At 40.7% G+C, this 144179-nt stretch overlaps 1 protein-coding gene across 2 annotated transcripts; it reads left to right on the forward strand.

Moving 5' to 3' along the window:
• Window positions 1–9718: 9718 nt before the first annotated feature.
• NCK2 (NCK adaptor protein 2) lies at window positions 9719–119077 on the forward strand. Of its 2 annotated transcripts, none has more exons than XM_070751070.1 (4): window positions 9719–10153; window positions 69077–69318; window positions 99411–100132; window positions 118058–119077. In XM_070751070.1, the coding sequence occupies exons 2-4, from the start codon at window positions 69093–69095 to the stop codon at window positions 118250–118252; spliced, it is 1143 nt and encodes a 380-aa protein (XP_070607171.1). In that variant the 5' UTR covers window positions 9719–10153; window positions 69077–69092; the 3' UTR covers window positions 118253–119077. The 2 variants fall into 2 exon arrangements, with proteins under 2 accessions (XP_070607171.1, XP_070607172.1); XM_070751071.1 differs by lacking the exon at window positions 9719–10153 and adding an exon at window positions 10156–10340.
• Window positions 119078–144179: the final 25102 nt, after the last annotated feature.

The following is a 144179-nucleotide window of genomic DNA, read 5'->3' on the forward strand; positions in this document are numbered from 1 at the left end:
AAGACCCACAGCTGGACAACCAAAAAGAATTCCCAGCCACTTGGTGTGAGTTGTAAATAATGGTCTAAGAATCTAACATGAAGGAGGATAATGATGCATCAATTTCTGCTAATGATTATTGTTTGCTAATTACTTCTTCCAACAATCAAAATAATGTCTCTCTCTATAAACATCAAAGACAGCACATGAAAATTAAATTGACTTGTATTATTGGTAGACAGAAACGAAGGAGCTGAGTTCTAAATCAAAGATAAGATATGACCAATGGCTAACTGGGCAACTAATCACAAACTGCTTGAGTGCAAGTTGCAAGTCAATCTAAAATAAATAACAAAGCCAACCAATTTCTGTAATATTAGTTTGAATGCGTACCCATTGTTTTCAAGGAAAACATTAGATTTTCTTTGAAATTCTGAACTTCATGTCATGTAATCAAAGGAGTTCTGGATGAATATGCCAAACCCAAAAAACAGAAGAAAGACAAGTAGAAGTTGTAGAAAATGATTAGAAGTTGTTGTGAAGGGATGAGAAGCTAAAGTCAAGAAATTCAAAGATGAAAATAACAAACATGGGGAAAAATAAGGAAAGCCTCACACAATATCTCTGAATTCAGGATTCAAGAAGATTGCAATCTTGAATTGGTATGCTAAAGGATGACAATGAACAGATGGTACATAACTAATTCAAAGAAGATCAAAGAAAGATGTAAGGAACATACTGAAATTATAGAGATGTCAACATTCAAGATACCCTAGGAAGTATTCCTTGATTATGTATAACTCTAGTATTAGCAGATTACGTTATACCTGTTCCCTAGTCTTCATCATGTCAGGCTAAAGGAATTGATAGAATAACAACAAAATATAGAAGCAATAGGAAAGGAAAGTATAAGAGTTCTAACTAAGTAAGGCAGCACATTTTAAGATGATATATGGCCCAACAAATTGGAAAGGTTAGTCATCCTACCAATACCAAAGAAAGATACTTAACAAAGTACAGTATATAAACAACGATCAATACCCAAAATTTCATACAATGATTAATCATATACAATGATTAAGAGCATCAAACAAAGTTGCAACAGTTAGGATGGAAAAAACAAATAGGTCATAGAACAATCTATTGATCATGTGTCAATATGAATCAATTGAACTATTTTTCTTGGGAAATCTATAATATATGTAAGAGTGGAAGGATAGCAGCTAATTATAGCTTAGGGACTTTCTATGTGGAGTCTGAAGTATTTTCTTTCCTTGTTCTAATTGTTCTATTTCTGTATTGGACAATGGTCAAGAATTAGAAATATAATTATCTCTTGGTTCTTTAGGAAGTTGGTGAATTTACAGATCTTCATAGTTTCTTTTCTCCATTATCAAAGTTCCCCAACAGGCTAACAAGACCCACTGATCTTTGTACTTTCATTATATAATATCAGAAGTGGTTACTTATACCATAAGGCTTAGGTATAATGAATTCTGTGTATGATTACAAACACATTATCCAAAGAATTAGCAAAAGTATTATAATGGAAACATTTTTTATTACAATGATATGAATTTCAGCTAAAAAGTCATTATACCACAGCTACAGTTACAGCTAATATATACAGCATGATGCCTTTTTAGTTGAAGTTTGTAACAGTATAATAGAAAAACTTTTTCAAAGAACACTGGTTTCATTTGATAGCTTGTGAGGCATAGAACCTAAACCTCAGTAATAGAGTTTCCAGTTCTTTGACAACTGTCAACAGCTTTTGCTTTTGGAAACAGATGCTCTTTGAAGACGCTCAACATAAACATGTTCAAAACGTACATCTGCAAACCATTTCTTTTATTAGATAACAATAATAACCTTATTATTTTTTTAAATTCCCAAATACCATTATTGCTCACCACATTTATCTTTGTAGGGAAGTCATCAGCAGGAAACTTTGGGAGATGAGGAGCAAAAACAAGGGAATACATCTGATGAGCTTACTGAAGATTTTGCTTTGACGATTTTTTGAAGTTTTACAATATCGAAGGGCAGAAGAAGGGAAACATGCTTTCCAGGACTTTGCCTCTTTGCATTATTTTTTATTACATGTGAGAAAGTGTGTGTGTGTAGAATATAGAATAAAATATAGCTAGAAGGGACCTTGAAGGTCTTCTAGTCCAGTCCCCTGCTCAAACAGAACTTATACCAGTGATGGCAAACCTTTTTTCCTTAAGAGCCAAAAGTGTGTATGCATATGCTATCACACAGGTGCGAGTGCTCACACCCATAATTCAATAATTGGGGAGGGCGAAAACAGTTTCTCCTGCCCCCCCCCCACCAAAGGCCCTCTGAAGGCCAGAAACGGCCTGTTTCCCAACTTCTGATGGGCCCAGTAGGCTCGTGTTTCACCCTCCCCAGGCTCCAAAGGCTTTTCTGGAGCCGGGAAGGGTAAAAATACCCTCCCCTATCCCCCTGGAGGCTCTCTGGAAGCCAAAAATGCCCTCCAAGAGCTTCTGTGTGATCCAAAAATCAGTTGGCCAGCACACACATGCACATTGGAGCTGAGCTAGGGCAACGGCTCACGTGCCAGCAGATATGGCTCTGCGTGCTACCTGTGGCACCCATAGGTTCACCATAGGTTCACCATCACTGGCCTATACCATGTCAGACAAGTGACTGTCTAGTCTTTTGTTAAAAACCTCCAGTGATGGAGTGCCCACAATTTCTGGAGACAAGCTGTTCTAATTTGTGTGTGTGTGTATATAGCAGCAATGCAGACAGATAATCTTTGCTTATCTCCGACCATTTTTGCTAATCTGAAATATAAACTGAGTATTTCAAGAACAGAAAAAACAAAATATTTCAAGTGAATTGTGAGGAATAAAAACTGATTTGTATCTTTAGCATCAATCTGTGCAGTTTTAAAAAAATGTTGATGTTTTGACAATACATGTGGTAAGCGAATGCTAACTAAAAACATTACATGGTACCAAGCCCATCCTTGAAAGAAACAGTTGAATGAATCCATTCTTGGGCATGATTAATTCAGGTTCCATTAATTTGAAGAGAGCTACTCTTCATAGGTTTCAATAATGCCATCCTGGCTACCCATAGAATTTGAATTGGGGGTGGAGGGGGGGGCGACTGGATATCTGTGTGTCTCTGTGTTGTGATATATCTAAAGTGATTTTTTAATTCCCTGTCATTCAGATGGACTGTGAGACAGGAATCTAGATTGATGAATTGTGGCACTGTTGTTTTAGTTAAAAATAATGACATTGCATATTTCACTGGCTCGTTGATATACAATAAAGCAGAACTGCTGTGTTGCTAAACAAATTAGGTAACCTCCAGTGTTGATTTGTTCAGCATTACTGGAACTTCTAGCCTGTCACCATCAAACGAACTAGAAATCTCCAGTATTTGGCTTGTTAGGAAGCTTTAAAAAACAGAGATGACATTTGGCTTGTTGGCACACCCACTGGCAGGCATTCTCCCATGCTATAAAAGCAAAATAGAAATGGTCAGTCAAGCATGCACAACTATGCTGCTCATTAACAAGAAGTCAGACATTGTACCAATTTTAGATTATCATGACACATGAATGTAAATTCTTTGCATATCTATTAGTGATAAGCAACTGGCGTTTGCATGGGTCTCCATAGAAAGACAAATTAATATACAGTCAAGGAATTTAAGAATTTTGGGATTGCACAGCATCACTTACATTAGTGTTAATCCTATTTTATATAATTCCTCTGTGTGTATATGTATGTGTGTACTGTAATACTATCCTATTTCTCTTTCTCTAAAAAAGCATATGCCAAAGTCCAACAAAATGGTGTGATACCATATGAAATTTTCTAGAATATGATAAAAGATTTTAAAATATATTTTTTTAAAGAGGTGAGAAAAAGATGTTTCTTTATAGCAGTGTTTTTCAACCAGTGTGCTGTGGCACACTAGTGTGCTGCGAGACATGGTCAGGTGTGCCGCGAAGAAGGAAGCTCAGGTTCCGGTCTCGCAACTTTTTGCTGAGAGACAGAGAGAGTGAGAGAGATAGAGAAAGAGAGAGAAAGAAAGCAAGAGAGAAAGAGTGAGAGAGAAAAAGAGAGAGAAAGAAAGCAAGAGAGAGCGAGAGAGAAAAGAAAGCAAGAGGGAAAGAAAGCAAGAGAGAGAAAAGGAGAGGAAGGCAGAGAGAAATGAGAGAAAAAAGGGGAGGAAAAAAGAGAAATGAGAAAATAATTGAGATAGAGAATGAAAGGAAAGAGAAAAAAACAAAAGAAAGAGAGAAGTGACTCTTGATTTAAAGCATATGATAAAAAGCACCCAAAGAATAAGAGAGAAAAACCCCCCAGCCCTCACCTGTTTTTGAAAATAGTTCAAGAGTGTGTATGTATACACACACACACACGGGGGGGGGGGGAGGAGACAGGGATGGAAAAAGAGAGAAAAGTGTCTTAGGGTATCATTTTGTGTCATTTTGGTTGGTGGTGTGCCCCAGGATTTTGTAAATGTAAAAAAATGTGCCGCAGCTCAAAAAAGGTTGAAAACCACTGCTTTATAGTCATACAAATAATGCCAAATATGGTGCTTCTTTAAAACTCACTAATAACATTTCAAGTCTCAGGTATACAGACAGAGTTTACATAATGCAATAAGCCACAGAATTACATACAAAGATGTCTGCAGAGGTGGGAGCAAAAAATAGAGATGTCAGTGTCACTTTGTGACTCATAGCCTCTTACATATACCACACATAAAAAGGAAGAGGATTTGATTGCATGGATCCTGAAAAACATGGGTTAGGCCCTAGAGATCGCTACTGTTTATTCAATCAACCACAAACAAATGATGATTTAGCACCGTTAGTACACTGCTTTCAGAAAGTATTCAGAGCCCCTTTACTTCTCTGCAACCCAACAAAAGACACAGACTTCAGAGGATAATCAGAACTGTAGAAAAAACAATTGCTATGAACCTGTCTTCCATTGAAGACCTGTATATTGCATGAACCAAAAAGAGGGCTGTGAAAATACTTACAGACACCTCACATCCTGGACACAGTTTCAACTCCTTCCTTCAAAATGATGCTATAGACACCAAGACAACTAGACACAAGAACAGTCCCGTCCCCCCCGAACGTCATTGCTCCGCTAAATAACTAATTCATTCAACACTGTCAAACTTTTTACTAAGTCTGCACTACTATTAATCTTTTCATTGTTCCCATCATTCATCTCCTCCTGGAAATGACTGTATGTCTATAACTTTGTTGCTTGTATCCTTACAATTTATATTTACTGGTTCCCAATGAGTTGATTACTTATTTGTATTCAGATTAACATTAAGTGTTGAACCTTGATTCCTGACAAACATATCTTTTCTTTTATGTAGTGAGAGCATATGCACCAAGAGAAATTCCTTGTGTGTCCAATCACACTCGGCCAATAAAATTCTATTCTATTCTTTTGTCAATTTTCTTATGTTGCAGTTTGATTCTACAGTTGTTGAAATTTATTGCAATGACAAAGTGAAGAGACAATTATATAAATGTATGTAAATTTATTTTTAAAAACACCTTGAAATATTGGCATAAGTATTCAGATCCTTTGCAACACCATGTGAAATTTAGCTCTGGTTCCTCCCATTCATCTTGATTGTTGATGACATGTTTCTCCACCTTGGTTGGTGTTCCCCTGTGGTTAATTAGATTGATTGGACATGATTTGGACATACCTTGAAAGAAAGCTGTACAGCTGACAATGTGTACACTAGCAGAGGAAAAAGCCATTAAGTCACATGAACTGCCTGTAGAGCTGAGACAGGATTATTGCAAGGCACAGATCTGGGGAAGGCTACAATAAAATTTATGTTACACTGAAGGTTCTTAAGATCACGGTGGCCTCCATAATTCTCAAACAGAAGAGATTTGGCATCAACAGGACTCTTCCAAGAGTTGGTCGCCTGTTCAAACTAAGCAATCTTGTCATCTCACTTAGTAAGAGAGATGACATTGGCTTCACCAATGGATTCACCAATGTCATCTCACTTAGCAAGAGAGATGACATTGGGTTCACTAATGATTGAAAGATCCTGTGTGGAGATAGGACAGAGTTCCAGAAGGACAACTATCACTGTAGCCCTCCACTGATCTGGGCTTTATGCAGTGGTGAAATGCAATTTTTACTACTGGTTCTGTGGGTGTCGCTTGGTGGGCGTGGCAGAGGAAGCATACTGCAAAATCCTCATTCCCTCCCCACTCTTGGGGGGGAAGGATATTGCAAAATAGCCAGCCAGAGGTAGTATTTGCTATTTCTCCGAACTACTCAATCAATCAATATCAATCAATATCAACTTTATTTGATTAGTCAATCAACCATATCAAAGCGAGGAAAAGGACCACATCGGTCGTCATAAAACTGTGACTGGTTAAAATACAATAAAATTGGCTAAAATAGAGGGAATTTGAATAAATAATAAGTTAAAATGCAGTATAATATGCTAAAATTGAGTAGTAAAACATGAGAATACTCAAAAATTCCACTACCGGTTCTCCAGAACCTGCTGGATTTCACCCCTAGTTTTATGGCAGAGTGGCTAGATTGAAGACTCTCCTAAATGAAAAACACATGAAAGCCTACTTGGAGTTTGCAAAAAACCAACCTGAAGGACTCTCAAGACTGTGAGGAGCAAAATTCTTTGCTCTGATGAAACCAAAGTTAAACTGTTTGGCCTTGATTCTAAATTGTTATGTCTAGAGGAAAGCAGGCATAGTGGTGGCAGTATCGTGCTGTATGGGTGTTTTTTGGCATCAGAGCTCTGGAGACTGGTCAGGGTTGATGGAAAGCTGAGTGGAGCAAAGTACAAGAATATCCTCACCAAAACCCTTTCCCCCAGTGCTTAGGACCTCAGACTAGGCTGAAGATTCACTTTCCAACATGACAATGATCCTAAACAGCCAAGGTAACACAGGAGTGGCTTAGGGACAACTCTGTGAATGCCTTAGAGCAGGGATAGGCAAAGTTGGCTCTTCTATGACATGTGGACTTCAACTCCCAGAATTCCTGAGCTAGCATGATTGGCTCAGAAATTCTGGGAGTCTGTCCACAAGTCAATTTTTAAAATTTCTTTTTATTTTATTACCTTACTCTGTAGCAATAATGTAAATGATATGTGTGATATATGAGCACCAAAGGTTTGGAGTCTTTTACGTTTTTCTGAGCGTGGGCAAGAATATCAGTGAATGGAGCATCAATGTCATAATAGCATGCCAACTAATGGGACTGTTTTTAAAAGTGTAGATTCATGAAAATTTACGAGTAACTTTTCTTTAATTTCATATATAAATTGTTGCCAAATTTGCAACTGCAATCAGGGCTGTCTGTGGTCCATAGGGTGCCCCTTGTCACAGGCTATAAATCAAAGTCTGCTTTGGGTGAAACTCTCTTAGGTTTATTATCTTATAACTGCCTGATTTCAAGAACTATAACAGAGATTTCTTCAAAGTTAAACAAAATGTTTATTAAGAAATGCTAATTAAGAAACAGATATACAAATCATATTGTTACCCTTTGGTATTTATATTTAATTTTCTTTCCACATCAGTTGTCAGCTGATTGATATTGTGACTTTTAATTAGCAAGGTTGTTTCATTTATGTTTTCCACTAAGAGAACTCAGTCTCTTGCATAATTTCCAGAAATCTCACTGAAAATATTACATATATATCACTGAAACACAAAAAGTATTTGTGTTTTGAGAACAGTATATTTCTAACTTAACCCTTTTCAATTATATATCCTTACAAACTTTATACAGTAATAGAGGAGGAATACTTTCAATATTATTTAACGCAAAAGTTTTTGTTAAGACTAACTAGTAATTTACAATAAATATGCCATTTATTGTAAATTAATGTTCTCATAGGAACTCACAGAATCTGGTTAGGCAAGTCTGCAACACTGAAAAAAAAAATCTATATTACCATGGATCAAAGTACAAGTTATTTCTCATTGAAGTACTTTGACGTATTCAGAATTTTATAGTTTTTTTTATTATGACTGCATTACGACTCTGATTTTATATCCCAGCAGAACTTTATACTTCTATCCGGAATGCTATCTGTATGTTTTATCAGTTTTACCTAACTTGATACTGAAAGGGCTAAATAGGGAATATCTGTGGATCTATGCATTTATTTTTTTTAAAAAAATTATTGATTATAACACAGAAAAACAAAAACAGACATACGACAACTAATGGGTTATTTATAACCCCATTTTCAGAAGAAGTTATTGTTAGAGATATTGGAGGACTTATTATCTGGAAATTATACATTTTTACACTTCTATATTGTTCTTATAACTAACATTTCTTATACACTGCTCAAAAAAATAAAGGGAACACTCAAAGAGCACATCCTAGATCTGAATGAGTGAAATATTCTCATTGAATACTTTGTTCTGTACAAAGTTGAATGTGCTGACATGTGAAATTGATTGTCAATCAGTGTTGCTTCCCAAGTTTGATTTCACAGAGGTTTGGGTTATATTTTGTTTAAGCATTCCCTTTATTTTTTGAGCAGTATATTATATATATATATGACTTACATTTCTTATACTATATATACGATTACTTCAATTTTTAACTACTTTAGACTATTTTAAAAGTAATCCTGTCCACAGGTTATTACCATTGTTGCATCACACATTTTTTTCTTTCCACCTATGGATGGAAATAAATGATTTCTTTCCCTTTTGAACATCCCCGGAGAGGAAGCAATTCCAGGGTGGGAATTACTCCGACCAGTCTATTTAGGGACTGAAAGTCTTTTTCTGTAAAGTGGAAACATTCACGGGCCAGTTTCTTTCTTTTAGGCGGCAACCTGTTTGACCCCTGGAAAACTTGGGAATCATCTAAATCCATCCCGCTTCTCCAGGGAAATAACCGGCCTCCCAACCAGGCACACGTTAACTCCCCGCTTCTTTTCCAAACGAACGGAGCATCATTTGAGACAGCGGAAGCAGGAGCGGGGAAACAGGATTCATAATTATGCCAGGAGGCGCGGCTTCGGCCTTAGTTAGAGTAAGATAATACAGTATATGGATCTGAGGGCATTTTTGTAACGCATCGTCCAGCCGCAAAAGCTGGGTTGGCAAATCCCAGGTTGGAATCCGACCCGAGCTCCTTAAACCTTCCACCTCTCCACACCTCACAAACGGAAGGGAGGCCGACAGAGCGGCAGGGATGCAGTTAAAGAGGAGACCGCAGAACCCCGGGCGTGCGGGAGGGAAGGCGCCTCTCGCCAACCGGCCCCACAACACAAGGCGGGGTGGCGTCTGACGCGGTGAGGCGCGAGTCCTGCCTCAGGGAGTCAAGCGTCCAGCGCCGTGCTTGGCCTCGCCATCATCCCAACCCTCGCGTTGTGGCGGGGGCGGCGAGCCGAAAGAGCCCTCGCAAACTTCTCCGGTTCTGCGAACGAGAAAAGAAACAAAATCAGACCGGGCAATTTTCGCGCCTTCAATAATTTTGTATGCGTGCTTGTGTGGTGTTTTTTTTTTTTAAATTCCCCTCAGCATTTCCTGGCCGACCGGATGGAGGAAAGCTGGACTTGCGGGTGGGTGGGTGGAGAAAGGTGGTGGGACAAGAGATCTTCCTCCTCCTCCTCCTTGGGAGAAGGAGCGGGGGATGGGTGGGCGGATTCGTGGGCTTCCCATCTCCGCCTCTCCCTTGCGCGATCCCGGCGGCAGGAAGAGAAGGGGCAGGCGGAGAGAAGGAGGAGGAGGGAGCTGCCTGCCTGCCTCCTATGCGAAGGGGAGGGGCGGGAGCTCTGGCTGCCGCCGCCGGGTTGCCGAGGCTGAGCTTTAGCTGAGCGGCAGCGCGGGGCCTTGGACACGTCGGACCGGGAACGGGCGGGGAAGAGGAGCCCGCAAAGGCGGCGGGGCCAGGCCGGAGCGCGGCCCGCCGCTGGGCAGAAGAAAGGCAGGAAGGGCGAGGGGGGAGAGCCACGAGCCCCGCTCTGGGCTGCCGCCGAGACAAAGAGCGAAGCCCGCCGCCGAAGGCAGCCAGCTTCCCCTCAACCCTTCTCCTTTCCGCCGCCTCTTCCCTCCTGCCCATCCGCGCTCCCCACACCCCTCTGGGCCGGAGCCCGGAGAGACAGACCGGCAGGCGGGCAGGTAGGAAAGGAAGGAAAAGGAAAGCGGGCGGGGGGAGGGAAGAGCCGCCATAAAACTTGAAGCAGCTGCCGCCGCCGCCTCCGAGGAGTTGCTTGGAAGCGCCTTCCGACTCCGGCCCAGCGAAAAGCCTCCGCCGGCCGCCCTCCCCGTCCCATCGCCTCCGGGCCTAGCTAGCTAAGGCGCCCGGGTAGGAGGAGACCCCCACCCCACCCCCGAGCTTGCCTTCCCCGCCCTTCGCGGAGGGGAAAGAACTGGGAGGTGGGATGGGCACATCGTGAGGGGAGTATTGGCAGAAGGGTCGAAGCGCCTAAAACTAAAAGATGGGGGGGGGGGGGGAGGCGGGTTATAACCAACCAAACCCGGGGAGTAGACCCAACCAAACCCAGAAGAGAGAGGGGGGGGGAGGAGAGAATTTCTGTTCTTGGCCAGGTTTGTGGTGGGGCGGACAGGGAAAGGGTGCCGTAGAGTGTTTCTATCCCCTCCTTCCTCACAAGGGAGGGGTTTCTGAAAGGAAAGATTGCAGAAAAATTTGCAGGGAAAAAAAATCCCTGGGCGGGAGAAAAGAGGCGTGGGTCGTGGACGCTTTTGAGTGGGTGGGAATTGCGAGGGAGGACCACCAGGTGGGTTGGGAAGGAAAACCCTCGCGGGGTGGCAAGTAGGTTAAAGCCTCCCTTTTCCTCACAGGCTAGGATTTGCAGTCCGGGGGAAAGTCCTTCTCTTCGGCTCCCGTGCATAGGGTACAAAGGGGCATTGAAATCAGAGACCAGGGACCCAGAGTAATGCTCTGAGGAGATATAGAGGGGGGATAGGATGATGGGTAAACTAGACCAGTGTTTCCCAACCTTGGCATCTTGAAGATATCTGGACTTCAACTCCCAGAATTCCCCAGCCAGCATTCGCTGGCTGGGGAATTCTGGGAGTTGAAGTCCAGATATCTTCAAGTTGGCAAGGTTGGGAAACACTGAACTAGACTGAAACACCAGGAGTGTTTCTCCAGCCCAGCCCTTTGGGAAGTTTATTTTTATTTATTTATTTATTTATTTTATTTATTTATTTATTTTGTCCAATACACAATGAGGGTTTTAGTGGGTATATATCAATATACACATAGTAAAATACATGATGAAGGTTATAGAGGAGATACTCATAGTAAAATATATCTAAGAAATAATAGAAGTAGCTGTGGCTCCCGCTCTCTTTGAGTTTTTCTTAACTGCTGTTTGGTATCAGGGTGGGGAATCGAGATATCTTTGCCTGAAGTAGCTTCATAAAATGCATTGTGCCAGAGAAACTTCCTCTTCGCATACACAGCAAGAAATATGACCTACATTTCAGGAACCTCTGGAACACCACCTAAACTGTCTATAGGCTACTATTTTCATTCGGGTGCAGAGTTGTTCGCTGTTTTAATCCCTTGCATATTTCTGATTGTAAAAGCAGGTTCGTTTTATAAGAGTTTCATGGGATTAGGATAATTTTGACCCCTTTTTAAGTTAGATTGAGTATGACACTGCATCTTTAAAGGGGAAAAAACAAACCAAAGTTGGGATTTTTGTTTTTAGTTATAGCCAGTCCACAACTCAACTTTTTCCAGACTGATTAATATATGAAAGTATAAAATTAATCATATTAATAATGTATCACTAAACTATAAGCAAGGCATCCTGTAATATTAAATGGAAATAAGATATAATCTTCATACTGGTTAATATAAATATATAGAATTTATATTATACTATACAATACAATGCTTATAATACACACTACTCTACACTACACTACACTACACTACACTACACTACACAGCCCAAATCCAAATAAACTTTTACAACAATTACCCACAATAAATGAATGCTTGACAATGATGGAACTTGAACAGATGGCTAAATTGACTGCTTTTATTAAACAAAAGACAATATCTAAGTTTATGACTTTTTACATGAAAGGGTAAAATGCATTTATAATTTGTGATTTTGATGGTTATAAAAAAGATAACATTTAAATATATTAAAGGGTTAAATAAGGTCCAGGAGGGAAGTGTTTTTAATAGGAAAGTGAACACAAGGACAAGGGGACACAATCTGAAGTTAGTTGGGGGAAAGATCAAAAGCAACATGAGAAAATATTATTTTACTGAAAGAGTAGTAGATCCTTGGAACAAACTTCCAGCAGACGTGGTAGATAAATCCACAGTAACTGAATTTAAACATGCCTGGGATAAACATATATCCATCCTAACATAAAATACAGAAAATAGTATAAGGGCAGACTAGATGGACCATGAGGTCTTTTTCTGCCGTCAGACTTCTATGTTTCTATGTTTTTGTAATCATAAAGGTAGAAATAACTAATATTGGCTGCATAGGAAATTGGAAATTTCTAATTCTTTTTATCTTTATGTACTTTTTTCTTTTTGTTTTATTTGTTTTATTTAGTCCTAGTTTGTGTTAATTTTTATGTTCTCTTTAAAACTTCATAAAATTTGTAAGATAAACAATAGTGTAAAATTAGTAAAATATTGTATCATTGTAGGATACATATAAACAAGATCAGAATTGAATTTCATTCAGTTACCAGTCACTAGTCAATATAAAACCTGATTCCAGATTCTATTCACGCAGTCATAAAAATTATGTCAATTATGTGCTATTGAATTGTTCTGTTCTGACAGAAAGAAAGAAGTGTAAGTGCTCCAAGTGGGAATTATATTTAAAGAGGTGGTTATAGCGTGGAACTTAATATGGAAATCTCTATAAAATATACAGTATAATAAATTACACATAGCAGTCTTAATCCAGAAGAACAGATATGTTTCTTATATGGGATACTACTAAATCTGCTCTCTAATACTGTGGATAGACACACATCAAATCTTGGTTTTGGGAATGTTCTCAAAATCTGATGGAAGATTTTCTGAGATGGAGAAATCGGTTATAAAAGTTTACTTGTTTTTATCGTTAATTTGCTGCCTTATTGCCATTTTAACTTGCTCAACATAAAGATAGTAAAAAGATAAAGGAAGAAATATGTAAACTGGCTTTTTCCATCTTCATTGAAAATTATCATGAAATATATACAGAGGCAAATACGTTAAGGGATTAATATTCTTCAACCAATAAATAGCTATTAAATATGCAGTTGATTACATCTTTCCAACCCATTCTCTAGCCCTAATGTTGGGTTTGGGTACCATTCAGGAAGCTGTAATATTGCTGTTAGTTTATATTACTTTGAGCACCATGTAGTTAGGGTAGGAACCTAATTATATATCATGTAAAAGCTATGTTAATTTTGTTATCTGAAAGAAATGAATATCAAGCATCAGCTCACTACCTTGAATATAAGAAATATTCAGAATGATCGTGGAATCAGAAGCATGTATGTATATGGAGATTTTGACCCTGCAGAGTACTTTTTACCTGTATGTTGAACAATGATTATTTGATCTATGGAGATCAAATACTCTAAATTCAGCTTTTTTCCTGTGTGGGATGCATTCATTTTCTATCCAATTCAGGATTTTCCAATGTAAATGGCAAAAAGCTTGCATACTCTGCAATACTCAGCATATCTATTGGTCTGTAATTACTAGAATCATCTCAGACTCCTTTTTAAAAACATAATGGCCATTTCCCCAATCACTGAGAGTGCTATCTTGGGGCCTACCAATCTGCATTTGTCTTAATTAGCTCCTGTATAAATACAACACAGCATGTCAAATATACCTGTTAGATGTGGAGATTTGATGCATTTACAACGATTGAATTTTATATATTTTGGTATATACTAGATTTTATTTGGTATATACTAAAGCTATTCAGTCATAGCATCCTTTGAAACATTGTAGATAGAAAGTTATATTGTTAAATTCATTTGTGAATATATTTTTAAAGAGAATGCTACTACTTTAGACATGAGATATCTATTTTTCAGTCACTAGATATATTGCTTTGGAAACAACTCCCTATTGCAAGTCAGGCTAGAAACTGGGAGATTGTGTTTTCTAGTCCTGCCTTAGACTTTGAAAGCCAAGGTGAGTGACTTTGGATAGTCACTCTCTCAGCCAAACTCACTTCACACATTGTTGAGAGGGGGAAATGGAGGAGTATTATATATGTTTGCAACTTTGAGTTATTTGTAAAAACAATAGAGGTGGGATAAACAAAATCTTAACAAGTAGTATAGCATTAAATATCTTTATAACTCTAGCCAGACATTCTGTCTAAACAGGATATTTAAATGTATGTGAAGGGCAAGTGTTTGCAGATGCTGGCATCTTCCTTACTTCCTGATCTTGCCATGTTGTGGGATAAGTTTTCAGGTATGCCTGTCCATTGCAGTGAGAGAGCATAAGAAGTTACTAAACCACCTTCAAACCATGGCAAGATCAAGGACTGATGGGACAGACAAATGCCCATAAGTTATGCATGGCCAAGTTTGTCGTGCACACACATTTAATGCCTTGTGCAAGATGCCTGTTTACTTATGTTTATTTGAAAACAGGTTTAATGCTCTTTAGGGAACTTATCAGTAAAGTTTGTGTTGACTTATTCTGGATGAAATAACTTGTGCGTATTTGTTTTAGCACTGGTATGTATCGGTATGTGTTGGTCTACGTACCATATTCAGAAGACAAATGGTGCAACAGATAAGTTTGTCCTCACTTGATGATTAATAACTGGATAATAATCAGGAGAAGTGAATATGCTTTAGCTTATCCTTTTGGTGTTCCTAGTTGATGTTCCCTAAAATCTTATACGGATTCAGCATTGTTCTTTGACATTATTTACATGGCTTTTCATACATCACCTGCTTGTTTGGTGATTAATGTTTATTGATAATTATACCTTAGAAAGTGAATTCACCAAAAGCAAATATAGGGAGTGAAGATATTGTAGGTTTAGGATTTTTTGTGTGTGACATTTTCTCTAATCATATGACGTAATGCATCCTTAGACTGAGATTAAATAAAATAGCTTAGTATGACAGGAACTCAAGTTATATATCCTACTACATAATTTTATTAATTTCACTAGCTGCATGTACAAATGACAAACCAGACTGCTATTTTAACTGAATGTTTAAGGATACATTTGGAAGTCGGAAGGCTTAGGACACAGGTGTCAAACTTGCTGCATCACGTTGCTGTCGTATGACTTTTTGTGACTTTTTTCCATTGGTAGAGCTGAGCTGGATGTGGCCTCCATATGACGCATCACCAGTTTGACACCCTTGGCTTAAGATGAGGCACAACTGTAAATTTAACATGCCAGATTTGTTACTCCATATTGTTTAGGTAAACACTGTTAGGATTTAGACTTCCCTGTCTAAATGCTCCTATTATGTATTTTGTAGTAACTACATTGACTTCTGAAAGATTTTCCATTGTTACTTTATGTGGATGTCAAATAGTTTTTTCTAACTGGATCTTGTATTCCTGTGATTTACTTGTGATGTTTAGTATTTATTTATTCATTAGTTTTCTATACATTATTATATAGTGTTTCATTATATATTTAGAACAGTTTTTTTCTATTTTGAGTGAGGTCAATTGTTAATTCAATTTATAAGTTCTATTTAAAAAATAAGATTTTAAACCTTAAACATACACTTGTGAAGTCATAGCTGATTTGCACATCCTAAATGGAACAATTATTTATTTTAAAATGAAGAGTACCATTGTAATTTCAGTGCTGCAGTCATATTTCTTGCATTTTTGTTTCGTAATAATTTTGAAAAAAGTATTTCCAGCTTTAGTTTTTTGCCAGGATAAATTGTAGATATCTTATACTTGTTAAGCTTGCATTTTAAGTGAATCGGTTTCCTAAAGGTTTCTTTGTTTCACAGGGCACTCCCAGTAGAGAAGAAGAGGTCATCTGTTAATTACATATATTACATAAATTATGTCACTGGTATCATTTTGCGTCACTGCTGTGATATCATTATGCAATTGAGATCACTTACTTGAATCCATTTAGCTATTTACATAATGTGGTTGTACTCAAATGATATAAATCTCTGAAAAATGATATAATTTATGCAAATGACATCAATTACAAAGTCCATTGGAAAGCAAAATTTAGGTTTCACTATTTAAAAAATGTCCTAGTATGCATGCTGTTCCCCCCCCCCAAAAAGTACCTATACATAATTGCAGACACAGCTGGACATACCTTCCAAAGCAGCTGCCTAAATTTTGTCAGAGATATGGCTGCTTTAACTTGAGAAGAGTTATTATGGGAACTACCAAATATTGTGAATAAGTCTTCCAAATATTTTATGCATCCCTTGTAGCACTTCTAATATATAGATTTTAAAAGTATAGTTTATTAAGTATAGATAGATGCTTTCAGTGCCAGTGTTTCAAGGCATGAAAAATTTCCCACTGGCCTTAATAGTTTATTTCCAGTGTTTTTACCGTTGATAAGCTTGAAATATTTTAATGAAAAATCATGTTTATTTCTGATTAATAGGAAGTTAAGCAGGAAATGGCCTAGAATTAGGACTGTCAATGTTCCAGCAGGCAGCTGAAGCACATTAATACATTTTGTTCTCTTTGCCACCTACACTTGATTCATTTTGAAGGGTGACAGAAATAAATTATAGAGCTACAGACATCAGATACAGTATAATCAATCCATATGCCTCCGTTCTAAATAATTAAGGAAGTAATGACAGAATTGAAATGGATTAAAAGGTATGCAGGGTTGGTTCGTGCTCAGATTCTTATTTAATTAACAAGTAGAATACAATGGGTTGTGTCCAGCAGTGTCTTTGCTTTCACTTCTTCACCAATTTCCTCAAACTTACTAAAGGCTTGTACTGGGAACCTCTTTCTAGGGGTCGGGGAATTCTCTAGAATGATTTCAGAGACTACAAAAAGTCAAGTCAGCAGTCATAACAGATGCAAGTATTCTAATAAACTAAGAAAGAGGAAGCAAAATAACATGCCAGTTTGAAATTTGGGAAAATGTTGCATATGAGGGCTTTTAAAACGTTCATGACCCACAGTTCAAGAAAGCAATGAGATTTATTTAATTTATAATTCTACTCATCCACCCGGGGAACTCATTATGGAAAACAGAAATCAGAAACCCAACTATATAGATCCATTAAATTTTGCATGGGTTGGCACTCTGTGCTCATGAATAAGATTTCCCTGACATGGATAACTCCACTCTACAAGAGTGAGGGAGACTTGCTTTGTTCCATCTAATCCAGGGGGTGTCAAACTTTATTTCATTGAGGGTTGCATCAAGGTTGTGTTTGACCTTGGAGTGCCAGGGGGTGTGGCTAGGGGGGCTGGCACCTCCGCAGATATGGTTTTATACATTATAAAAATAGAGATATGTGTTTTTTAATACATACATGATCTATTTGATCACCCTATGAGAGAGATCAGATCCATAGGAAGACTTGAACTATAATGAAATAGTTGCAAAAGTGGTTAGTATTTACTTTATCTGTTTATATTTCATGTATTTTTGTATATCTTGTTTATATGTGGTTTGTTTATAACTAAAAAACTCAATAAAGATTAAAGGTAAAAAAAATTAATGGCATAGGCTATAATAGCAGTTTCCTGCAAACCTTTCCTCCCTTTTATAACCTGAGTCAAGGATGGCGTCTTGCAGCATTCTGGCAGCCAAAATGGGGTGTAGGGTGATGCCTATGGCCTCCCTTTGCCCCATTTTTGGTAGCAGAGGCACCATGGGCCTCTCCTTTGCTATTTCCAGGCTGGCCCCAAGGGGCTAGATCCAGCCTGTGGCCCTTGAGTTTGACACCCCTGATCTAGACAGTCACATTTTCCTTTTTTATCTGCTATTGATCTTAATATAATTTCGTTGATTGTTGTGAGCTGTCCATACTCTTTGGGAATAATGCTGCATATAAGTGTTTATTATGCTTTGGTGCATCAATCAGCAGGTGTTTAAACTGGATTTGTTGTTCCCCCCCAAAAAAATCTATCAAGACCTTCTCAAAGACTTGGGATAGGTAGATATTTGATGGCAGCAGAGGTCTAATGTCAGCTGTAAACTGTTCCAACTAAAGCTGTCTCTTGCAGTTAACTCATGGGGATTTTGACAATGCCCATAGTGTTTAAGTGCACCTGCCCTGTCTATTACTGTTGGCATTATTATTTTTGCTTTCTTTTGCCAAGGTTCTACTTCGGTTTGCAGAACTTTCCTATTCTCCTGTCTCCAGGTATTGCCACATCCACTATCCAGATGTTTTTGTCTTTCTTATCAATAACTGTTAAGTCTGAATATTGTGTGGCAGATGCTTGTCTGTTCGAATTTAAAGGCCTAGAGCACTTTAGCTTCTTCACTCGTTATGACTTTGTCTGTTTTGCGGTCCCACTAGTTCTTACTTAAAGGCAAATGGTATTTTTTGCAGAAATTCCAGTGTTCCGTTGTTGCTACTTTGTCATGCCAATCTTTGTAATCAGTTTGTGCAGTCCTCTTGTAGCAGCTAACTAGGTGGTCCACCGTTTATTCAGCTTTTTTGCAGAAACCACCTTTGCTGTGTGTTGCTCTCTTCTCAATCCCGATTTTACATGTACAGTATTTTTAAAAGACTTGTTATGCACTCAGAATGAGCTTCTCAGTCTCATTATTCTATTGCTATATCCAATATGATATTGACTTTCAGGTTAAGTAAATGGATAGTCTCACTAAGAGATAGCTTTTAGTCAATTTTGTTTGTGCTGAGAAGCTTAGCAGGATTTTTAAAATAGTTATTATAAATGTGAGAGTACTGGCATTTTCCAGAGAATAGAGTCTACATCAGAAAGCAAACAAATAAACACAAAATCTTGAAAGAATGATGCTTCGGTTTACAGATAGTCCTTAATTTATTACTGCAATTGGGACCAGAATTTTGGTGCAAGTTGGGATGGTTGTAAGTTGAGGCACCTACATGGATGGACCCAATTTTTATGAGTTTGTACAGTGGTTATTAAGCATATCATGTAATTGTAAGCCTAAAACATGCAATTATTGAACAAAACACACAGCCATCAGTCTGCATTCATTCTCCCAAACCAGTGGGAAATGGGGAAAAACATTGCGAATCAGTCAGTGACTATATGACACTGCAAACAGTCGTAAATATAAGCTTATGACCAAGTACCCAAAATACAACCATGCAATTGTGTGTGTGTCTCTGTGTGTGCACATATGTGCAACATTTATGATGACCACAAGAGCTTTACAGACTGTAATGCACCTTTTCCAAGATTGTGGTAACTTGGAATGGTAGTTGACTAGTTAAAAGTCGAGGACAATCTCTACTTGGAAGAAACTCTGTGAATCTAGTCACCTGAAACTAAGCTCCTCTCAAGAGTGTTTACTTTAAAGGGGGATTTGACAAATTCATTGCTAGGTAAAGTTCTTAATAGTAACCCTCTAGTAAGATGTAAATTTTAAATACCAACTATCAGGGAGCTTCCTTGTATGGCTGCTGGGTGATATAAAGTGCTGGATTAGATGGCCTTTGTTTGATTTAGCAGGGGTCCTCTCAAGATTTTATAGATAAGTGGCCAAAAAAGAGAGCTGTTTTTATTTTGTTCAGATTAGGACATCGTAGCCTGCTCCAAACATCAGCACAAGATAACGTTTTTGACTTTTGTAATGAGCAAATATGCAAGACTTAACATTATACAGCTATAGTTTAGCGTTATTCCTACATAGTTTTAATAAGATAGAAAAAAGTGCTTATTCTTAATAAACACAGGCTTAAATATGTTTAAGTGGTGCATTTGTTATGTGGATTTTGGAGAAGCAATTGAAATGAGAAGATATTAGGGCCAGTTAGTGATAACTGTTAACAACATTTACACATCTTTCTGTCTAAAGTACACAATATCCTTCTAAAAGTATTTAGTGTTTCTGAAACTGTAGATGTGATGGTAACTTTACAAACTTGTCTTCCATGTAGTTCCAAACAGTTTTACATATTTTTAGTATATAGTTGGAGTGTTAAAAAATAATTGTAGCCACAAGATTTGAGTTGCACAAATAACTGACCAAAGTAATATTTCTCCTTCAAGCCAACTATGATTTAAAAAAACAAACAAACCTGCTTTGGTTTAATACTACTACAAGAGATGGGTAGATACAACAACATTGAGTACTTATTAGCTTCTTAGGATTGGAAATGGTGCTTCTTAAAAGGAAATTTCTTTGTTTTTCTAGTTTTAATAGTATTGAACTTTATTGAAACTTACTCATGTTTTGCTTTATTGCATGCTCCAGGAGCCATCAGTTGAATGTTATCATTTTATGGGACTGCAAAAGCATGCCTTCTCTATTGCAGACTCTATTTTCTTCTACAGCATCTCCCTGGAGATACAGATGTATCCCATTCTCCTAGGGTTACAGAAGAGGCTTAACATTTGGCTCTGTTCACTGTTCTGGAGTGGAACCAGCCTTCAGAATGGGTTTGTCCTCGTCCAATCATCTTGTGGATTGAGTCAGTCTCATTTGAATAATTGCTAGGATCCACCTTGAGACCCCAGGATTCTGATTCGATCCTTCAGAGGATAGTCGTGGCAGGACTTCCTCCTGAATTTTTCTCTAATTTGGCCTTCTTGAAATCAGTCTTAAATCCTTCAACTCCTTACTACCAAACAGCCCTTTTTAGGGCTCCTGATTCCAGCTTTCTATAACTCCAAGGATGCCTTGGAACTTATGCGCTGATAAAGAAATACAGGCAAGATCGTAGTCATTTGTTTGCCGGGGGGCCCCTGCTCCCCCCTCCACTTCCCTTGCCTCCGTCTATATGCTATGGATTTTCCGGAACTATGGGCGCCATTGAGTCAGCTCACGGCTCATGTTTGCAGGAAATTTTAAAGGGCAGCACTTCCGGACATGTGCTGGAAGAGCCGAGCGCCCTGCAGCAGTGAGAAAAAGGGTTATATCACGGTGAATGATTCGTATCTACTCTTCAGTATCCTGGCAAGCTTTCCCCTTATTAAAGACTGTAGCTCGTAGGAAGAGGAGCGCCGCTGGAGTCAGCTCACGGCGCTCGTCTAGTGGAGAAGACAGATTCGCTGCATATAAGATTGTCTCCCAGCCCCAGCACAGCTGATCAAACCTGATCAGGTGTATGTGTGTGGGGGGGGGGAAGGGAGCAGTGCACAAGTGCATTTGCAGTCCAGATTGTGCTGAATTTCTTGGAGGCCACACAACAGTAGAGAAGGCCATAACGTACAGGGCATATAAGGAGGCTGGCATTTTGGAAGCATACTTGGGGGAGGGGCCTACAATGAATCTACACCACTAGAAGGCATGATTACCAAGGAGCGTAATGAGAAGGAGGCAGAAAGAGAAGCAGGAAGACAGGAATCTTCAGAACAAGATTAAATGTCTTCACCAGATCAGTCTTCCTCCTGTTCAAACCCATCTTCTTCCAGATCCCATAGGGCACTTGAAGGCCTCAGCCCAGGTGGAGGCATGCCAGCATAGAATTTTACAAAGGATCTGTGAGAGACCAAGGGCGGCAATGCAGGTTTCACAGCAGTCCAGGGAGAATCTGAGGCAGGTACCTAGCAGGATCAGAAAGGGATCCCTTGGCACTAGATACCACAGATATGCCCAGAACACAAGGGAAGATATGGGGCGGATCAGAAGCCCAAGAGATCCTCAGGAGATTCAGCCCAATCAGGCCTTACTCAGCAAGAATCAGTGGGTCCTAGCCAGACCTCAACCACAAGTTAGCCTCTCAGTTAGCCTTTGATCCAGCCAACCTCTGTGCTCCATGGCAGAAGCCTTCCAACAGGCTCTTTCTGATAGCCTTTCTTTCTCGGGGAAGAGATCTACACCTACCTTTTCCTCATCTTCATCCAAGGCGCGAATTAAGAATCGCTCTAAGAAGAGACGCCTTGCCAATAGGCACAGTTCTGATGATTTTTCTGAGGAATCAAGCCTCAGTGGATGCAGGGAAGAGATCCAGGAAGACTATTCCAAATGGAATCTATTAGAGCATGAGGGTCTACCCATGGATCAGCCCTTAACGAGCAGATTATTTCCCCCCAATTTATTTAAACTATTATTATTCAAGACTCCAGCGGTGGCTAGTATCAAATTACCCATCTCATCTTCATCCACAGCTCAGGATAATCAGGCAAAACCACTTTTTTTCCAGAAATCAGACAGGATGTTATTCCTATTCCCCAACTACTGTAGACTCAGTGGAGAATTAGCGGGCTACTCCCTCAACAGTCCCATCTACCTCCTCTCAGGACAAAAGATTTTTTAATGTGTCCTCCAACCTATCTGAATTACTTTCTGTATAAGTAGTAGATGCACTGATCAGAGGTTAACACTCTTCTACAACAATTCCAGGCAATGCAGAGGAAGTCCTGAAACCAGGGGACAAACACATTGAGCAGGCATTGATTAAAACTCATCAGTCCACAGCATGGGCTATCAGGGCCTCTTCAACATAATTTTTCTTTGAGTGGGCAACCCTCCCATGGTTGACTCAGATCCAGCGTCACATACGTTCCACAAATGTTAGACTTCAACAAGATGTTCACATCAGTCCAACTTCTGGCAGATCCTACCCTGCAGTCTTCCTATTTTGCTGCCAAAGTCATGGCATCCTTGGTAGTGGCCGTTGATTCCAGTGGCTGAGAAAATGGCAAGCAGATCCATGTAACAAGTGGAAATCAGTGGCAGGCCCCATCTCATCTCTTTTTGGTGAACCCCTGGAATCTCTGTTAGTGGAAACTAGCGACAAACAGAAGATCCACCCGGAAAGATTTCCCAAGAGCCCCTCCCTTAAATCAACAGCTCTTTCGAACAGCTTACCAGGGATCTTCCTTTCCTCATGCCCCAGGTCAGTATTACCCCCATCAGAGACAGCCAGATGTGGGGCAGGAGAAAGCAATTTATTTATTTTTATTTATTTATTTATTTATTTTGTCCAATTCACAATGAGGGTTTTAGTGGGCATATATCTATATACACATAGTAAAATACATGAAGGTTATAGAGAAGATACTCATAGTAAAATATATCTAAGAAAGAATAGAAAAGAAGATATAGGAATAGAACATATCAATGAAAGAATAGAAGAAGAGATATAGGAATAGAAGAAAGGTACTTGTACTCGCCCCTTCCATAACAATTTGCGAAGGGTTTCCTTAGGCAGGCCCTTCTGCAGGGGTAGATGGTAGCCCTTTCTGTGCTCTAATCGCTGGCCAGATTTTGGTCAGCCTAGGAGCGATCCACACAGGACCCCTGGGTATAGGACATTGTGCGCAGAGGCCTGGTGTTGGATTACTTCTATCCACCCCCTGATTTCTTCATTCAATGTTCCATTTCTCAAGTCCCATCCAAACATCACCTAATAGAAGAATCAATGAAACATCTAACCTCAATTAGAGCTACTCAGCCTTAGGACCAATGGGGCTGGGGCTTCTACTCAATTCTCTTTGTAGTCCCTAAAACTTTGGGGGGAGAGATAGAGAGCCATTTTAGATTTCAAAAGGCTGAATTGTTGCTTAGATTACAGGAGATTTAAGATGCTTTCACTTTCCTCCATCCTAGCCTTGATTCACTGGGGTAACTTCATGGCATCTCTGGATCTAACTGAGACATATTGTACCTCCATGCTCCTATCTTCAAGTCTCACTGGAATTTTCTTCATTTTTGTTATAAACAGGACCACTTCCAATATAGAGCCCTTCCCTTCAGACTGTCCTCAGTCACCAGAGTCTTCACCAAGATCCTGGTGGCCCTAGCGGCGCACTTGTGCACCATTCCAGTGTGCATCCATTGTTACCTGGATGACATACTGGTACATGTCCCATTCAGGAATCTTGCCCAGCATCACCTAGAAATCACTATAGGTTGCCTCCAGAATCATTAATCTAGAAAAGGGTCACCTAACTCCTTCCACTTCCATCCAGCACTTGGGATCAGTCATTGATTCACTAGCATGCTCTGTCAGACTCACCTGAATGGCAGACCAGCAGTATCAGACAGCTACACAGGTTTTGGGAGAACAGAAGTTCTCCCTAGAGTCCTTATCGTCCCTCCTAGATAAGATGGTTTCTTGCATTGCGATAACTCCCTGGGCCTGTCTATACATAAGGGAACTACAGTGGTTCCTCTTACCCTATCAGAAAGTGAGAGAAGGCACATCATCCATAAAAGTCCAATTCCTCCGCTGGTTCGAAGATCTTTTTCCTGGTGGAATTCCTCCGCCATTTCTAGAGACAGCTCATTCCAGTTACCTCACAGGACAGTAGTGATAACGGATGCCAGCCTGACAGGCACTCCCAAGGAGCTATGGTTCAAGGTCCGTGGTCCTCCCAGGAGACCTCTCACTCAATCAACTGATTGGAACTGAGAGCAGTCTATCTTGCCCTGAAACAATTCCAACACCTCATATTGGGATGCAATGTCCTAGTGCTAACGGACAAAATATCCACCAAGGCACACATCAATCAACAGAAGGGACACGTTCCAGATCCCTTCAACAGAGCAGCTATGGACAGAGAAACACCTTATTTCCCTGACATCAGACCACATATCCAGAGTTCACAACTCCCAGGCGGATATACACGGGTATATAAAGCGGAGTGGCAACTACCATACATACAGCCATATTCCACAAGATAATTCAACGATTCAGACTTCTGGTCGACCTATTCATGACTCCAACCAACAACCACTTCCCAAGATTCTTTTCCCCCTTCCCAGTTCAAGGAATGGAACAGGTAAATGCATTCCGGAGCCCGTGGCCACCACTGCCAGTGATACTGGAGCTCATACAGAAGATCCTGCTGGAACAAGCCAAGATTGTATTAGTAGCCCTCTTCTGGTCAAGACGAACATGGTTTGCAAACCTCCAGGCTCTTTCGGTTGCCCAGCCCTAGCAGTTGCCTCCTTTGGAGGAAATGCTCCTTAAGAGGACACTATGTCACCTGGATCCCACCTGGCTAAAACTGACCACTTGGAAATTGAGATGTGTGACTTAAGTCAGGATTATGATCAGGACATCATCCTCGTCATGCAAGCATCCCGTCACCCCTCTACCAACCTCATCTACTTTGCCATGTGGAAAACCTGTGACTGGGGCACAGGGTAAGGCCTTTCCCAGTATCCAATTCCCCTTCCCAAGATTCTGAGATTCCTGAAACTGGTCTGGTTGGTCTGGTGCCCAACACCCTTCGCAGACAGGTGGCTGCACTCTCCTCATTCTTGGCATGTGAACAGGGTAGATCCTTGTCTCAATTCCCCATCATCCGTCGGTTCCTTAAGGACGTGACCAACCTGTGTCCACCCATGATTCACTGTTATCCTACCTGGAACCTTCCACACGTTCTGAAGTCCCTCATGGAGCCACCATATCAACCACTCCGTGAAACTTCACTCAGGCATCTATCCATAAAGGTAGCCTTTCTGGTGGTCATCACATCCACCCGCCACATTTCAGAACTTTGTATCTGTGTGTCTTCCAACTGGATAAGTTAACTCTCAGACTTGATCCTTCCTTCATTCCTTCCATCAACGAGGAGCTCATTCTTCCTTCCTTCTGTGCCCATCCAACCCTCCCTTCCAAACAATGTTGCCATATTCTGGACATACCAAGAGTTTTTAAGACCTACCTAGACCGTACCAAGGACCTCAGGAAATCTGAAGCTCTCTTTGTGGGATTCCATCCTCGATCCCTGGGGAATCGAATATCCTCAGCCACCATAAGGTGATGGATCAGAAGTGCCATCGCCAAGGCCTATGTGATAGCTGGTTTTCCAACTCCAGAAGGCATCACAGCACACTCCACCAGGAATGCAGCCACTTCAGCGGCTTGGTCCACACAGGCATCTCTAGAGGAGGTCTGTCGGGCAGCCAAGTGGGCTCACCCTTCCCAATTCATCAGTAACTACAAAATTGATTCCTATGGGTCTGCGGACTCCGCCTTCGGCAGGAGAGTACTACAGAAAGTGTTGGACCCTCTTTGAGTGCATAGGATACCACCTCTCCCTGAGACTTCTGCTTTGGTATGTCCCATTCCACCCCAGGATGGAGAATAGGCATTGTAATCTTACCTGAATGCCTCTTCTCATTGAGTGGAGCCAGCCTTCAGTCCCACCCTTGTTTTCTACCTCTGTTTTTCTCTATCACACACTATTTCTTGTTTGTATCTTGGCAACTAGCCACAGGTAAGGGAGTCCACACATCGTAGAGTATACCACTAAGCCGCCACGCTGGAGTCTAGTCTAGGGGGTCCCAAGGTGGATCCTAGCAATTATTCAAATGAGACTGACTCGATCCTCAAGATGATTGGTTGAGGAAAAACCCCTTCTAAAGGCTGGTTCCACTGGATGAGAAGAGGCGTTTCAGGTAAGATTACAACGCCTATTCCAAGGGTTGGGATTAAGGTGTGTCTGGAGTTCCTCTTTGGTCTTTCTTGTATGGGGAGTTCAGGTAGTCATGTTTAATTTATTTATTGGACATATCATAAGCCACCTAAAATGGAGCTTGACGGCCTTCACAAATCAACTCAATCAATAAAAAGAAATTTGTCATCTAATTAGGTGACCATATTCATTCTGATTACTGTAAATCAAATCAACTGATGTGATTTTCCTGAATGTGGCTAAGTTTTTGTTTACCATTTGCAAAATCCTTTTTTAATAATACAAATATTACAATGATTTGTTTTAGTTTGGTTAATTTATAATTTTTTCTTTTTGTCAATGGTCATAATAAAGTATGCTAAGAACAGTGATTAGTTTACTTAAAACCCCTTGCAGAGATGGTATATGATTGCTATGTTTTGGGAATTTCCATTATTGCAGACTGAACCTTTTCAGAAGTAATAGTTGAGAAAGTAACTATGTTATATGAGGATAGGAATTTTCTGACCTTCCCAGAGACAAGAAGAAAGGAGGTGATTTATCTTGTTAGTCCCTTTGGCTTCTTAAAATTGGTGTATTTTTTAAGAAAAAAGAAACTGAGGGATGCTAGTATAACTAGAAAATGGGTAAATCCTATGGAACAAGCAGAAGTTTTTGTTCTGTTGGAGTTTACTAATATCATGTGCTACATGAAGTCATTTTTATGAAAGGAGAACTATCACATTTCCATGAACTCTGGAGATAAGAGATAATGTCTAAACCTATTTGCTGTTTCTTAGTAAAGTATAACTATTCCAACCTGATTTTCCCCCATAATTTTAGGATGGTAGTTATCATCGTCACTATCAGTGCCATTTGAGAATGAACAAAGGTTCTGGTTCCAATAGATAAATGTTGATTACAGTTGCTATGGCTTGATTTTCCTGCCTTTTCCATTTTTATATGGTCAAACAAGGACTGTAATTTCTCCTAAATAAATGCATTGTTTTGATTGTATTTTTTTATTTGTGTGTATGTGTATTTTTGCTGCAGTGGTCCAAACCTGGTTGTTAAATTGGATGATGTATTATATAGGAATAAAAGCTCTAATATCACAGGAATGAATTATCCTTAACTTTCATCTGAAATAATGTTGAAAATGGCAAAGGATGTTTCTCTTTCCACTTTTGTCAACATCTTTCATTTACTTCAAGCACTTTACATTCAGATTTTTATGTGTTTTCCTTGTATTTATATTTATGTTTGATGTAGAAATGAAATTGGGTCAATTATTTTGGTTTGTTTTTTATCATATAGATTTCTAAAATGTGTTCTATTGACATTGTTTATTAGTGTGTAAAATGGTCAATTTATATAGCAGTTATTTTGTGAAATGGTACATTTTCATGTAGCTAATAGTAATGGATTTACTATACCTGCGCTCTGGTTAAAATGTGATTACCCTTTTTTCTTGATGAATATGAAAGCAAAGGAAAATAAAATTTAAGAAATAGTTAGCCAAAACCAACAGAAGTTTTTTACCACAAGGACACTTAAAGTATAATGAATAATCAGAATTTTTAAATTTAAGACTAATTAAGGAACCAGTTCTTATATGCAAGAATAGTATAACCAGGGGTGGGCTACTGCCCGGATGTGGGGGGGACGCAGTGGGGTAGCGAAAATGGAGCTCCACCCCAGAGCACAGTGTGGTAGTAAAAATTTTGGTAGCCCTTCACTGAATATAACATATATTAAAATCTAAAAAGATTATATGGGTGTTTCTCAGTCTTGGCAACTTTAAGTTACGTGGCCTTGAACTCCCAAAATTCCCCAGGCAGCATACCTAGCTGGGGAATTCTAGGAGTTGAGGTCCACACATTGTCAAGCTGTCAAGGATGAGAAATGCTAGCATGCTTGTAGAAGCTGATCAAATTAGTTTATTCCATTAAAAAAAACATTTTTTAAATGATAATACTTCTGTTGACATGTAATTCTACTTTCCTGATGTGCGTAATACATGTAACTTCAGCGTTAATCAAAATTAACTTTTGACTTTGTTGTTGTGCATATTAATAATTCTTAGATCTAGTCATTCTGCATATAAAATAGTGCTTATAATTGCCCAGGACAGGGGTAGGCAAAGTTGGCTCTTCTATGACATGTGGACTTCAACTCCCAGAATTCCTGAGCTAACATGATTGGTTCAGGAATTCTGGGAGTTGAGGTCCACAAGTTATAGAAGAGCCCACTTTGTCTACCCATGCCCTAGGGAATTATATTTTCTTAGGAATTAATATTTATGTAAATAAAACCCAATGATTTTTAGCAAAAACACTGATTTGTAAGCAATAGTGAGTTGCTACTGGTATGGTAGGGCAGTGTTTCCCAACCTTGACAATTTGAAGATATCTGGACTTCAACTCCCAGAATTCCCCAGCCAGCGAATGCTGGCTGGGGGATTCTGGGAGTTGAAGTCCAGATATCTTCAAGTTGCCAAGGTTGGGAAATACTGTGATAGAGGACAGTGCACTGGTAGCGAATGGTGCGCTGTGCTCGCAGCTTCAGTTCTCTTGCATGTGTGTGTGCATCACAGTGTGAGGGGACACACAGGTGTGAGATTTCAGCATTTCGACCACGCATTCAGTGAATTTTTAAAGTGTTGATTGTGCTGAATGTGGGGGACTTAATGACCGTTCCTCATAGTTGAACCATCTCGCCATCCTTAGTCACATGAGCATCATTTGCAACCTTTGCTGCCAACTTCAAGAAGCAAAGCAAAATGGGGAAACTGGTAGGGATATTAATATGCAACCTAGTTCCACAAGAACAAAATCAAAACTTCGTTTTGATTAAAGTTGAAGAAAAAGCTATGCAGTGTTCCCTCGATTTTCACAGGGGATGTGTTCCGAGACCGCCCACGAAAGTCGAATCTCCGCGAAGTAGAGATGCGGAAGTAAATACACCATTTTTGTCTATGGACAGTATCACAAGCCATCCCTTAACACTTTAAACCCCTAAATTACCATTTCCCATTCCCTTAACCATTTACTCACCATTATTACTGGTACTCACCATTGAATAAGACACTTAGTGATCCTGATATTTATAAACAAATTTATTTATTAACAATTATTATTATTTTTTCTTATTTATTTGCAAAAATTATTAGTTTGGCGATGACGTATGATGTCATCGGGCGGGAGAAACCGAGGTATAGAAAAACCCCCGCAAAGTATTTTTTAATTAATATTTTTTGAAAAACCGTGGTATAGGCTATTCGCGAAGTTTGAATCCGCGAAAATCGAGGGAAAACTGTACTGTATTGTGTATATCAGGAGAATGGAATTACATCCGTTTACAGAAGTGCAAAAAGGTTTTATCATGTGACTTTTTGAGTTTGAGACTGCACAGCAAATAGAATTGCCACAATTGCCTTTGTAAGGCGGCATCGTCAGGTGGCATTGTGTTTTACAATCACGTTGCTTAGCAACAGTCCCAATTATCAATGTTAAACAAAGGCTATCTGTAGTTGATCTGTTTATGAATCCTGTTTCCTTTTATTTAAATACTGTCAAATGTAACTAGTTTCTTTTAAAATAATCTTTGGTAGAAATGATTTCCACTTGGAAGTCTTTTAGCCTAATACTAATCATACTGTATGTAATTTGATTGCCACTTAACCGATTTTTTCGTCACGTAGAAAACTTTATCAAGGAATTCTTATCTGTCTTGCAAATTAGAAGTTGAAATAAAACTTACCTAGCCGTTTGTATATCAGGAACAGAGATTTCTCCAATTGGTAAACTTTTATTTCTGTATTTTATTTATGGAAACACTTTGAATGATTTGAAGAATATGTAATTGCATAAAATAATCCAAACTATAATAAAACAGTAACAGATAATACAACAGATACAACAGATGAAATGTATGTCTTAGTATGTTAGCTTTTTAATGTTTTTTTAACTCTGTTACTTTGTTTATTAATTTATATAGAGATTGCCAAGCAAAGTTGGCTTTGGATAATTGACATACTACTATTTCCATGTGATAAATGGCAAAAGCACTTAGATATATTATTATTATTATTATTATTATTATTATTATTATTATTATTATTTATTAGATTTGTGTGCTGCCCCTCTCCGTAGACTTGGGGCGGCTCACAGCAATAATAAAAGCAATGTACAACAAATCTAATATTTAAAAATATCTAAAAACCCCTTATTTAAAAAGCAAGACATTACACACAAACATACCATGCATAAACTATATAGGCCTGGGGGAGATAGCTCAATTCCCCCATGTCTGATGGCAGAGGTGGATTTTAAAGAGTTTATGAAAGGCAAGGAGGGTGGGGGCGGTTCTAATCTCCGGGGGGAGCTGATTCCATAGGGTCGGGGCCGATACAGAGAAGGCTCTTCCCCTGGGTCCCGCCTGACGACATTGTTTAGTCGACGGGATCCGGAGAAGGCCAACTCTGTGGGACCTAACTGGTCGCTGGGATTTGTGTGGCAGAAGGCTGTCCCGGAGATATTCTGGTCACCCTGCTTCACAGGATTTTACAGCCCTGTAAATTGTTTACAAAGTCAGCATATTGCCCCCAACAATCTGGGTCCTCATTTTATCAGCCTCTGAAGAATGGAAGGCTGAGTCAGCTTTGAACCTGGTGAGGTTCGAACTGCCAAATTGCACGCAGACAGCAGTCAGCAGAAGTAGCCTGCAGTACTGCATTCTAATTACTGCGCCACCGTAGTATGTATTGCCTTTTCCCCAAATCAAGTGATTTGTTATATTAGTTTTTGCCCCAAAAGACGCATTAGAACTTATTTTCTGGTGGGCTCTTGTTTTCAGGGAAACACGGTACTAATACCATGTACTGTACAGTACTGATACTGATACTGTACTGATCCAGGCAGTCAAGAAGCCTTATAAAATTGCGCTTTCTTCCTGTGTTTCACAAAGATAACAACCCTGTAAATGGATTATACTGATAGATAGATGAACTATACTTAACGTATTCATGAGAACAGTTTAAATGCCAAATTATGAATCTTATAAAATGTACAATAGACAAAATTCTTTGTTAGAACAAATTTTGTTTTCGGAAAGATAGAATGCTTTATAGGCTCCCTTCAGTATTATACATATTGTTCCCAAATATAAAGAAATGAAGGCTATTCTTCTTGTACTATTCTGTACAGTTGACAATAACCCAATTTACCTTTAATATGTAATGGTAGATATCTTTTCTTGTCTTTTTCTTGTCTTTTTTCATTCCCCTTTTCTCTCTTACTCCCTTCTTCTTAAGATATAAAATAATATATTTTCAGGAAACTATTTGACATCGTTGCATCATTGACTAGTGATGGATCAGGGTTTTTTTCAACTCTTTGGAATATTTCTTTTCATATTTAAAATTCATTTATTTTCCTTTCTTAAACTGGAACTATTTTTTAATGTAGTGTTGTTGGTAGAGAAGAATACTTCATGATTATATTACCTGCATTATGTTTATGGCATTTAACAGTTTTGTGTACTCCATCTGGCAAATTTATTTTATGAGCAAGCATAACAAATGTCAAAACATGATAGTTAATAAGCTGTCTAGAAAGGGAGATAAACATGGCTGTACCGTGTTGGTTTCTGCAAACGATAACATCTGCCCAACTTTGCCTTGGAAGCTGTTAAGCCATTCAGGATCGCCTGGTTAATATTTAGAAGAAGATGTCAATCATATACCTGGCTGTAGTCAAGACTGAGAAGTTTTAAGAAAAGCAATGAAATTCTAAGACCATTCAGAAAAATCAGGAAAGTTGGAAGCAGTTCAGTTACATGAATTTCTGATTTCTGTTCCAAAAACAAATGAGCGTTAACCATTCATTTTTTAGGCCATACTAGCCAGCTATCCTTTCAGTTTTTCTTATGGGTAGACTTCAACTTACTGTCAGGTGAATCACATGGCGGTCAAGTGAATTTGGCTTCCTCAATTGACATTGCTTGTCAGAAACCAGGAAAATTGCAAATCATGGTTTCGTGACTGCAGGACATTGTGACTGGTTGCAAATAGCTTAATTAGAATTACGTGGCCACAGGGGTGATGCAATTATTGTAACTTGGAGGGGGGAGAAAAGCAACAGGTCAGGCACAGGGCAACATGTCCTGATTGTAATGGTAACCATGTGACTAAGGGGAACAAGAAAGATGCATATTACAAGTATGTTTGTGTGTATGTTTGGTTTTTTATAATAAGGGTTTTTTAGTTGTTTTTATTAATTGGATTGTTCATGTTGTTTTACCACTGTTGTTAGCCGCCCCAAGTCTGCGGAGAGGGGCGGCATACAAATCCAATAAATAATAATAATAATAATAATAATAATAATATTTGTTATAAAGTTATTTTTACTTCATAACTTCGAATGTTCCCAGAATGGGACACTTGGTAAGCGTGGTCTACCTATACTTTTATTTTGATGTGCACTTAATAATTAGTTGGGAATAGCAGCAGTTTTAATCTCTTTACCATAGATCTTACACAGTTTCTCTCTGCAATAAAGTGTATATTGCTTGTGATAGGCTGCCCCTTACATTATTCATGTATGCATTGATCCTGATTAAATTTACTGCTACTACTTCCCATTGCTTTCGGTTTGAAATGAAGTTAGCTACTGGTGGCTGTTAGGAAACTCTATACAGTGATACCTCGTCTTACAAACGCCTTGTCATGCAAACTTTTCGAGATACAAACCCAGGGTTTAAGATTTTTTGGCCTCTTCTTACAAACTATTTTCACCTTGCAAGCCCACCGCCGCCGCTGGGATGCCCCACGTCCGGACTTCCATTGTCAGTGAAGCACCTGTTTTTGCACTGCTGGGATTCCCCTGAGGCTCCCCTCCATGGGAAACCCACTTCTGGACTTCCATGTTTTTGTGATGGTGCAGGGGAATCCCAGCAGCACAAAAACAGGTGCTTCGCTGGCAATGGAAGTCCGGAGGTGGGGTTTCCCAGCGAGGGGAACCTCAGTGAAATTGCAGCATCGCAAAAACACAGAGGTCCGGAGGTGGGGTTTCGAGGACTTCGGTGTTTTTGCGATGCTGCGATTTCACTGATGCTCCCTTCACTGGGAAACCCCACCTCTGGACTTCCGTTGCCAGCGAAGCACTCATTTTTGCGATGCTGGGATTCCCCTGCTGAGATTTCCCTGCAGTATCGCAAAAACACAGAAGTCCGGAGGTGGGGTTTCCCATGGAAGGGAGCCTCAGGGAAATCCTAGCAGTGCAAAAACGGGCCCTTCGGCTGGCAAAAGGGGTGAATTTTGGGCTTGCACGCATTAATTGCTTTTCCATTGATTCCTATGGGAAACATTGTTTCGTCTTACAAACTTTTAACCTTAAGAACCTCGTCCCAGAACCAATTAAGTTTGTAAGACAAGGTATCACTGTACTTTGTCACTGAAAATATCAGTTCCATGTTGTCATATTCTTTTTTCATAATAACTATCATATTCTTTTATTTACTTATTAATTAAACAAATTTATATAGCTACCCAACTCAGACACAGATAACTCCAAGCAGCTAACATTGAAAATACAGTGAACCCTCGATCATCGCGAGGGTTCCGTTCCAGGACCCCACGCGATGATCGATTTTTAGCGAAGTAGCGGTGCGGAAGTAAAAACACCATCTGCGCTTGCGCAGATGGTGTTTTTGCTTCCACTGCCGCCCGCCCTTCGCCCGCCCACCCCGTTGCTCGCGCCTGGGGTGCGCGCGCGTTTGGGGACTCCCTAGATCCGCTCCCCAGCTGGGGAGCGGATCTAGGGAGTCCCCACCGCGCGCGCGTTGCTGGGGAAAGCGCGCGCGTTTGGGGACTCCCTATATCCGCTCCCCAGCTGGGGAGCGGATCTAGGGAGTCCCCAAACGCGCGCGCTTTCCCCAGCTGGGGAGCGGAGCTGGGATGTCCCCAAGCGCGTGCCGCCCGCCCGCCCACGCCGTTGCTCGCGCCGCCGCTGGGGTCTTACGGGGGCAAGAGGGGGAAGACCCAGGGAAGCCTCTGCCCGGCGGGGAAACTCCACCATCTATGCATGCGTGGAAGGGCACGCATGCGCAGATGGTGGAGTTTACTTCCTGGTTGAAAACTCGCGAAATAGCCCTTTCGCGATACTTGAACACGCGAAACTCGAGGGTTCACTGTACACAACATAAAAGCCATACGACTATATCCCACCTTCCAATGCCTCTCATAATGCCCTGCATTAATAGGATGCATGGTTTGAGAGTTTGCTATGGATACCGAATTCCATTTTCTCCTGCTGCTTTGCACCTTTCCTATTCTGCAGAGATTGAATAAATGTTTGAGTTTTAAATGGATAATCGTGCTGAAAAAACAGATTTTGGATTGAAGGGAAAGTATAGGATTTGTGATATTTCTACAATTACAGATTAATGTCTGCATTTATTACTATGTTATAAATAAAGGTATCGAGTGAATGAAATTAGCCAGTGGTCATCCCTTTCTTTTGTCAGTTGTTCGTGCGTTGATGTTTTGAATTTTATCTCCTGAACAAATGCAGCCGAAACTTCTTATTTTGGTTGTGAGTGCACATTTTCTTAGCTTTGTTCATAAAAAATTGATGGTGTGATGTGACCCTTTGTGAGAAAGGAGTTCAAGCACAAATAACATCTTGGTATTTAATGTGAAAGAATATAGTAATGTGATGTTATATTTTTCATATTCTCATAAGTAACATCAAAAAGAATAAAGAAAAAGAAAAAAATTAATCTGATACTTGGTAGAATATACCAAGATTATTTTTCTTGAAAAATGATTTTATACATGTATTAATTCCCCTGCTAATTCTAATTCCCCTGCTCCATGGATTTTGTGTGTGGATACAAATGAATGAGGAATAATAGGAATTACACTTGATGTTCTAAAAACTCTTAAGTCCATTGCATTAATCTTGATTGGATCTGAATTTGATTATGCACAGTAGGATCATTAAAACCAGTAGGGCTTTAGTTAGAATAATTTAAGTACCGTATATACTCGAGTATAAGCCGAGTTTTTTAGCCCAAAAAACGGGCTGAAAAACACAGCCTCGGCTTATACTCGGGTCATTGACAAAGTCACCACACGAGGGCGCCATTGCTTGAGCCAGAGCGAGGAGGCACCAGCTTTTGTCCCCTCTGGCACGCCGTAGTTCCTCTCCCTGCCTCAAGCAAATGAGGCAGCCATTTGCTCCAACCGAGAGAGGGAAAAAGCAATGGTGAGTAACTATTCTTTGCTCTGTCTTTATTGTCCTTAGTCGGATTAAAAAGGCCCCCTGCTGTCAGATTCTCCTCCCCCTCCTTTGAAAGGATTTAAACTGTTTAAAAAATGGTATTTTGTGGTAGTTGCTGTCCTTGCTTGGATAGGATCTAATAATGTGTTATGAGGCAGAGCTAGACAGGAATTCTTTTTCTATCTGTCTATTTTTCTATCTATCTATTTTTCTATCTATCTATTTTTCTATCTATCTATCTATCTATCTATCTGTATCTATTTCTATCTATCTATCTATCTATTTTTCTATCTGTCTGTCTGTCTATCTATCTTTCTATCTATATCTATCTGTCTATCTATATATCTATCATCTATCTATCTATCTGTATCTATTTCTATCTATCTATTTTTCTATCTTTCTATCTATCTATTTTTCTATCTATCTATTTTTCTTTCTATCTATCTATCTATCTATCTATCTATCTATCTGTATCTATTTCTATCTATCTATCTATCTATCTATCTATTTTTCTATCTGTCTGTGTGTCTGTCTATCTGTCTATCTATCTTTCTATCTATATCTATCTATCTATCTATCTGTATCTATTTCTATCTATCTATCTATCTATCTATCTATTTTTCTGTCTGTCTGTCTGTCTATCTATCTTTCTATCTATCTATCTATCTATCTATCTATCTATCTATCTATCTATCTATCTATCTATCTATCTGGTTTTCTATGCTGATAACCTCACAGCAGCTAATGCTGAAGCTCTTCTTTGGATACACTTATTTATTTGTTTGTTTGTTTGTTTGTTTATTTATTTAATTGGATTTGTATGCAATCCCTCTCCAAGGACTCAGGGTGGCTCACAGCATATATAAAAACAGAACAATAATGTAAATCCAATTAATGATGAGAAGGAATCCAGTTTTGAAGGATTTTAACTGTTAGGTTTTAGCTTTGTTCCTGATCGAGCTACTTTTTTTACTTTTTAATTTATTGTTAATATTGTTAATTTGTTTACCCTCTTTTAAATTTACAGAGCTAGTTTACTGGTTTTCTTTAAAATAAATATTCTAAAACATGTCTCAATTAATGTAATTTTATTGTTTTCCATTTTTATAAGTTACCAGTAGCCACTGCATTTTCTAACCTCGGCTTATACTCGGGTCAATACGTTATCCCAGTTTTTGTGGCAAAAATTGGTGCCTCGGCTTATACTCGGGTCGGCTTATACTCGAGTATATACGGTAATTGATTTCAGTCAGACTTTCATTAAATATGGATTCTGATCCATATTCTGCATTCTGTCTTGTAACAATTAATAGTAAATTTTGTTTCAATAATGTAAATTTAATTTTTTAAAAATAATCCTTTTAAAATGAAAAAGAATTATAAAATAAAAAATATTATCTCAAATAGCCAAGATTTGGAACTGATGGAATATGCAAATTGAGAAAATTGTTTCACGTCGGCTATGCTGTTCTTATTATTGCAGAATTGTTTGATTGCCACTTACAGTCCTTTTGGATTGAAGTGACATAAAAATGTAATAAGTAAGATTGGCTTGTTTTTGCTGAATAAACATATGTAAAGATATGTTCTGTTCCTTTTGCAGGAGATAAGAGGAGAATTTGTGTTTTGGCGTCATTTAGAAGTGTTTATGAAATTAGTCCATACTTTAGTATGATTTCCACGTCCAATCCTGCAGGACTCCCTTTCAGATTTTAAAATAAAAATGACATGATTAGATTTGTGCTCAAATTCTATTTAGTGAGCTTTTGATTGATAGATGAGACAGATGCTGCAGTGATTTTTAGTTGAGATATGGTACTTAGGGATTTATAGTGTTTTGCCATCCCTTTGGTGTATGTTTCATAAAATATTTTGTTTTGCAAAATATAATATTATCTACACTTCGAATAGGACTGGAATTTGGAAATGAAGTAAAAGAAGGAAAAATGGCTTTTAAATCAATTTACATGGCATATTACTTATACATTTTCACTTGCATGTAGCTTAGTTTATTTTTAGGATGAAATAAGTAGTAGGATATTCTTGACTCCCTTTGCATAATGAACCATTATAGCATTTAGCAATAGCATTTAGACTTATACTGCTTCACACTGCTTTACAGCCCTCTCTAAGCAGTTTACAGACAGTAAGCATATTCCCCCCAACAACCTGGGTCCTAATTTTATTGACCTTGGAAGGATGGAAGGCTGAGTCAAACTTGAGCCTACTGAGATTCAATCTGCCAAACTGCAAACTGGCAGCCGTTGATCAGCAGAAGTTGCTTGCAGTACTGCACTCTAACCAGTGCACCACTAAGGCTCTCTATTATGTTGATCATTCTCTTAAGGCACTAGGGAACATGTATCCCTATACTATTCCTACTGCAAAACTTTTGTCTCGCCCACATTAATTATTTTGATGAGCATGCCAACAAGAGTATTTTACTTACTTTTTTTATCAGATCAATAGGTAGCTATTTCTCACAACATAGGCAAGTTTTTGTTCAGTTGTTTCAAGATAAAGTGATTTTTAAGAAGTCTCTCAATTTACATATGTATGTATACATAATATTGGACAACTTTACATTTGTGTTTTTGCACACTAAATTGTCTATGATCATAATACTAAACTTACCAAGGCTGTATGGTGTTTCTAATATTGTTTCAGAAAATCTCCATACCTTAAGAGAATGATAATTGTAATAAATGCACGGAGAGCGATTTTTGAAATTAATTTTCTTTCATCAGCAGTCAGCTAAGTAGAAAGCGAGGCTAGTACAGTACTCTAAAAGTTAGGCGTGAAAAGTCTGCAACTATTTATACTTTCTTTCTCCAGTAGGCGCCGCTTTGACAGTTGTTACTTTTTCCCGCTTAGAGTACAGCAGCCAATCGACGGCCTTTATGCAGATCTAAACTCTAGATAACCTTTCGACATTTTAATATTTACATATTCAACAATAGCCATTTTGTGTGTATCATTCTTGTACTCCCTTTTGTTTGGATTATGCTAAAAAACTTATTTCAATACCCATTTTGCTATGATTCTTTCATACAATGAAGGTTTGTATCAGTGTAACGGGATGAAAGGTTACAACCAGCACTATGCATCCTCCATGCCTTCTTTTGTTCTTGAATAGGCTTTGAAAGATTTTGAGACCTTTGTTAACTTTTATCTCACTGTAGGTTTCTCCTCAAATATAACTACGTTTTGAGTACATATTTCCCAAACAGCATCAGAAAATTAACATGTACTCCTGTTTCTGTACTCCTTCTACAATAATGTATACAATCATAAAGTAGCCTAGTACATTAATTGATGTCAAGAAGCTATTACAGCTTAATTGTAATGATTACACCGGTACCTTTGTTGATAGTAAAATGACACAGCTAGAAGGGAAAAGACTAGACACATTGGTGCTCCTTATAATTGCTAACAGATTTTCCTTGTGGATGTACATATTGGGAAAAATACATATCTTGTGTTCCTTTTATAAAGAGGTAGCTTATTTATGGTCTAAGACTATTGTATAAAAAAATTCAAATATAAAAAGTTGTATTTTTGCACTGTAACAGATTTTTTACTGTTGTCAAGAAAGGGCTTAGATCTCCAATTATTTGAAAGATCGAAACAGAATAACTGAATGGGAAGAACCTTTGTAGATTATCTAGTCCAATCCCCCCATCCAAGCTGGAGACCCTACACCATTTCCGACAAATGGCAGTCCAGTCTCCTTGAAAACCTCCAAGGATGAAGCTCGTATAACAGCGATGGCGAACCTTTTTAGCCTCAGGTGCCAAAAGAGCGTGTGCATGCACTATCGCACATGTGCGAGTGCCCACACCCATAATTCAATGCCTGGGGAGGGCAAAAACACCTCCCACCTCCTAGAGGTCCTCTGGAGGCCAGAAATGGTCCAGTAGGCTCATGTTTCACCCTCCCCAAGCTACAAAGGCTTCCCTGGAGCTGGGGAAGGATAAAAACATCCTCCCCCATCCCTCTGGAGACTCTCTGGAAGCCAAAAACGCCCTCCCACAGTCTCTGTGCGAGAGCTGGGTGGCACACACATCCATGTTGGAGCTGAGAAAGGGCAACGGCTCACGTGTCAGCAGATACAGCTCCGCGTGCCACCTATGGCACCCGTGCTGTAGGTTCGCCATCACTGTCCTATAACCTCTGAAGGTTGATTGTTCTCATGGTCAGAAAATTTAGAAAATAGATTGACTCCCTCCTCTCTGTCGCAGCCCCATAAATATTGGAACACTGCTATCATGTCTCCCTGGTCCTTTTCTTCACTAGAGTTGCCATATCCAGTTCCTGTAATCATTCTTCATATGTTTTAGCCTCCAGTCCCCTAATCATCTTTGTTGCTCTTCTTTGCACTCTTTCTAGAGTCTTAACACCTTTTTTATAGTGTAGTGACCAAAACTTGAGGCAGTATTCCAGGTGTGTGGCTCTTACTAAGGTTTCTTATAGAGCGATAGGCGTACCTTATGTGATCTTCATTAAACCCCTCTGTTAATGCAACTTAAGTTTGCATTGGCTTTTATGCATTTGCCGCTGCATCAGCGGAAGACTTTTTGAGCAGATTAAAATCTTTAAGTATGAAGTATAAAATTATATAAAGCATAAAAATACTTATAGTAAAATATCTTGGCCTTGTTATTATTTTACAGATACTTTTTGTCTTCCACCGGCTAGATTTCTTCTGGCAATACCCATTTTCAACCTTGACTTGCATCTTACAACCAGCCAAATTAAAGCAGAGGATTTGATGCAAAACATTCAAACTGAAAGAGCCAGCTTTTTACTTTTATAAAGAGGTGCAGATAGTAACCATGAAATTCCCAACACTCTCACCATTGACTTGTTAAAAAGCTAATTGATTTAATTATAAAGCAGAGAGGTACCTAAACTGAGTTTGAAGCCCATTTTGAATGTCAAATGCAGTCAATATCTTGATATAAGAATGGTGCAATATAATTTTAATTATTTATATAAAATGGATATAATACACTGCTCCAAAAAATAAAGGGAACACTCAAATAACACATACCTGGATCTGAATGAATGAAATATTTTCATTGAATACTTTGTTCTGTACTAAGTTGAATGTGCTGACAACAAAATGAAATTGATTGTCAATCAGTGCTGCTTCCTAAGTGGACAGTTTGATTTCACATAAGTTTGATTTACTTGGAGTTATATTCTGTTGTTTAAGTGTTCCCTTTATTTTTTTGAGCAGTATATTTTGAGTGAAGGTTGCATTAACTCTTCACAACATTTAATAAGCCAGTTTGGGCTAGTTGTTAAGGCACCAGACTCGAACATGAGACCATGAGTTCAAGTTCTGTTTTAGCCTGAAAGCCAGCTATATTTCTTTGGGCCATTCAGTCTCATTTATTTATTTATCTGTCTGTCTGTCTGTCTGTCTGTCTGTCTGTCTGTCTGTCTGTCTGTCTATCTATCTATCTATCTATCTATATCTATATCTATCTATATATCTATCTATATATCTATCTATCTATATATCTATATCTATCTATCTATCTATCTATCTATCTATCTATCTATCTATCTATCTATCTATCTATCTATCTATCTATTTATTAGATTTCTATGCCGCCCCTCTCCGCAGACTCTCTTAGCCCAACCTGCCTCATAGAGTGGTTGTTGTAGGAAAAATAGGAGTATCAGCGAGACGTAAGATGACAAGGGTAATTACAGTTTCTAATCAGTGCTTCACATCTGCTAGTGGATCTGATCAGATTAATGGTATCTTCTTCCAAGCACTGTAGTACATTTTGGAAGCATATGTCAGGGTTCCAAGTAATAAATCCATAGAAGCATACCGAGACATGTATATTCCTCAAAGAATACTTTTGATTTGGAATTATCGTATTGGTAGATATCAGGTGAAAACCAACTCTAAGGTCTCCCATGGTTTTCACCTAATTAAAAGTAAACGTTTTCCCACTTTCTCAAATCAATCAGTCACATGGTCCAATCACAGAATGGGCTGGCAGCCAGTTGGCATCACTCCACCTTCTTCCGAACAGGTGTGAGAATGTCCTTGGATCTCAAGAGAAAATATGTTGCTTTGGCTATATGTTTCTCTCTATCTCAATTCCCTCTTCCCTGTCCCTTAGCTCCAGGGTGGCAACATTGAAGCGGTCAAAAATGGCTTCAATTAGGTCAGCTTCAGGGTTGACAACATATACATTGGTGGCTGTATCAACATTACTGCTCTTAATGAAAGCTGCTGAAGATGCCTGGCCTTATCAGCATCTCTATCACCTAGTATCAAAACAATAGAAAACCTTTCTTAAATTTGACAAATAGGGATAGAAGATAAATACCACAGGCTGCCTAGTCTATATAAGAAAGTTGCTGTCACTTCCCATAAAAAAAGTGGCCAAAGCAAAATCCATGTATATAAATGAAAGAATCGCAATTCTGTTAAATGGAATAAATTTCTGGGCATGCAATTAATTCATCTAAACAATAAACTGAAGATATTCTAACATGACCAAATGTTAAGTGATTTTAGGATTGAAAAGTAACTTCTACAAAAATGGTTTATATGTTAGTTTACCCTCTAAGGACAATATATACGTCTGTGTAATAAAAACCCTATGTAGGATTTTGTCCACATGTTTGGCATACTTATTCAGCATCCTTTTAATGAATTTTAAAACCAGTTTCAGAAACATGAAATAAAAATTCAAAGTGAGAGAAGCAGTACAGTATTTCTAGATCCCATTAACTGTAAAATGTAGAAAATTGCAATCTTCCGAGAGCTAGAATTCATTTGTTTCTCCTCTTCATGAACAATGAAATACTGAAGTTCTTAGCTTGCAGACTTCTGCCTATCCTGAAAACATGGTTTCTTTTGATCAGATAATCTCCAGTGTCCCAAATAATTAGAACTGCTGTGTTTGCATGTAAAAAAACAATATGCTGCATAGTCTATGATGAAAGTAAAGATAAATACGTTGATAAAGTAGTAGTGATTGTGTATTCATGTTTGAAAGTACATTAACAAAATTAATGTTACATAAAAATTTTGTACGGTATATGTTGAAAGTTGCAAATTGTATATAGGTTTATTAAATAGGTTTATTGAATAATGATTACTATGATTTATTTTTAAAGTTACTTGCCATATTAATCTTGAGCAACTGCTGTATACTATATAGCAGGGGTGTCAAACTCCAGGCCTGGGGGCCAGATCCGGCCCACAGGGCCACCCTGAAAACAGTGAAGGACTGGCCCCGGTGCCTCTGCCAGCGAAAATGGAGCTTGCGAAAATGGACAGCCCTCCCGAGCTCCACTTTTGCTGGCAGAGGGTTGCAGGAGGCCATTGGAGCAGAAAACAGAGCTCTGGAGCCTATTTTCTCTGGTAGAGCGTTCTGGCCACCTCAGATGGCATGAATGACATCAAGTTGGCCACGCCCACCTCAGCCCCAAGGTTAAAAACAATCTTGATGCGCCCCTCAATAAAATTGAGTTTGACACCCCTGGTTTATAGCATATTCTTCTTTGAGTAATTCTTTTTAGGGGAAATAACACGCATTTTTAACTTGCATTTCTTTAACCAAATCAATTGATTTTTAAACATTGCGACTTCCATCACTTAGAGCCAGGAGTAATTTATTCTATGAATATCATACTTCATTATAATAAATTCGCTGTAGTTTAGTTGTCTTAGAGCTTTTTAAATGTCATGTAGAAGGATTTATTCATCTAAAATACCATGACAATAGACCAAATTGAAGGGTTCTTGCTTTGATTTTTTTCTAAGATAAATTCATATATTCAGAATCAAGTGTTTTTAAAAGATGGAGATTAAAAAGGGTCAGGGAAAAATGCCATATTTTTCAAGCCTGGGAAAAAAATTACAATCTTTTGCAAATAGCATGTCACTGATTTTTTTTAAAAAAGTCTACAGCACCATGATGGCAAACCTATGGCACATCTGCCACCAGTGACATGTGAAGCCATATCGGAGGGCATGTGAGACTTTGCCCTGTGTCAGCTCCAGCGCCCATGAATATGCTGGCTAGCTGATTTTCAGCCTTGGGAAAGGCCATTTCACCCTCCGGATGCTTAAGAGAAGCTTTCCTAAAGCCCCAGAGGCCAAAAAATTACCCAAATGGGCAAACTGGAAGTTCAGGAAAACACACTTCCTGTTTGCCGTTGTGCTGTTTTTTGCATTCCGTAGAGTTCATGGAAGCTTCCTGAATCCCCTGAGTGCAAAAAACAGCACAACAGCAAAGAGGAAGTGTGCTTTCCCGAACATCTGGTTTGCCCATTTGGGCATTTTTTTCAGATACCAGGCTTCAGTAAAGCCTGTGCGCACGCACGGGGGCAGTGCAGGGAGGGCCATGCATGGGGGAGGGAAAAGGTGTGGACACACACACACACACTTTTGCTACGTGAACCAAAAAGGTTTGCCATCACAGCTATAGCATGTGTGAACCGTACTTTTAACCCTAAGATTGGCTAAAAGGAATTTTGACTGGAATCAAATTATATCACAAGCTTTATTGGGTTTTTTCCTTATTAGTAAGATTAGAGCAGTGTTTCCCAACCTTGGTAACTGGGAGTTGAAGTCCAAATATCTTCAAGTTGCCAAGGTTGGGAAACACTGCATTAGAGCATGTCCATAACTTGCCTTATATTGTATACGTTATTTCTAATCCTTTTTTTAAAGTTGACTTTAGTAAAGAATTTCCTGGCACCATTTTCAAGGAAGCTTTTCTTTGTTGGAACAAAGCCTGACAAAACTGCCTCTTGAGAGCATAACTGTCTTACATTGAAAATTGATTAGAATAAGTTTAATTTAGGAAACAGCTATATGCTTAGGAAGGTTGGACACAAAAGATTCTTCTGTATAAAGCCTGCTGCGGTCATTTTTGTATCTCGTAGATGAGACTGGAATGAGATCATTTCAGAAATTGAAATGACAAGTCTAAAAAAGAGGCTGCAACTCTGCTTGCTTCTATTTTCTCATCTTCATTTTGTTTTTGGTGTATTTTAAACGTTAATACTCTCCCACTATTTTCTTCTGTTATCCAGCAAAGCTTGTCTTCTCTGCTACTATTTTCAGAAAGTGACATTTCTCACATTAGAAGAGAGCAGTCTTAGCTGGCTTGTTTCTTCCACTTGTCTTGATGGGGTCTAATTTTTCAAGCATAGATGTAAGAGCCTCCATTCAGTTTGTTGGTCTCCGATGCTGGAGGCATGACGTAAATAAGACTGCTTATAATTATCTCAGTCATTTCTGCCTCATTGCAGAGAGGGTAACTGGTAGACAAGCTCTTTTACAAGAACACAAGAGATGCCCTTTGTCTTCCTTTTCCCAACCATGATTTAGAGGTAGTGATTTCCGACAGTTTCAAAATGGGTGAACAGTGCAGTCAGGCAGTAGGGAAAGCAAGTAGGATGCTTGGCTCCATAGCTAGAGATATAACAAGCAGGAGGAGGGAGATTGTGATCCCCTTATATAGAGCGCTGGTGAGACCACATTTGGAATACTGTGTTCAGTTCTGGAGACCTCACCTACAAAAAGATATTGACAAAATTGAACGGGTCCAAAGACGGGCTACAAGAATGGTGGAAGGTCTTAAGCATAAAACGTATCAGGAAAGACTTAATGAACTCAATATGTATAGTCTGGAGGACAGAAGGAAAAGGGGGGACAGGATCGAAACATTTAAATATATTAAAGGGTTAAATAAGGTCCAGGAGGGAAGTGTTTTTAATAGGAAAGTGAACACAAGAACAAGGGGACACAATCTGAAGTTAGTTGGGGGAAAGATCAAAAGCAACATGAGAAAATATTATTTTAATGAAAGAGTAGTAGATCCTTGGAACAAACTTCCAGCAGACGTGGTAGATAAATCCACAGTAACTGAATTTAAACATGCCTGGGATAAACACATATCCATCCTAAGATAAAATACAGAAAGTAGTATAAGGGCAGACTAGATGGACCAGGAGGTCTTTTTCTGCCGTCAGACTTCTATGTTTCTATGTTTGAGAAGTCAAGAGGATCTATCAAGTCATGGATACTTTCATCTCTCTTATTCGAGGACTCTGCTGTTTCTCTGCTTTCCTCACAAATGAGGTACACTTTTGACTGATAAAGCAATGCTGTCATTCTCCAAACCTAACACAATCAGCCTTTTAGCAGCCTTAAATTTTTAATGTCAAGCTGTCAAAAATAGTAATCTCCGTGGAATTAAAATATGGTGAAACCCAATAGTAGTCAATACACAAATTATGGAGTTGGGTGTCTGATATCTGTTCGGATGTCATATATTCTTTAAGATGAAAAAAGTGTAAATGGGCTTCTTCAAGATTGTCAGAGGGGATACCCCTTTATCACATCTTCCTTTAGGGATACTTCTGTAGCATGTCCTAGTTTCAGAGGTATTAATATGCTGCGGTTGATCCACTGAGTAAAACAGATACAGCAAGATCTTCTTGTACAGATTCTATAAAGCATCTGCTTTTATTGTCAGGAAAACTCTAGCACATCTGTGTTTATGAGAAGATTTGTTAGTCAAATCAGTGCCTACAGTTAATCCTGGAGCATTTAGTTGACAGGCAGAAAGTCAATAACTTTGCAAAATGTGGCACTTCTGCAGCTTATTCTGGGGCTGTTAATCTCAGTAGTATTCACTTATTAATTTGAGCCATGGCCTATATAGTCCCTGCGTACAGAAGTAATTCCTAAAATTGGAGTATAGATTTCAAATCCAAGCCATTACTTAGGAATGTTTAATTGAGTACAAGAATAAGGTCTCACGTATCTTCCAAAAGGGAGGAATATAAAGAGGGTTAACATTCTTTTTTCTCATAATTTGGATCTCATAATTTCAAGGTGGGTCTAGACCAGGAGTAAGCAAACTTGGCTCTTCTATGACTTGTGGACTTCAACTCCCAGAATACCTTAGCCAATCATGCTAGCTCAGGAATTCTGGGAGTTATTTATTAATTGCACTTTTATGCCAACCCTCTCCAAGGACTCGGGGTGGCTTACAACATATAATAAAATAATGTATAACATTTTAGATCCAATTAATTAAATATAAAATCTAAAAACTCAAGCCATAAAAAGCATTGAAGTTGTTGTTGTTATTATTATTATTATTATTACCGTGTTTCCCCGAAAGTAAGACAGTGTCTTACTTTCTTTTTACCCCCAAAAGCCCCACTACGTCTTACTTTCGGGGTATGTCTTACATTGGAAAAAAATTGAAAGGGTTGCGTTCCCGAAGGCATCTCCCCAGAGTCCAGAAGGGCAGCCGCGGGACAGGAGCCTCGTGAGCCCTTTTCCAAGTTCAACCTCAGGGCTCCAAGCGGCGTGCACGCGTGGAGCCGCAGATGCGTGTCGGGGAAGCGTGTGTCTGGAGGGGAGGAGCCGCTCTGCGCAGTTGGGCAGCCCCACCTGCCTGCCGGAAAGGAAGCGGGCGAAGGAGGGCGCAGCTCCGGCCGCTCGCCTCAGAGTCGGTCGGCCTCGCTGGCCGCTTGCAGCCGAGCCTCGGCAGGACTCGGTTGCTGGGACGAGCGCCTCCGCTGCAAGCCGCTGCCCGCTCGTCTCGCTTCGGACCAGCGCCGTCCTTCGCTTTGCCAAGCCGGGGAAGAGGCGGTGGCGTCGCGACGAGGCGAAGGCGAGGGGTGCGCGGGGAGCTTGGAAGCGACGTCATCGGGCTCCCCCCCCGGCAATACCCCCGTGTTTTCCCGAAAGTAAGACATATGTCTTACTTTCGGGGTACGGCTTATATTAGCCGATGCCCCTGAAACCCCCGATACGTCTTACAATCGGGGGTGTCTTACTATCGGGGAAACAGGGTATTATTATTATTATTATTATTATTTATTAGATTTGTATGCCGCCCCTCTCCGCAGACAGTTCACATGTCATAGAAGAGCCAATTTTGCCTACCCCCGGTCTAGACCTCATTGTAAATATTGCAGCCTTAGAATATATTAAGGATCATTGCGTCAGTTTGCTAACTATAGAAAGCAATATCAACTATGCTAAAATTATTGCACTTCTTTACTAGCTTTTGATGTAAATTAATAGCAGACATGTTGCTGCCGTGCAGAAGGAGGCAGAGATAGTCCTTGTCTTATGACCACAATTGTGCCCAAAGTTATGGTTGCTAAACAAGAGCGTTGTTAAGTGAGTTTCACCACATTTTACTCCATCCATGACATTACGTGGCTCTAACAATCATGTTCAAGCTAGGGAAGAACACCTGAAGGCATGTGTAATATTTTAATATACAGAAGTTATGGTTAAATGTGTGGCAGAAAGTGGACTCTGGGTGTGTTTTTCCAAATGCAGAAGTCAGGTTGAATGTGTATAGCTTTAGAAGTGTGTGTGTGTAGTAGATAATGTATCTCTTTGTGTGCCTGTGTGTAATATATATACACATATGGCATATACACATAGGATTAAATAGTATATTTTGGATGTTCAGTAGTAGTAAATAGGAAAATTGTATCTTGTTGAGGTGAGGCGAGGCCAGGCATCCTAACTCTGAGTGATGTCACATTGGCCACTCCCATCCAGTCACGTGACTACCCAATAACCCCACCTAGTCACATGCCATAAATTCACATTCACCGTCACATAACCATCAAGCCATCCCCACAGAGTGGTAGTAAAAACTGTAGAACCCACCTCTACAGGATAGATATATAAAATTGAGACGAGCTTGCAAGTAACCCATATCAAGCCATGAAGGGCTTTATAGCTAACTGCACACATTTTTTAATTGAACTCGGAAGCACACTGGCAACTGATGCATCATGTGGCATAGAAGTGTTAAGATGGACTAAATGAAAAGTGCTCATAGTTTTCCTCATCACTGCCTTTTGTACCAGCAGAATCTTCTGATTGGTCTTTCAGGGTAGCCCCATATAGAATGCAATGTAGTATTTCAATTTGGAGGTGATCAAGACATGAATTAACCTCAGCTTTTCTGTTTGTAGTCGTTTAGAAATAGGTGCAGTTGATACCTATGAGAAAGTGATACAAAGGGCCTCCTAGCTGTGGCTACCATTCACTCTTTGAAATTGTGCATAAGTTCCATCTGGGGTAGTACCAGGAGTGAAATGCTACTGGTTCGGCCTGGTCCGTGCATACTGGTAGCGGCCGCTGGTGGTCCAGAGAATTGGTGGCAGCACAAGCCTCCACGCACCTGCCCAGATGTCGCCATTTTCTTCGTTTAACCCTCTGCGCATGCGCAGAGGGTAAACCAGCACATGCGAGAGCAGAGCGACGGTAAAAAACGCACCCACAAAGCATGCACATCCGAATCGGTAGGGAAAGTGAGTAGATTTCAGCCTGGGTAGTAAACGCTCATTCAGAACAAGATAGAAACTCCCTATAGAAACTTGCTCTAGAGGTTTGTTTCCCATCAAGACCACCACAGCCTCTAGATGCTAAACCAGAGTGCAGTTTGATGACAGTAGCTGTTGTGGGTGCTCCTCGTCCACCTGTGGTAATGATAGATTCTGAGGAAGATGAGCCAAGCCCATCTTGGTTCACTGGGCCAATGCAGAGAGTGAGAGTGACCTGGATGAGCCCGAAGGACCACCAGAAGTGGCAGATATGCCAATGACAGTAGAGCCTGACTTGGAGGAGGAGGAGGAAGATCTGAAACCTTTGGCTGATGCCTGACTTAGAAGATTAAGAGACAAGAATATTTGTATGGAAAAAGGAAGTAGTCTGTGGTTTGTTAACTCTAGGGAACTGTGACCATTTCCTATAGGTATTTAAGGGTGGAGCAGGGGTAATTTGGGGTGGAGCAGGGGTGGGCTGCTGCCCAGACGGGGGGGACACAGTGGTGTAGCCAAAATGGAGCTCCATCCCAGAGCACCCAATTGTATTGAAAGAAGATGCAGGGTGTCCTACATAAGCCATGCCCACAGTGTGATAATAAAAATTTTGGTAGCCCTTCACTGGGGTGGAGTTACAACATGATAATTTGAGGTCTCAGTCAGGTTATGCTAGCCATCTGTTATTTCCCTGCTAAGAATCCTTGGGAAAAAAGTGCCTTGTCTGCTGAAATGCTGGAAAGTTGTACTTTGTAAGTCTGTGGAACCGGAGACTCCTTATCTCATGAAGGAATGTGAGCAGCTTTGATCTTTGGCAGCAGCCTAGCCACGGAACTGTTAAATCTTAATTAGCCTCACTGAGAAACTGCCAAGATTTATCACATGCATGCCTTTACCTTGTAGAAATGAGACTTTATGTATAAAGAGACTGACTTGAAATATCTATGCTTGGAATTACTCCTTTGTTTTCAAGATGCGTAGGCCGGGATAGAACAGTGGTCAGATAAGGGATCGTGATATTGATTCCCACCTAAAGAAAATTTGTAACTGTAAATTGAACAACAATCCACACTCATAATAAGGGAGGACAGAATATTAGGCAAGAATGTTTTATCTCCCTTATCAACATGGTATTGGCCCAAACATAAACATGTATCCATGCTTAGATTCTCTTCTGTTTCTCTCCATCAGGCGTTTTTCTGGTGCTTTTTCCTAAACATGTCTGTGAACATGGCACAAAATTGGACTGGGTGCTTAGGCCAGTCATGTCCAATGTTCAGCTTGTCTCCTGTTGCCTGTGGCACGCTGATAGCTCTTAATACTAGTAGCTCAGCTTTCAAATATGGCCTTTTTTTAGCTGACATTTCCAGATTGGTTGAGTACTGTGCCATCCCTTTTTATATTCAGGAACAGGTTTAGAAGGGCTTTTTTTACTCCTAAAGATCAGGTTAGGTTAGGTTATTTTTATACAGAAGCAAAGTGTTAGCAGATTTTTGTGCTGTTTGCAAAAGGCTTTCCTTATTGCAGCATTTATTTTACCCTTTAAAGCATAAAACCTGGTGACGTTAAAGCATAAATGTAGATTTTATGATTAGATGCCTCTTCTATACTTTCCTCCAAAATTTTACTTTACCTTACAAATTTGTATCAAGGACCAGCAAGCTAAGACTTTACCACAATGCTGCACTGAAAGCTGCCGTTTAAAGTACTTGTGTGTGACATTGTGGTGTCCATATAAAGTTCTTTTGCTTCCTTCTTTTGTGTCATGATGCTTATGCCCTCCTCTGGACACCTGTCAGTAATCGTCAATAATAAAGTTTTTCCAGTTATCCTAAAAAAATTTAGGCAGTAGATGATTAGCAATATTTTGACTAAAAATGATTTCGGTAAAGCTCAGAAGAAATTTGTTGTACCACATTCATATAAAATAAAAAGGGCTGAGGTTTTTAGGTTTTTAAAATTACTAAGTCATAAACGTAATGAAATGCATGCTTACCACAATATATTTAATGCATGATATATCAATATATTTAAATTAACAGACTTGAAATTGCAGACTTGAAAAAACAGACTTGAAAAACACATTAGTTTTGGGAGAGGAAAATAGGGAAAAAATAATCTGCCTATCAGATATTCATCAAGCCAGTCTTTAGTCTGGTCAGCTTCAACACATTAGTTTGCTGATTTTGAGCCCACATGCTTGCTTTTCATCCCTTGGCTGGGGATAAAAAAAGTTTCAAAAACATTTCACTTCTCTCTCACTTCAAAGAGAGAAACAATGAAAAAATCAGACAAAGGTAAGATCACTTTGCTAGCAAAGCACAGAAGATGGCTTCACTCATTAGCACCTCGTTAGGGCTGGAAGAAAAGGCGGAAGATCAATTGCTAGCAAAGCATGAAAGATTGCTTCACTGTTAATTAGGGCTGAAAAAAGGCTCAGCTGACTGTTGGAGGGAGTAGCAATGAAAGAAGCAGGGAAGGGGCGAACACTTAGCAAAGCATGGAAGATCACATTAGCACCTTGTTAATGGTAAAGAAAAGCTTAGTAAAAGCTACATTCGGAGTATAAGACACACTCAAATTTTCAGCCTCTTTCAGAGGGAAAAGGTGTGTCTTATACTCTGAAAAATAAGGTAATTTGTTTCTGCTATGTAGTGCAGTGATGGTGAAACGTTTTTCATTAGTTTGCCCAAGGGACATGCGCATGCGCTAGTGCATGCACACATATGCTCACATCCATTCCTCCCCCCATGCGTATGTACCCTCCCCAATGCCCCCTGTGCATGCATACAACCCTTTGCCCCGCCCATGCACACAAGCCTCACTGAAGCTTGGGGTGGTGAAAAAATGGGCAAACTGGAAGCTTGGAAAAATGGACTTCCGGTTTGCCCGTTGTGCTGTTTTTCGCACTCCGGAGGCTTCAGAGAAGCTTCCTCAAGCCCTGGAGTGAGAAAAACAGCCCAACGGGCAAACCGGAGGTCCATTTTCCCAAACTTCTGGTTTGCCCATTGGGCCATTTTTTGCACTCTGGGGCTTCCGGGAAACTTCCCAAGGCCAAAAATCAGCTGGCCAGTGCGCACATGCCTACTGGAGCTGACATAGGGCAAAGCCTCGCGTGCCGTCCGATATGGCTCCATGTGCCACAGGTTTACCATCACTGATGTAGTGCCTTTGAGCCATTCTGAACTCCTAGCAACCGCTTGGGCAACCTCTTGTAGTTTCCTTGGCAAGAGATTTGGAAGTGGTTTGCCATTGCCGTCTTTCTAGGGCTAAGAAAGGGACTAGCCCAACATCAGTTTGTGCCTAAGTAGGACTCCAACAACTCTTCTACAAGACCTTCTACAAAAATGGTGGAAGGTCTTAAACATAAAACTTATCAGGAAAGACTTAATGAACTCAATCTGTATAACAGAGGTCCCTAAACTTGGCCACTAAGAGTTGTGGACTTCAACTCCCAGAATTCTCCAGCCAGCATTGTTGGCTGGAGGATTCTGGGAGTTGAAGTCCACAACTCTTAAAGTGGCCAAGTTTGGGGACCCTTGCTGTATAGTATGGAGGACAGAAGGGAAAAGGGGACATGACCGAAACATTTAAATATGTTAAAGAGTTAAATAAGGTTCAGGAGGGAAGTGTTTTAATAGGAAAGTGAACACAAGAGCAAAAGGGCACAATCTGAGGTTAGCTGGGGGAAAGATGAGAAGCAACATGCGAAAATATTATTTTACTGAAAGAGTAGTAGATGCTTGCAACAAACTTCCAGCAGACGTGGTTGGTAAATCCACAGTAACAGAATTTAAACATGCCTGGGATAAACATATATCCATCCTAAGATGAAATACAGGAAATACAGTAGTCCCTCGCTATAACGCGCTTCACCTACTGCGGCTTCACTTCATCGCGGGTTTTCAATAAATATTAATAAGAAAAATCATTCGCGGATCTTCGCTGGTTCGCGGGTTTCTGAGGAAGTCGATCGGCAGATTTAAACAGCCCGCCGAACTCGATCGACAGGTTTTTCAAAAAATATATATCTAAAATTGTAAATACTGTATTTAAATACTGTATCTAAAATAAATACTGTGTGGGAAGGGTTTATAAACACTTAAAACAATGAAAACTTACCAAACAATTACAATATAAATACTTAAATAAGTACTATCAGTCGATAAATTCCCCATCGCGGATTTCACCTATCGCGGCCGGGTCTGGAACGTAACACCAGCGATAGGTGAGAGATTACTGTAGTCTAAGGGCAGACTAGATGGACCATGAGGTCTTTTTCTGCTGTCATATTCTATGTTTCTATGTTTTGAATTCTAATATTTTATAAATGAGAGAGGTTTTAAAATGCAGCGACATTTAACTCTTAATTGTTGCCAAGAAAATTGCAGAGACTTCTCCAGGCAGTAACCAGGAATCAATAATGAGTTATAGGCACCCAAAAACCCAAATCCTAATCCCACAATCATAACATAATCTCTTTGTGTTTGTGTGTGTTCAAATTTAACTCTGAAAAACATAAACATTGGGCAGGTTTTTCAAAAAGAAAACTATAATCTCAGTCATCTGGAACTGCCTCCGTTTCTTCTCCAGTACACACTATTTTTGGAATGCCTGAAAATACAAAATAAACCGAAGGAAAACATAGTGGTGTGTGATTATTGGTAGCTACAAATACTAACTAAAGAAGTGATCTCATTTCTCTAATAGATGAATTTTCAGGTCTGCTGGCTGGAGCAGACGATACTTATGAATAAGTAATTTCTTCTGTTTGGTAGCATTTCCAATTAAATTGTTCCATTTTCAACATTTCTTAGGCATTCTAAAATGGTGGAGTGACAGGACACATTCTCCTGCTCCCCACAGCATTTCAGTTGTTCAAGGAGAAGATTCGCATTTGGCTGAATGCAAATTACAGGCATTACATTAGCTGCATACCGTAATGGCAACCTTCCTGATTTGGAACAAAATTCCAATTGCATTTCCCCCTCTCTGGTAGGAATATGCTGCTCAAAAAAATAAAGGGGACACTAAAATAACCCATCCTAGATCTGAATGAATGAAATATTCTCATTGAATACTTCGTTCTGTACAAAGTTGAATGTGCACAACAGCATGTGAAGTTGATTGTCAATCAGTGTTCCTTCCTAATGGACAGTTTGATTTCACAGAAGTTTGATTTACTTGGAGTTATATTGTGTTTTTTAAGTGTTCCCTCTTTTTTTTGAGCAGTGTACAAGTCCCCTCTCTCGTAGCAATACAGTTCTTCCACATACTGTTTTTAGAATGCATACAAAGGTATTTGGTATAGTGCAGCGGCCCCCAAACTACGGCCCGCTGAGGCAATTTATCTGGCCCGCGGCAGCACACGAGATTTTACATGGAGCCAGGCGTTGGAGTTGGGGGCAGGGAGCGACAAAAGTGCAAGGCCGGCTAAAGTTTTTCTTTTTTTGAATGGCGAAGGTTTTTCTTATTTTGAATGTTGCGTGTGCGCGCGCACTCCCCATCCCCTTGTGAGCTGGCAGGGGGATGGGGCGGAGAGGCCACAACCGAGAGGCTTAGCATCCGTGGCTGGGGGACGGCTGCAGCCGTGGCTCCCTTTCCTTCTCCCACCTATATCTACCGCCGGTGACCGTCACTGCAGGTTCCTCCGGCGGGAGCTGCCACTCCCCTCTGGGTAGCCCAGCCAGGCAACCGTAGAAAGTGAGCGGAACAGAGAGAAAGAAATATAGAGAGACAGAGAAAGAGATAGTGTGTGTGTGAGAGAGAAAGAGTGAGAGAGAAAGAAAGAGAGAGAGAGGGGGACAGAGAGAGAGAAAGAAAGAAAGAAAGGGAGAGAGGGAGAGATAGAGTGTGTGTGAGAGAGGAAGAAATCAAGAGAGAGAATGAAAGAGGGAGAGATAGAGAGAGAGAGAGAGAAAGGAAGAGGGAGAGATAGAAAGAATGCATGAGAGAAAGAAAGCAAGAGAGAGAAAGAGGGACAGAGAGAAAGAGAGAAAGAAAGGAATAGAGAGGGAGAGAGAAAGGAAGAGGGAGAGATGCAAAGAAAGTGAGTGAGAGAGAGAGAAAGAAAGTGAGAGAGTGAGAGAGATAGAAAGAGAGAGAGAGGAAAAAAGGAGAGGAAGGAAGAGAGAAAGAAAGATAAAACTCGGCAAGGAGTTGGGGACTTGCTCCACTTCACCTCCTCCTCCTCCCTCAAGGCGGCGGCATTAAGAAAACCGCAGAGTTTTTTTATAGTCCGGCCTTCCAACAGTCTGAGGGACAGTGAACTGGCCCCGTGTAAAAAGTTTGGGGACCCCTGGTATAGTGATTAAGGTGGTAGCCTAGAAATCAAGAGAGTCTGGATTCTAGTCCATCCTTAGTAATGAAAGCCAACCAGGTGACCTGGGCCAGTCACTTTCTCCCAGCTTAATTGATAAGGGGGTTGTATAAGGGGGTTAATTCCTGGCTTGAATTAACCTCCAGAGCAGTGGTAGCAAACCTATGGCACGGTGCCACAGGTGGCAGGTGGAGCCATATTTGCTGGCACGCAAGCGGTTGCCCTGGCTAAGCTCCAGTGTGCATGTTTTGGTAGAATTGTGTAATTTGAATTTGATATGGAAGCCAAGTTTCCATGTATTCTTATGTCTATGGTCTATGTAGGATTTTTGCTCTCGGTAAACTAACATCAAATACATTTCAGGAATAAAGCCAGCTTATCACTTCCTATATCCGAGGAAGCAGATAGAATATTTGTTGTTGATTTGAACTGATACTCTCTGAGCTTGATTGGGTGGTTTTTGTTTCTTTTCTTTTTTGGAAGACTTTTCATTTAGTTTGGTAATGAAAAGTCTGCAAGAAAATAACCAAGCTCAAAGAACAACAAATATACAACCAGTTTAAAAATGACATGAAAATAGCAAATTGTTTGCGAAAGGAAATTAAAATTTTGCAATGAATTAAAATAATTGGATTTAAAATGCTAAAATATTGTATTAAATTCAAGAGCAAAGTAAGTGAGTAAGCTTATTTTTTTTTTCTAATTCTAATTTTTATTTGCCTTTTTCCTGAGTGTGCTAATGGAATGGAATCACTCTTTGGAAGATATGTAATAGATCCATGCAATATTTCTAATTTTATTGGAAAGAAATGCTTCAGAATGTGCAAAAATAAAAATGGAGAACATATTATTATCTTGTTAAAGTAGATACGTTTGTTTCTGACATAAGGAAGTTGAAATGGAAGTCACTACAGGAACTTTGCAATCCTGGAAAAAGACCAGATTACTTTATTTTTCCCCTTGAAAGTCATCAAAAAGCAGAGAGACCTGTTCTTAAATATTGATCAAATAAATATTGACCAAAAGGAAACTGGCAGCCTGGTGCAATGTTATATGGCACATTAGAAATGTTAACTAAACATTAAAACAGGATACTATAGAGGAACAAGTGAAAGGGTCAATGATTGCATGGACACAAACTTTGGATACATAATAACACTCACGGAATGGGAAAAAATATACACAATCAACTATAAAATGACACTCGCGGTTTCCTACAAGGAAAATCTTTACAAAATGATATACAGATGGCACCTTCCACCAGCTAGGCTTTCTAAAATGTACCCAAACGTATCTTCTCTCTGCTGGAAATGTAAAAAAAATCAGGGAACATACTATCATATGTGGTGGACCTGTACATATGCCCAAAAATTTTGGACACAAATTAAAAGAATAATGGACCAAGTCATATTGACAAAGATTATAATTAAACCAGAGCTATTTCTCCTGGGCATTTTTAGACAGAAATTAAGTAAAGAAGACAGATACCTCACCATCCAAATACTAACGGCCGCCAGACTAACATATGCACAACATTGGAAAAACGAAGGCATTCCGACAAATCTAAACATCATTACTAAAATTATGGAATGTGCCGAACTAACAAAATTAACAATGGAAATTCAGAACAAAAATGATTCAGAGTTCTACAAGGCCTGGGAGAAATGGTTCAGATGGCTATCCAACTCTAAAGATGACAAAGCGAAAAATAACCAAAATTGTTTAATATGAACCAAAATAAAGATATGTATAACCAAAAATCGGATCAAAAATAACTCAATCCCTGTCTGAGTTCAATCCATTTGATAACTATTAGAAATCTACCAATACTATAATCTATGATTAAATTCTACTAACAAAAACAATAAATATAATCCATCTAAGTCGCCACAACCCAAACGCCTGCTTGCTTGCAGGTACTACCTCTCATCTTGCTATCTCTCTCTTCTTTCGCTTTTCTCTCTTTTTTCTCTCTCTCCCTTTTCTCCCCTTCTATCCTTTCTCTTCCCACATTACTGTTGGATTATCAAATATTACAGCTATAAGATACTTAATTAAGAACTCTGAATACGAAATATTTACATATGGACAAATACCCGAAATGTATATACAATAATATATATAAGATGTGATACAGTGATCCCTCTATTATCGCGAGGGTTCCGTTCCAAGACCCCTCGCGATAATCGATTTTTCGCGATGTAGGGTTGCGGAAGTAAAAACACCATCTGCGCATGCGCGCCCTTTTTTTTCTATGGCCGTGCATGCGTAGATGGTGGAGTTTGCGTTCCCCGCCGCCCACGCAAAGGGGAAACCCCGATTCGGGTCCTCGCTGTTGCTGCGCTACCGAGCAGATCAGCTGCTGGGCGGCCGAAGGAACCTTCCCTGGGTCTTCCCCCTCTTGCTGGCGGGCGAGTGGCGGGCATCAGCAAGGAGCCGGGGTTTCCCCTTTGCGTGGGCGGCCGGGAAGACCCAGGTTGGGGATTCGGGGGGGTGCTGGTAAGCCCCCCAGGCCGGCTGCAACCTTTTAAAACAGCCGCGCCGCTTCCCAGCTGACTCCTGAAGCCAAACGTGGAAGTTCACCTTTGGCGTTTGGCTTCAGGACTCAGCTGGGAAGCGGCGCGGCTGTTTTAAAAGGTCGCAGCCGGCCTGGGGGGCTTACCAGCACCCCCCCGAACCCGGGTTGGGGGTTCGGGGGGGGGTGCTTGGAAGCCCCCCAGGCCGGCTGCGACCTTTTAAAACAGCCGTGCCGCTTCCCAGCTGACTCCCAAAGCCAAACGCGGAAGTGGTTTTTTTTAAATTAATATTTTTTAAAAAATCGTGATATAGCGTTTCGCAAAGATCGAGATCGCGAAACTCGAGGGATCACTGTATAACAATACTGTTTATCCCACTCCCCTCCCACTTTTCTTTTCTGTATTCCCATCCCCCTTTCCCCGTTTTATTCCTTTTTGTATAAATTAATAAAGTATATATTTTTTTTTAAAAAAAGAAATGTTAACTAAAACATATACTGCAGTTTAAATTTGAATGGTGCCAGGTGTATGCCAGGGTGGAGAATGGAGCACGAGAATGCTGTATTATCAAGGGAGCAGGAAAAAGTTGTTTCAGGTTACGTAGGGCAATTTTGCTTGTTTTTTAAAGAGAGGACTTTGTTTATTTTAAAGTATTTTTAACTTCCTGTTGTATCTCACACCCTTTCTCCAGTCTCTAGTATACCTGTATTCAAGACTGCTTATTACCTTTGCATTACTCACTGTTGGCTTGCATTCATGAGCTGAAACCACACATTGGATCCAAAGGGAAAAAGGATTGCTGACTTTGTCAATTTTAAGATTGTGCTAAACATTTTAAGGGTTGGTTGTCCTTTCAGAGGAAATCATGTGAAAAAACCCTCAACTTTCCTTTGTTATAGATGTCTTTTTCTGAGTATCACAATTTAAGATAGGAACTGCAAATAATAATCTCATTGCATAATTAAGAATATATGATAGGATTATGTGCATAAAATAATCGGTGCACCGTGTAACTAATCGGGCATGCAACCAGCTTTCCTTTTTGCAAAGGAACTGTATTGTTGTTGTCTCAAAAAAGTAAGTTAACTTGAGGTTTCCTGTAAGTAGGCCTGTGTAGGAAAGGACTTGTATGTTCTTTGGAGTGCCTGTGGGTTGAACTTTTTATCAGATATATTGTACAGTTAGGCAGAGGAGCAGGTGTTGTCATTGAATTTTTTTTAAAGTGCCTAGCATCTCCATTTTTAGAAAAAAGCAATGTAAACAAGGTAGGCTATTTTGCATGCTTAATCTGACTTCATTATTCTTAAATAGCTTTTCTATTTGAGGGAAATATTTAAAAATTATGATGAATAAAGATAATAAAGGTGTCTTCTCCCAAGTATTGGGTTGGAGTAGATGGCGGGTTATGCATGTTTGATTGTCTTTTAAATGATTGTCTGTGCAAATTTTCTTTTCCTGTTTTCTTGTATTATGTTTATACCACATACCGTTTTTGTAGAGTTGGGTGGCCTTAAGCATTTATAAGATGTAAATGAGAGAAAATGTAACATGGTTTGTTCTAAGTTCTATCTGTTATATTTGGAAGTACATTCCTTTTTATGAGTTTTCAATAACAGTTTGGATTTGGGAGGGGGAGAAGATTTGGAGACAATATAGGAATGCATACCAAGCTATTAGCATCATATTTCTCTTCTTGGAATTGTATGGTTATTTTTGTGTTAAAATAGAAAAGTACAGAAAAATACCTTGATATATATTTCTGGGATTTGTTTTCTTCTAATCAGATTTCAGTTTTAAAGAAACTTTGGTAATAAATAAATACCCGTAAATACAGTTGGTAACAACAGGCCTGATAACCTGGCTTATCCAAATGAGGGACAACTTGTCATTTGAGGTCAATTTTTATAATTCAGGTTGGTTTTGTCTTAGAGCAGTGAGATGAGCCTATGGCATGGATGCCACAGGTGGCATGCGGAGCCATATCTGCTGGTACGCACGCCATTGCCCTAGCACAGCTCCAACATTCATGTGTGTGTCATCCAGCTGATTTTTGGCTTGCACAGAGGCTCTGGGAGGGCGTTTTTGGCTTCCAGGGAGCCTCTGGATAGGATGGAGTGGGCAGTTTTACTCTCCCCTGGCTCCATTGGAGCCTGAGGAGGGTGAAACATGAGCCTACTGGGCCCACCAGAAGTTGGAAAGTAGGCCGTTTCCGGCCTCCGGGGGGCGAGGGAAGCTGTTTGTGCCTCCCCAGGCATTGAATTATGGGTGTGGGCACTTGTGCATGCACGTCAGCGCACGCTCTTTCGGCACACGAGAAAAAAAGAGGTACACCATCACTGCCTTTATAGTGTCATAATACAAGTCTATTTCAGAGATCAAACAACCATACATAGGTTTTTCTGGAAATAAATATGACACTGGAAACATTTGAATATCTGTTTGTAAGCAGTTTTGTAAGCAATAACATACTCAGATCATTATCAGTATGGAACATCCTTGTGCATTAGTATTATTGGTGCATAGATAGGTTAGTAAGAGAAGTTTGATCCAAAAAGGCATGGTTTCTAAGCTAAGTCTATACAATATATCTTGCACAATCAACTTTGCTTTTCCCCCGAGTAACCTGTTTTGGTTGCCTACCATAGTCAGTACTAATGACTTTCAACTGAGAATTGTCTTGTGTCACAACACATTTTAAAGAGTCCATTTCTAATATGCATATTGCAGGTTACTTACTCTTTGAATAAATGGTGCTTTGTTTAAGAAAGGCTGCCCATTAATAAGAGCTTTGGATGCTCTTAATGATGACATGGCAGCTCCTATGCTACAACTATATTTTCCAGTCATACAAAAGGCCAAATTTTCCACTTCACGGCAAATGAAGTTAATCTAAACTAAATGATAAAATAATCCACAGATATAATCTCCCTGTGGCGAGAATACATTATTCGTTTTGTAACTGTAGTTTATCAACTTAGTTCTGAAAGTTGCCCTTGCGTATTTCAAATGGGGAAAAATATTTAAAAATTGGAACAATTTTTTTAGATAAGAGTTTCACAATTTGTTTGCTGTTGCACAAATGATTCCTTTCTCTGACAGGGCTGTTTTATTGTTTCCCCATTTACTACCCGAAATAAATATGGACTCTATGTGGAAAAACCACATAGAATGGGACCTTCAATTCTGAAATTCATAAAGCAGTAAAATTGGTTATTTGTAGAGAAATAGTTGATTTTGAAAGAAAATAATAATGGAATTATATTAATCTTTTATGCAGAGGAGCATGGCTAATTTGTTTTGAAATTATAGCATTTGAAAGTTATTTAATCCTTATTTTATTTGTAAAATAAAGACCATTGCAAAGTAGACAGTATGGCGAAAACATGACAATATCAAAATAATACATTCGTTTTAGATAAGGGCTTGTTATAATCATTAGATCATGTCAACTATGGTAGAAATCAGGTAGATAGCTTATCTGTCTATCCACCAATAAGCAGAAAACCTGTGATAGAAGAGTTTAAATGAATTAGAAACTTTGCTCGCTTTCTTATTTCTCACTTTACTTATGCTAAGGTTGTGTATTTTTTTCCAGAAATTTGGAACTACACAGCACCAGTATTTTAAGGAATCAATTCCTTAAAGTTAATTTGACCCTTACACAGCAGACCAATTTTAAGATCATGCCGAAACATGTCAGTTCTAGTCCACAGTAATGAATAGCACAAAGATTCTCACTTGAGATCAAATTTTTCCTTTTTCCAAATCATTTTGGAGCATTCACAGCCCTATTTTATATGTATCTTGCTTCAGGGTGCTGGTGTTAATGATAAAAGGTTACATCACTTTGACATCACTTTTTTTTCCATTTTCTCTTAACATTCTTCTATATGGGGAATCTTCCAGTATGTCACAATTGGCATATTCAGTGGCAATTTTGTTATCCTTCTCAGAAGATAGAATAGATTAGAATTCTTTATTGGCCAAGTGTGATTGGACACACAATCGGTGCATATGCTCTCAGTGTTTGTTTGTTTGTTTGTTTATTTTTAATTTGACTTCTATGCCGCCCAGTTCCAAGGCACTCAGGGCGGCTTACAACAATATAAAATTATCATATAAAATTACAAATAGAAATAAGAAGAAATCAAGAAATATGTACAATTCTAAAACCCTGATTAAAACTCATAACGAGGCAGCCCACAGCCCACATATACAGTGTTTTCTCAATTTTCGTGGGTTCGAACTTCGTGAAAAGTCTATACCACGTTTTTAAAAAAATATTAATTAAAATATACTTTGCGTTTTTCCCCCTATACCACAGTTTTTCCCGCCCAATGATGTCATATGTCCTCACCAAACTTTCGTCTGCCTTTAATAAATATTTTTTAATAAACTTTAATAAATAAAAATGGTGAGTAATAATCTAAATGGTTGCTAAGGGAATGGAAAATTGTAATTTAGGGGTTTAAAAGTGTTAAGGGAAGGCTTGTGATACTGTTCATAGCCAAAAATAGTGTATTTACTTCCGCATCTCTACTTTGCGGAAATTCGAATTTCACGGGTGGTCTCGGAACACATCCCCCGCGAAAATTGAGGGAAAACTATACCATTCACAAAATCATGTTCATAGAGGTGGTCAAGTTGGTGTTAATTTAGGATCCCTAAGCCTGCCGGCATAGCCAGGTCTTTATGGCTTCACGGAAAGCCAGCAGGGTGGGAGCAGTGCGGATATCAGGTAGGAGTTGATTTCAAAGAGCCGGGGCAGCAACAGAGAAGGCTCTCCCCTGAAGTCCCGCTAGTCTACGTTGCTTGGCTGATGGGACCTGGAGGAGGCCAACTCTGTGTACTCTAATTGGTCTTTGGGAGGTACGGTATATGGCAGGAGACGGTCCCGTAAATACATAAAAGAAAATATACAACTGTCAAGAATCATGAGGTACAACACTTAATGATTGTCATAGGCAGTGGTGGGTTCCTACCAGTGTAATCCAGAGCGCCAAACCAGTAGGAAGCCACTGATGATGCAATTTTCAGCGAGTTTTTTCCAGCGTCTCCTGAGAAGGAGCTTCTCAGCTGTGCTTTAGATGAAGAATAAAGGTTGGCATTAAGACAAGGGCGAAAGGGATGGCTTCTTGCGATACGAACACACTGGGAAAAAATAAATGAAAATTGCATCAATAGTGGGTTTCTATTAGGTGTGATGCTATTGACGCATGGATAGGCACCCACCACTGGTCTTAGGAAACAATCAATATGAATATAAATCGTAAGGATACAAGCAACAAGTTACAATAATAAATTGGAGGATATGAGTGATAGGAATGATGAGAAGACTAATAGTAATAGTAATGGAGCCTTAATGAATAGTTTGACAGTGTTGAGGGAGTTTAGAAGAGTGATGGCAGCTCAGGAAAAAAACTGTTCTTGTGTCTAGTTATTTTGATGTGCAGTGCTCTATAGCATTGTCTTGAGGGTAGGAATTGAAACAGTTTATGTCCAGGATGCAAGGGGTTGGTAAATATTTTCACAGCCCTCCTTTTGACTCCTGAAGTATATAGGTCCTCAATGGAAGGCAGGTTGGCAGTAATTTTTTCTGCAGTTCTGATTAGCCTCTGAAATCTTGTTGGGTTGCTGAACTGAACCAGAATGTAGATCTATCAGCAGCTCCTTGGGCAGTTTGAGCTTCCTGAGTTGGCACCATTTCTACAGTTCTGTTCCAGATTGCTCTGGTTGCACCATGAGGCTAGTTCTTCTATCTCCCATCTGTATGCGGTTTTATCATTGTCTCTAATCACTATTGTATCATCTGCAAACTTCAGTAGTTTAACAGATGGATCTGTTAAAAGTAGGTTTCTTGATCAAGTGTGCTATTTTTTAATTTTGTGTATTGTTTTAAAAGAAAAGTACTATGGTAAAAACCATGTAATAACATGATAAAGAATTTGATTTGAACAGCAGTAAAAGTGACACCTTACTGAATATAAGGGATTATATATATATATATATGTATATATATATTTGTTTTCGTAGATTTTCACGGGTACAGGTATGACAGTCTGTTCGCCTGAGAACAAGGACAGAAACACCAGCCTGAAGATGACGAGTGAGACCTCGTTGAAACGTCGCCAGAAATTTCCAAATCCTACACGGGAAGAAACCCGAATATACCAAGACCGTCATATATATATATATGTCTGAGTTCGGGTTTTGCCCCGTGTAATATTTTGAGTGTCTATGCGACGTTTTGGTGAAATAACATTCACCATCATCAGGCTGAAGTTATAAGCTTCATGCTGCTGTAAATATAGAATGTTTGCAACTGCCATTTGTTCCTTATATATAGTGTTGGGGGTGGAGATTTGGTTTGAATGTAGCAAATAGATTTGGTGACTATGTTTTAATGATTTGATTGGTTGGTGGAATCACATTTAGTTGAAGGATTGACATGGTGATGATTATGATATGTTTTTTTGTTTAAGGCTGGTTTCCAAATCTCTGGTAGGCGGGACGTGTCATCTCTTTTGTTCATGCTGAGGGGGTGCTTTTCTATCTCTATGGCTTCCATAATTATTCTTCTGTATACATTTTCTGTTTTGGAAAGTAATTTAGTTTTTTCAAAGGCAATTTCGTGCCCTGTTTTTTTAATGTGCTGGACAAGGGAGGAAGTTTTTTTTTCTTTTTTGACTGCATTCTTATGTTCTGCAATGCGTGCGTTTATTCTTTGATTAGTTTGTCCAATGTATGTGGCTGCACATGTTTTGCAAGGGATTTCATAGATCCTTGGTTTTCGAGTTGGATTTTATCTTTTGGGTTTCTTAGGATGTTTGATATTTTTTGGTTAGTGACAAATGAAGTTTTGATATTATGTTTGTGTAGAATTTTACTAATTTTGTCTGTGGTGCCTTTGATGTAAGGGAGGAGTGTGGTGCCATTATCCTGTTCTTGGTCTTGATTTTTGGGGGATGTCTCTTTTTTGATTAGGTTTGTAATTGCTTTTCTTTCGAATCCATTAGCTAAAAAAACATTTGACACACACACACACACACACACACACACACACACATATATATATAATCACATGGGGTTTTTTTTGCTGAAGTGTTATATAATCTTCACATAGCTTACTTTTTGCTGTGTTCCTTCCCTTCCAGACACACACACACACACACACACACACACACACACACATGATATTAAAACTATTTTCAACCAGTTCTGAACTGATTAACAAAAATTGTAAAAAATTTTTTAACTTAATAAGTTTAATAATAAATATTTTCACAGAAAGAAAAATGGCTTAGAGTTTATGTTACATACTAAACAAAAATTCCTCCAGAGCTCTTTTGTTGGGGGAAAAAAAATCAAAATATTGACAAACAACACATTTATCAACAATTGTTGCTAAAAATCAGGTCTGGTTTTCCCACTTTGTAATTTTTTAATCTGACCATCATGTCCAAACAGTCCAGTTTTTGATATTTTATTATATTTCATATATGTGCAAAGATTATAAGCACATTTAACATGCAGTCATTGATACCATTGAAGCGAGACCAAAATGTGATACTAATAAAACTAAACTATATGAACCAACGTTCTGTATAATCTCTAAAATAAAGCTCCAATATCAAGGAACCTAATTTTTAACATTGGTTAAAAAGTGACCTCTCTGTTTTATAATGAAAAGACATTCTAGTTCAGTATTCTAGAGACTGCATACATAACTAATATCGTCTTTCTTAAGCTTCTAATAAAAAGGAACAATAGCTCAGGACGCAGTGCAGGGTCTGTGGGGTCCTAAGATCTGGCCTGTGGGGCTGCTCTGGAAACATCTCATCCCCCTCCCAAGCTCCATTTTCGCTGGCAGAGCGTTGCAGGAGGCCATTGCAACCAAAAACGAAGCTTGGGATCCCATTTTCTCTGGCAAAGCACTCAGGCTCCCATGGCTGGCCATGTCTACCCCAGCTCCTCAAGGTCAAACACAATTCTGATGCGTCCTTCAATGAAATTGAGTTTGATACCCCTGAGTTCAATGGTCAAAACCTTTAACACGTGAAGCTTAGAAGCATCAGAACCCCCTGCATCATAAAACAAATAACAAATGCTCAAGTAACTACAGGAAAAAAAGTATATCACCGCTTTTTGATTCCGAAAGTTTTAAAAATGATTTCCTTGCAATGAAGTAATTATGAGATATCCAGTTTGCAAAAACAAAAAACCCCACCACCAGATTTAGATGCTATTTTTATGCTGGGATTATCCCATTGTATATATATTTATAGGTACATGTAGCAAAATCAGTTCTGCAATAATGCATTTTCCGCTAGATTGGGGAAAGCTCTCAGTAATGAAAGTAGTTGTTAAAAATCTCAATACTCACTTTATCAAGAAAAAATATTTATAATTAAATCTTTGCCCACCATGAGAACATTTGTCATATTAATTCATTAAAGCTGACATGGTGAGGATTTTTTTTTAAAGTTTCACCTAAAAGTTCTAGTAAAATTGGATTAGAAATCCAGCAATATACTTTTTAAACTAAACTCTAGGCAACTTCCTCAATTTCATAGATCTAATTGTAGAACTTTTTTGGAGCAAAAGAAGTACAGTAGTCCCTCACCTATCGCTGGTGTTACGTTCCAGACCCGGCCGCGATAGGTGAAATCCGCGATGGGGAATTTATTGACTGATAGTACTTATTTAAGTATTTATATTGTAATTGTTTGGTAAGTTTTCATTGTTTTAAGTGTTTATAAACCCTTCCCACACAGTATTTATTTTAGATACAGTATTTAAATACAGTATTTACAATTTTAGATATATTTTTTTTTTAAAACCTGCCGATCGAGTTCGGCGGGCTGTTTAAATCTGCCAATTGACTTCCTCAGAAACCCGCGAACCAGCGAAGATCCGCGAATGATTTTTCTCATTAATATTTCTTGAAAACCCGTGATGAAGTGAAGCCGCAATAGGTGAAGCGCGGTATAGCGAGGGACTACTGTAGAGCAACATTAATAAATTGGTACTATATTGAATGTTGTGTTTAGCTCTGGCCCAGCTCCTGCCCCAAGGACTATGGATGCGGGGGAGAGATCCACATGCTGCAGGCCTGTTTTGCTCCCGGTGGAATCTGCTGATGAAGGCTCCTTTGACCAAGAAGACATGAGTGACAGGGAGGAGGAGAGTGTGGCAGACATCTCAGAAGGAGATCAATTATCTAGCTCCTCCTTGGATTCAGAACAAGAGTTAATGATACAGCCACGCATGCGGAGAGCGATGCATAGCCGCCCCGAGTCTGCGGAGAGGGGCGGCATACAAATCTAAATAATAAATAAATAAATAAATAAATAAATAATTAAATAAATAGGCAGCAACAACTGAGAGATTATTATCAAAGAAAATGAGACCACCTGTGGTTGGGTGGGGCTGTGGTAATTAGCGAGGCTGCTATAAATAGCAGCCTGTGGGCTTGGCCATTGTGGAGGATTATCTGATCGTTGTGTTTCGTGCCTGCTTTGCTGACTTTGACCTTTGTGTGCTGATTTTTCCCTGCTTTGAAACTAAACCAGAGCAAAGTGTGTTTCACTTTGTGAAAGAAGAAGGACTGTGAATTGCCTCATAGCTGCAAGCTAAGTATCACAGAACTGATAAGGGACTTGTACAAATTACCGGTTTGTTTGGAGACAAGTGCTCTTTGCTAGACAAAAAGAGGGCTTCGTTTGTTTGCATTTTTGGTATAAAGAACATTGTTTTGAATTTTCAAACGTGTGTGTGTCTGAAATTGTATCTGTGCATTTTCGGGAGGATTCTACCAGAGAGCTCGACAGAACAATTGAATATGGCATATTCCAGTGGTGGGCTCTAAGTTAAATTGCCACTGGTTTGCGTGCGTGCTATTGTGTATGTGCAGAAGCATCCCGGGTGGGTGGGTGGAGCCTCTGCCCCTATTGCTTCTAAGAACCGGTCTGAATCAGGAGCAAACCGCTGCTGGCACATTCAGTTTAAAAGAGAATTAATTGTTTGTTTTTGACAAAGTATAACTATCACACAGTTAATTAAAATTTAACATGTTGATTAATAGATTTGGAGTTTATACATATTTTGATTTGTTGTTGTTGTTGTTGTTATTATTATTATTATTATTATTATTATTATTATTATTATTATTATTAATTGGATTTGTATGCCGCCCCTCTCTGCAGACTCGTATTCCACAAGGAATTGTCGGGCAAAAAGCCAGACCCAAAGGAGAAGAGTTTAAACTAGTTACTTTATTGTTTTGTTTTATTGCCTATTTCACAGGAATCTTCCCAGTCTGGTAATTTGCCCCTGAACTACATAAGGTTCATTGGCATTAAAAGGTCAGACCTTGCCCTCTTGGGTCTACTAATGATTCCAGACTAACCTCCAATTGACCCATTCTCCTGATTGGGACAGTCTCTCTCCCGACAGGATTTCACAGTATTGCTGTGCTTAATTTGCCATATCAGCATCTAGGTTATGAATTAGCTAACTTTCAGAAATATGAACTGGGTAATTTTAAGTTACATTAAAAATTCTTGGGTTCTGTGGTCAAGACAGTGCCGTAGGAGGAACGAAGAAGGTTAAATAAAAGAAGCAGAGATAATGAAGTTGCTTAGGAAAGTCTATAGCACAAATCTGTATTATATTATTAAGGGGGATTTTTGTTTAATAGTAAAACATTCCTGTAGGAAAACCTACATGTCATTCATTGGAATTACAAAGATCCGTGATCTGTGTGGACTGAACTCTGTTCCCTTAAAATTATTAGTAGCATATTGTGCCGAGTTGAGCATAGTCTATGAGCCAGTTTGTCATGAAGTTGAAAAAAAAAGTCACTCTGTTGTGCTTTTAAGGCTCTCGGTTTCTTCTGTTCTTTTCACTAACTACCGAGGCGGCAGAGAACACATTTCAGTGAATTTGTACTTTACGCGTGGTAAATGACTTGATGATCACTTGAACGGTAGATATTCTTTAAAACATTTTCTAACATTTTTCAGGCCTTAAAAGTTTGAATGAACGGTGGAGGAGCTCATGAGTGTTTCAATGCATCCATTTGTTTTATGACAGAGAGACTCCATGAAAGATGACAGAAGAAGTTATTGTTATAGCGAAGTGGGATTATACTGCCCAACAGGATCAAGAACTTGACATAAAAAAGAATGAACGCCTCTGGCTGCTGGATGATTCCAAGACATGGTGGAGGGTAAGAAACGCAGCCAACAAAACAGGATATGTGCCATCAAATTATGTGGAGAGAAAGAACAGCTTGAAGAAAGGCTCCTTGGTTAAAAATCTAAAAGACACATTGGGTAAGTCCTTATCTAAAACCCGAGTTAATTTTACAAATGTTTTATTCAAATGTTTACCTGCAGTGTTATATTAAGGATTTGTTTGGTTTGTTAATGAATATAGCATGGGTGGGCTCCTACCGGTACTGCCATTCCAGTAGTGGCACCCTGATTGTGTAATTTGTGCACGGTGGCACTGGTACCATCTTTGCTGGGCACCATCTTTTTTCCAAATTTTTTGTCTTTTTTCCCCCCTGCACATGTATGGAAGCAAAATCTTCCACACATGTGGACAATGAGACAATGCACGAGTGAGATTTCAGAAAATTTTTGTTTCCGCATATGCATCCCTTTGTGAGATTTTGCTTCTGCGCATGCACAGGAAGCAAAATCATGTAATAGGATGCACACGCTTGCACGTGCATAGCAAGTGTGCACTCACAGGGAAACATGGTGATGCATGCACAGCGCATTGGTAGCCAGGAGTATAGATATAGTTTCTGTTAATTCAGAATATAAATACAGGGTGCGTTCCAAAAGTAACGCAATTATTTTTTGAAAAAATAATTTGTTGAACAGATTTGCACACACTTAAAATTCTTCAAAGTAATGTCCTTGGGCCTCTACACATTTTTTCCAGAGACTCTGCCATAACCGGTACGTGCCCTGGAAGGCGTCTTTGGGGACCTCTCACAAGGTCTTCATCACGGCTGATTGGATCTCTTGTATGGATGTAAAATGGGTTCCTTTCAGGGCTGGGAACAAAAAGAAGTCTGCTGGGGCGACATCAGGACTATATGGGGGGGAGTGTTGGCACCTGGTGCTTGCCCAGGAACTCGCGGACTTGTAGCGCGTTGTGGCAAGGTGCGTTTTTTGTCTATAGAAGAGATCCAATCAGCTGTGACGAAGACCTTGCGAGAGATCCCTGAACACGCCTTCCAGGGCGCATACCGGTCATGGCAGAGTCGCTGCAAAAAATGCGTGGAGGCCCAAGCACAGTACTTTGAAGAATTTTAAGTGTTTGTGCAAATCTGTTCAATGAATTACTTTTTAAAAAAAAATTGCATTACTTTTGGAACGCACTCTGTAGAGGAGGATTTTTTAAATTTGTGAATAGGTGGGGTGTTGGTTTTTTTGTTAGAGAACACAAAAAACTTTTTTATTCTTCCCTAATGGGAAGGGATTAGAAAGAAAATCAGAAATTGGGACTTTTGCTTTTAAATGTATTCCAAAGTTCTCTGTTATGAAGATATCTATGTTTTGTATGCTTTTATTGTATTTATCTATTTACCCGGACATTTGTAATTTGCCTTCTCTATGGATTCATTACATTTGAAACTCAAGGTAATCATCTAATCTTTATTATTCTAAAATAGGTCTCTCAGCGTGTTTTTAGGGGGTGGGGGTGGGGTGTGTATCCTAACCTTGAGGTTCAAGCTATTCTTGAACTAGGAAGCTTCTATGGTGTAGGCTTATTTCTAAGTTCTTCCCATTTAACATCTGGAATGGAAGGATTCTTGTCCAGAATAAGGTGAGCAATTAGATTCTATCTGGATCAGATGGTCCTGAAGGTAACAAAGGAACAAACCATAAAAGATTTCAGCCCTATTGTGAATTGGATCTGGGAGACAACAGGAAACCACTGCTGCTCTTGCAGTAGGGGATTCTGTTGTATTGATTTGGACTGATCAGCAAATAGGCAGTTTCATTTTGAACAAGATATATGAGTAACTTCCAGATTCTCATGGCCTAGAATAGGGTGCAGTTAGTCCCCAGTTGTGCATCCCTTAGAAAACAAATATTAATGGGAATTGTGTTCAAGTAGTGTTTTATGTAGCATACCTTACAGTGCTTATATATAGTTGGTTGAAAAAAGCCTGGAATAATCTTATAAGTTAAGTAACATTGTACTGTTAATAAAACATTATTTCCTCCATTTAGTGTAACTCCTGCTGTTTTCTGACATCATTTTTCTTTGTTTTCATGTCTCCTACTTCACATAATTGGCTCTTATTGATAGAATGAAATAACAGAGACGGAGGAATGACAAGAGTAATTGTTTTAACAATAATTAAGTCATACCCCAGAGTAGAAACTCAACAAGCATTAGTTTCTGACTTTCCAGAGCCTCATTTTACTAAAGGCCTACATAGTCTAATTTATTAGCTCTCATACAGCTTTAATTCTTCAAATTTGGCCCTGGACCAGGCTAGTTGGGGCTCATAGGGCAATATCTTCTTGGGGAATAAATCCCAAAACCCTGTACAGTGATCCCTCGAGTTTCGCGTCCTTGAGCATCGCGAAAGGGCTATATCGTGAGTTTTCAACCCGGAAGTAAACTCCACCATCTGCGCATGCGTGCCTTTTTTCTATGGCCACGCATGCGTAGATGGTGGAGTTTCCCGCCGGGCAGATAAGCTGCTGGGCGGCTTCCCTGGGTCTTCCCCCTCTTGCCCCGGTAAGACCCCAGCGGCGGCGCGAGCAACGGCGTGGGCGGGCGGGCGGCACGCGCGGGGACACCCCAGCTCCGCTTCCCAGCTGGGAAGTGGCCCCAGCAACGGCGTGGGCGGGCGGTGCGCGCGCGCTTGGGGAAACCCCAGCTCCGCTTCCCAGCTGGGAAGCAGCCCCAGCAACGCGCGCGCGCTTGGGGACATCCCAGCTCCGCTTCCCAGCTGGGAAGCGGCCCCAGCAACAGCGTGGGCGGGCGGGCGGTGCGCGCGCGCTTGGGGAAACCCCAGCTCCGCTTCCCAGCTGGGAAGCAGCCCCAGCAACGCGCGCGCGCTTGGGGACATCCCAGCTCCGCTTCCCAGCTGGGAAGCGGCCCCAGCAACAGCGTGGGCGGGCGGGCAGTGCGCGCGCGCTTGGGGAAACCCCAGCTCCGCTTCCCAGCTGGGAAGCGGCCCCAGCAACAGCGTGGGCGGGCAGGCGGCACGCGCGCGGGGAAACCCCAGGCGCGAGCAACGGGGTGGGCGGGCGAAGGGCGGGCGGCGGTGGAAGTAAAAACACCATCTGCGCATGCGCAGATGGTGTTTTTACTTCCGCACCGCTACTTCGCGAAAAATCGATCATCGCTTGGGGTCCTGGAACGGAACCCTCGCGATGATCGAGGGACCACTGTATTACAATTAACTCTCCTTCCTTCCTTCCTTCCTTCCTTCCTTCCTTCCTTCCTTCCTTCCTTCCTTCCTTCCTTCCTTCCTTCCCTCCCTCCCTCCCTCCCTCCCTCCCTCCCTCTCTCCCTCCGTACTCTTTCTTCCTCCATCCTACTCTCTTCTTTTTTTAATCAAATTTTATGGACACCCGTCATACCGCAGGCTAACTCTTATACCTAAGCAGTAGATACGGCCAATCATTCCACTGTTGTGATTCTAGGTGGCAAACAGAAGATTAAAAACTGCAACCTAATTCAAGAATATCAAAAGACCACCTATTTAACATCTAAAACATTCCCAATTGGTAAAAGCAACAGAATGAAACAATCAATGGAGTTTGCTTAATACGTTGGCCCAAATGCTGCATGGAGCAACTATGTCTTTAAACTTTGAGAAAGATCACCATGTTTGAGGCCATCTAGATCTCTGGGGGGAGATGTTATTTCAGTTGCTAAGCACAGGACAACAATATACTGTTCAATGTCTTATAGCTACTATTAGTCTTATGTAGAGTTAAATCAGTAAGGATCGTGGCTAAGATATCTGATGTTAAAACTATCTCTATAATGATTTGTCTCCTTCTGTCCAGTAAGATCTCTTGGTTCAGTGGCCTGCTGTTACTGTTCTGTGATAACAGTTTGTAATCATTATGTGAAAGCAAAGATAGATATCCATTTTTGTAAGGCAAAGCGAAGGATTCATGGTAACGTAACTAACAGATATAGTTTCATCTTTATCACTTGCAAGAGTGAATCAAATTAGTTTTTTCTATAATAATGACCTAGTCATGGAATAGGAGCATTGACTATTTCAAAATGCTCAACACGTTATTGGAACCAGATGAAAACATAACTGTAGATATACAAACAAGTGTGAATTTGCATTAAACCAGGATTTGTTCATAATTTGTTTAAAATATCCTGCAGATTCAAGGTTTTAGGGTACAGTATTTTAGGACTGCCAGTAAGATCTCAGACATTATGATTAATATGATTGATTTTATATCCTGTCAATTTAAATGTGCGTCAAAAGTTAAACATGAACATTAAGCCCCTTTTTCCCTGATTATTTTGTTACTAATTATCAGTAATTATGCCTTTGCCAAAGATAAAATTTGGATTATCATGTTATAGGACTGAAATTCCCATGTTTTTCTTTATGTTGGTAATTATAAACCTTTCAAAGGTTATTCACATCATGCTGAACAAAGATTGTATTTTATCATTTAAAAAACTGATGTGTGAGGGTTGCCACTGATTTGTGCTCATAACTTTTAAATTAAATTCTTTTTTAATTTTTATTTTTATATAATTTGGGACCAGAATTTTCCTTGATACTTGAGATATCGGATTAGAATCTGCTTTAAAACAGATAGTCTAAAACTTAGTTTTTGAAACCTCTGAATTGTAAAAATAAAAAAATCTAAACAAAGCCAGTAGCCAGTATTTTATTTTTTGCACTTAAGTTAGAATACTGAAAAATTCTCCCTAGGTTAACCTTTCTATTAATTATTAAGTGTGGTGCCAATTTTGAAATCATGAGAGCAAAAATGACAGTGGCTTCTGTAAATTGCAAATAAAAGAAATCCTTTTTATTTCCTGCCGAAGTGCTTTGGTAAAATCTACTTGCCAAGGCTTTGCCAAAGGATAGGCATAAGCCTACAAATGAAAGTTATTAGATTTTGTTACTAAATATTGCTATAAAATCTTTGCCTTAAAGAAAAAGAATAGCTTTTTTGTATATTTGAACTAATATAGTTTGATAATTAGTTTACTGCCTGATGTTACCAATCTCAGCAGCATAAACAGTCTTATTCTTGTCTTGCAGTTTTCCATTCGTTTGATGTGAAAGACATTATATGAGTATTGAGTATGGCTTGCTTTTTCCTTTTCCACTTAACTTCCTGTTTATTTTTAAAGCTTGAAAGAAACTGTCAGCTATTTCCTTTTCTGAGGCAATACAGCTTGTTAGCTGTACCAATGCTTTACATTTTACCCCTCCCCATTTCACCACCAAAAGGAAACGAAACATTTGTTTAGACATTGGCTTTGTCTGCCCGCCTTAATTTTGTTATTTCTCTGAAACCTGCTGTAACATATTTGATTATATAGGACCTTTTCCTGAAGGCTTTGGTTTATATTTGTATCTGGAATTAATATGACTATTGCACATTAAAACAATTAGCACAGTGTATGTATGTTTCAGGAACGAACTTAATTCATTCAGTGACCAGGTTCTTAAGTAGATATATATATATTGCTTGAGTAAATATGTATTTCAAAATTGATTTCTAATACATGTAACTATATATAAAATAGATTGGTAAAATTTTCAGTGCCAATTAAAATGAGCAATGACATCTGTTAAAACCTAGTATCAAAAATAGTGTATTTTAAAAGTTTTTGGAAACTTAAATATTCAGATTTTAAAAAATGAAATAATACCTATTTTGGGAATGAATGTTGTAGGTCTGTGATGGCAAACCTATGGCATGTGTGCCACAGGTGGTATGTGGAGCCATATCAGAGGGCATGGTGTGTTATGCTGGCCAACTTATTTTTGGTCTTGAGGAAAGCTGTTTTGCCCTCCACAGGCTTCCTGAATCCCTGGAGTGCAAAAAACAGCCCAATGGGCAAACTGGAAGTTCGGAAAACAGACTTCTGGTTTCCCCATTGTGCAGTTTTTCATACTCCGGGGATTCAGGAAGCTTTCCTAAAAGTTATGGAGTGTGAAAAACAGCACAATGGATAAACCATATGTTTTCTGAACTTGCGGTTTGCCCGTTTGGCTGGGGTTTCTTATCGTCCCAAGCTTCAGTGAGGACTGTCCACAAGCATGGGGATGGGGGGCATTGTGCGTATGCAGAGGGGCAGCACAAGGGGTGCGTGTGCTTGGGGACGGAGGTAATGGGTGTGGCCACATGGCACGTGAACCAAAAAAGGTTTGCCATCACTATTGTAGGTTCTTCTTTCTAGGTCTGAATGAGTGACTGAGATGGTTGTGTGTCAATTATAACACAATTGATGTCATATTGTATTCTTGTAGGAAGCCCAGAGACTTTTAACTCAGTGCTATAGAAATTTATAAATAATTAAATGTCAGTGAAAACATTATTTCATCATAAAATGATGTGATTTATATAAATAGCAATAATTGGTCAGGTTACTGCTCCCCCCCCAGCTTCTTACCCTGGACTTTTATGTTTGTTTGTTTGTTTGTTTGTTTGTTTGTTTGTTTACTTACTTACTTTCTTACTTACTTACTTTCTTACTTATTTATTGGATTTATATACCGCCCCTCTCCGCAGACTCGGGGCGGCTAACAACAGTAATAAAACAGCATATAATAATAATCCAATACTAAAAACAGTTAAAAACCCATTATTATAAAAACCAGACATACATACAGACATACCATGCATAAAATTGTAGAGGCCTAGGGGAAAGAGTATCTCAATTCCCCCATGCCTGGCGGCAGAGGTGGGTTTTAAGCAGCTTATGAAAGGCAAGGAGGGTGGGGGCAATTCTAATCTCTGGGGGGAGATGGTTCCAGAGGGCCAGGGCCACCACAGAGAAGGCTCTTCCCCTGGGTCCCGCCAAGCGACATTGTTCAGTTGACGGGACCTGGAGAAGACCCACTCTGTGGGACCTAACTGGTCGCTGGGATTCGTGCGGCAGAAGGCGGTCCCTGAGATAATCTGGTCCGGTGCCATAAAGCAGAGGTCCCCAACCGCCGGTCCGCGGACCGGCACCGGGCCGTTGGGGGTTTTCAGCCGGTCCGCGGCACCAGGGGCCCCTCGGCCTTTCCGCACCACCAGCGGCGCTCCCCCCGCCAGCCAGCCAAGCCCTGCGCCCGCCGGAACCGGCTCCTCGCTCTCCGCCCGCCGCGTTTGCAGGAGGTGGGGAGGGTCGGGCGGCCCGCCAAGGCCAGGAGGGACGCCGCTGCCCCCCCTTCCCTCTCTCCGCCCGCCGCTGCGCCTCCTTGACGCCGAGAGGAAATGCCGGCAAAGGCTTTTCTCAGCGGAGGTCTTCAATGTCGGGGGCGCACGGGCGGTTGCACGCGCTCCCTATCTCCCTGCTAGCCCACTCGGAGTATTCAAAATAAGAAAAACCTTTGCCGGCGAAGGCTTTTCTTATTTTGAATATTCCGAGTGGGCTAGCAGGGAGATAGGGAGCGCGTGCAACCGCCTGTGCGCCCCCGACATTGAATATCACCTTCGCCGGCCCCACCTCTCCTGCAAACCCCCTTGCTGAGAGCCCGGGGCGAAAGTGCTCTCGCAAAGGTGAGGCGGGCAGGGCGTGCGCGCGTCACCGCTGAGAAGAACGGAGAACGAGAGTGAGTGATAGCAACAGACAGCAAGATAGAGAGAAAGTGAGAAAGAGAGAGTGAGAGAAAGGGGGGGAGAAAGAGATAGCAAGAGAGAGAACAAGAGAGAGAAAGCGTGAGAAAGAAAACAAGAAAGAGTGAGAGAGAGAGAAAGCAAAAGAGACAGAAAGAAAACAAGAGAGAGAAAGTGAGAAGAAGAGAGAGAAAGAGGGGGAGAGAGAGAGAAAGAGAGGGAGAGGGAGAAAGAGAGAGGGAGAGGGGGGAGAGATAGCAAGAGAGGGAGAGAGAGAAAGAGAGAGGGAAAGGGGGAGAGATAGCAAGAGAGGGAAAGGGGAGAGAGGGGGGAGAGAAAGAGAGAGGGAGAGAGAGAGGAGATAAAGGAAGAGGAGAGAGAGAAAGAAAGAGAAAGAAAGAAAGAAAGAGGGATAGAAAGAGAGAGAGAGTGAGAGATGCTCAGTGAGCCTTTCTTTGAAGTTGCCTTTCTTTCTTTCTTTCTTTCTTTCTTTCTTTCTCTTTCTTGCTTTCTTTCTTGCTCTTTTTCTTTCTCTCTTTTACCTTCCCTTCCTCTATTTCTTCTTTTCTTTCTCCTTCCTACCTTCTTCCCTTACTCTCCCCTTTCATAAGTTTCCTTGCTTCCTTCCTCTGTTCCTGTCCCTTCCCCCCTTCTTTCTTTCCTTCCTTCCTTTCCTCCCTCCATTTCTTGCTTTCCTTTTCCTTCCTCCCTTCTTTCCTCCCTCATTCCCTTCTTTCACTCCTTCCTCTCTTACTCTCCCCTTTCACACCTTTCCTTGCTTCCTTTGCACCCTTCTTCTGTTCCTGTCCCTTCCCTCTTTCCTTCCTTCCTTCCCACCCTCCGTCCACTCATTCACCCATTCCTCTCTTGATCGCCCCTTTTACGGCGCCGCTGACAGCTAGCTCCCCCCCCCCCACCGGGCCATGGAAAACTGGTCTAGCTTAAAGCCGGTCCCTGGTGCAAAAAAGGTTGGGGACCTCTGCCATAAAGGGCTTTATTAGGTCATAACCAACACTTTGAATTGTGACCGGAAACTGATCGGCAACCAATGCAGATTAAAATTCTTAAGGAACATGTAACAATAATGCAGATTAAAACTCTTAAGGAACATGTAACAATAATCAAGTTATCCTTTTCATCTTTCAGAATACCGATATTTTCGGAAGGTGGATGCCTGAGTCGAAGCAATTCTATCCACCATCCACTAGTGTAGCTTTCAATACTTTCTAAGCAGCTGTTGATTTTCCCCATGAAAATTTATTTTATTCCCTCCATCTTACCCTGCCAACTGGTCTGAAAACGGTTTTCTGTTAAACAGCATAATTTCATTTCCTGTTTAATTTTAGTTCTGAAAGTAATACACAAACTCTGGATGTGTGTATATGTATATCTGGGAAGTGTTTTTATTTTGTTCTCAGATTTCAACAAATCTGCTCATCGTTACAATATTGTGCTATCCTCAAGCACATCAAACTGAAAACATCTCCATCTTCATTTTCTTCCCTAAAATACATTAAAAAAACTTTAGCTAGAAGTTGACTGGTACGGTCATGCCTTTGGATAGTCAATTTCAATGATTTGCCCTTTCAGCAGTATTACATTACAAATGCTTACACGTACATTGGCATCTTTAATCAACCTTTTTCTCCACTGCATTAGACTAAGCAGGGCTTTGTTTGCAAGTCATCTTCTAAAAACTAGTGAAAGCTGTCAGGGCAAAAAACTGTTGCCATCTATATATTGCTGAAACGTTTGTGTTTGTTTCACTGTAACCGTTAATTAGCAAAACAGTGCATCACAGGGCAACAGTCTTTGAATGAACATACCATAAATGGGCTAATTTACAGCATGCATTCAAAATCCAGGACCCAGGACTTCTACAGGACTGAAATCTGGGAAAGTTGTGGCATTTCAGTGCTGCCGTGGTTATTTGCAGTTGCTTCTGATTCTATTGAATTTTTTACCTTTTGGGGGTCCCTCTGTTTAGTTAAGGAAATAATCTTTGAAACGATAGCCCAATGGGTCATGGGTTTAAAATTAAGCATAGTTAATATGCTTACTTTTCCAGGCATGTTATTTAATAATCTCCCCCTTTTATCACACTGAAATAATACTATTTGATGTCGACATAGGGAGATGTCTGAGTGCTTCACTTAAAGCTTTTGTGAACCATGCACCATCCTGGCTTTCAGACTATGTATTTTTGCTGAAGTGCGGTACTGATGGGAAGCCCACACAGTTTTCAAGCATTCTTCTCCACTGAAAGATTCTAACCAAATAATAGGAACATTAACTTCTTTTCTAAAGGTACAAAAATTTGGTTCTGCTTTGCAACTACATTCTCTTGTAATCCTTTCTATAATTACAGAGAATAAGCTTAATTCAGTATATATGTATAGGAGCATGGTCTTAATCCTCAAATAAAGGGAGCCAAACCGGACTTTATATGTTGCAATATAAAAACCAGAGCTTTTGACTATAATTTCCGGTGCTGTTGAAAAGTCCCATGCTGAGGGGAGAGGGCTTGCACAATGTCCCAACACTGTGGTGTCTCCCATTCCCAGCTGTTTGAAGACCCAGAACTGGGTTGGAACCAGGTCAGATACGCCCTGGAGGGGTATTGAAGAAGAGAAGCACCAGTTGGTGGTCTGGGGGTGTTTGCAAAACCCCCAGGGAGCAGACACCAGCCTCTAGGCAGAAGAGGACTGACTATCGCCATTAGCTGGGGCAAACGATCAGAATGAGTGAAATGTAAGGATCTTGGATTGCCTGGGAGATAAGATCTAAGTGTTTGTGCTGGAGAGAGATAAGGAAATGCTGAATGGCTGGCCAATTTAATGACAAAAGAAGAAATTTAAATCTCAAAAGGGGACAAAAGAGATTTTAAAATGGAATGAGCGGCTATTTAGCAATTTTGAAATACCATAGAGAAAATTAAAGGAACAAGTTTAAAAGCCCAAATTTGAGGATGTCTTTATGATTGGATTTGGTGAAAGTTAAAGAGACTGAAAAGGAATAAGGAATTTGAAGAAAAGATCTTATAATTAAAGTGGACTTAAAATACTTTGGAAACTTTTGTAAAAGAGTTATTTTTGTTTTACAGTATTGGGAAACTGGCAATGCCATCTGCTGGTTAAAAGAAATATTGCAACAGACAGTTAAATTTGCTGTCAGCTGGAGACTGACCTTGTTTATAAGAAGATAACAGGAGCTTGAAAAGACTTGAAAGCAGTGTGTATTGTGCTATTTGATTGTATAGTGTTTTGAAGATAGAAGATAAGAGGATTTTTATTAGTATTGGACTGTAATACAAAGAGATTACATGGATTTTAGCTGCAATTTTTTTTAAAAATGCCTGTGAACTTTGTAAATTGTGATTTTGAAAAGATGGAGGTGTCTATCTATGAAGAATTGATGGGGATGTTAAAATATATCCATGAGGACATAAAAACTTACCTTTTGGAAATCAGAGGTGAAAAGAAAACAGAAATGAAGCTGGATCATAAAGGGCAATTAGGTGGAATGGTGGAAAAGAAGAATGAAGAAAATGAAGAACAAGGAGATTACACAGATGAAAAAGGACTGAGAATAAAAAACAGATTAATGATTACACTGGGATTTACAATGATAAGAAAAACGCAAGAGGGAAGCACTGGTATCAGAAGAAACAATTAAAAAATAGGAGTAATAAGGAGAAGGAAGAAGGAAAAAACAAAGGAGTCGAGGTGGCACAGCAGGTAGAGTGCTGTACTGCAGGCCACTGAAGCTGACTGTAGATCTGTAGGTCAGCAGTTCAAATCTCATCACCGGCTCTAGGTTGCCTCAGCCTTCCATCCTTTCGAGGTGGGTAAAATGAGGACCCGGATTGTGGGGGAAATATGCTGGCTCTGTTAAAAAGTGCTATTGCGAACATGTTGTAAGCCGCCCTGATTCTAAGGAGGGTGGCATAAAAATCGAATCAATAAATTGAGAGCAGACTTACACAAATAATAGATTTAAATGTAGGGAAAGGAAATCGGGAAAAGGTTATTGGCATAAAAATTAAAGAAATAAAAAGAAAAAGTTAAGAGAAGAGGTTGGATGTTTGGAGGTTGGATGTTGAGACTCTAGAAAAAGTGTAGAGAAGAGCAACAAAGATGGATACCTGAGGATAGAACAAGAAGGCAATGGGTGGAAGATGAACAAGGAGAGAAGCAACTTAGGACTAAGGAGAAATTCCTGACAGTTAGAACAATTAATCAATGGAACAGCTTGCCTCCAGAAGTTGTGAATGCTCCAACACTGGAAGTTTTTAAAAAGGTGTTGGATAACTATCTGTCTGAAGTAGTGTAGGGTTTCCTGCCTATGCAGACGGTTGCACTAGAAGACCTACAATGCCTCTTCCAACTCTGTTGTTGTTGTTGTTGTTGTTGTTGTTGTTGTTGTTATTATTATTATTATTATTATTATTATTATTATTATTATTAAGAGAATAAAATTACAAGTGGAATTTTCAAGTAACCAAAAGAGAATGGATGAAAAGAAGAAGGTTAATAGAAAGGGGTTTTTTTTACAATTATTATTTTAGATTTAATTGTGTCAACATTATTAGTTATGTATAAGAGTGTATAATCAGCATGATTATCTTGTTAAAAGGGGTTTTTTTAAATCTAAGTTAATAATCTTAGATTGGTACATGATGGCTTGAATTAAATTTTGAAGATGAAAGGGAAAAAAGAATAAAGAAAAGAACAGAAATAAATTAAACTATAGTAGATTAATTATTGGAAGGTTATAAATTATTGAATACCGGTAATTACTACTTTTCTTTATAAGATTTAATTTATAGAAGATTTGTATAATAACAGCTGTATAATTATTATTTTTAAAGATTCTTATACAAGATCACACACTTTATAAATTGGACTTTTTGTTGTAGAGACTTTAGATTATTAGGGTTTTTTCCTTTATTATTGTATATTGGGAAGTTAGTAATGTTATTAACTAACGGATGGAAATGTAGTGATGAGATTAGAATTTATTTAAATATGGAAAATGAGTTAAAATAAAAAAATCAAATAATAAAGTTGTAAGGGAGATATGACATGGGAAAAATGATTAGAAATTTAGGGCATTTAGAAATGAGAAAAATGTAGAAAAGATTGTGAGTGAATATATCAATTGAGGTAAAGGAGGAGCATGACCTAAATTAAGAGGTACAAGAAGTGATGAGAACGTTTTGGAGATAAGCTATAGGAACTAATTTGGAAGAAAATTGAAAATTAAAGGTGACAAAAATAGAAGTAAGGAAAAACAGTAGATATAACCAAAAAATATAAACAAATAAACATACATGCATACATGGATAAGGGGTAGCATTTTAGACAGAAATGTATAAGTAGGTTTTGGTATTATGGTATGTATATGAAAGTTTATGTAAAGATGATGAAAAAATGAAAAAAAATCTTTAAAAAAGAAAAGTCCCATGCTGTTCCTATGTAAATATTGTATCTACAATTTTTATATAGAATTAATAATTTTGCTTTTAGCTGTATCACATGCACACATTAGTAAAATGAACACTTAAAACCTAATAAAAATTGTAGCATTAAAAGTATCAACATAATGCAGATTCAATTCATCAGAGTGGGAAAAAATACACAATACTTGAGGGAAGTATTGAACCAGCCACTTTGAAAGAGGCAGTCAGTGTACACCCTCGTTCAAATAGATGTCACTAAAATTGTTGTTTTATAAAGCTATAGCTCTTTTTAAGGAAATATTGTTGAAAGTATGATCAGCTGACAGCTACAGGAAATCTGAGAGAAATGGAGTGTCTTGATCCCTGTCAGTCAAGATTCAGATAAGAGTATGGTTAGAAACCGCATCGATTGATACGTTAGACAATCTTTGGCAAAATCAGGATGGAAACTTATTTCTAGTCTTACTTCATGCGTTGCCAGACTTCAGTACCATGGTATCCATCATGGCCAGCTGGGAGCAAATCACCATATTTTGATGGTTCCCCTATTCTAGCATCTGGTTTTATTCAGTTATGGTAGGAGGGAGTTGTTTAGAGCCTCGGTGGTGCAGTTGTTAGAGTCCAGTATTGTAGCGGACTTCTGCTGATCACCGCAGTTTGGTAGATCCAATCTCAGTAGGCTCAAGGTTGACTCAGCCTTCCATCCTTCCGAGGTGGGTAAAATGAGGACCCGGATTAGGGGGCAATATGCTGGCTCTGTTAAAAAGTGCTATTGCTAATATTTTGTAAGCCGCCCTGAGTCTAAGGAGAAGGGCGGCATAAAAATCAAATAGATAGATAGATAGATAGATAGATAGATAGATAGATAGATAGATAGATAGATAGATAGATAGATAGATGATAGATGATAGATAGATAGATAGATGATTGATAGATAGATGATAGATAGATAGATAGATAGATAGATAGATCTGTCTCTCCCCACCTCCTGCCTTTTAACATCTATCTCAAGCCATGATATTGTATCATATATAGGCAGTGTGTGAGGTCATCAGTATAACTCCTAACTGAATAGGAGATGTAATGCCCCAATACTCAAATGTTAATGAGGAAAAATAAACTCATGCTGAATGTTAGTGAGAGAAAGTGCCTGTGGATTTGAAGGCCACCTAAAACCAAAATCAATTTTCTTTTTAAGTATGAACAAGGAAAGTTGTGTTGCCTGAAACAGAGCTGACTCATAACTTGGACCTTCCTACGGTAGATTCATGGATGTACTTGAACAGCAAGTAGCGGCAATGGAAAGAAAGAATTTTGTGCACCAGCTGTGGCATTACACACTCATGCTTTTGTCATCATCTCATGGCTGAACTGCTATAATTTGCTTGAGCTGGGGCTGGCCTTGAAGATCACCCATTTGGTGCATTGTATTATGGGTATGGATTTGCCCATGTAAACCACCCCGTAGGAGCTTAATTGTGCCAGGCACAATTAAAAATGTAAATTGTCACATGGTGTCAGCCACACTGGTTGGACCAGATTAGAAAAGCAACTCTGTAATAGTATTTCATTTAGACTGACTATAATAATTATAGTTTGATCATGCTTTATATCCCCTCCTTATAATTCAGTGAATCAGGGACTCATTTGCCTCAGCTACTTCCAAATAATTCCTTCCTTCCCAAGACTTAAAAAAGGTTTAGTATTCTTTAAATTCATTGCCAAGGTCATCTATATTACATTCTATGCATGAATATATTTGAGATCATCTGCTTTGGCCTGAGTTTATGCATTTATTAGGAGTTAGGACTTGCTAAGGGTCCCTTTTATCAAGTAATTGCAATTACAAAGACTACATTGTTGAACTTTTCTCGGTGTTGCCTACCTATGAGCTAGTTTCCCATGATATCTGCCCTATTTCTTCCACTTGTAGCGAGAGCTTTAATATTTCTCTTGTTTGATGCAAGTTACTCAGAACCATTTGGAAAAGAATAGCATTCAAGCGATAAATAAAGAAGATACTAGACAAGAATTTTTGGTTGGTTGGTTGGTTGGCTACTTACTTACCTATTTATTTATTTATTTAATTATTTATTTAATTAATTAATTAATTGGATTTGTATGCTGCCCCTCTCCGAGGACTTGGGGCGTCTCACAACATATATAAAGAGACAATAATAAAATCAATCCAATTAATGCATAAAAACAATCTATAAAAATGTACTTTAAAAACTTCCATTACCATTCATTCAATAGAGCAGTGATGGCTAACCTTTTTGGTGCAGAGTGCCCAAAGCGTACACCCCCAAAAGGCAATACGAACACATACACTCCAGGCATGCACCCCGCCCTCACACATGTGTTCCACTCCACCCTCGCCCAGTTTTGGCTTCCAGGTTGATGCATGATGCCTCCCAGATCCAACATGGGGCACAGGGGTCCTTGTGCGGCGGGACCCGTGCTCCATTTTGGCTTGGTACAGGAAGGCCTCCCAGGCCCCAAACAGGGTGCACGCATGCAAACCCCCAAAATGAAATGCGAGCGCCCACACACATGCGCCCTAACTCCCCATGCAAGTGTGGCAGAGACTAAAAAAACCAGCTGGCTGGCAAGAGGCGTGCACGCATGCGCGGTGGAACTGGACTATGGCAACGTCTGGACTGTTTGTCTGCAGAGAGGGCTCTGCGTATCACCTGTGGCATACATGCCATAAGTTCACCATCAATGGGTTAGAGTATCTACAGTTTGCCTTAGTACTGAAAATGGCTCTCCTAGTACAGTGGTACCTCTGCCTAGGAACGCCTCTACTTAAGACTTTTTCTAGATAAGAACCGGGTGTTCAAGATTTTTTGCCTCTTCTTAAGAACCATTTTCTACTTAAGAACCAGAGCCCAGAAAAATTTCCCAGGAAATTTGAGAGCGGCATGAAGGCCCGACCAGTTTCCTGCCATTCCTCCTGGGTTTCTCTCTCTGGCGCAGTGTATGGGAGGAAGCCTCGTGGCCGGGTGTATGGGAGGCATGTGCTCGTCCTCACCACCTCAGTGTCCCTCTTTTTTTTTAACCCTTAAAGTTTTGGATTTTTTTGATTCCCCTCATCTCGCCTTCTTCCTTTAGTAGTGACTATCCTCCTCCTCTTCTTCCTCCTCCTCCTCCCACCCAAATTCCGAGCTTTTATTTCTTTCCTGATGGGTTTGCCCGCATTATTTGATTTTACATTGATTCCTGTGGGAAAAATGGCTTCTCCGTACTGAAGGAGCGGGTCCAGCAGTCACATGGGTTGCTCATGTCCAATCCGGTGGAACTGAGCCTAGTGTTAAAAAAGCTTGCCGGATCCGCCCCTTCCCCAGAATTCGCTCAGTTCGCATATCCTGCGGTTGTATTGTGATAGCTCGTTCAACATTCTAACACCTTCCCTTCGATCTTTTCCTTCAAAAGTAGTAAGAATTGTTTATCCTTATTTATTTACTTGCACTAATAGCGCCAGCCGTTTGTGGCTCGGCTTTTTTCCTTGGGAGAAGTTGCGGTTTCGTTTTCCCCCGGCTGTCTTGCCGTTTACGATCCCCGCTGCCGCTTGTGGATTCTTTTAATCCTTTGGCCTGGAGGTCTTGGTGCAAGTATTGATTCATTGATTCATTATTGTATTATTGTAAAAGGGCTTAAGAAATACCTCCTGCGGAGTGAGACGCTTGTTTCTAGTCTCCTGGACTTAGTCGATCGCTTCCCCTTTAAGAATTCTATTACGGAGCGATTTTTCGGCGCGAAGGCCTTCGCGCCCTTTTTAAATTTAGGTCTCTCGTGTTGGCCTCCTGCCAGCCGTGTAGGCCTCAGTCCACCGCGTGGATCCCGGAGTGGGCTTTGGGACGCTCAGGCTTAATTCTCCACCGGCTAAGCCTCCAACCAGAGTGCCTTGGTTACTTTAATTAAAGTTTAGGGAGGCTGGCCACGCTGTATTTGGGGGCACGAACTCTGGGTTTGCCCAGATTGTCCTCAAGTCTCAGCAGCTCCGAGGCCTCGGAGCAGGATCCATTCCTCTTGGGAAGGCTTTTAAATTCTTCTCCCTAATTATTCAGTTATTTGGCTCAGCCTGGTCTTCTGTTAATTACAGACTATGGCTACTTTTCCCAAGAGAGGCACAACTAAAGGTCCCAGAGAGGCCAGGCCTACAGGCGATGAGATTATCAGTATCCCCCAGGCCTCGACCTCCTCTTCTTCAGGGGCCCGCCCCTCGACCAAGGTCACCAGGGCTGAGAAGAGAAGGGACCTAGCCCTACAAAGAATCCATGACAAATCAGCAAAGCGTTTGAAAGTACAGGCCCAAGTACTCAGTAGTCAAGACCCCCCAGAGGCTTCTAGTCTGCCTCCTTCTGGGGTCCCTGTGTTATCTCTGGATGAGCCAAACCTAGACAGACCCCAACCTAACTTATGGGGAATAGGTCCAGAGGAACCAGATCTAATTGAAGATTCCCCCCAGCCAGGATCCTCCCAGGCCCTCAGGGATTCTTCTGCCATTCCTACTGATATTTCTAGTTTACCTCCTGAATTCCAATCTATTTTTTCTGTGTTGTCCAAGGCCATTGATGCTAAATTTTCTACCATCAATGAGCTTCCCTTACCTCCTCCACCTTCTCGCCCCTCCCGCCCCTTGGGTTCTTCCCCAGCGGTTAGAGCTCCTATTCAGGATGATTCAGATTCTTCTCAGGACGAATATGAGGATATGGAGGAGGATGAGGACCCCTTTCAAGGCCTCTCAGATGATGAGGAATCCCAAATAAAGGTTCCCTCTCCAATCACTATTTTTCCTTCTCAATTGTTTAAATCTCTCCTCCTCAAAGCTAGAATTTCTACGGGATTGGCGGCCCAGGAGAAACAGGCCTCCACATCCACTGATCCCCCGGAGGAGAATTTACCTTACTTCACAGAGGAACAGGAGGATAACGAGGTAATTCCTATGCCTAAATTGTTTAAAGATGCCTTACTTAAACAGTGGGATTTCCCAGCCTCTGGGCTTAATCCCTCAACCAAGGACAGGAAATTGTACAAACTTTCCTCTTCCTATGAGGAGCTCCTATCCTTTCCTAAACCGGATGAACCTGTCAAAATCCTTCACTCGGCGGCGGCTGTGCCAGGCGAAGCAGAGGAAGTCCTCCGCCCAGAGGACAAGCGGATTGAACAAATGCTCAAAAGAGGATTCACCGCAGATTCCTGGGCCATTAAAAGTTCTGCAGCGGCTTCCTTTTTCTCCAGAGCCATGCTTCTCTGGCTTCGCCAACTTCAACAGCATATTCCTCCCGATGACTTGAGAGGTCAACAAGACTTCAACAAGGTCTTTGCAGCTGCTCAGTACGTGGCTGATGCCACTTTACAATCTACCAGATTTTCTGCTAAGTCTATTGCAGCTTCTACAACGGCAAGAAGACTCCTATGGATTCGCCCTTGGCAAGCGGGAGTACGCCAGAAGTGGCAGTTATCCCTGGGACCCTTAAAGCGCGACCTTCTTTTCGGTGATCTTCTGGATCCGCTCCTCACGGAAACCACGGACAAGAAGAAAGTTTTGGGTCCAACCACCAAAAAGGCTACCAAAACGCAGTCCTTTCGTCGCCCAGGGCGTCAGCAAGATCAAGCGGCTTCCTATCAGAGATCTCCAGGTCAGTATTCCCCCCGTTTTCGTTCCCAAGGTAGGAACTCCAGGGGCAGAGGGTTTCGCTTCCAAAGGGGAGCGTCCTCTAACAGGGCTTCAAAGAAACCTAGATGGTAATTTTTCCTCAATTCCCATAGGTGGCCGCCTGGCCCATTTCGCCTCTAATTGGCGTCTCACCTCCAAGGACCCCTGGGTCATTGACACTGTTCAAACAGGCCTTCTTTTAGAATTTATTTCTCCCCCCCCGAAACGTTTCATTTCCTGCCCTTCTCCCAGGTCCTCCTCAGATTGTAACCGTATGGAGGAGGCCATTTCCCACTTATTGGCCATCAGAGCCATCCAACCGGTTCCTCCCGGTCAGAAGGGTCTAGGTTTTTATTCCATCCTATTTATGGTTCCAAAATCCTCCGGAGGTTGGAGAGCTATTTTGGATTTAAAGAAGCTGAACCTTTTCATCAAATATAGGAAGTTTAAGATGCACTCCTTATCATCTATTTTGGCCGCCATCCACACGGGAGATTTCATGGTCTCTTTAGACCTTACCGAGGCTTACCTCCACATTCCTATAGCCAAATGCCACAGAAAATTTTTGCGTTTCTCCTTCCAAGGCAGGCATTTCCAGTATAGGGCGATGCCATTTGGACTTTCCTCGGCCCCTCGGGTTTTTACAAAGCTCTTGGGGTCCCTGGCGGCCTATATCCGGGCGTCTCCCATTCACATTTTATGTTATCTTGATGATATTTTGATTCATGGGAACTCCCTAGAGAAAGTGAAAGCAGACCTTTCTGTCACCATGTCAGTCCTGCAGGACCATGGATTTTCCATCAACTTTGATAAAAGTCATCTCCAACCTTCCACATCCATTTTACACCTGGGATCCATTATTAATTCAGTATCCTCCCAGGTCTTTCTCTCTCCCGAGAGAAAATTCAGTATAGGGGAGTTAATTTCTTGCATTCTATCTAAACCTTCAGTATCCATAGTATCCCTGTCTTCCCTTTTGGGGAAGATGGTGTCATGCATAGGCATCATTCCCTGGGCCCGCCTTCATGCTAGGGAACTACAGTGGCTCCTATTACCCTTTCAGAGATCGGGGCACAGCAACTCAAATCGTCGCATTGTCATCCCTCCAATGGTTCGCAGATCCTTCAAATGGTGGAAGTCTCCGGCCATGGACAAAGGATCCCCGTTCAGGTGCCCGGATCAATTTGTCATCACCACAGATGCCAGTCTATCGGGATGGGGCGCCCACGCCCAGGGGATGATAGCCCAGGGCACGTGGTCCCCGGAGGAAGCTTCCAAGCCAATCAATTGGCTAGAGTTAAGAGCCGTTTCCCTGGCTCTGAAGCATTTCTCTCCTCGCATTCCCAACCGGCACGTTCTCATTCTCACCGACAACATTGCCACAAAAAGCCATATCTGCAGACAGGGGGGCACGAGATCCAAAGCCCTCATGAGGGAGGCCCTCAAGTTAGGCCTTTGGGCGGAAAAACATCTTCGGTCGCTCCTAGCCGACCACATCTCGGGGAGCCTCAACGTCCAGGCGGACTGGCTATCTCGAGCAACGATAGACCCAGGAGAGTGGAACCTCCATCAGGACCTGTTCCATCAAATCAGCCTCAGATTCGGCCTACCAGTCCTGGATCTCTTCGCGACCAATGCGAACGCCCAACTCCCTTGCTTCTTTTCCAGATTTCCATCCCCGGGAGCGGAAGCAATCAATGCCCTCCGGAGTCCATGGCTTCCAGGCCTACTCTACGCATTCCCTCCAATTCCAATTCTCCCGGATGTGATTCACAAGGTCCTCACCGAGAGGGCCCGAGTAATCTTAATCGCCCCTCATTGGCCCCGCCGGCCCTGGTTCGCGGATCTCCAACAGTTGTCCGTCCAGGACCCTTGGCGACTCCCCGTTTCGGGGGATATGCTGCGGCAGGGGGCCTCATTCCATCCAGACCCGGAGTGGTTCCACCTCACCGCCTGGCTGTTATCAGGAGAGACTTAGAACTGCGTGGTCACGACCCCGATACAGTGGAGGTCATTTTAAAGGCCAGAAGGGGTTCGACCAATCGAATCTACGACCACACGTGGTCCAAGTTTCACCAGTGGTGTCTACAGGAAGGCCTTTCTCCCCTGTGCATTCCCATACACAGAATCATTTCCTTCCTTATGCAAGGTTTCCATAAAGGACTTTCCACCAGCACCCTCCGGCGTCATCTGGCGGCCATTTCCTCTGTCCTAGGGGGCCCCCGCAGACAGCCTCTCCGATCCTTCCCAGAAGTTCAGGAATTCCTCAAGGGCATAGCCAACCTTAGACCTTCCAAGGTCCACAGGTATCCATCCTGGGATTTGCCACGGGTTCTCCACTCCCTCACGCAGGCACCATACGAACCCCTAAAATCGGCGTCCCTCAGATACCTATCCTTTAAAGTAGCATTTCTGGTGGCTATTACCTCTGCCCGACGCATTTCGGAGCTGGCTGCCCTCTCAATCAGGCAGGACCTTTGTCAATTCCATCAGGACAAGGTAGTCTTGCGACTGGACCCCACCTTCTTACCCAAGGTCAGTTCCATGTTCCACAGAACTCAGGATATTGTCCTACCTTCCTTCTGCCTCCAACGAGACCATCCCTTGGCAATTAGATGGCATACCCTGGATCTCATTAGAGCGCTGAGAATCTATATCCAACGCACAGGACCCTTTCGGAGGTCAGAAGCACTTTTTATAGCCTATCACCCCAGAGTCATGGGTGCCAAAGTGTCTTCAACAGTGATAGGCCGTTGGATCAGAGGGACTATATCTAAGGCCTATGAGTCGGCCTCCCTCTCAGTTCCGAGGAACATCACAGCGCATTCTACCAGGAGCGCAGCCACTTCGGCCGCTTGGGCAACTCAAGCCCCGTTGGAGGAGGTCTGCAAAGCAGCCACTTGGGCCTCGCCAAATTCCTTCATCAGGCACTACAAGATTGATTCATACGCTTCAGCGGACGCTGCCTTCGGCAGAAGGGTACTCCAATCCGTTATCTCACACGATAGCAATCTAATCCCACCCTAGGGACCATCTATTGGGTATGTCCCATGTGACTGCTGGACCCGCTCCTTCAGTACGGAGAATAGGCGTTGATTGCTTACCTGAACGCCTCTTCTCGTACGGTGAGCGGGTACAGCAGTCACTTCCCGCCCTTGTATGTGTCTTCTTTACTTTCCTATAACCATCTTCCTCTAACAATGAGAGTTGAACACTACAGAGCTTCACAGCTGAGCCTAGTCTATGGATTCGCGAATTCTGGGGAAGGGGCGGATCCGGCAAGCTTTTTTAACACTAGGCTCAGTTCCACCGGATTGGACATGAGCAACCCATGTGACTGCTGTACCCGCTCACCGTACGAGAAGAGGCGTTCAGGTAAGCAATCAACGCCTATTCTACTTACAAACTTTTCTATTTAAGAACCTGGTCACGGAACGAATTAAGTTCTTAAGTAGAGGTACTACTGTATTTACATTGTAATTTAATATAGGCTGTATCTTGGATCTCATTTATGAATGTTAGAGTGTTTTACAAATGTATTTTCATTCTACCTTAAACTTTATTTTGTTTTTTATCTGCATTGGTCTATCACAGTAACTTAGATGAATAAAATGGTGGTTGTAAATTGAAATTTTCCTATATCTAGTTTACAATCATTTGTACAGGTTTTAAACATGCAGCCTAGCTCTTGCAGTGAACTAGGTAAATAGCCAAAAGGAGATTAATGTTTCAGTACATGAAATTGGAAATGAAAAAAAATATTTTTGAACCACATCATTTTAAAGTGAAACAAGCAAACTATTGTCAGTAGAAAATCATTGCAGTCAGAGGCTAAATGAAATAACTGGAAGAAAACTGTGCGCTCTTTGCTGAGTGATTTTAATTTCTTAAGTAGAGGTACCACTGTATCTTCTACTTCATTTTACTTCTTTGGGTCACCTCAAAGTTTTTTTCAGAAGATATCAAGCTTTGAACAAGTATACACGGAAAAAATGCAACAATTTCAACATGCCTGATGTTGACTGGAATATCCCCAGTGCCCTTACATGCAAAAGTAAGAATATAGTAGAGGCCTTTACAGGAGCAGCTCTGGCACAGCTAGTTAAGACACCAACTAGAGGGGAGAATATTCTAGATTTAGTTTTTACAAATGGGAATTGGGTTTCAGAGGTCAAGGTGGGAGAAAATTTAGGTTGCAGTGACCATCTATGTTTGTGGTTTGATGTAAAAACTGATTGTGAGCAATCCTATACTGCAACCAAAGTATTGGATTTCAGAAAAACAAATTTTAATGCAATGGGGGAATATTTAAATAATGAATTAAAGGGGAGGAATAAATTGGCAGGAGCGAGCACCCAGTGGACTGTATTAAAAAAGGCCATCTTAAAAGCCACAAGACTTTATGTAAAGCAAGTAACTAAAGGTAAAAGGAAGAAGAAACCGCTATGGTTTAGCAATGATGTAAGGGCTATAGTCAATGAAAAAAAGGCTGCCTATAGGAGGTATAAAGAGTCTGGAAGTATAGCTGATAGAGAGGTGTATAAAATGAGACAGAAGGAGGCGAAACAGATAATATATGCTGCTAAAGCCTCAAAAGAGGAAGAAATAGCAAAATCTGTAAAGAAGGGGGATAAAACCTTCTTCAGATATATTAGTGACAGGAAGAAGAAAAACTGCAGCATCACAAAGCTTAGTACCGGGAATAATACATGCATTGATGGGAATAAGGAGATCGCTGACCATTTCAATAGCTACTTCTGTTCAGTTTTCTCAAAAGACACCTTACAAAATAATACTATAGAGGGATATAGCATTGCTTCCAGCTTTACGGATTCAGCTGGAAGCAATGTCTTAGAAGCCGATGTCTTAGAAGAACTTGAAAGATTAAAGATAAATAAGGCAATGGGTCCAGATGGCATCCACCCCAGAGTTCTTAAAGAACTCAGATCTGTCATTGCTACCCCCCTGACTGATTTGTTTAACCAATCCCTGTTAACAGGAGATGTCCCTGAGGATTGGAGAATGGCCAGTGTTGTGCCTATCCACAAGAAGGGCAGTAGAGAAGAAGCTGGTAACTACAGGCCAGTTAGCTTGACATCAGTTGTAGTTAAAATGATGGAGACTCTACTCAAAAAGAGGATAAATCAGCATCTAAAAAACAATAACTTATTGGACCCAAATCAGCATGGCTTTACTGAAGGCAAATCGTGTCAGACTAATCTCATTGAGTTCTTTGACTATGTCACAAAGGTGTTGGATCAAGGTGGTGCCGTGGATATTGCCTATCTGGACTTCACCAAAGCCTTTGATACGGTTCCACATAAAGAGCTGATAGATAAATTAGTGAAGATTGGACTTAATCACTGGATAGTTCAGTGGATTTCAAGCTGGCTGAAGCATAGACATCAGAGAGTTATTGTTAATGGCGAGTATTCTGAGCAGAGACAGGTTACAAGCGGTGTGCCACAAGGGTCTGTTCTGGGTCCTATTCTTTTTAATATGTTTGTGAGTGACATAGGGGAAGGTTTGGTAGGGAAGGTTTGCCTATTTGCTGATGACTCTAAAGTGTGCAATAGGGTTGATATTCCTGGAGGGGTCTGTAATATGGTAAATGATTTAGCGTTACTAGATAAATGGTCAAAGCAATGGAAACTGCAGTTTAATGTTTCCAAATGTAAAATAATGCACTTGGGGAAAAGGAATCCTCAATCTGAGTATTGCATTGGCAGTTCTATGTTAGCAAAAACTTCAGAAGAGAAGGATTTAGGGGTAGTGATTTCTGACAGTCTCAAAATGGGTGAGCAGTGTGGTCGGGCGGTAGGAAAGGCAAGTAGGATGCTTGGCTGCATAGCTAGAGGTATAACAAGCAGGAAGAGGGAGATTGTGATCCCCTTATATAGAGCGCTAGTGAGACCACATTTGGAGTACTGTGTTCAGTTCTGGAGACCTCACCTACAAAAAGATATTGACAAAATTGAACGGGTCCAAAGACGGGCTACAAGAATGGTGGAAGGTCTTAAGTATAAAACGTATCAGGAAAGACTTAATGAACTCAATCTGTATAGTCTGGAAGACAGAAGGAAAAGGGGGGACATGATCGAAACATTTAAATATGTTAAAGGGTTAAATAGGGTTCAGGAGGGAAGTGTTTTTAATAGGAAAGTGAACACAAGAACAAGGGGACACAATCTGAAGTTAGTTGGGGGAAAGATCAAAGGCAACATGAGAAAATATTATTTTACTGAAAGAGTAGTAGATCCTTGGAACAAACTTCCAGCAGACGTGGTTGGTAAATCCACAGTAACCGAATTTAAACATGCCTGGGATAAACATATATCCATTGTAAGATAAAATACAGGAAATAGGCAGACTAGATGGACCATGAGGTCTTTTTCTGCCATCAGTCTTCTATGTTTCTATGTTTCTATGTTTCTAATTAAGTACAGTGATGCCTTGTCTTACAAACTTAATTGGTTCTGGGACGAGGTTCTTAAGGTGAAAAGTTTGTAAGATGAAACAATGTTTCCCATAGGAATCAATGGAAAAGCAATGAATGCATGCAAGCCCAAAATTCACCCCTTTTGCCAGCTGAAGTGCCTGTTTTTGTGCTGCTGGAATTCCCCTGAGGCTCCCCTCCATGAGAAACCCCACCTCCAGACTTCTGTGTTTTTGCAATGCTGCAGGGGAATCCCAGCAGGGGAATCGTAGCACCGCAAAAACGAGCGCTTTGCTGGCAACGGAAGTCCGGAGGTAGGGTTTCCCAGCGAAGGGACCATCAGTGAAATTGCAGCATTGCAAAAACACCGAAGTCCTTGAAACCTCCGGACTTCCGTTGCCAGAGAAGCACCCGTTTTTGCGCTGCTGGGATTTCCCTGCAGCATCACAAAAACACGGAAGTCCAGAGGTGGGGTTTCCCATGAAGGGGAGCCTCAGGGGAATCCCAGCAGTGCAAAAACAGGTGCTTCGCTGGCAATGGAAGTCCGGGGGCGGAGCATCCCAGCGGTGGCAGTGGGTTTGTAAGGTGAAAATAGTTTGTAAGAAGAGGCAAAAAAAATCTTAAACCCCGGGTTTGTATCTTGAAAAATTTGTATGACGAGGCATCACTGTATATTGAATTATTTTTTTAAAGGCTTCAAAGCTGCTGGCAGGGGGATTCTAGAATTTGAAATCCACATATGTTAAGGTTGCCAAGGTTGAGCAACATTGCTTTAAAGGGGGGGAGCGGAAACCTCTCTGTTACACTGAAGATCAAGTTTCTAATTTTAGCGACTTTGTCATCCAATTTGGTAATTTGATGGCAAAGTAGGAATGAAGCAAGATTTGCCTTAATTGGTTTCTTTTAATAATTGCATTTAGCAGAGCATGTCCTTTCTAATAAACATATTTGTTAAATTGTTTTTTTGCAAAAAACCATTTGTATGGGAAGTTATGATCTTATTTTGACTGAATAATAAGCACACTATGTGACACATACACAATTACTAAAATAGCAGAGGTTAATAGGAAGGCTGCTACCGTTTCTACTTTTTTTACCTGAAGAGTTTACAGTTTTAAATGCTGTGATGAGGTGATTTAGCAGTATTTATAGATTTGCAAACACATGCAAAATTACTTTGCTACACACTTAGTAATTAGAAAATAGCCCATAACTCACAGCAATAGATATGGTCAAAATACAACGAATGAAAAGTTCAGATTTACTTTTTGGGAGGGGTGAATTTGGGAGGGGTGAATTGGACAGGACACTATTAAAAATGATGAAAAATTAATCGGTAAAATATATAAATTTTTGATTCGTTATGAGAAAGAAGTGGAAATTGTAAAAGAGAATATGATAAGCTGGGGAATGAATTTTGGCTACACAATTGAACCAGAAAAATGGGAAAAATTATGGATTAACAATTGGCGGATGACAAAATCGACTGCATTCAAGGAAAACCAATTAAAAATGTTTTACAGGTGGCACCTATCACCAGAAAGACTATCAAAAATGTTCCCAAAAACCTCTCCAATATGTTGGAAGTGTAAAAAAGAAAGAGGCACGTTCTACCACCAATGGTGGACATGCACACAGGCAAAAAAGTTTTGGAATAAAATAACAAATTGGTTAAAAGAAATAGTAAATGAAGAAATTGAAAAAAACCCAGAATTATATTTATTGGGTATTTTTTAATAAAAAAAATAGAAAAAGAGGTAAGATACCTAGTTATACATATACTAACAGCTGCCAGAATAGTATATGCCCAACAGTGGAAAACAGACAAACTACCGGAAGAAAACATAATAATTAAAAAAATACTAGACTGTGCGGAGATGGACAGGCTATCCAAAAGATTAGAGGGAAAAGAAGAATCAGATTACTATAAAACATGGGCAAAATTCTATGATTGTCTAAAGAAAAGAACAATAAAGAAATAAATAAAAATTTATGCAAAGCAACACGTCAAATAAAAGAATTCAGAAATTAGTATTATGTAAAAGAAGTGAAATTCTCTGATCAAACATCCAAAAAGTGGGGAAACTTTCATTTCCCAAATGTTGTATGTGTATATTTTTATGTATGTTTTTTCTTTTTTCTTGTATGTCATATTTGTAGAAAAACACAAATAAAATATTTTTTTTTTTAAAAATAGCCCATAAGTCACAGCAATAGATATGGTCAAAATACAACGAATGAATAGTTCAGATTTACTCTAATGTTCTTCATATAGATTTCAATAGACTACATTTCTATCTTTGGCTCAGTCATCCGCTCAGAGAGGAGGTTTATAGTTTATAGTAGAGGGTGTTTGGGGGTTTAAGCAGCGTATCTGACACTTGAATTCTCTTTTATTTCAGATACTATGGACTTGCTGCATTTGCCCATTTTTAATCTGATTCAACATTTTAATTCTTTTGAATACATAAGAAATGTAGCATATATTCGCATACATCCTATGGCTTGGCTGCTATTTAAGATTTACTTTTTAAAAAAATTGCATTAGATTATTGATGTCAAAGAAGTGTTTTCTAAGTATTTTGAAATCTCAACTTCCATGCAGATGGAAAATGACTTGATCATCATAGTAAATAAGGAACTAACTTGTCCTGAACCTTAGAGTTTTGTTTTTGCAATTTTCTCAATAGTAAAATATTTTAAAGTTAACATCTCCAGTTTTTGTATTCACTACATTAGAAACATAGAAACATAGAAGTCTGACAGCAGAAAAAGACCTCCTGGTCCATCTAGTCTGCCCTTATACAATTTTCTGTATTTTATCTTAGGATGGATCTATGTTTATCCCAGGCATGTTTAAATTCAGTTACTGTGGATTTACCAACCACGTCTGCTGGAAGTTTGTTCCAAGGATCTACTACTCTTTCAGTGAAATAATATTTTCTCATGTTGCTTTTGATCTTTCCCCCAACTAACTTCAGATTGTGTCCCCTTGTTCTTGTGTTCACTTTCCTATTAAAAACACTTCCCTCCTGGACCTTATTTAACCCTTTAATATATTTAAATTGATGTGTAACTATTGTTTAGTGACAGAGAGAGGAACTTTTCGTGATGGCCAGTCACGATCAGTTTGTCCTGGAGCTTTCTATTTTGGAAGGAGTAGAAGTACTGTTTTCCTGTAATTGTATCACTGAGTATAATAGCTATGCTAGGAAAATAATTCCATTATACAGAAAACAGGAAAATTTGGAATATCATATTGGAAATCATTGAACTATTCCTTACTAACGGGGGGTCCTGAATTTTGATTAGTACAATCATATTTTTCTTTTTCTTGCAGCAACTTCCACAGACCACTCTTGGTGAAATTTGGGGAAATGATATGTCAGAATAAATAACGTATTTCCTGGAGAATAAAAAAACACTCCCCCTCCTTTAAAACTGGGTGAAAATTTTTGGTGTGTCTTGCAGACCGAAAATGGACATTTTTGGCCTACTAAAACCCCCTATCCCATTTTGCCAAAAACGGACCCACTTTTGGTGAAAATGGGTCACATGAAGGGTTTGGGAAGTCTGCAGAATGCTCCTGGGGTGGGTAGGGCAGAAACAGGACACAGGCAGGGTTTGAGAGGAAACGGGCCCGTTTTTGCTTTGGAAGGCCCATACACTGCTCCTGGGAGCTGAGGAGAGCAAAAACAGGATGCATGCAAAAAAGGGTCTGTTTTTCACAAAATGGGATATACTGAGGGTTTGGGAGGCCTGCAGAATGCTCCTGGGGGCCGGGGAGGGCAAAAACCAGGCGCATGGAGGTGAAAAACTTTTTTCTTGTTTTCCTCTTCAAAATCTAGGTGCGTCTTCTAATCTGAAAAAATATGGTAGTCCTCAATTAACAACAGTAATTGGAAATGGAATGCCCATCACTAAGCAACACTGTCATAGAGTGCAACATCACGCCAATTAAGCCACAGAAATCCTGCCACTTCTAGTTGCAGTGGTTACCATATATTTATTTATGGTTTTGGTTTTCTGTGTGCTTTGTTGGCTTGCTTGCTTATTTATTTATGTATTCAGCCATCCATCTTACCTCAAGGTATCTCTCTCTCTCTTTATCTCTATCTATGTCTGTCTGTCTTTCTGTCTATCTGTCTGTCTGTCTGTCTATCATCTATCTATATCTGTCTGTCTGTCTATCTATCTATCATCTATCTATATCTATCTATCTATCTATCTATCTATCTATCTATCTATCTATCTGAAAGATGACTCATATTTATGACAGTTGCAGGGTTCTGAAGTCATGTGATCTCATTTTACGACCTTCTGACAAGCAAAGTCAATGGGACACCAGATTCACTTAACTAGGGTGTTAGTAATTTAACAACTATAGTGATTCACTAAAATGGGGGAAGACTCACTTAACAAATTTCTCGCTAAGCAACATCAATTGTGGACCCAAGTATGGTAATAAGTCAATGGTTACCTGCATAATTTTACTATCAAAACTCCACCAAAAATATGCAAAAATAATTGCAGTGTGCACACCATTCTGAAGGAGGTTTTTTTTTTTGTTGTTGTTGTATTATAATGGATTGAATGGAACAAAGAGTTGTGGTGGTGGTCAGTTTTCCATACCATTGAGCTTACCTTTGGTTAATTAGTTGTTCCTGTTTTTATGTTTGCTACAACTACAGGTAAAGACTGTATTTTTAAGAGATTTTATTCCCACAATGCAGTCTGAAGCATGGCTGGTTATAAAAATAGTATTTCCTTTGTTATTTGCCGGCAGTATTTTGTGTCTATTAAATCTCTAGTGGTTTTAGAAAAAAATGGCCTGAAAGGTCACGTCAAAGCTTCACTTAGCTGCTACTTTTCTAGGATAAAAAGACTTTCTTAAAAAGTAAAGATGTTGAGCTCTTTTTATGATAGGTTTTCTACTGGCATACTTTGTTCTTCAGTGTCTTAATTCTTTTCCTGTACCCTCAGACCAAGGTCTTTTCCCATTCTGAATCAGATGAATCATATTCTTAATGTGTTTAAAATGTTTTTGTTTTCTTTTTTGACAGGTTTGGGTAAAACAAAACGGAAGACAAGTGCCAGAGACGCCTCTCCAACTCCTAGTACTGATGCAGAATACCCATCAAATGGTAGCAGTGCTGATAGGATTTATGATCTGAACATCCCTGCCTATGTGAAGTTTGCCTACGTGGCCGAGAGGGAGGATGAACTATCTCTTGTTAAAGGATCTCGAGTGATTGTTATGGAAAAATGCAGCGATGGCTGGTGGAGAGGGAGCTACAACGGACATATTGGCTGGTTTCCTTCAAACTATGTAGTTGAAGAAGTGGAGGAAGCGACGGCTGATTCGCCAAGTTTTCTAAGTTTGAGAAAAGGGGCATCCATGAGTAATGGCCAAGCCATGAAAATACTTCACATTGTCCAGACATTGTATCCATTCAGTTCTGTCACTGAAGAAGAGCTCAATTTTGAAAAGGGTGAAACTATGGAAGTGATAGAGAAACCAGAAAATGACCCAGAATGGTGGAAATGTAAAAATTCTCGCGGGCAAATTGGTCTTGTTCCCAAAAACTATGTAGTAATCGTAAGCGATGGTCCTCCCAATAATGCTTCCCACCCTCCTCAGATAAGCTACACGGGGCCCTCTTCTACAGGACGGTTTGCAGGAAAAGAATGGTATTATGGGAACGTTACTCGACATCAGGCAGAATGTGCTCTGAATGAAAGGGGATCAGAAGGCGACTTCCTTGTCAGAGACAGTGAATCTTCAGTAAGTAGCTATCATTTCAAATTTTATTCGTTTATTTACCGTATTTTTCGCTACATAAGACACACTTTTTTTCCTTCCAAAAGTGGGTAGAACTGTCTGTGCATCTTATGGAGTGAATATGGGTGTCAGGCAATGTTCCCTGTAATTTTTTTTTTGGTGTGGGCGGAAAAGTATAGTGTCTGAGCGGCAGTCCCTTTGGGACTGGGTGGCATAGAAGTATAAACAAATAAACAAATAAACAAGAAAAAAATTCCCTTCTTTTTTATTAAAAGAAATTAATAATAAAACAAAACCAAAATCTATTACTATTATTACTGTCTTCTCCTCTTTTTCCATCCCTGTCTCCTCCCCCCCTTGTGTGTGTGTGTGTATGTGAACTCTTGAACCATTTCCAATAACAGGTAAGGGCTATTGGAAATGGTTCAACACACACACACACACACACACACACACACACGAGGCTGGGGTTTTTTTTCTCTGTTATTATTTGGGTGCTTTTTACCATATGCTTTAAATCAAGAGTCATTTCTCTCTTTCTCTCTCCCCCTCTTGCTCTCTCTCTCTTTTTCTCACTTTCTCTCTTCCTCTCTTTCTATCTCGCTCTGTCTGTTGCTCTGTCTCTTTATCTCTTTCTTTCTTGTTTTCTTTCTCTCTATTGCTTTCTCTCTCTCTCTCTCACTCTCTCTATCTCTCTCTTGTTCTCTCTCTTGCTATCTCTCTCTTCCCCCCTCTTACTCTCTCTCTCTCTCTTTCTCACTTACTTTCTCTATCCCTCTTTCCATCTTGGTCTGTCTGTCGCTTTCTCCGAGCGCTTCGGGAACGCCTGCCCTGCCTCTACTGCAGCCCCCTTGCTGAAAGCTCGGGACGAAAGCGCTCCCAGTGAAGGGGCTGCGAGAGGAGCGGGGCAGGCATTTCCGAAGCGCGCGGAGAAAACCCTCTTGCAGCCCCCTGGCTGGGAGCGCGGATGAGGAGGAGAAGCCACTGCCACCACCGCCGTGGGAGAAGTCGCGCCCCAAGGCAGGAGGAGGAGAAAGCCAGAGAAGGGGCGGATCAGGCGGACGGGGGGCAGCGGCGAGAGGCCAGGGGCGTGAGGGGGGCCGGTGGCACCATGGGGAGGCGGGGGCGGCCGCAGCTCCCTTTCCTTCCACCCACAGGCTGGCAAGGGGATGGGGAGCGCACATGCGCCTCTGCACTTTCGTCGCTCCCCACCCACAAGTCCAACGCCCGGCTCCTTGCGCGCCCTTGGAAAAGGGTGCGTGGGGGGGTATCTTGGGGTGCCCGCGTGCAGCTTACAGTGAACAGTGATGTCAGGTAGTAACGGTGAATGGCAGCAGTGATCCCTACCACCTGAAACCAGCTGCTCAGTGGTATTCCAGAAGGTTGATCCTACCGCCGATTAACTGCTCGGTGGTCAAGGCTCCAGGGTAGAAGCAGCAGATATGGAGGAGGCAGGCTGCTTGAATTCATTGTTTGCTGCAAGATGCTAGTCAGATGAATACCGCTGGATGCTGGGAGACAGATTTTTTCCCCTTGTTTTCCTTCTCTAAACGTAGGTGCATCTTATGAACAGGAGTGTCTTATGGAGTAAAAAATGCAGTATTTATTTATTTACAAAGTTTATTGGCTACCTATCTTACCACAGGGGGTGGCTTACAATCATATAAATTCAAAATGTTGTGATGCATTATGCAGAATAAATGAAGTAATTTATCTTTGCCTTGCTGTACGAATCAAGTGGAGTTCTTCAAAGTGAATAGTCATCTGCTGTGTAATACTGTTCTCCTTTCATTAATTGAGAAATAAATTATATCGGGCAAAACTAAAGATATAAGTATGGTGTACCATTGCTGTGCTTTGATTTTAAAATTTTTCAGGTATATAATTTTCAGTTGGATTTTCTCATAGCAAATTTAAAATACAGTGTTCCCTCGATTTCCGTGGGGGATGCATTCCGAGGCCGCCCACGAAAGTCGAATTTCCGTGAAGTAGAGATGCGGAAGTAAATACACCATTTTTGGCTATGAACAGTATCACAAGCCATCCCTTAACACTTTAAATCCCTAAATTACCATTTCCCATTCCCTTAACAACCATTTACTCACCATTATTACTGGTACTCAGCATTGAATGAGACACTTAGTGATCCTGATATTTATAAACATAATTATTTATTAACAATAAATTTTTTTGTTATTTATTTGCAAAAATTATTAGTTTGGCGATGACGTATGATGTCATCGGGCGGGAAAAATCGTGGTATAGGGAAAAAACTGCGAAGTATTTTTTAATTATTTTTTTTTTTAAAACCATGGTATAGGCTAGTCGCGAAGTTTGAACCCGCGAAAATCGAGGGAACACTGTATACTGTTTCAAAACATAAGCAAATTTTAGTAGGAAAAGTTAATAGATTGAAGTTTCAACCTGTGTGGTAATTGTATCTGAATTCTCTACTTTATTAATACGGCACATGTGAAGTTTCAAAAGTTGTGCATTCAGATTCTGTACAAGCTCGGCTCAGCAAAATCATAGCTAGCCTGTTTTTCTTTTGTGTCCATTTATGTACAGTGGTCCCTCGATTTTCACGGGTTCGAACTTTGCGAAACGGCTATACCACGGTTTTTCAAAAATATTAATTAAAAAATACTTTGCTGTTTTTTTCCCTATACCACGGTTTTTCTCGCCCAATGACGTCATACAGCATCGCCAAACTTTCATCTGCCTTTAATAAATGGTTTTTTTAATAAACTTTAATAAATAAACATGGTGAGTAATAATCTAAATGGTTGTTAAGGGAACGAGAAATTGCAGTTTAGGGGTTTAAAGTGTTAAGGGAAGGCTTGTGATACTGTTCATAGCCAAAAATAGTGTATTTACTTCCGCATCTCTACTTCGCGGAAATTCGACTTTCGCGGGCGGTCTCGGAACGCAACCCCCGCGAAAATCGAGGGAACACTGTATTTGTTTTTTCTGCTTCTGACTGTTTTGTATATGGAATTGTCAACAAGTTACAAAGAACAGCCATGTTGGCCCCTTTTACCAAAATCTATATTATGTTTGAGAAGAATATTGCTGAAATCCAACCGCATAGTATTGCAGCTAAATAATTCTACACTAGTTTAATGACTAAACTTATTACAGCAGCAGATGTAATTGGATACAGTTGGATAATTTTCAGATCTTTTTAGATGGGGTTTCTCTCTTGCCACTTCCTGTGGGTTTCACACTACAGCTTTCTAAAGCTTCCACCTCAAGATGTGGACTTAAGTAACACTGAACAATTTACAATTAGACCATGGTTAAATCTCTACAACTTTTCTTTTTCACTATTTTTAAATGTTTCATACAGTGTTCCCTCTAATTTTTTTGGGGGGTGGGTGGAAAAGTATAGTGTCTGAGCGGCAGTCCCTTTGGGACTGGGCGGCACAGAAATATTAAATAAATAAATAAACAAACAAACAAACAAGCAAACAAATAAATAAATAAAAAACCCACCCTGTTTTGCCTCAGAGAATTTCAAAATAAAATACTGTACTGTGTGTCTATAACAGTGAGCTCATAATAGGGCAACTCTTATCAATAGCAAAATGCCACTTAAATAGTTGAGCTAGTTTCAAACTAGATTTTGATTTTCTTTCTCTCTTCCTTACTCCCATTCTTTTTCTTTCTCTTTTCCTTCTTCTCTTTTTTCTATCTGTTTCTCTCTCTTCCTCTCTTCCTCTTCTCTCCTTCCCTCTCACTCTTTCCCTCTCGGCTTCTGGGCAGGTTTGGAAAACTCTGAGTTGATGATGATTTTTAAGTGAGCGATTGCTCAGCTGAGAGGGAACTATGTTTTCATATATTGTACAAGTTTTGTTTCAAAAACTGATTTTTAGATTATGCATTATAGAGATATACTGTATTTGTTGGTCCTATTTGTTAAGCAGAGTTGATTTACAAAATATATGCAAAAAATTTATGTTCTTTTGGTTTTTAATTTAAAATTTATGATTGTTTGGTAGAACCACTTCATCATACAGTTTGCAGGTCTGTGAATCCAGTACAGTGTTAACTAGGCCTAGTAAACATGGTAGAACAGTTTTGAATAAACATAATTTTAGGTGGTTCTACCCCAGACACCTAATGGACCCGGAGGGCTTTCAGAGGCCGCTTAGGGAAATACCGGATTCGCTTATACACAATTTGGCAGAGTCCCTGGTAAAGGCCTGGAATACGGCTGCAATGGGGGCTCTAGACCAGATTGTGCCTTTGTGACTTCTTTATGGCAGTAGACTCTGTTCACCGAGGACTCAGGGGGATGAAACGTCAGAAGAGATATCTAGAAGGCCAGTAAATCTAGATCCAACCGAAAACTGATCTTTTATTAAGACTTATCAAGTGGCAATCAAGGCAGCAAAATGTTCACATATTGCCGCCTTGATTGCATCGGCGGAATCCTACTCATCCACTCTGTTTAGGACGACTAGCTCCCTCCTTAACGTGGGGAGGGGGGAGGAACCCTTGCAGGGCAGAGCTGAGGACTTGAATAGATTTTTCACGGATAAAGTTGCTCAGATCTGGACAGACCTGGACTCTGACTGGGCAGTCTCGACTGAGGTGACAGGGACACATCTTAGTCTGGTTGTGTGGGAAGAGTTTGAACTGGTGACACCTGATGAAGTGGACAAGGCCATTGGAGCTATGAGCTCCTCCACCTGTTTATTGGACCCATGTCCCTCTTGGCTAGTTTCGACCAGCAAGAGTTGACAGGAGGCTGGATACAGGCGGCGATCAACACTTCATTGATGGAGGGGTCCTTAAAGCCATCTGATAAGCTCCAGGAAACAGAAAGAATATATCTGATACTGTAACAAACAAATGTTGGAGAATATTTTTGCATTGATATACAGGTAGTCCTAGACTTACAACAGTTCATTTAGCAACTGTTTAAAGAAACTATAATGACACTGAAAAAAGTGACATGACCATTTTTCATACTTATGACCAGCATCACTATAGTTAAGTGATTTATATTTAGATGTTTGACAATTGTGTGTCCTAAGGTCATGTGATCAACCTTTTGCAATCTTCTGACAAGCAAAGTCAATGGGGGAACCAGATTCACTTAACAGCAGTGTTACTAATTTAACTATTGTAATGATTCAGTTAAAAATGGGACAAAAAAGTTGTGAAATCGGACAAAATTCACTTAACAAATTTCTGACTTAGCAACATACATTTTGGGCTCAATTGTGGTAGTAAGTTGGGGACTACCTGAACTTGATCTATATCTTTAGGCCTGCATCAGTTCCTTAAAAAATTATGAATAACATAAAATAAAAGAGTTCCCTTTTTGCTAATTCTTTGAATATGGAATGAGAAGTGCTCATTGAAATGGATAGGGTACCATCAGCTGGTACCTCCTTAGAACTTATAATTAGTTATGAGACCATTTTATCTTATCTGAAGTTTGAGCACAGAAGGCCAACCGTGATTTCAATATCAAAACAAGAACTTTTGAGTTTCAGAAATAGCACACCAATTATTATATACTCATCATGACTTTTCATTGGCCTTTGCTGACTCATAGTGTTCTTTGTACTTTTTAGCTGAAGAGCAACACAAGTTTTCCCTTGTGATCTTTTTGAATAAGTGTAGGACAATTCAAGACTCTTAATGCCTTTGGGCAAGTAGCGTTATGCAGTTTTTAAAAGATGCCCTGCTGTGCTGGAAGAGCAGTTCATGAATTGCCCTAAATAAAAATCAAATCCAATATTTATATTCAATTTATGAATTATAGAATTCAAGACATAGTATGCTCCATGGGCTAGAACAAATAGAAAGTATAATTATTATCTTCATCAAAGAAAGGGGGAAAACCACCAGAGATTATTCTTTCTGTTTTACATATATTCAAATGATTATATTTTTGAAAGGAATCAAGCACTGATTGGTGAATTTAATTGCACCTGTATTGAATGGATTATGTCAGGAAACCTTCCTGAATCTGATGTCGTTTAATTTATTAAGCTTAAAAATTGCCCAAATTTTCAGCCACCATACTACTAATTTGGTATTTATTTACAGACAAAGGAATTTTTCGTTCATATCGGAAAGTTATAGACACAAGTGGGCTTGATAGTTGGAATTAATTATTAGAGTTTATCTCCAATATTTTAAGTTCTCCCAAAATACATTATGGTGCATGAATTCTGTCTAAAATTATATTGGTAATATCATCCCCCCCCCTTTTCTTACTTTTAATAAGATTTTTATTCTTTTCAATATGCTCCAAGATATGTTTTAGTTTTCAGTTAGTAATATTATGCCTGGGATAAACTTCATTATCTATAATGTTCTGGAAAATGTGTTATAAATATTCAAAATTAGCCCATAGATAGAGCGGTGCTTTTTTTTTTTTATAGAAAAGTACAAATTGAAAGATAATTAGATAATGAAATGGGGAGGGAAACAGCATAGAAGGCTAAGTTTGTTAGGCCTTGTGAAGAAAGTAGGTTTCTTGCACAACAATATGCCATAATACAGTGATACCTCGTCTTACGAACCCCTCGTCATACTAACTTTTCGAGATACGAACCCGGGGTTTAAGATTTCTTTGCCTCATCTTAAGAACCATTTCCGTCTTACAAGCCCGGGTCCATGGGCTCTCTTACTGCGTGTGTGCTCTTGTACTCTGACACTCTGACTGCTGCAGGCAATCCCCTGCCTTGTGACTGCCACCACTGGGATTTCCCATTCATTTCCTGCCCCCGCCGGGATTCCCCGCTTCCTGACTGAAGCGCCTGGGATTTTCCCTTGGCTTTCCAGTGGCTGGTCAAGATGCCCCCCTTCCTCCTCCTCCTGTCCGGCGGGAGGCAAAGCGCTAGGGGGTTGTCAGGCCGGCCCGCCTACCCCCCCAAGCCGAAAACGCAAAGTGGCTGCAAGAGCGCTTTCTCCGAGCGCGGGAGAGGCAGGACAGGCATTCCCAGAGTGCTTGGAGAAAGCGCTCTCGCAACTGCTTCGCTGGGAGCGCTTTCTCCGAGTGCTTCCAGAACTCCCGGCCCTCTCGCTGCCCCTTTGCTGGGAGCGCTTTCGTCCTGGGCTGTCAGGGAAGGGGCTGCAGGAGAGGAGAGGCAGGCGTTCCCAAAGTGCTCGGAGAAAGCGCTCTCGCAACCACTTCACTGGGAGCGCTTTCTCCGAGAGCTTCCGGAACTCCCGGCCCTCTCGCTGCCCCTTTGCTGGGAGCGCTTTCATCCTGGGCTGTCAGGGAAGGGGCTGCAGGAGAGGCGAGGCAGGCGTTCCCAAAGTGCTTGGAGAAAGCGCTCTCGCAACCACTTCACTGGGAGCGCTTTCTCCGAGAGCTTCCGGAACGCCCGCCCCACCCCTCTCGCCACCCCTTCACTGGGAGTGCTTCCTGGGCTGTCAGCGAAGGGGCTGCAGGAGAGGCGGGGCAGGCATTCCCAAAGCGCTCGGAGAAAGCGCTCTCGCAGCTGCTTCGCTGGGAGCGCTTTCTCTGAGCGCTTCCAGAACGCTTGCCTCGCCTCTCCTGCAGCCCATTTGCTGGCAAGGCAGGCATTCCCAAAGCGCTCGGAGAAAACCCTCTCACAGCCCCTTCGCTGGGAGCGCTTTTGCTGAGCCAGCCCCTTCGCAGCCGCCCCTCTGCTCCATCCCTGCCCCAGCGGATTCCATCCCTCTGGCCAGGAAATAGGATAGAGGCAGCGGCGGCAGTTTCCCTTTGAGAAGCAGCAGCAGCGCTGGGAATGTCACTCCACCCCTCCCCCGCCCCCGAACAAGGATCCGAATGCCGGCAGTAATGGGCAAAAGGGGTGAGTTTTGGGCTTACACGCATTAATCGCTTTCCCATTGATTCCTATGGGAAACATTGTTTTGTCTTATGAACTTTTCACCTTACAAACCTCTGTTCTGTTCTGGTTTCAGGCTAATTCAGATAATTGTAACAAATGATTGCTCAATGCATATCTTTGTAAAAACACATCTTCTTTATTTCTCCTTTTTCTGCCATTCATACATCAGCTTTGCAAGCAGTGCTTTCTTTTCTCATCTCTATCTTTAGTAGTTAAGTAAATTATCTTGGTAGTAACATAAAAACATTCCACAAGTCATTCTAAAATTTATTGGCCAATCAGTGCTAGCCAAGAGTAATAAAAGCAGGTAATAAATCACATATTTGTTAGCTTACGCTCCGGAGCTTGTCATGGACGCGTCCATTTTGGGATGGCAAGATTGAACGGAATCAGCTCTTCTTCTGTTCACACCCGGATGTGAGTTAACTGATTAACTAGTTCCTCACCTTCTAATATCTCTTCCCTGAATCTTGTTCTAACCTCCTCTGAGAACGTCTGAAGTAAGGGTTAATCCACCTCCAGTCCTCCTCATTCGATCCTGAATGCATCTCTACGTCAATTGCCTCCTCCTCTTCACTAACATTCCTTTCTATCTGCAAATCAGGCCTATCTGCCAATTCAAAGTCACTCTCCACTTCGGAATCTAAATAATCATCAGGCTGAACAGGAGTATACACAACAAATTCTACCTACCAGCATCCATCTGGCTAGTTTCCTTAGCAAACAGCTTGGAACAGGTATATTAGCCTTAGAAAGTTCTGTTTGAAAGGGTGTTTTTTCAGCTTTGCAAAACTCCGTTGGAGAGGTTGTTTTCATCCTTGCAAGGCTCCGTTTCAGAAGCTATTTTCAGTCCTTTAAAGCTCCATTTGAGAGGCTAGGCAGGGCTACATTAGAAACATAGAAACATAGAAGACTGACGGCAGAAAAAGGCCTCATGGTCCATCTAGTCTGCCCTTATACTATTTTTGTATTTTATCTTAGGATGGATCTATGTTTATCCCAGGCATGTTTAAATTCAGTTACTGTGGATTTACCAACCACGTCTGCTGGAAGTTTGTTCCAAGGATCTACTACTCTTTCAGTAAAATAATATTTTCTCATGTTGCTTTTGATCTTTCCCCCAACTAACTTCAGATTGTGTCCCGTTGTTCTTGTGTTCACTTCTTGTGTTCACTTGTGTTCACTTTTTGCAGAAAACCAATTTTAATGCCTTTTAGTGAATAATGGATTCCTCTAACGATGTGGTGTTCAATTAACAGATGCACATTTGCTTTACAACTGCTGTGTTCATTTAATAACCACCATTTAAAAAGGACATAAACTTTCCTCCTGAAACTTATTTAACCCTTTGACATATTTAAATGTTTCGATCACGTCCCCTCTTTTCCTTCTGTCCTACAGACTATACAGATTGAGTTCATTAAGTCTTTCCTGATACATTTTATGCTTAAGACCTTCCACCATTCTTGTAGCCCGTCTTTGGACCCGTTCAATTTGTCAATATCTTTTTGTAGGTGAGGTCACCAGAACTGAATACAGTATTCCAAATTTGGTCTCACCAGCGCTCTATATAGCGGGATCACAATCTCCCTCTTCCTGCTTGTTATACCTCTAGCTATGCAGCCAAGCATCCTACTTGCTTTTCCTGCCGCCCGACCACTCTGCTCACCCATTTTGAGACTGTCAGAAATCACTACCCCTAAATCCTTCTCTTCTGAAGTTTTTGTTAACACAGAACTGCCAATACAGTACTCAGATTGAGGATTCCTTTTCCCCAAGTCCATTATTTTACATTTGGAAACATTAAACTGCAGTTTCCATTGCTTTGACCATTTATCTAGTAAAGCTAAATCATTTACCATATTACAGACGCTTCTAGGAATAAGACGCCTCCAGGAATTAGGTATATAAGAATTAGGTATATAAGACGCACCCAGATTGTCACCCTCTTAGTGAATATATATCCAAAAAATACTGTAGTTCGGATGTCTCCTTAAAGTAGCTGTCACGATTGCATGCAGCCCCACTAGTCTTAAGCCTGGGAAAGATTGTTTGCAAATCATCCAGCTGTAGCAACCAAGTCCAGTGGGAAAAGTCACAGAAATATCTGCCAAGAGCTGAAAACCCAAAAGGCAAACAGATGCAAACTATAAAAATAAACACTCTTGAAATGAGTTCAACGGAAGACAGCAGGGAATAGTTTGAAACTGACTTTAACCTCCACACACTGTAGTGTGCATAACATGCCAGGATGGAGTCTTCAAGATTTTATTAATTAAATATTCACAACAGGAAGAAGTCAAGAATACATTCAGGGACATATGCGGTTCCCCCCCACCCCAATTTCCTGTTGTTACTTAAAATATTTGCCCATTGTGAGGAGAAAGGTGGGAGCCTAGGCCTTTCCCTTCCTTTCTGCAGAAGGAAGGTTGTCAGAGCCTCTTGTTCAGTAGCACTTCTCTGAAGAGAAGTCAAGATTTTTCCCCACATCCTCTTCCGCCCTTTTTAAATATAATGCCGCAAAAACAAGATCTTTGTTATTGGGTGGAAGGAAAAATGAGAGGCCTATGCATTTGAAATGTAAATATGAGAGTTTGATTTTGAAAGCAGTTATTAATATTCATTTTTCCGTAGAAATGTCTTTGACAGAAACATCTTTTATGACGGCTTTGCAACTAATGAATCTGAGAGGCCTTTTTCAACACATTGCTTTGATTTTGTTTTCGTTTCTCTGGATAAGCTGTCACTAGTATAGAAATCAGTCTTAACAACTATACTTACTGTATTTTTGGAGTATAAGATGCACCTGTTCCCTCCCTAAAAGAGGCTGAAATTTCAGGTGCGTATTATACTCTGAATGTAGCTTTTTTGAAGGTTTTCCCCCCAGCCCTAACTAGGTGCTAATGATCTTCCCAGCTCTTACTTCGCAGGGTTTTTTTAATTGTTACTCTTTGGGAAGAATGTTTTTCAAGCCCTAAGTTTTTGCAGGTTTTTTTTCATTGCTCTAACTTGCTCCAAATGTTTCTTTCCAGCCCTAACCAGATTCTAACAATGTTCCCAGCTCTTACCCGCTTGCAAGCTCTTTCATTGTTACTCTCTCTCAATAGTGTTTTCCAAACACTGTCTTTGTAGGTTTTTTTATTGCTCTACGTGCTCTGAATGTTTCTTTCCAGCCCTAGCCAGGTGCTAACAATGTTTGCAGCCCTTACCGGCTTGCAAGCTCTTTCATTGTTACTCTCTCTGCATAAGGTTTTTTTAAAGCCCTAATGAGGGCATAAAATAATGTGCTGAAGCTGACCAGACTAAGGATGCTAGCCAGATCTGGTAGGCAGATTTCCCCCCCTATTTTCCTCCCCCAAAACTAAGGTGTTATACTCAGGTGTGTCTTGTACTCCGAAAAATACGGTAGTTCTCCGTGCCTGTCACAATGCTCACTTTGTCCATCAAAAAGGAATTCTAATTCAAATTTTAAAGTAATGGAAATAATTGTTTTGAATTGGCAGTATTAAAGCAATGCACAAAGGAAATAATGTATTTAATCCTCCATCAATACCAGCAAGTTTAGTTTATCTCCCACATTCTTTCCTTCCCGAATGACTCCTTTATTTCAACAAAAGTTAATATTACAGATATAGCAGAACAATGTTTCAATAGCCAATGAAACATATTTTTATGCTAGATTCGGTTTCTGTTCTGCAATTTGTAATTTTCCAATAGTGACATTGTGGTAAAATTAAAATGTAAAGTCATTTCATTTTTTTTTCAATGAAATGAACAATCTTTGGACGTTCTTGAACATTTGTCTCAGACATTCTGTTCTGAATCAGATTTTTTTCTTTTCTTTTTTCTTTTGTAGCTTTTAAAGCAGTAGTTCCCAACCTGTCTGACTCTCTGAACTGGTGGGGAGGGAGGAGAGAGGAGGGTTTTGCATGCATGTCCGTCATTGTGTAGCACAGTTCCCAATGGGCTGTGGCCAGGGATGGGCTGCCAAAAATTTTACTGCCACACTGTGGGTGTGGCTTATTTTGTGGGTGTGGCTTGATGGTCATGTGCACAGGTAGGAGTGACTTGCCAGCCATGTGACCAGGTGGGAGTGGCTTGACAATCATGTGACAGGGGATGGCTTAAAAGTCATGTGACTGAGTGGTAGTGGCTTACCAACCAAGATAAGTTTTCAAATACAGTGGTCCCTTGACTTTTGTGGGTCCGACATTCACGGAAAGGCTATACCACGAGTTTTAAAAACCCATGATATAGCCCGCTTCTGCCCCAGCTTCCCAATCCCTCCCCTTTAATTCTTGGACTGTTGGTATGCTTCACTTGAAGCCGAGGCTAGCAGGCGGACAAGACCACCCTAACTCGCCTGAGGGGTGAGGAGCTGCGGCATTTTTGGGTCAGAGGGCCGCACGCTAATCGCGGGGATGGCTTGCGGTGGGCCTGTAGGCTCTGCCCACAGCTCAGTGTCACCTCAAGCACCAAAGGTCACAGCTGCCCCTTTTTCTGCCGCCATCGCTTATTGCTGCCCACCATCTCCCTTAGTGGTAGTGTCCGACCACCCAGCTGACCGGCCTGGAATCCTGGCTTCGAGTCCTGGCCTAGATCCCTCTTGCCTTGAGTTTCCCCTTCTACTGCCCTGACCCTGAGCACCAGTGCTGCCACCACTGCCATGGGAAATGCTGGCAGCGAGCGCAGCAAAGCCTCCAGCTTGCTGTTACCCCTGCTGGTTCTGGGGTTAAGTAAAACCAGGAATGGAAGAGAGAGGGAGGGAGGGAGGGGGAGGAAGGGAGGGAGCATCTCCACTTCGTGGAAATTTGACTTTAGCGGGCAGTCTTGGAACATATCCCCCGTGAAAGTCAAGGGACCACTGTAAGCGCTTGGACTCTTTTTCAGTTGATTAAGTCACATTATTTGAATAGCCACACAAAGGACAAATGGTAGACAGCATTATTGGTTGAGGAGCACAGTAAAGTTTTAAGGATTTGTACTGAACTCACAAGGTTCAGTATGATAAAAGATTAGGCAAGTAACTCAATTTTCTTTAATTGCTATAAAAGTTCAGTTCTAGAGAATGATTAAAGCGTTTATGGGTAAAAGCATACTATTTAATTATTTCCTACTTTAAAAGTAATTAAGGATCATACTAAGGTACTAGAGAAGAAAGGCCAATTTAAAACACTATTAAGTATTCAATAAATAATTACTACCCCCACTGTGTCCCCTCCCAGTGGGGACAGCAGCCCATTATTGGCTGCGGCCCAATATCAGGCTGTAAACCAGAAGTTAGGGACCCCTGTTTTAAAGTATAAGTGCTTTGTATTTATAGCAAATAGAGTTTAGTATTACAAATTCTTGCTCCCATAATTTTTTTTTTGGCAATAGTCTCTGCATAATGTGGAGAATGAGCAATAAGGTTGCTCTTGGTATAAAATTCGGGCAAATAAATTAATTTGAAAAGTATATGTTTTTTCTAAAATTAGCAATAGCATTTAGACTTATACAGCGGTACCTCTACCTACGAACGCCTCTACAAACGAACTTTTTGAGATACGAACCTGGTGTTTAAGATTTGTTTGTCTCTTCTTAAGAGCCATTTTCACCTTATGAACCCGAGCCCAGGTTCGTGCACTCTCTTACTGCATGTGCACTCTCTTACTGCCGCAGGATTCCCCTGCCTTGTGACTGCCACTGCCTGGATTTCCCATTTGATTGCTGCCCCTGCCTGGATTTCCCACCTCCGGATTGCCAACATCGACTGTTGCCGGACGAAGCGCCTGGGATTTTCCCTTTGCTTTCCAGCGGCTGGGCGAGATGCCCCCCTTCCTCCTCCTCCTCCTCCTCCGGAGCCCGCGGGGACAGCCACGTACTCCCCTTCGTCTTCCTGGGAAAAGAAGCGGTGGTCAGTTGAAGTTGCAGCCCGGAGTCCTAATCCACTCCAAGTCCTCTTCGCCCCTCCTGCCCATCGAGGGATAGAGGGGTAGATGGATAGAGGGATAGATAATTGGTGGATGGATGGATGGATAGATAGATAGATAGAAATATAGAAGACAGATGTCTATCTATCATAGATAGAAGATAGATGTCTATCTATCATCTCACCTTCTATCCATCCATCTATCTATCTAGAGGCTTGCTGGAGCACGGTGCTTGCTAGAGAAGGGAATGGCGAGGAGGACCCAGAAGTAGCACAGTAGACAGAATGGGAGATGCACATCTCCACTCACCTGCAGACGGGGGCGGAGAGTTTGTGAGGCATTTGTAAGGCGAAGTTACGGGCCGGGAACGGAGCTACGGTGGTGGCATCCCGGCTTTGGGGTTTCTGAGGGGAGGCTCAGAGAAGTGGGGAGTCGCCGACTTGGCTTCGGGGCTCCAAGGGGAAGGGACTTCTGACCTCGAGCCACACATTCCCACCAAGCACTTCATCGCCCGCCGGATAAGGGGGGGAGGCAGGTTCGGCCATGCCAGCTTCAGAGGGTCCTGGCGGGCAGCAGTTGCAATTCAACCGGCCTTGTCTGAAGCCGGGATTCTCCTTTGGTGCCGTCACTGAAAACTTTCAAAGAGGGTGGAAGCCCCGCCGGATGAGAAGCCGCCAGGCAGCTTCTCAAGCGTGTCAATCTACCCACGAGGCTCCCTCCAGGCAGCCTCCGCTATCTCCCCCCCCTCCATCCACCCCCAAACAATGATCCAAATGCCGGCGGTAATAAGGCAAAAGGGGTGAGTTTTCTGATTGCACGCATTATTCGCTTTTACATTGATTCCTATGGGAAAAATTGCTTCTTCATATGAACTTTTCTACTTACGAACCTGGTCACAGAACAAATTAAGTTCGTAAGAAGAGGTACCACTGTATACCGCTTCATGGTGCTTTTACAGCCCTCTCTAAGCAGTTAACAGAATCAGCATATTGCCCCCAACAATCTGGGTCCTCATTTTACCCACCTCGGAAGGATGGAAGGCTGAATCAACCTTGAGCCAGTGTGAGATTTGAACTGCTCAACTACAGTTAGCTGAACTAGCCTCCAGTGCTGCACTCTAACTACTGCACCACCCTGGCTAATTAGATAGTCCAAAGTATTGACATGATCCGTTTGCCTGGATAGCATAATGAAAAATTCAATCTGTAAAATGAGCTTTATTCAACATAATTTCTAATAAATTTTAGGTCATTTTTTACTGGGTTTCTTTTTTTTTTAGCTGAGGGCCATATATGGCTGTCTAACTCTGAATAAGCATGCAGAAAAGCAACAAATTCAGGGTAAAAGCAAACAAGGATTTCAGGAAATAGGAACTACTGCAGATGCTGCCTGTGGGTTAGATCATAACAAGATTGGTCATCCATCAAATCATTCTAAGCTTTCAAAAATATCAAAGTAGAAAAACATACTTCAGTTCTGAAAACCCCTATATCAGTAGAAGCATGTGTTTACAAGACTTAAAGGTGGGGCAAAAGCTGCACCATGACAGAACTTGAATTTACTTAATCCTTTAACAAAAGGACTATTGGCAATCCCCGAGACCACCTTCTGCCGCATGAATCCCAGCAACCGGTCAGGTCCCACAGAGTCGGCCTTCTCCAGGTTCTGTCAACTAGACAATGCCGCTTGGCGGGGCCTAGGGGGAGAGCCTTCTTGGGGGGGGGGGACCGGCATTCTGGAATCAGCTCCCCCTGAGATTCGTACTGCTCTCACCCTACTCGCCTCCCGTAAGAGTCTGAAGACTCATTTATGCCGCCAGGCCTGTGGCCATTAGATCCTTGCCTCCCGGCCAATGAATGTATTGAGAGAATGTTGAGAGAATGGAATGACTGTTTTTTATGCTTTTGGGTTTTTTTTAGATTTTTTATTAATTAATTAATTGGATTCAAGATTTTGTATACTGTATATTATATGTTGTGAGCCACCCCAAGTCCTTGTAGAGGGGCATCATAGAAATTCAATCAATCAATCAATCAATCAATCAATCAAATAAACAAATAAATAAATAAATAAACCTATAAGATAGTCCTCGACTTACAGCTGGTCGCTTAATGACTGTTCGAAGTTAGGACAGACCTACCTGGCAGTACTTACAAGGCAATTGTGAAATTCTGATCAGTAGGGTCCCAATGAACATATGACTTAATTTCTGGCACTTAGCAACTGGACCACATTTACTATCGTTTGCAGCATCCTGTGTTTTACGCTGTTTTACCAAAGCAATAGCATTTACTTCTGAGTTTCATGAAAACTAGTCTACCTCCACAGTCAAGTAGATGACCTGTTTTATTACTGTCATGACTTATTCCATTATGCTCCTTATGGACATAAGTCTCTCGCCCTTTAATTCCAGACAGTTGGAAAGTAGAGAACATGTCTTTCTTTGTTGCTTCTTTCATGGAGACATTAAAAACAAACATCACACTACCTTTGATTAGTAGATAGCCCAGTCACCCAGGTTTGGTGTATGGCCAGATACTGCTCATAGATGAAGCATGTTTTAGCTACCATGCCTGTCAGTCTTTGATGGGCCAATCACCTGCAATGTATTCTTTGTAACATTCATTCCTTTAAATTTTAGATATTATTACTTTGTTGCTATTAATAGTTTTAGATACCATTGTTGTCATTTTAAATGCTATCATATATGCTATAATGTTAATACAGTGGTATCTCTACCTAAGAACGCCTCTACTTAAGAATCTTTCTAGATAAGAATAAGGTGTTCAAGATTTTTTGGCCTCTACTTAAGAACCTGAGCCCAGAAAAATTTCCCAGGAAATTTGAGAGCGGCACAACGGCCTGGCCAGTTCCCTGCCATTCCCCCTGGGTTTCTCTCTCTGGCGCAGTGTATGGGAGGCAGCCTCCCGCCGGGTGTATGGGAGGCGTGTGTTCCTCCTCGCCACCTTAGAGTTCCTCTTTTTTTTTTCTAAGCCTAAAAGTTTTGGATTTTTTTGATTCCCCTCATCTCACCTTCTTCCTTCACCAGCGACTGTCCTCCTCCTCTTCTTCCTCCCACCCAAATTCTGAGCTTTTATTTCTTTCTTAATGGGTTTGCATGCTTTATTTGCTTTTACATTGATTCCTATGGGAAAAATTGTTTCTTACAAAATTTTCTACTTAAGATTGAATTAAGTCTTAAGTAGAGGTACTACTGTATTTACATTGTAATTTAATATAGACTGTATCTTGGATCTCATTTATAGATGTTAGATTGTTTTACAAATGTATTTTCATTTTACTTTAAACTTTATTTTGTTTATTATCTGTATTGGTCTATCGCAGTAACTTAGATGAATAAAATGGTGGTTGTAAATTGAAAATTTTCTATATCTGGTTTACAATAATTTGTACAGGTTTTTAATATGCAGCCTAGCTCCTGCAGTAAACTAGGTAAATAGCCAAAAGGAGATTAATGTTTCACTAAACGAAATTGGAAATGAAAAAAATATTTTGAAGCACATCATTTTAAAGTGAAACAAGCAAACTATTGTCAGTAGAAAATCGTCGCAGTCAGAGGCTAAATGAAATAACGGGAAGAAATCTGTGTGCTCAAGAATCTTTGCTGAGTTATTTTTCCCCTCTTTGCAAGTAGCAAAAATAAGTTCATTGTTTGAAAATTTAGTTCTTGTATAATGAGATAAGAGGAGCAGAGTTTTAAATATATTTTTAAACCAGCAATGTGGCATTGCACATATTTATCTTGGGCGATGTTAAATGTTGAATTGTTAAAACTTGTGTTTAAAAAAAAAGAAAAAAGAAAGGCCCTCTTGTGGTCATGGAATTAAATGTATCTGTGTATAGTGACCTTATTTCTGCATTTGAATATTTACATTTATTGAGGGTGCATAGAGTTTTTATCTAGATAGTTGGCTTAAATCAGTAATATTATGCACAAATAGATTGATTTATATTAGTCTATGACGTTACTAAGATACTTTCTGCCATTGATGGCAGAAATACACATTTTTATTTCTGCCATTAACACACATTTTAAAATCCTTAATCCTTAGTGTGCATGAGGACGGAGCACAGGTGATTTCTCTTGTAACAATCTTTAAACTCCATGTTGTGCACTGTCTAAACATTTGTCCTTTCCTTTCTCTCTGCAGCCCAGTGACTTTTCAGTATCGCTAAAGGCTTCAGGGAAGAACAAACATTTCAAGGTGCAGCTGGTGGACAATGTCTATTGCATTGGGCAGCGTCGATTTAATACTATGGATGAGTTGGTGGAACACTACAAAAAGGCTCCTATCTTCACCAGCGAGCACGGGGAAAAGTTATATCTTGTCAAAGCACTTCAGTGACATTGAAGACGGACTAGGCCTGCTGGGGTCTTTTGTAACTTAAAAGCCTTAGGTCCTCAATCACTTTTATAGAGCAGGGCACTCTGCTGCACCAGACACAGCTGTCAGTGAATGGTCCCTTTCTGAGTATTTGCTCTGTTGGTTATACTCTCTTTCCCCCCTTGCTTTTCTCTACCCCCATTTTTGCCTATTAGCCTTTTTCAAAAAAATTAAGTTGTTTTGAATCCCCTCAGGTTGAAATTTTCACTTAGGTGGGCCATTGTAAGCACTCGTTTTATTTCCTTCTATGTACGTTAAATCCAGATAAAGGAGGGGTGTTCTTGAGCGAGAAACAGTGTTATCAGAGGGCTCCTGATGGACGAAATCATCATTGAGAGACTGGGCACAGTGGAATGCACCGAACCTGCAGCTAACTAAGTGAAATAATAGTAGACATGACGGTTGTGGCTGTGAGTTCTGTAGCTATTTTGCTTACCAAGTAATATATTTCTGAAATTCCTAGTTTCTAGAAGCATTCTTCCCACACTCTGCTACGACTATTACATTGCTTCTTTGGCTCTTTGTGAAGAGTACACTAACTACAGCATTTTGTAATAGTTCTTCTTCAACTACTACGGTATGATTGTAGTAAAGAAAACTATCTAGCGTATTTTGACGTGTAATTTCAACCGAGATGTTTCATTGAAAGTTGATTACTTAGAGAATCATTGAATTGTAATGGTTGAATGTTTTGGTATCTACAACCAGATGTGCCATCCACATAATGCTTTCTCTTCTTGCCCTTCTGCTTGTTTGAATTAAACAGTTATGTATTTAATTCTTAAAGTAATATGTATCTGTAGCCGATTGACACTAATACAGAAGTTTAATAAACATAGCTAATTATGGATGGGTGGGGCTTCCAGCACATACATACATACATACATAACATACATACATACTTACTTATTTTATATATATATATATATATATATATATATATATATATATATATATATATATATATATAATTGCATAACAGAAAAAATCAGGGTTCACAGAAGGTGGTGTGATTGGTAGTAAGACACACAGAATGTTATATGAAGAACATGCGTTTCTTTTGTGTTTCTTTTAACCTTCTTATGGTTTTAAATATAGTATTGATGGCACATTCCTGAAAATATTAAAAAAGGACCTTGTTGATCTTGAAAACTTGCATACCTCCCCAACCCCACTTTTTTGATATTGTAATAAAAAGGTATCATGTGAAGATGGAGTATTGAATTTATCCTTGGTATATAATATAGCATTGACAGTGGTATCATTATCAAATCAATGCAATGATAACTTTTCCCCTTTACATAAATCTTTTAATTTAATTTGCATAAATTAAAATATTTCATAGTTTTATTTTGTTGAAATAGCATGGATATATTAACAGTTAGTTTTTAATGAAAAAAGTACAAATATTTTAAAAGTTAGAGAAACATAGTACAAGAAATAGAAAAAAGAAAGATTAGGGCAGGGATGGCGAACCTATTTTGGTTCGTGTGCCAAAAGGGTATGTGCACGAACACTAGTGCTCTAGCGCATACTCACACCCATGTCCTCCCCTGTGCATGCACATTCCTCCTGCGGCCCCTCGCGCATGTGCACAGGTCTCACAACAGCCGCCCCAAGTTTGCGGAGAGGGGCGGCATATAAATCCAATAAATCTAATCTAATCCAGAAGCCTGATGATGGCAAAAAAAAAGTTGTCCAAATGGGCCAACTTTGGGAATGAACTTCTGGTTGGCCCATTGGACCACTTTTTGCCATCTCGTGGCTTCGGGAGCCTTAGGAGAGCAAAAACGGCCGAAAAGAAGGCCAAAAATCAACTGGCTAATATGTGCATACATGGTGGAGCTGACATAGGGCAATGCCTCGCATGCCCTCCAATATGGCTCTGCGTGCCACCTGTTTGCTTTGACAGTAAGAGGGTAAAAGAAAAAATGAATGACAAAAAAACCCCCAAGGAAAATACAGTGGTACATCTACCTAAGAATGCCTCTACTTACGAACTTTTCTAGATAAGTACCGGGCGTTCAAGATTTTTTTGCCTCTTCTCAAGAAACATTTTCCACTTACAAACCCGAGCTTCCGAAACTGTAATTGGAAAAGGCAAGGAGAAGCCTCCGTGGGGCCTCTCTAGGAATCTCCTGTGAGAAAACAGGGCCAGAAATGGCAGGGAGAAGCCTCTGTGGGTCTTTTCTAGGAATCTCCTGGCAGGAAACGGGACCAGAAAAGGTGGGGAGAAGCCCCCATGGGGCCTCTCTAGGAATCTCCCAGGAGGAAACAGGGCCTCCACCCTCCCTTGGTTTCCCCAATCACACGCATTATTTGCTTTTACATTGATTCCTATGGGAAAAATTGCTTCTTCTTACAAACTTTTCTACTTAGGAACCTGATCAGGAAATGAATTAAGTTTGTAAATAGAGGTACCACTGTATATTGTATTATATAGACCAGAGTATACCATTACTCTGTATTGTCTCAGTCTTCAAATATATATCACATGCTCTGCATCATCCAGCACGGGGCTGGAAAAGGTGGGGAGAAGATTCCGTGGGGCCTCTCTAGGAATATCCTGGGAGGAAACAGGACCTCCACCCTCCCTGTGGTTTCCCCGATTGCACGCATTATTTGCTTTTACATTGATTCCTATGGGGAAAATTGCTTCTTCTTACAACCTACTTAAGAACCTGGTCACGGAACGAATTAAGTTCTTAAGTAGAGGTACCACTGTACCTGATTTCTCATTTTGCAGCAATTACAAACTATCTCCACTGTCTCATGTTGCATATGAAAGCATCCTTCTTCCCATAAACAAACTTTTTTAGTCAATGCAGAAATCAGCAATTCATTTTTCTCCGTTTTCAGCAAAGTGTCTATAAAGGGTTTCCAGTATTTATAAAAATAGTTGTACTTCCTTCCTTAATAAAATAAATCAATGTAGCTAACGGCCATTACACAGCTGTTCCTCCATTATTGGTGCTTCTGTGGTCTTTCATCTTTGTGCATATAATAGCCTTCTGCAGTTACCATGTATAAAATCAATTGTCCATGATCCTTTTCAGTTGATTGACCATAAGTCCTAATAAGAAAAGTTCTGGTTCCCAAAACTCAATGCATCACTAAATGTATTTGTGTCAAGCATATTTTTACTTCTTCACAACTCCACCATGCGGGGTAAAATGTCCATGTTTTTCACATATACAAAAATGATTAGAAGTAACGTTATTATACATTCTAGATGCATCATGCCCATGCCCAGTTTAGCGAAGAGGAAAAAGGTCCTGATATGTCACATGATACTACTGTAACAACATGAGTTTGCCACCCTGTTCTATACCATTTCTGTAGTGTCATATACCAACATTACATCATTTTTAAAAAGTTCTTTTAAATTGAAAGACTGGATTTTAGATTTTTTTTAAATGACATGGTCTCCCATTTTATCCCTTTGATTACTATAAACAAAATACAGTGGTATCTCTACTTAATTCGTTCTGTGACCAGGTTCTCAAGTAGAAAGGTTTGTAAGAAGCATTTTTTCCCATAGAAATCAATGTAAAAGCAAATAATGTGTACGATTGGGGAAACCACAGGGATGGTGGAGGCCCTGTTTCCTCCCAGGAGATTCCTAGAGAGGCCCCATGGAGGCTTCTCCTCGACCTTTCCAGTCCTGTCTCCTCCCAGGAGATTCCTAGAGAAGCCCCATAGAGGCTTCTTCCCACCTTTTCCGGCCCTGTTTCCTCCCAGGAGATTCCTAGAGAAGCCCCATAGAGGCTTCTCCCCACCTTTTCTGGCCCTATTTCCTCCCAGGAGATTCCTAGAGGGGCCCTACGGAGGCTTCTCCCTTCCTTTTCTAGTTACAATTTCGGAGGCTCAGGTTTGTAAGTGGAAAATGGTTCTTGAGAAGAGGCAAAAAAATCTTGAACATCCGGTTCTTATCTAGAAAAGTTCTTAAGTAAAGGCGTTCTTAGGTAGAGGTACCACTGTACTTGGTTCATTTTATCATACATTTTAAACACTATTTCAAATCTCAATAAAAGTTTATACATTTTAGCAATTAGGTGTTCGCTGTTTGCACATTACTCATTTTCAAATGCCATTTCATCGTAGTCTGAGTGCCGTGCGTGCATGTGTGACAGCCCACTGCTCGCACAAGTCAAGCTGTTTGTGTGTGCTCATGTACTGGCCAAACACTCATATGGCCTGATTAGCAGTGGGCTGCGGCCCAGGGGTTGGAGACTCATTTTTATTGTAGAAATTCTTCCGAACAGTAACAATTATAATTTCCCCCATCTTAATAAATCCTTCTTGATTTCATTCCATACTTCAGCAGTTCTGTCTAATGTGTATGTATGTTAACCCATATAGTTATTATAGTATATAGCAGTGATGGCGAACCTATGGCATGAATGCCACAGGTAGCATGCAGAGCCATATTTGCTGGCACCTGAGCCGTTGCCCTAACTTAGCTCCAATATGCACGTGTGTGCCGGCCAGCTGAGTTTTGTCTCGTGCAGAGACTCTGAGAGGGTATTTTTAGCTTCCAGAGAGCCTCCGGGGGGGATGGGGGAGGATGTTTTAACCCTCCCCCAGCTCTAGGGAAGCCTTTGTAGTCTGGGGAGGGTGAAACAGCCTACCAGAAGTTGGGAAACAGGCCATTTCCAGCCTCCAGAGGCATTGAATTATGGGTGTGAGCACTTGTGCATGCACAATAGTGCATGCGTATGCTCTTTCGGCATCTGAGGAAAAAAAGGTCCACCATCATTGATATATAGTGTGACCATAGTAGAATTATTAATCCTTTTTATTATCTTCTTTATTTCCCCATTTTATTGATGACATTATTATTCTCTCTGTTGCTTTGCAAGTACAGTTAGTCTTTTGTACTGGAGACAAATTCCTTATATCTTATCACACTTGGCCAATTGAAGAATACAATGCAATTCAACATTTCAAATAATATATGATTTATGTTAGTTATAATAATACACAAATATGTTAATTTTTATCAATCTGAAACATAGTTTTTACAAATAATTATTTTCAATTTTCCATCTTCATATTCTTTATCAGTATTTTTCTTTCTCATTAATTTTTTTAAAATTCTTTTTATTATTATTTTTACATTAAAAAGACAAAACATAATTTCACTAATACAGCTTTTCGCTAATGGAAGTCTACACTTACCATATCCAGGGCTATTGTTTTTAATTTAAACTTCCTTATTTCTATTTACAATTGTGTATGTGTTGTATATTACATTATCTCTATTTATATTCACATTTGTTTAATTTGTTGCATCATTTTGTATTACTTTACACATTTATTTTACTTTCCCTTTCAAACCAATCATACCACCTCTTCCATATTTTGTAATACATTATTTCCTCTCTCAGTTCCATTGTTAATTTATTCATTTCTGCGCATTCTAGCACTTTTTAAATATAATCATTGTGTTCAAGGGTTTTTTCCCAGTGTTGGGCCGAATGTGATTCTTGAATTCATCTAAAATTTTTACATGCTTCCATATTAGATCACATTATAGTAAGATTTCATTTAGTTGCCTATTAGTTGTAGCCTTCTTATACAGTGTTCCCTTGACTTTCGCGGGTCTGACATTCGTGAAAAGTCTATACCACACTTTTTCAAAAAATATTAATTAAAAAATACTTCACGGGGGTTTTTTCTATACCATGGTTTTTCCCATCCAATGACATCATACATCATTGCCAAACTTTCATTCGCCATTGCTGATTGGCCAAAATTATTGCTAATAAATAACAAAATAAATAATTATTAATAAATAATTATGTTAATAAATATCAGGATCATTAAGTATCTTATTCAATGGTGAGTACCAGTAATAATGGTGAGTAAGTGGTTGTTAAGGGAATGGGAAATGATAATTTAGGGGTTTAAAGTGTTAAGGAAAGGCTTGTGATACTGTTCATAGCCAAAAATAGTGTATTTACTTCCGCATCTCTACTTCGCAGAAATTTGACTTTCGTGGGCGGTCTTGGAACGCCCACAAAATAATAGGATTGTGGTCAGAGAAATTGTTTGGAAGTATTTCAATTTTGTTAACAGAAATGGCCAAACCTTTAGCAATCCAGAACATGTCTATTCTGTAGAAAGATCTATGTCTTTCTGAAACATTAAGGATATTCTTTACAATACCATTTTATGCCTCCATATAGCAATCAATTCAAGGTTATCCAAACATATTTTTAGTAGTTGCATCATTTTAATCCCTTTTGTTGATGTTCTGTTTTGTGGGCACACTTCCATTCTAACCTCCTATATAAGCACATTTTTTCATATGACAGTTCCATTAACTTTCCCTCAAGCCTATTGAAAAAAATGCAGATTTAATTGCATTTAGAGCATAAACAGGCTCCCCGCCCCCAGTGTTTTGACTAGTAGGTTTATAGTAATTGGAATTTAATTCCATGCTTTAGCGAGAATTGTGGCAGCAATAATAATAAGCTAGATTGGATACTGAAAGGATTATCATTGGTAAATTTTCCATTTTTAAATCATGTTTATATTGACGTATACCAAGTGGAAACTGCAGAAGAATAGGGAAGACACTTTGTCAAGACTAATAAAAATCTTGTGAGGTACCTTAAAAAGATGGATATGTAACCATGGATATTAATATACCGCATAAAGAAAATCCCTTTGTTCAGAGATGGAATACCACTGAATACCATGGCCTGGAAGTGCTTTAACGTTTCCTGCCCACCATATTTTTCTGGAGAAATTTGATTGGCCGTTTAGTAGATAAGAACCTGAATTGGATGAACTTTCAAATGATTTCGCAAAATCAATGTTACAGTTTTACACGTTTTACTGTGGTACAGTTCTCTGAAGTCACACTATCTCCTAAAGATCATTTAGATTGGGTTTAAACACATTAAAGCAAACTAATCTTTAATAATTTGCACTTATAACTAGTCCAACTATTTTATATTTAAAGGGCACTTAGTTTTGCAACATTTGTCTTCCATAGAGTTAAATAACTTTAAATCCCAGTCTGCATATCTTCTTTAGTTTATGTGTCACAGCTGTCAATGTGTCCAATTGCAAATAGTCCAAAACTAAGATATTTTAAAGCCAACGGAGGAAGTTGTTCCATTATTCTGATATCCTGTTTTAACAGAAGCTGGCGGCAGACACTCCAAGAATCTGTTGGCAGAAGTTAAACTGTTCAAAGGCAAGTTTCCTTTCGATCTCCACCAGTTAATGTATAACTTAAGTCTGGCATGTATAAACATTTTACTTTCAATGAGTTCAGTTCATCCAATTTAACTGGATTATCTCATCACTGAAGATACTAATCATTTTTTGGCCTTGCTTAGATCTTGGCTCTCATAGGGTTACCAATCTTCAGCAGAAGGGCCTTTACAAAAACAGCCCCATGTTTTGAATGCTGTTGCTATTATGTTTTTATTGTATTTTGGCTTTGAGAGGTAGTCAGAAACATCAAAAATACTTTTCAGAATGCCATTTAAAATTGATTTTTGAATAGAAACTCAACTTATGTTTATGAATAAATTGAATGACCCAGTAGATTCATTTTTGCTTGCTTTGCTATTAATGTTGAGCTTCATTTTAATATTGTTTGCGTGGTTCCGGATTAATTGTGCTCGTGATTCCCATATTTAGTTCATATATATACAACCAAATATTTTTGCCTTTTATAACACGCAAAAGCAAGGTCAAGGATTTATTTTTTGTGTTAACATATACAGTAAGTAGTCCTCGGTTCTCCGTACTGAAGGAGTGGGTCCAGCAGTCACGTGGGTTGCTCCTGTCCAATCCGATGGGACTGAGCCTAGTATTAAAAAAGCCTGCTGGATCCGCCCCTTCCCCAGAATTCGCTCAGTCCCGCTATCCAGCGGTCGTGTGAACGCTCGTTTCTCTCAAAACATCTTCCCTTCGATCTTTCTCTTCTAAAAACAGTAAGATTATTCTATTATTAAAGCTTGCCGGCAGTGGATTCTACTCAGCCCTACCGGGCTTCGAGTTTGGGGGAGAAGTGAGCGGCACAGCCATTCGCGGTTTATTTTCCCTCCGTGCTGTCGCTGCGGCCGGCCTGGAATTTAACCTTATTCCTCTCGGCCTGGAGGTCCTGCCGGGGCAAGCCACTGTTTACATAACGATTTAAGGGCTATTTACCTCCTGCGGTGTGGGACTTGATTGTCTCCCGGACTTAGTTCCCTCCGATTGCAAATTAAACGGAGCGGGTTTTTTGGCGTGAAGGCCCTCGCGCCCAGTAACTTAGCACTTTCGGTTTTGCCCTTTTGGTCAGCCATCAGTGCTTCCAGTCCGCCGCTTGACCCTGGAGTAGCTGTGAGTCCCTCAGGTCTATTCTCCACGGAAGTGGCCTCCAACCAGTGTGCCTTGGTTTACTTAAGTTAAGTTTTGTGAGGCCTGCCATGCTGCATTTAGGGACACGAACTCTTGGTATTGTCCGGATTGCCCCTAAGTCGCAGCCGCTCCTGGGCCTAGGAGCAGGGTCACCTCTCCTCTTGGGAAGCTCATTAAATTCTTCTCCCCCCTAAATTTCTTGGCTCAAGCCTCGTCTTCTGTAATTTGTTCAGACTATGGCTTCTTTTCCCAAGAGAGGCACTACTAAAGGTCCCAGAGAGGTTAGGCCTACTGGTTATGAATCTACTAATATCCCCCAGGCCTCTTCCTCCTCTTCTTCAGGGGCCCATTCCTTGGCTAAGTCCACCAGGGCTGAGAAGAGAAGGGACCTAGCCCTACAAAAAATACATGATAAATCAGCCAAACGTTTAAAGGTGCAGGCCCAAGTGCATATGAATCCAACCCCCCCCCCCCCTGAGGCCTCTAACCTGCCTCTCTCTGGGGTTCCTGTGCTATCCCTGGATGAGCCAAACCTAAATCCACCCCAACCTAACCTATGGGGCTTAGGTCCAGAGGATCCAGATATTACTGAGGATTCCTCCCAGCCAGAACCTTCTCAGGCCTTCAGGGATCCTCCTATTTTTCCGGCTGATATTTCTTCCTTGCCTCCGGAGTTTCAGTCTATCTTGTCTGTTTTGACTAAAACCATTGATGCTAAACTCTCGGCCATCAATGTTCCTTCCTTGTCTCATCCCCCTCCACGTTCCTCCCGTCCCGTGGGTTCTTCTCCTTCCTACAGAGCCCCAGTCATGGAGGACTCTGATTCCTCTCAGGAAGAGAATGAGGACGTGGATGCAGAAGAGGATGATGACCCCTTTCAGCGTCTGTCGGAAGATGAGGACTCTCAAATTAAGATTCCAGCCCCAGCTGCCATCTTTCCACCTCAACTCTTCAAGTCTCTCCTTCTTAAGGCAAGAGTATCCACGGGGCTAGCCGCGCAAGAAAAGCAAGCTACACCTTCCACAGACCCTCCGGAGGAAAATCTTCCTTATTTCATGGAAGAACAGGAAGACAATGAGGTAATTCCTATGCCCAAATTGTTTAAGGACGCCTTGCTCAAACAGTGGGACCACCCAACCTCTGGCTTCACTCCCACTTCCAAGGACAAGAAGCTTTACAAGCTCTCTCCCTCCTATGAGGAACTCCTAGCCTGTCCCAGGCCAGATGATCCGGTGAAGACTCTTCACTCGGCTGCTGCCATGCCTGGCGAAGCAGAGGAGGTCCTCCGTCCAGAAGACAAGCGTCTTTAGCAAATGCTCAAAAGAGGTTTCTTCGCTGACTCATGGGCCATTAAAAGTGCTGCAGCAGCATCCTTCTTTTCCAGAGCCATGCTCTTGTGGCTTCGTCAACTCCAACAACATCTACCTCCAGATGATCTACGAGGCCAACAAGATTTCAACAAAATCTTTGCAGCTGCCCAATATGTAGCGGATGCTACTCTCCAATCTTCCAGATTTGCAGCCAGGTCAGTAGCGGCCTCCACAACGGCCAGAAGACTTCTATGGCTCCGCCCTTGGCAGGCGGGAGTAAGGCAGAAGTGGCAGTTAGCCATGGGTCCTCTGAAACGCAATCTCCTCTTCGGAGACCTTCTGGACCCTCTCCTCACAGAGACCACAGACAAGAAAAAGGTCTTAGGACCTACCACCAAGAAGGCCTCTAAACCGCAGTCCTTTCGGCGCACAGGGCGTCAACAGGATCAAGGGTTCGCCTTTCAAAGGAATCCAGGTCAGTATTCCCCTCGATTTCGATCCCAATCTAGAAACTCCAGGGGCAGAGGTTCCCGCTACCAGAGGGGATCCTCCTCTACCAGAACCTCCAAAAAATCCAGATGGTGAGTCTCCCTCTTTTCCCATAGGCAGTCGCCTGGCCTGTTTCTCCTCCGCCTGGCACCGTTCTTGTAAGGACCCCTGGGTCATTGATATGGTGGAAAGGGGTCTCCGTTTAGAGTTCATTTCTCCTCCCCCTAACCTTTTTATTTCTTGGCCTTCTCCCAGCTCCTCTACATCTCGTATCCGAATGGAGGAGGCTATTTCTCATTTGTTAGCTATTAAAGCTATCCAGCCGGTCCCCTCTCTCCAGAGAGGCTTGGGCTTTTACTTCATCCTCTTCATGGTCCCTAAGATCTCTGGAGGTTGGAGAGCCATTTTAGATCTAAAAAAATTGAACCAATTCATAAAATATAGGAAATTCAAAATGCATTCCTTATCCTCCATCTTGGCCGCCCTGCATCCAGGGGATTTTATGGTCTCCCTGGACCTTACGGAAGCTTACCTCCATATCCCCATTGCCAAAGGCCATAGAAAATTTCTGCGTTTTGCCTTTCAAGGCAGGCATTTTCAGTATAGGGCTATGCCATTTGGGCTCTCCTCAGCTCCCAGAGTCTTCACTAAGCTCTTGGGATCCCTGGCGGCTCATATCCGGGCCACGCCCATTCATATTTTATGTTATTTAGATGACATTTTAATTCATGGGAATTCAAAAAATGGAGTGGCTGCAGATCTCTCCTCCACCATGTCGGTTCTACAGAACCATGGTTTCTCTATAAATTTCAAAAAGAGCCACCTTAAGCCATCTACTTCCATTCTACATCTGGGAACTGTCATTAATTCTGAGATATCCCAGGTTTTCCTCTCTCTTGAGAGAAAACGCAGCATGTTGGATCTCATCGCTCGTATCCTATCCCTGCAATCTGCCTCCATCATCACCCTATCCTCCCTACTGGGAAAGATGGTGTCTTGTATTGGCATTGTCCCCTGGGCCCGCCTTCACGCCAGGGAACTACAGTGGCTTCTGTTACCATTCCAGAGATCGGGCCACAGCAACTCGACTCATCGCATCGCCATTCCACCAACAGTTCGCAGATCCCTCAAGTGGTGGACTTCTCCAGCCCTAGACAAGGGATCTCCCTTCCGGTGCCCAGACCAGTTTGTTGTCACCACAGATGCCAGCCTCTCGGGCTGGGGAGCCCATGCCCAGGGTCTTCTAGCCCAGGGCACGTGGTCACCGGAGGAGGCTTCCAGGCCCATCAATTGGCTAGAATTAAGAGCCGTGTCTCTAGCTCTAGAGCAATTCAAACCTCACATCTCCAACCAGAATGTTCTGATTCTTACCAACAACATAGCCACCAAAAGCCATATTTGCAGACAGGGAGGCACAAGATCCAAGGCCCTCATGAGGGAGGCCCTAAAGTTAGGCCTTTGGGCGGAGAAACATCTCCAGTCGCTCCTAGCCGATCACATCTCAGGGAGCCTCAACGTCCAAGCGGACTGGCTATCGCAAGCAACCATAGATCCAGGAGAGTGGAATCTCCATCAAGCACTGTTCCACCGAATCTGCCTCAGGTTCGGCCATCCAGTGCTGGATCTGTTTGCGACCGAAGCCAACGCCCAGCTCCCTCGCTTCATCTCCAGGTTTCCATCCCCGGGAGCAGAGGCAATCAATGCTCTCAGGATCCCTTGGCCTCCAGGTCTTCTGTATGCCTTCCCTCCAATTCCAATTCTGCCAGACGTGGTTCACAAGATCATCCTAGAGAGGGCTCGAGTAATTCTGATCGCCCCTCACTGGCCTCGCAGGCCCTGGTTCGCGGACCTCCAACAGCTGTCCGTCCAGGACCCCTGGCGACTCCCGGTTTCGGAGGATATGTTGCGGCAGGGGGCCTCCTTCCACCCGGATCCGGAGTGGTTCCACCTCACCGCCTGGCTATTATCCGGAGAGACCTAGACCTGCGAGGGTACGACCCAGACACAGTAGAAATCATCCTGAAGTCTAGAAGAGGGTCTACCAACCGGATATACGACCATACTTGGTCCAAATTCCATCAGTGGTGCTCGCAGGAGGGCTTATCTCCCCTGTGTCTTCCCATTCACAGGATAATCTCCTTCCTCATGAAAGGTTTCCACCAAGGCCTCTCTACCAGCACCATCCGTCGCCACCTGGCAGCCATCTCTTCTGTCTTGGCGGGGCCTCGCAGGCAGCCCCTCCGCTCCTTTCCAGAAATCCAAGAATTTCTCAGAGGAGTGGCCAACCTCAGACCTGCTAAGATCCACAGATATCCTTCCTGGGACTTGCCACGGGTTCTCCATTCCCTTACTCAGGCACCCTACGAACCCCTGAAATCTGCGTCCCTCAGGTACCTATCCTTTAAGGTAGCATTCCTGGTGGCGATTACAGTGATCCCTCGATTAGCGCAGGGGTTACGTTCCAAGACCTCCCGCGCTAATCGATTTCCGCGTTATAGTGGTGCGGAAGTAAAAACACCATCTGCGCATGCGCGCCATTTTTTTTCATGGCCGCACATGCGCAGATGGTGGAGTTTGCGTGTGGGCGGCGGGGAAGACCAAGGGAAGATTCCTTCGGCCGCCCAACAGCTGATCTGCTCCGCAGCACGGAAGCAGCGAGGAGCCGAAGATGGGGTTTCCCCGTTGCCCAGGCAAAGGGGAAACCCCATCTTCGGCTCCTCGCTGCTGCCGCGCTGCGGAGCGGATCAGGTGTTGGGCGGCTGAAGGAACCTTCCCTTGGTCTTCCCGCCGCCCAGGCAAAGGGGAAACCCCAAGATCGCTTGCCGCTTGCCTTATTGCAGCTTGGAGCCTTGCTTCGCCTCCTTCGCTGCAATACGGCAAGCGGCAAGCGATCTTGGGGTTTCCCCTTTGCCTGGGCGGCGCTGGGGCCATGCGGAGGGGGGCGTGGACCGGCAAGGTGCCCTCCGCTCTCTCTCTTTCTCTCCCTGTTACCGGTGTGGTATAAGAGAGAGAAAGAGAAAGGAGGGCGACTTGCCAGTCCACGCCCCCCTGGATGAGCGGCCCCGCATGGCCCCAGCGCCGGACTCCGCCGTTGCCTCCGCCCTTGTTCGGCTCTGCAGCTGAGAGGCCACGTCCACCCCCTCCTCGGTGTCCCCACGCCGCCTCCACCTCCCGGTAATGCGCCCGACCTCTGCCTCTCTCTTTCTCTCTCATATACCACGCCGGCAACAGGGAGAGAAAGAGAGAGAGAAATGATAGAAAAAAGTGGAGAAAAAAAGAGAAATAAGAAAATGATTGAAGCAGAGAATGACAGGAAAGAAAGAGAAAGAGACAGAGAAGTGACTCTTGGTGATGACGTATGACGTCATCGGGTGGGAAAAACCGTGGTATAGCAAAAAAACCGTGGAGTATTTTTTAATTAATATTTTTTGAAAAACCGTGTTGTAGCGTTTCGCACTAATCGAGACCGTGCTAATCGAGGGATCACTGTACATCCGCCCGACGCATATCTGAGTTGGCAGCCCTCTCTATCAGGCAGGACCTCTGTCAGTTCCATCAGGACAAGGTGGTTCTGCGACTGGACCCCACCTTTCTACCCAAGGTCAGTTCCATGTTCCACAGATCCCAGGATATTGTCTTACCTTCCTTCTGTCTCCAACGGGAGCACCCCCTGGCAATTAGATGGCACACTCTGGATCTTACTAGAGCGCTAAAAATTTATATTCAACGCACAGGACCCATTCGGAGGTCTGAAGCACTCTTCGTGGCCTATCATCCCAGATCCATGGGATCCAAAGTGTCCTCATCAGTAATAGGCCGTTGGATCAGAGGGACCATCTCTAAGGCCTATGAGACAGCCTCCCTCTCCATTCCAAGGAATATTACAGCGCACTCCACCAGAAGTGCTGCCACATCTGCCGCTTGGGCGACTCAAGCCCCGTTGGAGGAAGTCTGCAAAGCAGCCACTTGGGCCTCGCCAAATTCCTTCATAAGGCACTACAAAATTGATTCTTACGCCTCAGCGGACGCTGCCTTCGGCAGAAGGGTACTCCAATCCGTTATCTCTCACGATAGCAATCTAATCCCACCCTAGGGACCTATCTATTGGGTATGTCCCACGTGACTGCTGGACCCACTCCTTCAGTACGGAGAATAGGCGTTGATTGCTTACCTGAACGCCTCTTCTCGTACGGTGAGTGGGTACAGCAGTCACTTCCCTCCCTTCTGTGTGGTCTTCTATGACTTCTATTCCTACCTTTCTTCTAACACATGAGAGTTGAACATTATGGAGCTTCACTACTGAGCCTAGTCTACAGATTCGCGAATTCTGGGGAAGGGGCGGATCCAGCAGGCTTTTTTAATACTAGGCTCAGTCCCATCGGATTGGACAGGAGCAACCCACGTGACTGCTGTACCCACTCACCGTACGAGAAGAGGCGTTCAGGTAAGCAATCAACGCCTATTTACAACTGTTCATTTAACATTGGTTCAAAGTTACAATAGTCTCAGAAAAAGAGATTTACAGTGTGTCCTAGCTCTTACAACTATCATGCTATTCTCTCAGCGACATTATTGCAAGTTGGGCAAATTGCAAACTGGTTAAATTGTGGTTGCAATTTGTCAACTGGATAAGCTGGGTTTCCTTAACAATTCTGTGATTCACTTAACAACGGCGGGAGAAATTATCAGTCATAAATGACTCTTTATGACTGCACTGACTTTCTATAGAAACTCTGGTCCCAATTATCATGAGTAAGAACTACCTCAAGTTCCTTCTAAAATGTTGAACTGTATGTCTGGATTACTATTCTTGTAGGACTATATTTTTCTGTTTATATGTGCTTTTAATGATGGCGGAAAGTCAAATAAGCGAGCTTCCTACACAGGAAATGGAGGTGGCGATTTCAAGAACTATCCCATTTTAGCTTCAGAAGTTTAAGTCAAGACTTTGATTATTGTCTAACCTTTTTGTTTTCATGCAGCACATAATTACTAGATGGTGATGAGTAAACCAAGCAGGGTACAACTTGCTACCATAAGTAGCTTGGTTCCTTGGCTTGGCTATAATCTTCAACTGACTAGTGGCGACACTGAGAAAAAGTCTTCAGGATTCTCTTCAGCAAAACAGGCTAATTTCTCCTATGTCTTATTTCAGGGTTTGATCAAATCTGTGTAGATTAACATTTTTGTCAGTGGCAATGATCTAAGTATTGTTGTGCCTTTGAATTACCAGTTTTTAACTGTTCTATTGAAAGGCCTCTGTTACACCTTATCCCATTTCTCCTGCAGTTCAAGGCAGCAAAGCTATTTCTCTTCCAATTGTGTTGTGAGGTAGGTTGAAAAAGAGAAAGAGAATAGCCCAAACCATCCAGTGAGTATTTACACCTGAGGATAGAATTGAACTTCATCTGTAAACCACATTGTCTCATGCTGCAATCTATCTAAGTTTGTACTAAAAACAAGTTCTTTAGTTATTGATGGGAAGAAAAGTAGAGTGGCCATTGAAGGATTATTATTATTATTATTATTATTATTATTATTATTATTATTATTATTATTATTATATTTGTATGCTGCCCTTCTCCAAAGTCTCAGGGCGGCTTACAGGATACAATGTAAACAATACAACAAATCTAATCCAATCAGTTAAAAATTGCAAACTAAAAACCCAATATATTAAAATCAATCAGACAATTCATTCATTCAGGATGTGGAGAAATGTTGATTTAAATAATATTTTAAATCAAGAGTGGCTTATAAATTTAAATTAAAAAATAACAAAAATAAAGGAATTCAAATTTAAATATGCAATAACATTCATTAAAAAGTACACATATTCCAGTATATTTTAATTAGGTCATCTGTTTTATTCACATGGTTGAATCATATATACCTATACAGATAATCTTCGACTTACAACAGTTCCTTTAGTGACCGTTTGAAGTTATAACGGCACTGAAAAAAGTGACCTGACTATTTACCATCCTTGTGACCATTGCAACAACCCCATGATTATATGGTTTACATTCGGATGCTCGACAGCTGGTTCATATTTATGATTATTGCAGTGTCCCGGAGTTATGTGATCGGCTTTTGAGACCTCTTGACAAGCAAAAGACAACGGGGAAGCCAGATTCACTTATCAACATTGTTAGTAATTTAATAACTGCAGAGATTCGCTTAACAAACGTGGCAAGAAAAGTCATACAATGGTGTAAAACTCACTTAACAAATATTTCTCTTAGCAATATAAATTCTGGGCTCAATTGTGGTCGTAAATTGAGGTCTAAGTGTACTACTATACTGTATGAAACAAGTCCAGCATTCTTAAAAGTTGAATTTTATATATATTGTCATATCCTAAACCAGTGATGGCAAACCTTTTCTTTGTCAGGTCCCAAAAGAGCGTGGACGTGCGTTATCGCACATGCGCGAGTGCCCACAACATAATTCAATGCCTGGAGAGGGCAAAAACAGCTTCCCCCACCTCCCGGAGGCCCTCTGGAGGCAGAAAATGGCCTATTTCCCAACATCTGGTGGGCCCAGTAGGCTTGTGTTTCGCCCTCTCCAGGCTCCAAAGGCATCCCTAAAAATGCCCTCCCCAACACCCCAGAGGATCTCTGGAAGCCAAAATCACCCTCCCAGAGCCTCTGTGCAAGCCCAAAATCACCTGGTCAGAACACACATGCATATTGGAGCTGAGCTAGGGCAACAGCTCACGTGCCAGCAGATATGGCTCCGCGTGCCACCTGAGGCACCCGTGCCATAGGTTTGCCATCACTGTCCTAAACCATGTCTTAGTGCCAATTCTGAGACAATATATTAAACTTTTTACATAGCAAATGAACTGAAGATAATACCAAGATTTTTGTTTTGTAAATATTAGATAGCCAGATAATTAGATGTCCATCTTTTATAATTTAGTTTTGTCGGCCTCTGCTTATCTTTAAATTATGTTTGTCCTCCTTTTGATCATCTGTCTGATTATTGTGTCATTCCAGTTGTGTGAATAATAAGCTTTCATTATGTTTACATTTATTTCTATTAGTGTAAAAGCTGTCAAAATGATGGAGGCAGTCAATTAAAATGGATTAACCTGTCAGTGCCTGAGAAGAAAATCACAATTCAATTGTTTCCTTGGCATATTTGGTATATGCCAGCTCAGGATTCAGTTTCTATTCATATATTTGGGGGTTATTGGTACTATTATGGAGTGACTAGAACTACTGGATGGAAATTATGGGCTACATTCAAATCTGTATGTTCTGTCTGGGTCACTCCAGAAGCCAAGACCAACCCAAAAAGAGAAGCCAAACACACCGGTAAAAGGCAAAGGCAGTTTATAAAATTCAAGAAAAACACAGGTAACAGAAAATGTCCTTACAAACAGGAAAATGCTGTATCTTCAGAAATATCCACGAAGGCAAAAGTCCATGCAGCAATACAGGATTCTTGCTGCCAAGCCGAGGCTGTAGATAGCAGACCTACACCTCCCACGGGTCTTCCAAGCTGCTGGGCCACAAGCCAGGAACAGAGACGCCGAGAACAAAGCAGGACACCGTAACTCCAATTGATAACACTCCACATGGCTTCAAGGACTTGCCTGCCTTTTAAACCCTGCTGATGAGGACCACACCCAAACCCAGCTGTTTCTAATTCAATGGTGATAATATTTCTTTAACTGCTCCTTTCTTTGCTCTGAACGTCTCTGTCGCATGTCAATGACAGCTTGTGCATCATCCCCTAATGATTCCAAGCTACTGGCTGGGGAGAGCCCCCCCCCCCTCGGAGCTCTCATGCTGTTCATCCTCATCCCATTCCTGGCTGTCCCTCCCCCGTCCGACTGCTCAGCCCCCTCCTCTTCGCTGTCATCCTCCTCCGGGCATGGAGCCAACAGTGACACAGCCGGTCCCTGAGCAGCCTCAGGCTGAACCACAACACTGTATAAACATCACATATTTCTTTTTTGTCGCCTTTTTCTTCAGCAGTTAGCTAACTCCTCCCATCCCGATGTAATTACCAAAAATGAAGTTTTTGAGGGTTACTAGATTTATTTATTTATTTATTATTTATTTATTTATTTATTTATTAGATTTGTATGCCGCCCCTCTCCGTAGACTCCAGGCGGCTTACAGCAATAATAAAACAATGTATGACAAATCTAATAATTTAAAAACACTAAAAAACCCATTATTAAAAGCAAACATACACACAAATTAGTTCCAAAATCCATTTTAAATCAGGAGGTAGCAGCTATCAGTGATCCTCAATAATCTTTCACAACTAGGAACTAAATAAAGATCAAGCAAGGTAGACATGAACCTACCTTCAAACACAAATCTCAACTTTGGGAATGTGGAGGGAGATTGCAGTCAAATAGATTCCTGAGATTGTGATGAGCTTGGAGGTCTTCCTTCATTACAGCAAGATGAAGAAGTAGTCCAAGTCCAGATGTTTTTAATTGTTAAATTTCTTGATCTCTAAAACAAAATGAAGGACGCTTGGTTTAAACCTCCAAAGCTTAAAATTGGGTAACTTTATAGTGCAGGGAATATGCCCCCTCCAATAGTAGTACAAAATATTCTTTCTCTGTGAAATCTTCAAAAAAGTCTGCAAAAAACTATATTTGTACAATAATGGATACACTGTAGAAATTCTTGCCTTAGTTTATAATTCTCCCAAAAATATCAGTTTCCAGAAATATACAGATGGTCTTCAGCATATTGGTTTTTATTTACCGTAATCTGCCCAGAGTTTGGTAGGAGTTGGGCAGCCTATCAATGTAATAAATTACATTAAATTAAATATAACTAATCATTTAATCATTTGAAGTTATGACAGCATTGTAAAAATATAACCTGCCTTCAGGTTTAACAATCATCATAGCATCCCACAATCACATGATAAAAATTCAGGCATTTGATAAGTGGCGCATATTTACAATGGCTGTCACATCCTGGGGTCATGTGACAATTCACCTTCCGAGAACAATTCCATCAAGTTTCAAGTTCAAGTTTCAAGTTTTATTGGATTTATATGCCGCCCCTCTCCGAAAACTCGGCTAACAACAATCATGAACAATATACAATAAAATCCAATACTAAAAGCAAATTAAAACCCCTTAATATATAAAAACCAAACATACATACAAACATACCATGTATACCAGGGGTCCCCAAACTTTTTACACAGGGGGCCAGTTCACTGAACCTTGGGCTGTTGTAGGGCCGGACTATAAAAAAAACCCTATGAACAAATCCCTATGCACACTGCACATACCTTATCTTAAAGTAAAAAACAAAATGGGAGCGTACTATTTAGAGGGGGGGGAGGAATCTGAAATTCATGTATGTTTATGTTTTGTTTTTAATTTTCTTTTGTTAACATCTGATTGGCTATAGAAAAATGTCTAAAGAAAGAAGGAAGCACTTTGGCATAATGGTTAATAAGTTAGAAAATAATTGGTGGTGTACTTTTTGAAGGAACATTAAGGAGGGAATTTAATTTAAAAAATGAATGTAACTGGATGACAAAATTAGAAAAAAACTTTTGCAACTTTTTTGATGATTGATATTAGTTACTAACAAAATACCGCATTTTATTCATGGAAAATTAGATGGTACACTGTATTGTTTGAATGTATGTTAAGAGAAAAATAAAAAAAATTACCCCCCCAAAACAGTCCTTCCTTCCTCTGTCCCTCTATCTTTCCTCCCTCCCTCCCTTCTGTTCCTCCTTCATTCCTCTCCACTTCTCTTTCCCTCCCTCTCTTTCCCTTTTCTTTCTTTCTTGCTCTCTTTTCCCTGTGCTCCTGTCAATCACTGGCGGGCCGGATAAATGGCCTCAGCAGGCCGCATGCAGCCCACGGGCCGTAGTTTGGGGACCGCTGATGTATACAGTTGTAATGGCCTAGGGGGACAAGAAGTCTTAATTCCCCCATGCTTGGCGGCACAGGTGGGTTTTAAGTAGCTTACGAAAGGCAAGGAGGGTAGGGGCAATTCTAATCTCTGGGGGGAGTTGGTTCCAGAGGGCTGGGGCCGCCACAGAGAAAGCTCTTCCCCTGGGTCCCGCCAACTGGCATTGTTTAGTTGACGGGACCCGGAGAAGACCCACTCCGTGGGACCTAACTGGCCGCTGGGATTCGTGCGGCAGAAGGCAGTCCCTGAGGTAATCTGGTCCGGTGCCATCAAGCAGAGTCAAGCCAGATTTATTCAACAAATATTGCAAAAAAGATTGTGAAATTGAATCTTTTCAGAACCGTTTTCTGTGTGCATTTATTTTTCAGATATTTTATGTCAGTTAAATACATGAGAGTGGATTAAGACAGGTTAAGACAGCCATGCAATCTAATAAGGGCAACCCTTAATAAGTAAGGAAATCGGCCTTTTAAAAAAATCTTACCCAATCACTTTTTGCTAAGAGTGAGAGCAAAAACACTGTCAAAATCTAAGGTTTTTATATGGAACTCTATGGTTTCCTTGTGGGAAATAGCTACAAAAAGAAAAGGGAAAGACAGCATGACCTGGTCTTGAGAAAAACAAACTGAGCTGAGCTCAGTGTAAATAGAACGTTCAGTGTGTATTTTCAGGGCTGGACTGGGGTAGACTTACAGTATTTTCACACTTTAATGTTTAATAGAATGTAGTAATTTGCAAATTCTCATTACAAGTGTTCTAGCAAAATGGATGGAATACAGTGATCCCTCGATTTTGCGGGTTCAAACTTCGCGAAACGGCTATACCACGGTTTTTCAAAAATATTAATTAAAAAATACTTTGCGGGGTTTTTCCCTATACCACGGTTTTTCCCGCCCGATGACATCATACGTCATCGCCAAACTTTCGTCCACCTTTAATAAATATTTTTTTAAATAAACTTTAATAAATAAACATGGTGAATAATAATCTAAATGGTTGCTAAGGGAATGAGAAATTGCAGTTTAGGGGTTTAAAGTGTTAAGGGAAGGCTTGTGATACTGTTCATAGCCAAAAATAGTGTATTTACTTCCGCATCTCTACTTCGCGGAAATTCGACTTTCGCGGGCGGTCTTGGAATGCATCCCCCCTCGAAAATCGAGGGAACACTGTATATACAAGAATTCTTGCTACTGGTAATAATATATTTTATTTCCCCCTTTCTAGTATCCCCAAAAAATCTTTGATCATTTACATTTGTGGCTATTCACTGTAACAAAACTTTGCTGCTACTGAAATTGTAATGCAGTTTATACTAATGTCTATAGAACCATAGTTAAAGGTTAAGTTTTAATAGCCTTAGAAAGCTACAGCAAGATAAGATTTATTTATTTAGTTAGTTAGCTAGCTAGTTAGTTAGTTAGTTAGTAAGTTAGTTAGTTAGTTAGTTAATCAAATAGGTATTTGCAATATATACTGCTCAAAAAAATAAAGGGAACACTCAAAGAACACATCCTAGAACTGAATGAATGAAATATTCTCATTGAACACTTTGTTCTGTACAAAGTTGAATGTGCACAACAACACATTAAATTGATTGTCAACCAATGTTGCTTCCTAAGTGGACAGTTTGATTTCACAGAAGTTTGATTTACTTGGAGTTATATTGTGTTATTTAAGCGTTCCCTTTATTTTTTTTTTAGCAGTGTACATAGATATAACATTGTTTATATACATAGTTTTAAATGAAAGTTAAACAGTTTACTGTAAATAATACCTTTGCATTCCATTCTAGTTGTTATTCACCATTTTTGAGAAAGTACGTAGGTTCTTGACTTATACTTGGGTGATGTAGTTATCCTAACAAGAAATGGGCATTGTGCTGAGTTAGAAGTAATTTAACAGCAACAAATAGGTCACATCATGTAATTCACAGAAATGACATACAGTGGATAAATACATTCAGAAACCGGATAATTGCCATGTGCACTTTGGGAGTGCAAATAATTTGAAGAACTGGCATATTAAAGATTATTGACTTAGCACATTTCACCTTATCCAGCAGTACCTGAATCAGATGTAATAATTTTTATAATCCAAAAATTATATTTATTTATTTTTATATTATGACTTTGTAGAAATAGAAAAATCAGAAAAAAATAGAAATTATAATAATAGAAATTTCTAAACATCTGGGATGGCCTGTACATATAGTTTCAGCCCAAAGACCAAATTACATTATACATTAACTGAACTAACATATTTGGAATTTTCTGGTACTTGGCCTTGGTAAGGAAAAAACGCTAGATGAACATTTAAAATGCTAAATTGGTGAAAATGAAAATCAGCTGTTTTAAAATGACCTATTTATTTCTTTGTCGGGTCACTGCTTTTATATTGTGCTTATTATTAACGATGCTACAATGTTTTAAATCTTTACAGCATGTCCTCATTGGACTGGTACTTCTTTTTCTTCCTCATCAAGTTTTCCACTTTTTCCCATTTAGTATTTTGTGGCTACCACTCTGCAGTTCTAATTAAGTTATTCTTTTAGTCTTCCTCAAAATGTTCAGAGTTTTAGTACAGACACTCAACTCACGTACAAAAAATTCCTCCTCCACTTTGAGCATGCATAAAATTAAAAGCAATATTAATCCCAAATATATTCCAAAACCATTAAAGCAAGAAAATTCTTTTTACAAAACTTCCTTTCTGTCATTCATTTATTCATATTCTTTCATTCTCAGTCATGCGTACTCCTCCTTTGCCATAGTCATAAATAGATGGGAGCCATGATTGTTGACTTTCATTGCCCATTCTGGCTTTTATAACAATAACTTTATCAAGGTGAGATGAAGACTAAGTTATTAAATTATTGTCCCCACATTTCATGCAGCAATTACTGCTAATGAATAGTGTTGGGCGAACCAAACTTGCAAAGTTCAGGTCCATGCCAAACCCAAACTTTTATAAAAGTTCGGGTTCGGTGTTTGGCGTTCGCTCGAACACCGCGAAGCGCCACTGCCCAGGAGGAGAGTGGGGAATCCCATCGTGCGCTGCAAGAAAAAGGAGGTGGGAGATTTCGGGGGTGGGGCTTTGACATACAGAGACTCCTTCCTGGCCAGCCGAAAAATAAAAATAAAAGGAAGCAAAAGGAAGTGGGGGATTCCCCACCTCCTTGTTTATTTTTATGGAAAAGGATGCCGCAGCGGCACTGCTGCTGTTCGGGTTCGGCGAACTCACCGAACCCGAACTTCGTTGGGTTCGCCCAACACTACTAATGAATGGTAGGGACACAGTCAGTTTGGACTCATTTTGGTCTCCATAGTACAAGCACCAAACTCCCAATTTTAGATCAAACAGACCCATACTATATTTTGTGAGATATAATCCCTAAAGTAGAAGGCTAACCTTGAAAAGGAGATAAGCCTAATGGAATAGAAGTACACCTTAGTAAGTTTTACGTACTGTATTACTATATTTTTCAGAATATAAGACATACCTTTTTCTCCCCTAAAAGAGGATGGAAATCTTGGTGTGTCTTATATACCAAATACAGCCATTTTTGGCCATCCAAAGCCCCACCTTCGCATCCCATTTTTGCAACAAAAAAAATGGGCCCAGTGTATAAGACACACTAACATATACACTAAGAGTGTATAAAACACATTAGCACTAACAAAAGAAAACTGGACAGCCATCTGGTTGAGAAGGTGTAAGGTTTCCTGCTTGAGCAGGGGGTTGGACTTGATGACCTGCAAGGTCTCTTTCAACTCTAATAATAAATAAAAATTAAAATAAAATAAATTTCCACTCTCTTTTAGGGGAGAAAAAGGTACGCCTTATATTCTGAAAAATATGGTAATACGTAAATCTTACTAAGGTTTACTTCTATTCCATTAATCTTATCTCTTTTCAAGGTTAGCCTTCTGCTTTAGGGATTATCTCACAAAATATAGTATAAGTCTGCTAGATCTAAAATTGGGTGCTTGGTGCTTGTAGTATGTAGTATGAGTGCAAACTTACTGTGTTGCAAAAATGGGGTGCACGGAGGGTTTAGGAGGTCTGCAGTGTGCTCCTGAAAGTTGGGAGATAGCAAAAACGCCTCCAGTTTTGCAAAAAAATCACCCCAATACCTGGCCATTTTTTTCTTACTTACCTCTTCGAAATTTTGGTGTGTCTTATACCTTGGTATATCTTATAGTCCGAAAAATATGGTAAACACAACCAATAATGTGTCCTTGAAACTGGATGGGAAAAATAACCATTAAGTCCATTTTGGAGTTGGGCAGCTTATAAACCTAACAAATACAAATGCAAATAAATAAATAAATGCTGCTCCCAGGTGTTGGGAAGCAACATGGAGATGATTTGGAAAGAATTCCTGGCTACAAGCAAGGAAGCTGAAGAGGAAAAGCTGGTTCCGCACAGGAGTTTTCTCTCTGCAGTTGGTATGTAAGTGTGTCAGACTCTTAGAATAAAGATACAGGGGTACCTCTACCTAACAACGCCTCTACTTATGAAATTTTCTAGATAAGAACTAGGTGTTCAATATTTTTTTGCCTCTTCTCAAGTACCATTTTCTACTTACAAACCCGAGCCTCCGAAACTAACCGGAAAAGGCAGGGAGAAGCCTCCGTGGGGCCTCTCTAGGAATCTCCTGGGAGGAAACAGGGCCTCCACCCTCCCTGTAGTTTCCCCAATCATATGCATTATTTGCTTTTACATTGATTCCTATGGGAAAAATTTCTTCTTAAAAACTTTTCTGTTTAAAAACTTGGTCATGGAACAAATTAAGTTCGTAAGTAGAGGTATCACTGTAGTATGCGGGAAGTAGGCAGAAAAGACATCTCAATCACATTTGCAGAAGGAAGGAAGTTTTTCTTTCCATTTTACAAATGTCTGGAGATACATATTTACAGGTGTGTGTGTGTGTGTGTGTGTGTGTGTCTTCACCCACGTACACACAAGCATATGTGTATATACAGTGATCCCCCAAGTTTCGCGATCCCGATCATTGCGAATCGCTATATCGCGATTTTTCCACCCGATGACGTCACTCTCTTCCTTTCTCATCTTTCTTTCTCTCTTTCTCTATCTTGCTTCTTCCTCTCTCACACTCTCTTCCTCCCTCTCTCATCTCTTTCTTTCCTTCTCTCTCTTTCTCTATCTCTCCCCCTCTTGCTCTCGAGCGGCAAGCGAGCAGCCGGGCGGGCGGGCGAACGGGCAAGCGGCAAGCGAGCAGCCGGGCGGGCGGCCGAACGGGCAAGCGGCAAGCGAGCGGCCGGGCGAGCAGGTGACGGGCAAGCAGCAAGCGATCTTGGGGTTTCCCCTTTGCCTGGGCGGCGGGAAGACCCAGGGAAGGTTCCTTCGGCCGCCCAACAGCTGATCTGCTCCGCAGTGCGGCAGCAGCGAGGAGCCGAAGATGGGGTTTCCCCGTTGCCTGGGCAACGGGGAAACCCCATCTTCGGCTCCTCGCTGCTGCCGCGCTGCGGAGCAGATCAGCTGTTGGGCAGCCGAAGGGTCTTCCCCGCCGCCCACACGCAAACTCCACCATCTGCGCATGTGCGGCCATGGAAAAAGGGGCACGCATGCGCAGATGGTGTTTTTACTTCCGCACCACTACATCCCGAAATATCGATTATCGCGAGGGGTCTTGGAACGGAACCCTCGCGATAATCGGGGGATCACTGTATATCATACAGTATATACATACACATTCATACACACACATGCATGTCTATGAAATGTACATCTATCCAACTCCTTCCCAATTGCATTACTTGAAATACAGCTTTCCCCAGCTTA

This window comes from Erythrolamprus reginae, chromosome 4, assembly GCF_031021105.1.
Source record: "Erythrolamprus reginae isolate rEryReg1 chromosome 4, rEryReg1.hap1, whole genome shotgun sequence".
Classification (NCBI taxonomy): Eukaryota; Metazoa; Chordata; class Lepidosauria; order Squamata; family Dipsadidae; genus Erythrolamprus; species Erythrolamprus reginae.

Coding starts and splice junctions, on each gene's coding strand:
- NCK2 (XM_070751070.1), top strand. CDS start 69,093: ATGACAGAAGAAGTTATTGTTATAGCGAAGTGGGATTATACTGCCCAA. Junction 69,319..99,410: donor AAATCTAAAAGACACATTGG/GTAAGTCCTTAT, acceptor CTTTTTTGACAG/GTTTGGGTAAAACAAAACGG. Junction 100,133..118,057: donor TCAGAGACAGTGAATCTTCA/GTAAGTAGCTAT, acceptor TTCTCTCTGCAG/CCCAGTGACTTTTCAGTATC.